At 40.4% G+C, this 110,794-nt stretch overlaps 5 protein-coding genes and 1 long non-coding RNA gene across 8 annotated transcripts; 3 read left to right on the top strand and 3 right to left on the bottom strand.

Moving 5' to 3' along the window:
* Positions 1–25,145: 25,145 nt before the first annotated feature.
* Positions 25,146–44,435, bottom strand: CROT (carnitine O-octanoyltransferase). 2 transcript variants are annotated; one of them, XM_054273726.1, is made up of 17 exons: positions 44,373–44,435; positions 43,538–43,746; positions 37,465–37,589; positions 36,230–36,411; positions 35,919–36,043; positions 35,233–35,341; positions 33,687–33,780; positions 33,469–33,594; positions 32,943–33,044; positions 32,230–32,313; positions 32,023–32,130; positions 31,647–31,777; positions 30,212–30,335; positions 28,252–28,330; positions 27,387–27,480; positions 27,093–27,212; positions 25,146–26,042 (listed from the first exon to the last, which is right to left on the bottom strand). In XM_054273726.1, the coding sequence occupies exons 2-17, from the start codon at positions 43,650–43,652 to the stop codon at positions 25,922–25,924; spliced, it is 1,839 nt and encodes a 612-aa protein (XP_054129701.1). In that variant the 5' UTR covers positions 43,653–43,746; positions 44,373–44,435; the 3' UTR covers positions 25,146–25,921. The 2 variants fall into 2 exon arrangements, with proteins under 2 accessions (XP_054129701.1, XP_054129702.1); XM_054273727.1 differs by lacking the exon at positions 44,373–44,435 and adding an exon at positions 44,323–44,345.
* Positions 44,436–45,079: 644 nt separating this feature from the next.
* On the top strand, positions 45,080–56,258 carry OLAH (oleoyl-ACP hydrolase). Its single transcript, XM_054273732.1, has 7 exons — positions 45,080–45,494; positions 50,866–50,997; positions 52,635–52,773; positions 53,361–53,460; positions 54,489–54,658; positions 55,565–55,650; positions 55,895–56,258. The coding sequence occupies exons 2-7, from the start codon at positions 50,868–50,870 to the stop codon at positions 56,023–56,025; spliced, it is 756 nt and encodes a 251-aa protein (XP_054129707.1). The 5' UTR covers positions 45,080–45,494; positions 50,866–50,867; the 3' UTR covers positions 56,026–56,258.
* Positions 56,259–56,405: 147 nt separating this feature from the next.
* ACBD7 (acyl-CoA binding domain containing 7) lies at positions 56,406–65,027 on the bottom strand. The gene is made up of 4 exons (XM_054273736.1): positions 64,862–65,027; positions 56,938–57,055; positions 56,772–56,834; positions 56,406–56,685 (listed from the first exon to the last, which is right to left on the bottom strand). The coding sequence occupies exons 1-4, from the start codon at positions 64,871–64,873 to the stop codon at positions 56,612–56,614; spliced, it is 267 nt and encodes an 88-aa protein (XP_054129711.1). The 5' UTR covers positions 64,874–65,027; the 3' UTR covers positions 56,406–56,611.
* Positions 65,028–66,747: 1,720 nt separating this feature from the next.
* On the top strand, positions 66,748–72,995 carry RPP38 (ribonuclease P/MRP subunit p38). The gene is given in 4 exon segments (XM_054273731.1): positions 66,748–66,822; positions 66,825–66,906; positions 66,909–66,966; positions 68,704–72,995. Coding segments are annotated over 4 exon segments (1,095 nt in total). The 3' UTR covers positions 69,584–72,995.
* Positions 72,996–73,445: 450 nt separating this feature from the next.
* NMT2 (N-myristoyltransferase 2) lies at positions 73,446–104,546 on the bottom strand. Of its 2 annotated transcripts, none has more exons than XM_054273728.1 (12): positions 104,399–104,546; positions 95,896–96,031; positions 90,880–91,024; positions 86,760–86,878; positions 86,571–86,662; positions 86,348–86,464; positions 85,625–85,795; positions 84,362–84,470; positions 80,774–80,944; positions 78,439–78,606; positions 74,302–74,439; positions 73,446–74,103 (listed from the first exon to the last, which is right to left on the bottom strand). In XM_054273728.1, the coding sequence occupies exons 1-12, from the start codon at positions 104,506–104,508 to the stop codon at positions 74,083–74,085; spliced, it is 1,497 nt and encodes a 498-aa protein (XP_054129703.1). In that variant the 5' UTR covers positions 104,509–104,546; the 3' UTR covers positions 73,446–74,082. The 2 variants fall into 2 exon arrangements, with proteins under 2 accessions (XP_054129703.1, XP_054129704.1); XM_054273729.1 differs by lacking the exon at positions 104,399–104,546 and adding an exon at positions 103,467–103,611.
* Positions 103,925–108,591, top strand: LOC128935393 (uncharacterized). The gene is made up of 3 exons (XR_008482943.1): positions 103,925–104,018; positions 105,955–106,070; positions 107,971–108,591. It is a non-coding gene; the product is annotated as an uncharacterized LOC128935393 (long non-coding RNA).
* Positions 108,592–110,794: the final 2,203 nt, after the last annotated feature.

Genomic DNA, 110,794 nt, shown 5'->3' with positions numbered 1-110,794 from the left:
TGGGCAACCTGAACACAGGGTGATATGTATCTGTTGTTGTTCTGAAATAATAGGCCTTCTTTCCTCTGTCTTTGAGGGCCTGCAGCAGTTTCAAGCAGTACTCACTGTTTTGAGGGGAGGTAATTTAATGTTTTCCACACATTTCTTGTGCCTCTAGACCACATTTCTTGTGCCTCACTATCTTTGGAGCAAGTCTTCATGGAGATGTCAGCATTGACACCACCTTGGCAATCCTAAACACATTGCAAGCAAATGCCACTGACTGTGGGGAAACAGAAAGCAAGGACTTACATTCAACAGTCTGATAGCCCTCCTGCTAAAATGATTAATCAAAAGAGAGTTCTCAGAAGAAAATTATGATTTAGGTCTAGAAAGTCATTCTTACTGCAGTTTTTTATCTTGCTGTTAAACACCAGTATCCTATTGCTCAGCTTTCTTCAGCATTTGATTCCTGCAAGGATAATTGGCTGTTCCTTATGCAAGAAGTATCTCATTTCTAAACCCTTCTATAATACCTGACACAGAATGAGAGCATGAGTAAACTCCTCATTCTCCCTCACTTTAAGAGTTTCTGAAAGAGTATTTCTCACCAGTACTGTAGACCATGCACCGTGTCCAAAGGAAGAGTATACATCAGTTCTGGATCTCCACTAGTCTCTTCTTCAGGCATTCCTTCAGAGTTCTTCCTGAACTATTCCACATGTTGGGAGAAATTCAATGGTCTTCCTCCCTAAAACTGACTCCCCATCAATCAAGATTTAATGGAACCAGTTCTCCTTTCTTGCAAGTAAATCCTTTGAACGTGGTGTCTCTTTCCTGATCCTATACTTGCATCAACCTTCCTGTGAGCTTAATTTCTGTAAGACTCCTTTAAACATTTGTTAATGAGAAATCCTTGTAATAATTCATAGCACAAATAGACATAAACATAATATCTTCCTCAAGGTGTATTCATCTATTTTTACCTTTATAGCTATTTGTCATATTCATCTCCCTCACAATCCAGTCTAACTTGTAGATTTGGTCATTGAAAGGAAACACAAAACTTGGAGAAAAGAAGAAACTTGATACACTGCTTGTGAATATAGGGCAAAACCATTCAATTCTTGTGCAGAAAAAGCTACATTGCAATACGGACAGCCTAAACAACTGTTATTGGCAAGTACTCAGTCTTCTAGACAAATTGTCTAGAACAATGTTGTTTAATCATAAATTCATTCTGTATTTCCAAGAGATCATTGTTCTATCATTATCATTATTACCTTAAGGTAGTAAATTGAAAGCTGAAAGTAAGAAATGGGACTGGCAGCAACTTCAAATTCTTTGCTGTGAATTTAATGGACTCTAGAGCTATCAGAAGTAGAGAACAGGAAGGAAAAGAGCAGAACACACAAGGACAACTATCTTTAGCAATCCCTGTTATTGAAAGGTGAGTACATTTCATTTTGTCTTTGTGTGCTTATTTCTGTATACATTTCATTCCACTAAATATGGAGATCAGTACCATAACGCTGTTGCTGTAGAGATCTGGCACAGGACTGCACATAATTCACAGTGACTATTCAAACCTAAGTCATTTCTTTAAGTCTATCTTCTGCAGGGTTCAAAGAGGTCTGGGCAATGAAGACTGGGGCACATTTCATCCTGTTCTAGAGCTGCTGTCACTGGCAGGTCAGATTAGCAACAACCTTGTATTGTATCTCTCCATAAGAGGTGTGAGATGATCATCATAAATACCTACATTGTTAATGCCTTGGCATTGAGTACATGAATCACACCTTGAATGAGTGCTCTACTAAAATTAGCATCTTAGATCCTGCATTATGTAACATTTTATAAAAGAGGATCCATCAACACTGGCTGCAGCCTTACATTCATTAAGCCAGAGGCATTTTTGATGGAAATACTAGAAATTATATGGTGCTGTTTCAAAATGTCCTGACATTTAAAGTTACTGATGTTTTAGGTAACTTAAATGTAAATATTGTGCTTACATATATAATCTCTGAGTAGAAATTATACCATTATTTTGCCTATTAAAGGAGACAAATATGTTAAGAATCTTTCTTGAATACACAAAACTTGTTCTAAGATAAAAAAGTGTGGTCCTTACATCATCCAACAAACATAAATTGTTTTATTTCCATGTTAATTCTGATTTGGTTCTCAAATCACAGATGAAAAAGGAGGAAGTGAATAACTTGATTAATCCAAGAAAAAAAAAAATCAGTTCATTATATACAAGATGTTAAAATGAAGCAATGTTGAGGGGAGAAGGGATGCGTATCCATATGATACAGGAACTGTGGGTTCCCACTTACACATCAAATGTCCATAATAAGGACAGCTTTCATTACAGCAATATATTAAAAAGCCAGAGCAGAACTTCGAAAGAACTAAGCTACCACAGAATCATAAAATGACTTGGGTTGGAGGGGACTTTAAAGAACATCTGGTTCCAACCCCTCTGCTGTGGGCAGAGACACCTTCCACTAGACCAGGCTGTTCAGAGCCGCCTCCCACCCAGCCTTGAACACTTCCAGGGATGGGGCATCCACAACTTTTTAGGCAACCTGCTCCAGTCCCTCACCACACTCAGAGTAAGGGATTTTTTCCTACTACCTGTTCTAAGCCTGCTCTCTTTCAGTTTGAAGCCATTTCCCCTTGTCCTGTCCCCACCTGCCCTTGCAAGCAGTGTAGGTGCACCATGGCCAGCATTATTTACTCTCTTCACTGCTGGGGCTGTTTGGTTAACACTGGCACCACACTTTTTCTTTCTAGGCACTCTTCTCTTTCCCCAGGATTTACTTCTTCTTACCTTCCCTTTTACATATATGACTTTTTGTACGTCTTTCATTTTGGATTAATCAATGTGCTTGCTTGTTGTAGAAACTTTTCTGTCATTCTTTGATATGCATATATTTAACACTGTTGTAAAGCAATACATCATTCCCATGTTGTTCAACAAAAAAAAAACCCCCAAAATAAATAAAATTTTTGCACACATTCCAAGGGAAGAGTAGGAAAAGACACCATGGAATTATGATGGATTTCTCCATCCATCAGATGAATTCCTAATATAAATTAAGTTTTCCCAGAATTTTCTTTTAGATAGTTCACAGAAGATTAATCTATATGTATCTGTCTATTTTTCACTGTAAAAGAAGATGAGTTATTAAAGATCAGAGTTTTATTTACATATCTTCTGAATAAAAAACAGCTTAGACACTGTTATGCATATTAGAGCTGTGAATTACAGTTCTGGATGCTAATATTTCCCTGTTCAGCTTGTTAATGGTACATTCAATGAAGCATACAGCAATCTAGTTTTGCAGATGTTTATAATTTTGTTTCCTGCAATTTCCTGAGGAGCTTGATAGATAATCTGAAGCTTGGTTTCTCACTTGGTGCTTGTATGTAGACATTTGAAATCTTTCCTCTGAAGATGTGATTATTCCTCCTAGCTCTCACTTCCACACTACTACCTATGAGACTTCAGCTGTAGAAAAAACATATGTGATTTCCATCTAAGAATATTTCATTTAAAATGAAAATAAATTTCAAAATATCTTTCAAAATTTATCTTTAAGTACTTGTGAAAATTTGAAATGCTAGAAGTAATTTCTCTTTGAACTTTAGTATCAGTTTTCTTTGAGTTCATGACGAAAGGTGTATGTTTTCTTCTTTATTACTCTATTCTGTAAATCAACAATTTTTCTTCCTATGGCCATGTCTTTAATTTGCCACATGATGGCCACATTTGTTCAGAAAGTGGCTACACTGATCTGCATTATCTTTTTTTCTTTTTACTTCTTCACCTATGTCTTGTTCAACTCAATATATGCAGTATTCTTCTAACCTAAACAGCAATGTTCTCTTTCCTGCCTAAGGAGTTAGTACATCAAATTTACAGTCCTGACACCATTGCTGCCATGTCCTTTGAAGTCAGAATTCCTAAGACCTAGGCTAAGGCAGTGTAGACACTAGCTGCTCTTCCCAGCTCCTGCTGTGTCAAGCAGACCTGCTGGAGGCAATCCAGGATGGTAGATAATGTTTATCTCTGCATTCAAATCAAAGGCCTTTCATTTGTTTCCTCCTAATTTAATCTAATTTGTCACAAAACCTATTAAGATAAAGGAGGAGGATAGAGAAGAATCTTCTCATGTAAAAAGTATTTCAGAGTATCACAACAGCAATGAGGTTTTCATTTAGTCTGGATAATTTGATTCCAGATACAGAGTTTGAGTTCCATTTTTTTGAGTGACTTGCTTCTCTAAGAGAAATTTCTTTCAACACCACTATCATTCTACATTGAATTTCATGTGACCTCTACATTTTACAGAACAGATATAGGAATTTACAAAATAGGGTATTAAAATGCCACATTTATATGGAAGTGAAACTGTCCACCTGTGAGACACCAGGCATTTTACCAGCAACACTGGTATTTTATACTAGGTGAATTTAGTATTGCTTGTTAATAAAAGGTAAAAGCATTTCACAGTAGCTTAATTTTGCAGCTGTGGGCAGGAAATTCAATGTTTGGTTCAATGTAATATACAACAGACTTTAAAACAGGTTCAATGCACTTTTGTATCACCTAAATGAAAATAATTTTAAAATAATTTAACTGTCTAATTGGTTAAACTGGCTGCAATGAGGACACAGAGATGGTATATTGCTTTACACTGAGGAAATTCTGTTTCTAGGATGAGATTGCTTCACAGGAAGAAAATTCTCAATCACACCAATGAACTTCTCATTGTGGGTGAATATGAATGTGCACAAACACTATTCTTTTTTGTGTCCAGTAGCAGAAGAAGAAATGATAGGTCCGATTTCATCTGAACATGAGAAAACAGTTTATTATTGTGAGGGTGGATGAACACTGGAACATGTTGCTTAGAGAGTTTGTGAAGTTTACATTCAGATATCCAAAACTAAAATAGTTATGGCCTCAAACTACTTGTTCTACTTGGCCCTGCTTCAGCTAGGCTTTGGACTAGACAATATCTCCAGAGGTGCCTGTAAACCTCAGCCATTCTGTTTTTCTGTGCAGGAAAAATAGTGGTCAACCATGTGGATTCAAACAATTAAATATATCCATATACTCCATATGGTGGCTTTCAGTATGTCAAAACCATTCAGTACATCACAAGTGTATTAAGAAGCAAATAGTTATGAAAAAATGCTTGAATAGAACTTCATAGACTTCTGTACAAAGAGTACATAAAAGTCTCCCATGCCTCAATGACTATAACATGATGAAAGGAATGTTATAGCAATTCCTCATGACCTCTGCTGACTGCCTGAGGCAAAGACTCAGATTTGGGTTGTGTCTGCCAAAGGAGAAAGAGAGTTGTTTTCTCACTCTTACCAACAAGCCATCATGTCTAACAGGACATTGTTTTGACATCATGACAGTAAACCATGGCTTTACTTAGTGAAAGCCAGTTACTGACAAATCTTTGTTGATAGGAATTGCAAATAAGTAATTACAGGACAGCCACAGGCAGCTGGATAGTCAGAATGGATGCTCAGGCACTGCCATGGCTGCTTCTCTCTGCTCTTCTGAGAGCAGCTTTCCCCTTCTCCTCTGCCACCTCCTCATTCTACTGCATTGCTGGAAGACCCTCAAAAGCCACCCTGAGAACTCATGATGAAAAGAAAACACTGAGTTCCTCCAAGTTTCTAAGAGCTCTCACACTATCGAACCTCATTCAGATCAGGTTTTTTTGGTTTAATGTTTTGAGCTTTTGTTCCTTCTCAACCAACGCTATCAAACTCTAAAAGATAACACTGATTTTCTAGACATAAAAACAGCCATCCATTAAACTAATTCTAGAGAGAAAATATAGTATAATTTAAAGCTTATTGTAAAACTGTGTGGCCAATTTTTCTTTATTGGTACATCAGTCAATAATTTTTCTAAGAGATTTTCCTTATACTCTGATGGGAAAGCTGGAAGAAGAAGTGACCAGGTAATAGGAAAGCTTTCAGTCAAGTAATGGCTGTTCTTTTTTGTAATAGAGATCTCAAGTGAATGCTCTCTAAAGATTATTCTAGTTATTTTGTTAATCTTATTGCAAATATTTCACAGAACAGTAGGAATTCAAGTTTTGTCATGCCTTTGAGCTAACATCATTTTATGAGTGAGGGAGCACCTTGCATTTTCCCACTCTGTTCCAGATCTCTTATACTCTTCCTCCATGCCCACAACTTTCCCTCCTCATTGTCCCCTTGCACTCCCCTGTTCCTATTTTGCCACCAGTCCCGCCTGATTTGCAACCTGGTTTCTCTTCTTCCTGCCACAACTTTCCAGTTCATCCTTTTTCCTCCTCTCCGATGCTTTCCCTCCGGTGTCAGTGGGTCAGGGCCACAGAGGATGAGGCGCAGCCCAGCACACAAATCACTGCCACACATCTCGCTCTGAGGGGCCCTGGGGGAGGGATCTCTCACAGCTGGGTGGTTTTAGTGGCATCTCCAAGATTAAAAAAGGAATAGGGGGGAAAGTGCAATGTTCATTCAGGTGGTGGCTACCTTTTTCATGGCATTTAGAGTTGGTTTTACAAGAGGCTGGAAACTGACACTTGTGATTTTGGCCTTCAGTCCTCTTATGGAATTCTCATCAGGTCTCCATGCAAAGATATGAAAAAATATGAGTTTTCAATAAAATGGTGAGCCATATCTTCTATAATCCCATTTGGTGTCTGTAGGATTTAAAAACACAATCTGTCTCTTAGTGAATTTAGATCTTGTGATATAGGTGTGACTAGCTGCCTGATGACACTGGTGCAACTGAAGAAGAGCAGTGCCACCAGCATGGAGTCAGACATAATGCTGCAAAGTTTCCACATGTCAGCTGTTTCTACAACAGTGGCTAAATTGATTTTTCATTTTTCTAATATATTTTTGCTGTTGATTTTTTTCTTTTCATTTCTTTTAGTAGTTTAAAAAGGCATCACAAAGCATGTAGAGATGGAGTTCCTTTCTTAAAGAGAATATGGTCTTACAGACCTCATAAACCCAGTGAGAATTCCAAACTAAAAGGACAGGCACATGGCAAAAAATCCCTGAGTAGAACACTAAAATACCAAGGTTATGCACAAGTGTTTATTTGTATTACATTATCAAGTACCAGTCTTGCCATCTTTTTGATCTTTTATCTAAATATTAACAGCATGACCACAAACCCCAGCAAGTTTTGAAACTCAGAATTCAATAACAACTGTTGCCCACAGAAATCATGCTCCATCCCTTCATGCTCCAGCTCCCAGTGTTACCTGGCTCTGCTAAGGAACACCCTTGGGTACCTTCACCAATGGAGCATCTCTCTTGGGTCACCCAGTGCTGTTCCTCACTCTCATGAGTGGTTATCCCTTCTACCTTCTCTTCCTCAAGGCATGTTTCCCAGCCACTTCCTGCCACTTGCTGCCACTAAACCTGATGCAGATTTTTCCTCATGGCTCAGAAGCAGAAAGTCCTTCCCTGTTACAGAGACCAGGTCTTGTTTTTGTAGAAAACAAGTGTATGACCTCACATTTTAACTCTACTGCTTCAGGAAGGGTACTCGACTTGTTTGAAGATTGAACATCTCTTTCTAACAAAATAGATGCACAGTTTCTGGATATTAATTTATTCCTGGACCAGCATTGAGCCTTTGCTTTAGCCGCTCCCTCTTATGGGTTTACATCCTTGTGCTGTTTATAGAAATAAATCTTAGATTCTCTCAAACGGCATTCTGCTAGGGAACAAAATTAAGTCATTTTGGTTTTCTCATACAGTATAGGTTTTCACTGATCATATTTTTTTTTTCATTTTGTCATATTGTATTTCACATAATTATGATTAATCTGCTTCTCTTTTTACTACTCTCCAATATAATTTACTTAATTCTGTAAGGTATTCTGGTATTCTTTTGTCCTGGTCTTCTCACTGGTTTTCTGTACAAATCCTCTCAGTTTTGCACCATTGGAAAATTTCATAATCATGAGTATTGCTTGCATGCTCAAGTCATTAATTTAAGTAAGAGCAATAAATCCCAAGACTAAGTGAAGAATTAATGTTGTCAGCTCCCTTGGGTATTATTACATCTCCATGCTGAACACCTCTGTCTTCCTTCAAACTCTTTTTTACCCTACTGTTCTTTTATTACTTCACAACTATTGTTTAATAATTTAACTCATGGCTTTAGGATAAATTGGCATTAATGAAGTCCCAATGGATTTATTTTACTGGATCCAGCCTCTCCAGGAAAAAAAAGAGTACTAAAGAAAAATAATTGGGTTAATTCTTTGCTTCACTAATTCATTACATAATTTATTGCCATTTTAGACTATTATTTTCTTTAGGATTTGTTTGCAAGCTTCCTGTGCTGTTTTTGTAGAGATATAAGTGCAATTTCTCAGGTTACTGTTTCTGTTGTAACTCTTCAGCCCCATGTCTCTATCCACAATTTGAAAATAATCACTGAAAATCTTTGATACTAAACCAGTATTATGTTGTCCAGGTAATTCAACACTCTGGAATAAAGAGTTCATGATCACCATGAGAAGCACATTCCTTCCTTACCATTTTCCCTTTCAGGTCAGATGTGGTAGTTACGATACCCCAAATCAAAATTGACACCCTGCTTTTGGCACCATGCGCTTTTGTGGGGATTTTTTACTTTTTTTTAAGTTAAGGCTGAATGACATCTTCAAGGCCATCCCAGGTGCAATTATAATCTAATGCTTTTTCATTTCCAAGACACATTAAATGAAAACCCATTGTTGCAGACCTTTTCTCTGTGTGTTCATCTGTAATTACAGAAAGATAAAATTGCTCAGTACATCACAAGTATAGAGAGGCAGTCAATACATTTTCTTCTACTCTTAGCAAGATCTTTCTTGGGCTTGGATTTCTGCGCACAAAAATATTTTATACATCTTCAATGTGTTTCAAGGGAAATTTATGCATATGCACTATGAAAGAAAGTGTAATTTCTTGTATGTTCTAGGGATTTTTTGGGGTTTTTTTTTCCTTTCAGGTACCAAAAAATAGAAGATGTCAAACATACTGCTGTCAAACTGACTGTTTGCAAACAGGCTGTATCAGCCAACATCTCTGTGGGTATTGCTTTCTTTTTGATACATACATCATAGGTCTTGGCCTTCTGATATGGAATCATTGTGATACTTCCTAATTTTAATAGAGTTCACAATCCCAAGATTCTTCTGCTTGATGAGGCAACATCAGCTTTGGATACTGAGCATGAACCAGCAGTGAAGGCAGGACAGGACCAGGTCAGCATTGGTCAGTGTTGAAGTGCTCTTGTCAGTGCCCATGGAGTTAATTAATGATGTCATGGGTAGGACTGAACAGCAGCAGGCCCCCCAGACAAGCTTTAATCCTTTCAGCACTAGAGAGCTCAATGTGTGCTGAGACCTAAATATCCACAAGCAGTTTTGGGGATCCCTGTGGTTTGTGCTCCTATAAACACCCAGCAAAGCAACAGGAAAACAGCTCAGGGGTTTCTGCTGCAGCAGCTGCCACAGGCTGACTGCTGTCTGCACCACACTGACAGTTCAGGGCAATAGCCAATCCTGTATTTCTTGCTGTCTGCTCTAAGCATGCCTGTGAACCATTTACAAAAGAATTTCACCTATTACCCAGTCTGATTCAATCATTTGCTGATTTATTCCCCCTTCTGTTTCTCTACCTTACTATGTACCCATGCCTATGATCTGGATGAAGACAAATCCTCACCATTGCATAAACAATTTCAGCAATGATCACAGTTTCTCTATGGACAAAATGTTCAGAGAGCACTTTCATAACATACTGCCACAGGAGAAGTACCTAATCTGCCTTTCTCATTGCAAAACAAAGATCTTGCAATCCCTAATGTCTACTTGGACACCTAATTGCCACTAATTTCAGCAAAACTGGACTTTCTCTTTGTCCAGTAGTTCTAATTCCTGATAATTCACACTACTTTGTGAAGCTATGCTCACTGGCACACACATCACCTGGGAAGTGTGTTGTGTTTGGAGAGGTCCCCAGGACGAGGTGAGAGATGAGAATTTGACTCCATGTTCTCAGAAGGCTGATTTGTTATATTATTATATGATATATGATATTAAAAATGCTATACTAAAACTATACAAAAGAAAGAGAGAGGATACATCAGAAGGCTAGACAGGAATGATAATTAAAACCCATGACTGACCAGAGTCTCGACACAACTGGACTGGGATTGGTCATTAAATTAAAACAATTCACCTGCTGGGTAAACAATTCTCCAAATCACATTCCAAAGGAGCAAAACAGGGAGAAGCTGAAACTTCCCATCTTCCCAGGAGAAGGAATCCTGGTGAAGGGATTTTTCATAAAATATCAAGGTGACAGAAGTGAATCCCAGGGACAGCAGGGCAGGGAACTGCTGATAGAGACACGTTTGGTGGGATTCCCAGCTAAGTGCTGCAATATAAAATTTACAGATCTTGTTTAAACAAGACACTTAGCCTCTCACCTCCCCCACAGAGCTTTGAAATCTGTTTTCCTATTGACATTTCTGGCAGAGCATGGCAGAAAGGCTTGCTGGGACTAGACCAGCTCTGATTGCTGATGTTGAGCAAGACAAAGCTAACCTGTTGTCTGTCTGTCAAGCATTCATTTGCCCTCCTCTTGCCCAATTTTTCTCTTCCTCACTGTGCTGAGCATGTACCTCCACAGAAGGTTTACATCCAATGCAGACTAGACTGTTTTCCCTGCAGGCTTTACCAAACCTCTGATGAATCTCTGCTGGGTGTTTTTGTGAATGGGATCTTGTTCTGCTTCTTGAAATGAAGGATCTGAACTTGAATTTCTTCTACATTTCCGTGTGATTTTAACTTTTTAGTATCACCTCAGACATACTGAAGCTCTCAGACTACCTAGAAAGATTTTTTTTTTAAATAGAATTATTTGAATGGCTGTAATTTCCAGTTCTTAAAATCATTTTCCAATATAAAGATATCAGGTTTATCTAGAAATTCATGGACAACACCCCATACATTACAATTGAGTCTTTTATTTCCTAATTCCAAAACACCTAATTCCAAAACACATATCAAAACACTTATATTCCATCAGTTCAAAATGTTCAGTGAAGGCTTTTAAACTGAATTATATAAAGTTTGTATTCATTTCTTGGATCATTAGATATTAATACAAAGTCATCCCAGCAGACACTGTCACAATGTGCCTCTAAATACATCTTTGTTGTGACAAACTACGTACTTCTAAGATTCATTTTACTATTTTTAGTAATTTAAAAGATGGAAAAAACAATATGAGTAACAGAAGTATGATTTTAAGTACAATTTTAGATAAGTATTTTCAACTAATTCAAATGAGTCCTGTAAGGCAAGTAAAAATGTTACGTGATAAATCTTTTTGTATTTTTGAAGTGTTCTGCAATAGAATTATCATGAATTAATAGTAGTCTTTTTTTCCAGTGAAAACTCAACACCTACCTGGAGAGGATATTGAAGGGGAAGCTCAGAAGTATAACCTTTAGATATTTGTATTTAGATTGTAATGGAGCATGAAAAAGAACAGAGTACCTCAACATATATTTTCAGTGAAACTATATTTTGAATTATCTGATTAAATTTACATTATTGCTTTAGTCTACCTTGAAGAAACCTAAAACTATCGTGAAGTTCAAATTTCTCAGCTTCCCATTTTGATTTTTACCAGAATACCATTTTAAAATATTTTGCTCAACTCTAATTTGAGGAGAGGAAATATTATCTGTACATGAAAATTTTTATCTGGAGCCACAATTTCACTGTTTCCAGGTCAGGAAAGGATAATACACATAGCTCAATGGCTCATAATGCAGATTTTATAGCTGCACTTGAAAATGGTGCCATCACAGAACGAGTTCATAATGAATTATTGGAACAGAATGGAGTTTAATACAAGTTTGTCAATATGCACACAGCTTTTCCCATAGCTTTTATCATATTGTGTACCATTGACCTGACTGGATTGAATTGCTCCCAAAGGTACTTCCAGCTTTCAAGTGTTTTCTTAGTGAAAAAACTCCAGGGGGAAAAAAGCTCCCTAGAACAGTGCTAAACTTCAGATTAGAAAGTTCTTATTAAGTAAAATGTTCAAGTCTAATTCAAAGCTGTGAATTACAGAAACTCAAAGCATTTTTTTTCCAGAAGCATGACATTAAAAATAAACTATTGTGTAGGTAAAAATTAAGATTGTAGGTAAAATTAATAAGTAAAAATTAGATTGCGGCAAAAATGAAGTTGAGGAGCTGATTGCACCTCAGACTATTTTTCCAAATCACAGGATTATTAAATCCCTCGGGTTGGAGATGGCTGTCTAATCCAAGCCTGCTTAAGGCAGGGTGCACTCTGAGGCCAGGGCAGGGTGCTCAGGGCTGTGTCCTCTTGACTTTGAAATATTTCCAAAGATGGAGATTCCACACCCTCCTCAAGCCCTCTGCCCCAGTGCCTCCCTCCCTCATCGTGAAAATTCAAAATATTCTATGCAAGTACCTTTTCAAATCAACAGCACCTTAGTGACTCAGGCTCCTGCAGTTTTGTCAATCAGACAGAGTTTATCTTCACTATTTTTATTATCTCCCAAGCTACTTCCTGAACTTCTCAAGCAGTTTCTCTCAGGCCTACACTTCAAATAGCTTTAGGTTTCATTTCCTATTCTTCTTGGATCCCTCCTCACACTGAAAGTCTCTCTCATTGACTTTCTGTTTCGCTTTTAATTTAGGGCTTTTTATATAATTATTGTATTTTGAAGAGACTTTCTGGCAGGTCTCTTCAGTTAGCTTAGTTCTGTATATTTTCATAATAGTTTAACATAATAAAATAACGAGGAAAAAAATCTGTGGCTAAAACACACACACACACACACACACACACACACCCACACACCCACACCCACCCACCCCCTAAACACCCCACTTATGAGTGCTAGTGTAATGTCAAGGTTTTCACTGAATGTACAGAAGACTTATTGAAACTCAGTACTTGATTGGGCTTTGCAAAAATACCTCTTATCAATCTTGCTTCTTCTTGACAGGAATTGTAGTTTTTATTCAGAATTGTTCATCATTTGAAAGTACAGGATAAGATAGAATCATAGAGTTACAGAATGGTTTGGGTTCAAAGGCATCTCAAAGATCACCCATTTCCAGCTCCCCTGCCATGGGCAGAGACACCTTCCACCAGACCAGGCTGCTCAAAGCGCCCTCCAACCTGGCCTTGGACTCTTCCAGGGATGGGGCAGCCACAGCTTCTCTGGGCACCCGTGCCAGGGCTCACCTCAGTTTTCTTCCTAATGTATAAATCTACTGTGTTTCACTTTAAAATTGAGACTGCCCATCCCATACCTACACTCCCTCTCCAGCTTTCTTGTAGCCCCCTTTAGGTAATGGGAGGCTCCTATAAAGTCTTTCTACCTTCTCTTCTGCAGGCTGAGCACACTCAATTTCATCAGTCTTTCCTCATCAGAGAGAGGTTCCAGCCCTCTGATCCTGTCTGTGGCTCCCTTTGGATTTATGCAGCAAGTCCACGTCCTTGTGGGGCGCCGAGTTCCAGGAGCTCTCAGGAGGGCAGAGCACAGGGACAGAATTCCCTCCCTCCCTCCCTCCTTCCCTGCTGGCCACGCTGCCTTTGGTGCAGCCCAGGCTGTGGCTGCTCCCAGAGCTGCAAGGACACACTGCTGGGTGATCCAAGCTTCTGACCAAGCAGCACCTCCCAGTCCTTGTCTCAGCTGCTCTCAGCCCATCCCCAGCCCAGCCCTTGTCCATGCTGGATTAACCCAGTGCAGCTGCAGGACCTTGCTCAGCCTTGCACTGAACTCCAGGAGGTTTGCAGGGGCCCACCTCAAGCCCATCAAGGTCCCTCTGGACAGCAGCAGCCAACTTTTGGCATCATAATGGGTTTTGTTTCAGGCGTCAGGAGCTGAGGATCAGTTACAGAAAGAAGTCAGTGCATCAGAGGAAGCACAGAAGGGATCAACATTGACTGGACAAAAACCACCATCCACTCAGAAAAGCATAAAAAGGTTCAGAAAGGAGCATTTTGAACTTGATGTAAAAGCTTATATCTCTGTATTCACATCTGCCTGTGTTTTCCACAACTAATGGGCTAAAAAAGAAACACAAAAAAGAAACACAATCCCACTTGAGAGGGTGTAGCTTTTAAACAAAATGTGTGAAGGCATTCTGGGTGTCTGGGAAAGGATTTATAAGTTGGTACCATCCTACAAGAGTTCTGTGGAAATGCCTTTTCCTCTGAAGCTAAAATGTTTTGTTGTGATACTTAAAATAGTTCGATTAATATTTGGAAGCAAAATTACTTTAATATGGGAATAGCCTAAGTAGCAAGTTAATTAATTTAATTATAGAACAAAACCAAAACCATGTAATTAGTCATACAACTGAAATAACACGCCCTGAATAGAGAATAATTACTATTTTTGTCTAAATGTTGTAGTATCTGTTGTCTAAAATGCCTGTGTTAGCCAATAGATTCCTGGAAATCAGGACATAATTACCAAGCTGTCTAAGGACCTAAACTTGCAAGAGACCATATTCAGCAACAAGAAAGAAACAATTCTCTCAACATTCCATACCTACAAATGCAAAAAGTGGTTTAAATTCTCAGCTTCTGTGTCTGGATAGTTCCATGAAAGGTAAGTGACTTAATGTACAGCACATTTATAATTGCTAATTTTTTTAATTTATTGCTAAGCTATTTTTTCTAGTCCAAGTCTTTAGAGTTGTGAACGACACCTTGCTTCCTTCTGCCTGATGTCTTGAACAAAATGGTGCCTTTTCTGAAAAGACATCCAGCCCTTTCCCTCTACCTCTTCAGGCAGAAACAGCCTCAAAATTCCCAGTTCCATGATGCCCTTGGAAAAGAAAAGATGCAGGTATAGCATATCCATAGGTATCTTCTGTTACAGGTAATGTCTGTCTGTCTCCCTCATCCCATCCCATCCCATCCCATCCCAAACCTGCAGCAATACAGGTTTTGACTGAAAGGTCTCAGAGAGAGAGGTGAAAATCCTTGGTATTTGCACAGTGCATAAAATGAGCACAGGATTTGGTGAGGCCTGAAGCCTGCTACATGATACACATTTCTTTCTTAAAAAATAATGTCTCATTTTTCCTCTACCTTATAGGTGCTGAATTTAGGTCTTAAAAACTTGGATTACCTCAGTTACAGCTTGAATATTTGTTATACGATAATATTATTTTTAATTGTATGCACATAGTCACTTTACTCGTCTGAAAAAGACAAAATATGTGATAAGGTAAGAAAAAAGCCTTTTTTTTTCCTCAAACAGGATTTTACATTAGGCAAAACTGGAGAAATCCTTACAATGAGGCTTTGATCCATAGAATTTAAAGCACTTCTGAGTCAGGTAAAAGATTATATATTTAGTTTTCTGGAGTTTTAGAAATGCTTGTTTGGTTACATGACATAAATTGTCTTTGTGTTTAATTAACACTGTGATCCTAACCATAAAGATACCACAGTGATTCCTTTAGCTCAGTTTAGATTGAGTTGTGCTCAATCTTCAGAACAGGTCCAGGTAGATATTTTGAATGGTTTTAAAATGGAACTGTCAGTCAAGTGTAGAAAAGCTCAAAGGTAATTGTGGTGTTTATTTAGCTGTTTTAATAAAATCAAAGCACCTTTGGACAGAGGACCAGAGAAAGTAGACTGTCCTCTAAAAGACTGAATCTGAAATTCAGATCAGCCTTCAAGGACAGCTAACTCCATGTACAGACTAGGAGCCACAAAAACTTACTAGTGCAGAGTGCAGGACGTGGATTTGTGACTGAGTGCCCTCATGAGCTGTGGCTGCTCCTCTGCAGCAGGCACAGAGCCCAGCAGGGTCACAGCAGGGGTCGGGGCTGGGAGCAGGGCTCTGCTCTCTGCCTGCACAACCGTCAGCAATGCAGTAAATGCAGTAAATCTAAACATCCTCAGCCTGGAAGGCCAGCAGGGCTGTCTCCAGGTGCAGTGCAGTGAGCAGGGCAGCGAGGCTCCCAGGAGAGTGACCAGCCCTGGCACACCACTGGAGCCTGGCATCAGCTGCTTCCCGAGCTGCTGCAGTGCTGAGCTGCTCTGTGCTGTGAGATCCCGGTGCAGCTGCTGAGCCCTGCTGGGAGGCACAGCCTGCACTGCTACCTGCCCTGAGGGCTGGACAGCGCTTCCAGTTTATATTTTAGCACAGCTAGAACTAATGAAAATAATTTTATCCTTCTTTTGTTGCCATTCCTACCCTTACCAGTTACCCTTACCCTTACCCCTACCCCTAATCAGTTGACAGTCCAGCAACTATTCTTTTTAATTCATTGTGTATTTTAGGGAAATGTTAGTATTCAGCATCTTACTATCAATCCACAGCATAACTTGAATCCTCCTCTGAATTTCTATTAAATTTACTCTCACCTGACCCCGTTGCAGGCATGTTTGTGATCCCTGAAGGAGCAGGAAGCAGAGCAATGTGAGACTAGACCTGTCACCTCCCTCCCTTGTCATTCCCTCATTACAGACAGTGGTTTATCCCAGCCACACCAGTCTCATACATCCCAAACCCCAGCACTTACTGAGCCCATGCAGCTGAGTGGAGCTTTCCTGGCCTCCAGAGAGGGTCATTTTCTCCCTGAGAAGTTCCCAGAGCCAACCTGGGTCACATCAGCTCCACTTGTTAACTCCTTTCCCAGATGGCCCTTCTTTGTAGTTTACATGGAAGGGATTACAGGTCACCTCCTTGGAAACTGAGTCCCATGAGACTTCTTGGACCTGCCCAGGAGGAAAGTGAGGTCTCTTAGACCATTGAATTTCAACAAAAACTTATTTAATGGCAGTAACATTTTAGTTTTGATATTTGGCAAATCTGAAGGAAAGACAGAATGAATATTATATCTTTGCTTCCTGGATTTAAATAAGACAAATGTCTCACATTTATTTCAGACATTTCAGTTTTCAAAGATGTGTTTTAAAGCCACTGGTCCCTCTGACCAATTAATTTGAATTGTTAATGAGATAGAAAAGTATATAATTGACAAGATATTTTCCCCTTAAAAATAGCATCTTCCAGATGAGGAAGAGGTGGTGCTGAGAAATCTCCCAGCACTGCGCAGTATTTCACATATGTGTTCTCAGACACCACACAGATTTTGCAGCAGCCCTCAGAAACACCTCACAGCAGAGTTACAGCTCTCACAGTACTTGTAACTCACAGAGAATGAAGATTTATTCCTAGTTTTGTAATAGGAGAAAGTATCTTGTTTAGTAATCTTTGCAGATGCATGTTATACATCCAAGTAAATGTCCCTGATTGGCAGCTTCCAGGGCACTATTCACTGAGCATCTGGTTGTCAAAAACACGTTAAATTCACAAGAAAAAAATCCTTGTAAAGCTACATTTAATATGAACTAAAGTGGTGTTTTGTTTGTGCTGCTGCAAAAAGGAACTTTGTGTTCCTGTATCTTTATTAAACTTTTAGAGCTATGGGATTTATTATTACATGCAATGAAAACCAAACTATGTGTGTCATCCTATTGTAACCTGAAGTGATTAAGTTCTCTTATGTAACATAATTAGGTAATGTGAATACTGAAGGTTTTTTTAAATTAATAATTTATTAAATTTTATTTAACTAATATTTATTTCTGTGTCACAAAAATATATTTTATATACCATTTCCTTCTAGTTCATATTAATGTTCAATCCAGTTATCACTAGTACGAATGAGTCATCCAAGAGGCTGTTGACCTAAAGTTATTTATCCAATCTGCTTATATGTGTAGACAGCACTGTGATTTCATGATAAATATTGCAAATATTAAAAATATCAACAAAATGCTTAATTGTATGCCTCAAAATGGGGATTGTTCTCTTTGCAGTTCTGTTTCTCCTCTGTTTAAAGATTAAAGTGGTCACAGAAAAAAAATAGTCATCTCAGACTCCAAGAAAATGTCATGTTTTGAGATCTGGCAAGTTTAGAGTCATCGTTCTACATATTAAAAAAAAAAGAGAGATTTATGAAGTGTTTTCTTGGTAAAACCTAAGAGCATGGACTGTAAGTCTGAGTGAATATGGGGAAGCAGAGGAGGAATACTAGATAAGATTCAGAAGGCTGGAGGGAAACATCTGTACAATTGACAAAAGACAAAGCATCCAATTCTGCAGAATATGTAGACCAAATTAAGCGCTTTCAGATGGCCTCTGGTGAATAAATCTCAATTGTCTAGGTAATAAATATTTCCTGTTTAGTCTTCAAATAAACCAAAGTAATTTACAATGGTTTCATTCATTTCCAGGCTACAGTTTCCAGATTGGCACTAACTGCCCAAAATGTAGCTGCTCCTGAGACTGGGATGTTTTGTTGCTGATCTGTGGCTCGCAGCTGATTACTCTGCTTTTAGCATTGTGCAAATTATTGCTGTAACAGCAATGATTCAAATGAAGATGCCTGCTGGACATGGGAAAAAAAATCAGAAGGAACTGTAAATCACAGGAAAAGTGGGTTCTGTGGCATTTTTAGGTTTTTATGTTGTACTAAACTGTGTTGCTTAATAGGGGCGTTGGTGATGGATCAAGAATATACTCCGCAAACAAGTCAAAGTCTACCTCGTTATATTATTATGACAAAGTGGTGATATAGCAAATATGAAGCTGAAATTTGAAAACATGAGTTATTAATTTGTGTCCTCAGAGTTTATAGCATGCAGAGCATACTAAGTATTTTAAAATTACTGGTTCCCTCATGCCTGTCCCAAACCTGCATCTGAGTTCCCTAGTCTTTCACAGCACTGTTTTCCTTTCTCATGATTTTTAAATTCAGTTTGTTCCTTTTCAGAACACCTCACTTCTGCCTCTCTTTCTCTCACTTTGCAGTTGTCTGTGGGCTTAAGATGAAAAAACACTGTATAGAAACCATCAGTAACAAGGATAAAAATGTGAGAGGGTGAAAATGTGACAGTGGTAAAAAAACCATAGTAACAAGGGTGGAAATGTGACAGTGTAGCTGACCAAGGTGACCATGCCCTGTAATTTCTTGTTCTGGTTGTCATTCCTTTCCTCTCAGCCAGGAAGAGAAGCAGGAGCCTGGGAACCTCTTTCAAAGGAAAATCCTGAAAGGATCTTTAGTGAGGTAGGAATCAGCCTTTCCTCCCAGGTAACAAGTGAGAGGACAAGAGGAAAATGACCTCAAGTTGCTGCAGGAGGAGTAAAGAATCAGAATCATAGAATTATAGAATGGTTTGGATTGAAGGGACCACAAAGATTATCCAGTTCCAACCCCTCTGCCATTGGCAGGGACACCTTTCATTCCACCAAATTGCTCAGAGTCCTCTCCAACCTGGCCTTAAATACCAGGGGCATCCAATACCTTAAAATTAAATGGGGCATCCACAGCTTCTCCAGGCAACCTGTTCAGTGCCTCACCATCCTCACAGAATCTTTTCCTAATATCTAATCTAAACTTACTTTTCTTCAGTTTGAAGCCCTCTCATCCTGTCACTACATGCTCTTGTAAAAATTCCCTCTCCATCTTTCATGAAGGTTTTCTTCAGGAACTGGAAAGCTGCAGTCAGGTCACCCCTAAGCCGTCCCTTCCAGGCTGCACAAAGCCAATTCTCTCCCCCTTTCCTCACAGGAGAGGCTCCCCAGCCCTCTGACCATCTCAGGGGCCCTGCTCTGGACTCCAGCAGGTCCCTGTCCTTCCTGTGCCGGACCCCAGGGCTGGGTGCAGAGTTCCAGGTGGGGTCTCTGTCCCAGAGCAGAGCAGAGGCACAAAACCTCCCTGCCCTGCTGCCCAGGCTGCTCTGGGTGCAGCCCAGGGCACGTTTGGCTCTCTGGGCTGTGAGTGCCCATGGCTGGGTCATGTCCAGCCTCTCACCCACAGCACCCCCAGGTCCCTCTGGGCAGGGCTGCTCTCAATCCCTTCATCCCCAGCCTGGATGGACACTGGGGGTTACCCCAGCCCAGGGGCAGCCCCTTGCACTTGGTCTTGTTGAACCCCATGAGACTCCCAAGGGCCACTTCTCGAGCTTGTCCAGGTCCCTCTGGATGGATGGCATCCTGTCCTTCAGGCATGTCAGCTCCACCACTCAGCTTCGTGCACCACTGCAAACTTGTTGAGGTGATTTACAAAGATATTAAATGACACTGGTACAAATTCAGACCTCTGAGGGGCACCACTGGCCTCTGATTTCCAAAAGAACTCTGAGCCCTTGACCACTGCCCTCTTGGATGTGTCCATCCAATCAATTTCTTGTCCACTTATCCTCTCATCAAATCCATGTCTTTCCAATTTAGGTGTCTCAAAGGCTTCAGAAGTTCAAATAAATGACATCTGCAGTCCTTCCCTCGTCCACTGATGCAACCCCTCCATCCCAAAGGTCACTAGACTGGATATTAGGAAACATTTCTTCACTGAGATGGTTGTTGATCATTGGAACGGGCTTCTAAGGGTAGTGGTTGAGTCACCAACCCTGAAAGTGTCCAAAACAAATGCAGATGTGAGACTGAGGCATGGTTAAGTGGTGAAAATGGCAATGCTGATCTCACAGTTGAACTCAATGACCTCAGAGGTCTTTTGCAACCTTAATTATTCTGTGATTCTATGGTACTTAGTCTGTTGTGTTTCTCATTTGTAGATGGTCTAAGCATTTGTTCTACTTATGTAGAAGTAGTGATATGGAAAAAAGGATTTACTAACTGCATGGGTAGAGTTAAGATTTTGGAGGTTAGATCCCATATTTAGAGCTTCTTGGCTTTTCCTTCTTCTTACTGAGTTTGAGGTTAAGTCATGTTTGCTTCCAAGCTGTTTTTTACATTTACAGTAAGGGCTGGTGATTCACAAGCTTACAGGTGTTCTGTCATACATTAAAATAAGAAGTTAGAAAGGTTTATTTTTAAAAGAATATGCGTTTAAAAACATATTCTTTATGTTTTTAAAACATATTCCCCCTTACATGCCAAAAAAAAAATTCATAACACTGTCTGTAATTATTCACAAAATTTTGCTAAATTAGTAACCTTGTTGAGTGCATTCTAATGCACTGAAATATGTCAAATTTATTTCACAGCCACATTGTTTACACCTGATTATCATCTCATGCCAACTGCCTTGGAGAGTATTTGTAAGAAGAGTTGTATGACTGCTAAGCGATGACCTGAATGTCAGGTTTTGGCAGACTATATTAATCAAAACAATTATTTGCAAATCATCAGTTTCTGGCAATATTTAAAACATGTCTTTCCATAGCAATTCAGCAAAATGTTTTACTGTCACCATATCAAGCAAACTTGAAGGAAAACAAGTCTCAAGCATCTATTTTTAGCTCTAGGTAGAAATCTACATTTTCAAAAGTGAGGTTCTTCCTGGAATACTGCCTATAGGCAAATGCCACCTTCACACACCAGGGGTAAAAATAAACTACACTCATCAAAAGGCAGTGCAGAAATGATACAGTTAAAAAAGAGTAAATTAATTTCATGCCTTCTTTATGAGCAGCAAAATTTGTCATACACTTCTATAATGATTCAAGTAGCTCCTGGTACAATCCATGAGCAACAATTCAGAGGGGTACAGACACTATGGGGAGCTGCTGTGAAGGCAGTGGAAATCCACAGTGCACAAGTCTGACACATGTGACAGAAAGTGAGAAAGAATTGAGCTTCAGTCCCACATACTGACTGGTTTTCCAGACATATCTAGTGATATATTCACATATCCAGTGGATAATTTTAAATTTCTTCTCCCACAAAATGCGTACTTTGAAACTAAATTATGAGCTGTAGTAAATTTAGTGCTTAATGAATACACTTTGCAAACCTGATTTCTGAGATGCTTTTCATATTGAGTTTTGATTTGCTAGATTCCTGATCAAGGCTAAACCAACTGCTGCTGTTATAAGACTTGCTGTTGATATTAACTAGCTGAAAGTAAATTCTCTTAGTATTTGGGAGCATTTAGAAAATTAAGGCAAGAGCTTCCTCTAGTTTTCAATTGCGACTGAGTACCTAGCTTAAAAAAATTAATAATTTTTGAGAACTTCTACTATTTCTCTTCTGTGCAAACCAAGATGATTTTCAAAGATATAAAATGAATAGGGATTAGATGCCAAAGTGCTGTATGAGCCAAGAAAATGTGTCTCTATGTTTTCAGGAACAAACATTGGTTCTTCTTTAGGTATTTTGAATGGTACTGGGTTTGGAATTTCTCCTTTAGGATTTGGAAAAACTCTTGATTTGCAAAAAATGCTGAGAATATACCCTGTAAAAGATAATTTCTTTATGGGCAAGCTCCAAATCACTGGTTGCTTTTGACAATGTAGGATGTTTGTTTTCCCTGCAGTTCCAAAAGCCTTTGCAGGTGATGTGGGCTTGTTCAGTGTATCCCAGAGCAGCAACAGCCCCATGGCATTATCCTCATGACAGCTTACACAAGACTAATGGAAAATAAACTCTCATTGCTAAAATGTGTGCTGTCTCCACTTCAGTGCTGTAATTCTGTCTAATTGGATATATTTAATGGCAGCATATCCACAAATGTCATGACTATGCTCTCAACAGGATGTAGACACACTTCTACTGCAGTTATCCATTGGATTATGTCTAAAAATATCCATAAAATTGTTTTTCTGCTCATGAGTACCTACTCCCAGACACAGACTGCTTCAGCACTCATGGAAAATACTTGCATTGTTGTTACTTTGAATCATGAAAAAAAAATTAGCTTATATCTGGACAAAGTTGCAAGCATCATACAGAATGCTTCTTAAAGGTACAGAATGCTTCTTTAAAAATTTCTTGAAATATTCTTTTTAAAAATGAACATAAACACCTATAAACTGAGGTCCTGAGTGGGTGTTGTGTATATCAAGTACGCCCTTTCTTTGTGCTTAAAACTGAAATACAAAATTATCCAGCATGTTATTTGATTATATGGAACTCTTTGGTGTATTAAGTTGCAATTATTTGGGATTTGGGTTGCAATGAGTAGGACTGAACTTGGAGGAGTATTCCATGTTGCTAAAAGTGAACCAGAAAGTGCATGACTTGTCAAATGAGCCAGGTCAATTTGTTCAGGACAATTTCTAAAACTTATCAACTAAGATCTGCTTGCAGCAGAAAAGAAGGGCCAGGCTGGGACCCTGGAAAAGTCTGTTTGACCTGATTTCTGAGGCAAGTGAAAATACAGTGGGCACTGTCTCCTGTCCCTCATGCCAGATGTACAAACAGGAACCTGAACTAGTCATCAGGATAAAGTTTTTCACCTCCAAGGCCATAGAAGCACCACCTCTGTCATTGCTGTATGACAGATAACAGAGTAGAGGCACCACAGGTAGCAACAGCTGCTGTACAATTTTTAATTCACCTTCTGGTTCTTCCATTATGCAGACTGTCAGGAATTGTCAGATAAAGACAGTGAAAGCCACACATGCATCATGACAGCTCACCAGCTCTCCACCATCCAAAAAGCAGACAAGATTGCTGTGGTTCAGAGTGCAAGGCTGTAGAGCAAGAGAATCAGCAGCAGCTCTGGACTGAAAAAGGCACCTACTCTTCTCTGGTAAATGCTCAAAGTGGGACATGAAATGCATCAGAATGGGCAGTACCAGCTGCTGAAGTGCAGCAACACAGCAGGTCCAGTCTTTTAGCTAAAGACTGATAAGGCTATTTCAATGTGGGTTTGGTACAATTCCATAGTTTCCTAAAAACCCATAACTAATAAATAACTGAGGTACATTTGCTTTAAGAACCCAACCCTCTTCCACCAGCACAAAATTCATAGTTCCTCAAATTAAAAAGAGTACAAAGCATTCCTGAAAAAGCCTCACTGACTGTCCAAACTGAAAGCTAAGGACTGGGTGGAGAGCTCCAGGCACTAAGATCAGCTCTGCAGCACAGAGCATCTGTGCTCCTGGAGAAGGGCACAAAAACAGGGAGGCTTTGAGGGCAGAGACACTGGAGACAAAATGCTTTACACAACAAGGAAATTATTACCACATTCATGGATTCATGCATCCACAGCACATAACAAGCGGCTTTAACAACTCACAGAATTTAAATTTTTTCTCCCTGAATACTCTTCTGCCTTCAGTTTCTCTAGGCAAGCCTCAGACTGTGTCAGCTGAACAGGAAATTCTGGTTATGCTGGTGATTGAATGCCATTTTCTCAATGATTCACTTTCTGAAAAAGTTGTCCTTTTTCTGTATTTCTGCCAGGATTTCTATGTTCCCAGAAATTCTCAGAAAGGCAGGAGTAGGTGTATGAAAAATAAATGCAAATAAATGCAAAATTACACCCTTCATCAGATTTCAGGCTGTTTTGAATGAATGTTCAAAGCAAACTGTCTTTATCAAAATTGCAACCAAGTTCACTAACCCAACTGAGGGGTCAAAGGTTATAACTATCAGAGAGAACTTATTAAAATAAAGAATAAAAATAATCATACACAGCTTGATCCAAAATCCTAATCTATCTCACAGAAATCACAGCATCATAAAGACACAGGCTTCAATGCCCATGAGATTTCAGAAGGTCATTTACCTCTGAGAAAGAGGCTGGGCTATTTTAAGTATTGCAGAACAGCAATGGATTCTTTCTCTACGTGAGTTTCAGAAAATCTCAAACTATTAAACACTGAATGGTTGTCACATGTAAATTGAGACAAGATGTACAGGTAGGTCAGTAAAGGCAAGGAAAACAAAGGCTGAAATGAGGAGACCATTTTTTGAGGCAAAAAATGTACACAGTGTAACACACCCCGGACTGCAGAGAAGTGTCAGGCATTGAGGGAGGAAATCAAAAGGGGAAGTGTTCTTGCTACTGTGGACAAAATATGTGCAACAGAGCTGCCAGAGGGCAAAGAGACTGGTTCCATGTTAGCTGAAAATTTCTGTAAAATAAATAATAGTATTTGATCTCTCTGAAACTTTAAGAGCTAGAGAAAAAACAATGGGTACTTTAGAATCTCTGTTCCAAATTCATCTGTCACCAAGATCATCTTTCTCTCACAATGTTGCTACACGATGTTAAACAGTCCAGCCATAAATTAATTAAGACAAGGTTGATTTTTGGAAAATTTTATTTCTATAACAGGAAAATACAAAGTTGCTCAGAGAAATCAAGTATTAAAATCCTGAGAACCGTATCAAACTGTATTCAGTGCTTACTTTTATTGTGCATTATTAGTGTAAAGCAGCAGATATTCACAGTTCACTAGAGAATGAAAACTGAAAAATCTGAAACTCATGCTGCTTTCTGTCTTTATTGAGTGATTCTTTTCCAAAATACTTCAAACTGTAGTGCTCTCATACTATAAACGTAGTGGGAACATCCCCATTCATGGATACAACATTTATTTGGTATAATCCTGATAGCAAAAGATGAAAGGTAACTTATAAAATACCACATAACCTGATGGAGGCATTCTGTTTCATTAACCACTCTGAATAGGAAGCATAATCACAAAAGGTTATAGTGTGGTTACTTTTAAGTACACAGTTAAGTGCTCAACTGGCATAAACTCTATCAGTAGACTACAAACTATTCTACACGTGACTATTAAGGTCATAAATACAAGTGTCCCATCAATTTTCCACTACAACATCCCATCCCTAACTATGTTTGCATTGTTGTGGCATATTTTAATATTGCATAGTTCTAAACAGATAAGGTACTACTGCTTGCATTGCTGTTGCAAATGGCTACATTATTCTTAAATGGGTACTGTTACCACAGGTAATCTCACAAAAATAAACATGTCATACAGATCATTAAATGTCTTGAATTTAACAGTACTCTTGAGTAGCATTTTGTTTTAAAGTACTACATACAACTTGTGAGCTTGCAAAGCCTCTTGCATAATTATCAAGCTTACAGCTGAGCTGTAAGTGTTAGCTGCAGCACATCATGGAAGCACTGGAACAGAGTTCTGCACAGCACTTCTGCATCAGTCTCTGGACAGGATTTCCAAGAAGAGCAGGTAGTAATGATCCTAGCAATATAGAAAACAGTGAGGTCACTGTGCTTAAATTGTCAAGGTCTAGGATAAAGTTAAACAAATTCTCCTGAAATGTGGAATTATTGACATAAATCTGAAGTAAAAATTGTCACACAAACATATTGTCTCAAAACCAAGAGAGGACTCAGATCCTTAGTGCCTTCAGTAAGCAATAATGTTGACAGATCGTGAAATCAGACACTTTGATTTAAATACCTGTTACTACATACACAGTGACACAACTTTTCTGCTTATATTTGAAAATGCTGTGAATTATATTTCTTCTTTTTCTGCAATTAGTTTAAGGTTCTAGGTACTTCTTTTCTATTTATCTAATAAAAGGTATATCTTGATCTAGTTCTATTTATTTAAAGAGAGCCATAGATCAAAGTATTAATGGCTTGTATTCTCAAACTGATCTGAATGGGCACACAACCCCTGCCTAGCTTTATGAAGAAGTAATTTGAATTACACCTAAACTAGCAATTTATCTCTACACATTCTAACCAAATTAGTTTTATATTTCATAAAAAAGGAGTAATTTTTGTCCATAAAACCAGTTAAGCCAGAGTTTGATCTTTTCAAATAGTATGATTTTGGAGAAGTGAAGCCAAACGTTTTAGCCCCTCAAGATGTGTGTCACTGCCAAGAACGATGGGCAGTATGCTCACCTGTCCTCTTATCTGATCTAGCTCAGCCAAAAAACACCTTCACATGTTACAAAATGATCCTAAAATGACTGTCTATTTTAAAGTTAACCTATTTTAAAGTCCTTTTGTTGCTCCCTTCTTTCACCTTACCTACTCTTTATTTCTGCTTATTGTCAGTATCTTGGTACTATCTGCCCTCCACCACTCGTTCTTCCTCACACGTGGGCTTTCCCAGAATGCCAATGCCTCTATTCTCATGTACCTCACTTCTCAATCTCTTCTGACACATTCAGCTGTATTTCTTCAGTATTTTCCTTTCCTCATTCTAGCTGTTAGCTGCCTTTTCCTCTGTGACAAATGCAGAGCCATATTAAAAATGAAATTATATCCTTACCTGTCATCTCTAATTGAATAAAAAAAGCCATAGCCATGTTGTACCATAGGGACTGCAGATCCACTAAACCTAGTGTAGCCAGTCAGACTAGTTGAAAGGACAAAATTCCCACCTCCTCCACTGTGAAACAACACAAAATAAAAGCAGCACTGTTGAAAGTCATTTAAAACTAAGTGCATTTTACAAACAGTTATTTTGTTGCAGAGATCAAGACATCAGCACACACAAGGCCAGTGTAGCAAAGGCCTTGGTATCAAGGGATACAACTTGCCATGGGACAAGAATATGAATTACCTGGCTGTGAAGGCCTTATCCCCATACAGGTCTGGCACTGGCAGTCCTTGCTCCTGTGCTATCAGCAGGAGACCCAGAAGATGACGATCAAAGCCTGTCAAATAAATGCAAATACTGAATCATTAACAGCAGCACTACCAGTCTTTCTGCTTCTTCTAGTCTGGATAGCTGGGAGCTCAAATAGCTGAAGGACAGATAAACAACATCATCTTATTGTAGCATCCAAAAACATTCCCCACATTTGATCAAAGAGGTCTTCAGCAACTTCAACTTGCAGCACTGAGCTCAAAAGCAAAGGACTTCAGTAACAGAGACGCAGCACAGTCCCTGTGGAAAACAAAACCCAAGAAAACTCCCACTACAGTCAAGGGGGAAGAGCTCCTCACAGTGGAAGCAGCCCATGGGCAATTATGCCAACACAGTGGAAAGGCTTTCAGGGCCACGACTGCTCTGAATTGTGATAACACACCAAGGAGGCTGGAGAGAGTATGAAGTTCATCAGGTTCATTTCTCAGCTACTCCTCCTCATTCCCAGAATAGTGTACAGCACTAACACAGCTGGGTTAGAATCTCACCCTAATCTCTCCTTTTTCACTTTTCAGCCAAGCACATGGAGGGTACTCCAAAGTAATGATTAGCTGGGCAGAAAAACTGAAGAAATATTCCAAGTGAACATATTTTTGGGGTACAAGGATGGGTGCAAGGAGCAGGTTTTAGTTCTTCTCCCCAAAACTGAAGTATAAAATATTAAGCGGTAGTTTTTATTCAGGTTGAAAATAAGGAGATAAAGAAAATGTAGTAGCACACAATGGTATTCCCTTTTTACCCACATGAAAAAGACCAAAAAATTTTGATCCCAGAGTACCTCTTCCATTTTCACATTCTTTCCTCAGTTTATTGTGCTTTGCAAATGCCTTATGCATCAGTTGTAGCCGTTGATAATTCTGTAAAGTAGGGCAGGATTCAAATAAAAAAAAAAAAAAGAAAAAGAAAAATCAGTCCAAATGAGTAACACATCAGCAATCACAGACCAGCAGGTTTTCCCCTTTCATAGTTCCTAACAATTTTAGATAGAAGAAAATGGATGAACTTGAAAGGTACATAAGAAACTCTCTCAAACCGTTTCTCCCAAAACCAAATTCCCTTTTCAGGAAAACGTGCTCCTTTGTTTTCAGTATCTCTGCTCTCTTACTCAGATCACTTTTGAACTGAACAATATTCTTAACCTCATGCTCTTTCCCAAATAATCTGAAACAATGGAAAGGAAGCAGTGTGAACTAGAGTGATCAAACCCAAAAACCTTCTACAATTCCATTTTTTCAGAAGGACAGTAGCTCCTATTAGGTGCATTCCCAGATTTTCTCTGCTCATTGCCAATTCTGCCCAAGATTACGGTTTTTCCAAGTTTATATTAAAACTCATATATGAAAGTCAGAGACAAAACAAATAACATGGTTTTTGTAAAGGAAGCCTTGAGAAACAATCCAAGATCTTGACTTCCAAGACCTTAGATTGTGATAGCTCTTTGATTTCTTAAGAAGGACTATTTATCCTTTTATTCATCACACAAGAGGCTGCAGCAGAGAATGTGAAACAAGGACAGAAGCCACTCAAGTTAGATAAAAATCAAGCTATCAAGCTGACAAGGGGCAAGAGAAAATTAAAGGCAAAACAATTATTTCAAAGCATCTGACTTTAAGGTAATAAAAATTACATAAACACAGACTTTTAAGCACGTTCATTTCAATACTATTGAACAGGGCTTTCTAAGCTCCAGGAGTTAGTATTAAAAAAAGTATTTAAAAAAATAGTATTAAGTATAAAGAAACCAAACAAAACAACAATAGGGAACTATCTGGAGTTGCTATTACTACAAAGAAAAAAAAAAGGCTACAGTTAGTGCACACAGAAAGTTACACACTAGAAGTAGTAGCACCCACAGAAGCCTGCTAATTGGTTAGAAGGTAACTGAGGAGCAGGGAAATAATAGAAATCCATATTTGGAATAGGAAAGCAGATTTGGAAGATGGCCAGAAAAGTGAGTTTTAAAACTGCTGTACATGACAAAAGAAGCCATTGAAGACTAGGAAAATGTGATCTTTAAGGCCAAAATTATTAATCACACATGCTTCTGACAGCTGTCTTCCTCTATGTTTTTTAGATGCATTAATAATATAGAACCTTTGATTTTTCTAAAGATGTGTTGTACTTTGTCAAAAACCTTCTCCTTGCTTAATTTCTCAGGCTCTGAGAAATGAACAGTGAGGGCAACAGAAAGAGCTTTAGTACAGCTCTTGCTTGGCAAGCAAGGCATGTCCTGCTTTGCCAGCCAAGCACCAGAGGGTAGCTGCTGGGAAAAGAAAAGGTCTCTGGCTCAGCTACTCAGAGACAAACTCTGGAACACACCCCTGTTACCACTAGGACAGAAACACCCTTCAATCTTGCTCTCAGATGCAACTATTAGATAAACATTTCCTGATTTCACTTGAAAATTAAAACAACAGAACAACTGCACAGCACAATACTTTGGCTCGAACTCAGGAACTTTTTGGAGTGTGAAATTAATCAGTGTGAATGTAATTTGAGACAGTTACATTCTTGAAACCAAAAGGTAAATAGGACATAAAACCAAGCAAGCCCAGACATGACAGCACATCTCAGTCACAATGACCAGAATCAGAGTTCAAGCAACCTAACATTTAAAACTTATCTCCCTGGAAAGGCCCCAGCTCCCATCAATGAGACAACACAAAAAAGAGCTTGAGGTGGTTCAGATGACAGGGCTTCTAAATACAGAGTAATTAAAGTAGGATTTCAGTATTTACACTCTCAGAAGGATCCAGCATGGACTTGCACCATTCCACTGCTTCCACAGTACATGATCTTATAGTCTCTGTGCGGCCGTGATAGAATCGCCGGGTCATGGCAGTTTCGTAACAGCAGCCCGGACTAAGAACAAAAGTTAGGGAAGAGTGTCTCATTAACTTAACAAAATTATTTGCTGTCTCAAGGGCTAAAGAAACCCTGCAAAAGATCTTGCACATCAATCTCGGTTACAAGCACCAGAAACCCACTAATTTTCTTTAAGTTATGTTTCTGAAAGAGCCACAAAGCAACTCTTATGTGCTTTTATGGGACAGATGACTGAATAAAGCACCAGTACTTTACTCATACCTTGAAAAGACTGCATTGCCATGGATATTTTCTGCAGACTAAAGATCTACTAGCCTCTAGCCAAAACAGCTGACATTACACAAGCTTCAGTTTCACCGTGTACTTCCACCTACACCATCTAAACCCTCATAAATTAAGAGACACATTTGAAATAAACAGTGTGTTCCAAAACATTTAGAGGCAAAGGTCAAAACCTTCTCTGCTGCATACTGACAGCCATACAGCTTTTACATGGAGCAACTCCAGCTCTACTACAGATCTACCACTTAATATACAACCTACATGAAATATACTTGCATGTTTACAACAGACCAAGGCTATTTTAGTCAGATAATTAATGTCCTGATGTTCAGCAAACCAACCTTTGTCATGATGAGCTACATCTCACCAGTGACAAAACATCACACTCCTATGATGAAACCCTCCTCCTTCTGAAGAAAGCAATACTCTGCTGGTCAGTAATGACTTACATAAGCCATAATGAGTGCTAGTTATCAAACAGAAATTTGGGAATAACACCAATAGCAAGAAGAATGACACCTTTTAATCAATAATACAAAATTAAATGTCACATCCAAAAATGCAGAGGCAGCACTTGAAGAGTCACTACTATCTTCATCTCTATTATTCTGCCCAAACCTTCACACCCAATATTGCTGAAGAAAGTGAGACACTGAAGTTTGTGAGGCCTTTTACAGGCTTAGAAGACAAAATATTTTACTGGTGGCTGTCACATGCTACAGACAAAACTCTCTTCTACATTTGAGCAACTATTTGACATTAGAGAATCCTGAGCCACTTCATGCATTTCATGTTGGCCCAAGTGTTTCCTTTGTACAGCCCAAGTTCAAGTTTTCACAGACTGTGTTCTACCACCCACTCCATAATTTGTGTAAGTACTATCCCTATGGGCACAAGTACACAAGATTTCTGAAGCAAGTATGGCTCTATGCAACTGTTACTGTAAAACTCCCTAAGTTACTCATTCTTACATCCCCATGGCAAATTACATACTGGCATTGCAAAGTCACTGCACACCCCTTCTCAAGAAACTAGTTTTTTATTCCTGAGCTGGTATTTTCTTACCGTCCATGGCATTTGTAATAAGCAAGTTGAAGGGCAAGCTGCACAAATGTATCAGGATGAAGTTTCCTCCTTCTAATCAATGCTTTGCCAAAGGATGTGAAGGCATAGGACACCAGCTGCAAGTCAGATACCTGTCATACCAAAGGAGGAAAAACAACAGAAGTCAAGAAATATCACAACTTGGTCCACTGTAAATAAAACACACTCAACATAAATCACTATGTAACAAATTTAACCATGGTGTTAAATTCATCAGTTAATCAGGAACATATTCATTACTGTTCTCCAGCATGAAAAAAGACCAATTAAAACCATGTAAATAGAATGAAAAAAAATAGTATCAGTAACAACTGAGAGAACCAGGAGAAAATTTCACCTTCTTGTAATACAATTCTTTAGTATGTCCGATTTCATTCATAATTTTTGAATCCACTGTGAATACAAGTTCCTCTGGTCTTGGAATATCTCTCACATTATCTGATCCCTGAGAAGATGAAGACAGAAAGATGCAAAACCAGAAAATGTTATCCATAAGAAAAGACATGTTAACTGATAAGCTTGAAAGTTTATAAAAGATAGATACCTTCCATTTTCCCTCATTTTCAACAATCTTCTTATCAGCATAAGCTAACATGGTAATTAAAGCCATGGCATCAAAAGGAGAATGCTAGAATCAGATAAGAGAAGATATTACATTTCTTTGCATAACAAAAAGAAGATCAAACTCTTCTGCTTTTTTCCCTATCCTGCTCTTTTTGCTGCTGACCAACAGCTTTACTGTGCAGTGTTGGACTTGTTTTATAGTTCTGCAATAAATACAGAAGTATTTTAAGTCCACCCACCATTTTAACTGCTCTGCAGCTGAACAGGGAGGTACAATGTACTACTGCCATGAAAAGGCAGATTTAAGGAAAAATAGAAGCCCTTCTGGCCATGCAATGAGTTTAAAATAACATAGTTTAAAAAACACAGCTGTTCAAATGGATACATCAAACAAAGAGTTAATTTAAAGCCTTCTTGTGTGTTGTATTTTTTTCCTTTGGAACATGTCATTAAATACTTGCAGAAATAAGATTATGACTTCAGATCCTGCTGTTAATTCAAGTATGGTGTAATAGTAAACACCATGAGAAAGCGAAGAACATGAGAAAGCAGACTGCTTTTGGAAACTTACCAGACCAGGTGCAGGGTAAACAAGGCTATACTGAAGAATGACACATTAACACCTAAAATAATACTCTGAAGGGGAAAATTCAGTAAATAAATACTCAGAAGATGGAAAAAAATTTAACTTACATCACAGAATGCACTACAGGTTCCATTGGAAAAGAATATGCAGTTGTAGGATTTATCTCCCCAGCGCACAGTCGGATCACCTGCTAGCCCCAGCCTTGTAAGCTAAAGCAGAAGAAACATACTGTGAAGTCTAAAAAACACCAAGAACACTGCCAGTCTTTGTAAGCTAAACCTAGTCTACATTAAAATGGCAAGACCTCCCTGACAGATGACATTTTCATCCAGTTCAAGATGAAACACAATTATAGGGCCAAGTTATTAATTAGAAGGTTGATAAAAAGTTAATGACCCTGACGGATAGAAGACTAAAATGTTATGAAGGTAGATTTCAGCCATTCTCACTTTCAATGGCCTAACAATTAAAACTATTTAAGTTTTCCTATAGATCAAAAAAGCATGGAATTTTTTCATATTTATCTGCTTCATTTTTACTGTTCTGAAAGAGCAAGAGGTGCTACTTCTGCACATAAACAGGAGAATTTTTAATGTAAAGATTATCAGATATGAATCAAAAATTCTTAGCTACCTCAGTGTAGTCCTCAGGAGTTGCATGAGGACTATAATCATCAAGGCCAACCACAAACAAACTTCTCTGAATTTTCTCCAGAAGAGTTAAGTTCTTTGGATCAAGATGAATCAAGTATTCCCGTAGCTAGAAGGCATAAAAAGACAAAGCTAAGCGAAATAATGTTTTTCCAGTGATCACAATGCTTTTCCCAGGAAGCAGCTGCTAAGTATTCCTACCTCTGCCCATTTGGTCCTTTCATTGCTTGTTAGGGCTGCCAGTCCTGGCCCATCTGGTTCACTGTAGCATCTCTCCTGTATATACCTAAGTTGCCTTTAAGAAGATTTCAAAAACTGAAGTCAACAACAGCTGGAGAGAAGGTAAAAGTCACCTTGTGTCTCTGTCTCTTTTTTGCAAAGCTGGAATTTTGGTTCAACATTCACAAGCCAGTGTGACTTTTCAGGAAGCATGAATCAGCTCCCCTAGATTCCAAGGACAATTGAAGACCTGCTCAGGTTTCAGTCACTCAGCACCTACAAGCCCAGTACAAACACACATAGACAATCATAGTGCTAAAGCATTATTACATGCTTAATTTAAAACTAGATTTAAGACTTCAACAGTGCAGGCTGAGAGCAGCAGACATCTGCCATACTGCAGCTTTACAGCTTCTACAGCAGCTAACCTTCCCCTCAAGATAAACCTTCAAGCAGAACACTTGCTGCAGTACATCCTGAATGGAGATTCTGAACTATGCAAGAGCAATTCTTTTCCTACCTCTTCCTTTAGAAGAACAACTATGAGAGGGGTAAATCTTAGTTTGAAAATTCAGTTTTCCATGTGCTGTTCTCCATGTTAAAGAAACTCCATAAATTACAGGCACTTAATCTGACTTGTTCTTTTTTCTAGCACTCTTGCCTATTAAATATCACTACTGATCACTAGTTACATAGTATCAAAAATGTAAAGACACCAATGATGACCTTACAAAAATAAAGCCAAACAGAAAGGGCCCCCTGAAACCAAACCCAACCTGCCCTTCCTATAGACAATAGATTCAGAGGATTTTGTCTGTATTCCAAGTGTTCATTTCTTTGTTACTGGCTTGACTTAACAGGTACAACTACAAAAATTAGAAATGCATATGTTAAAATATTAGGTATTAATCTACCAGACTATTTTTAAAAAGTGATTTTTAGTTTCTCTAATTAGGTTTGTCTTGCCTGAGGAATTTGGCCATCCACTTTTTTGGCAATTTTCATTATAAGCCTTCTGTTGTGCACTATAAGCAGCACTTTGACAATTGCATTAAGTTATTCCCTGGCAAAATTAACAACCCTTTTTTAGTAAGGAGATGCATATAGATACCAAATCAGTCACAAGAGACTTATGCTGAGACTATGTCTGTATCTAACAGGAGAGTGCAACATATGACAGTGCTTCAACTTTGATAATGATTAAGTTGCAATGTGGCTTGTACCTGGAAGGAATGATGACAGCTGTAATCCTACTAATTCCATGTAAAGAAACCATAAAAAGTGGTATTTCCTACTGAAGTATCTTTTTTCAGCCCTTTTTTATGATGCTCTACAGATATATTATAATAGTATATAGAAAGAAATTGCCATCCATTGAAGGATTTGCTTAAATCTGAACCTTTCAGCTAAAGGGGAAGCTGTAGCCTCTCTTACACCTAAATCTTTGAGGTCAAGGGAATAGAAAAAAAATCCTCTTTTGTATATAGCTTAAATAAGACAGTTCATTTAAAATAAGCATTTAGAAAACCTGAAAATCTCTGGAGGAGTCAGCATACTGCCTTCATGCATAGCATCAAATGCAAATACTCGACCTCGACACAGGACTATCAAGTGAGATGGACATTCACCTTCGGCCTCTGAAATGAAAAACAGGAATAAATTAAAATCCAACCTTGGGGATAAAGTGACAGATATAGAAAAAACGAAGCAAGTCCTACAGACTATTTTTTATTCAATTCTGCAAACTTGAAGACATTTGAAAACCAACAGAAGTCACACATAACTTTCACTGTTAGAAACTGCTTCAAGTAATTGTCATTATCTAGCAGCAAATTTCATTTATTTGTGTCTCTTGTAGGCAGGAACTCCCTCTGCTGAAATAAGTGTTCCTTGCTGAATCCACACATACTTATAACACAGAATTTGTCTTTCATCAATTCTTAATGCTGGCATGTTTATTACAGGCATCAGGCTGGTTATACACAAATTTGAAGCAGAGCTCTCTTTTACTCCAATTTGATAAGGACTAAATATTGGACCAAAAAGGGCATTTGTAGATGAGACACCTTCTTTTCTTCATAATACGAACACTCTACAACCAGTAGCTGATTCAGTGCTCAGGAAAGCAAGAATTTTATGGTTAAACTGACCACTCCTTTAGCATATTAATAAAAATAATTTGCTTGCATTAATCCCGAATTTTCATTTGTTTACCAGTTTTAAAATAATTGCTGAGAGAGTCTCTGGTAAGCCCAGGAATTTTGCAAGTGCAGAAGAGCATTCGAAACTGGTTCATGTCCAGAACAGTATTTCCAGATCTCTCTATGGCAACCTTCTCTCTGTAGTAACAAACACAGCAACATTAAGCAAGAGAAATTAAAATGATGGAATTAAATCAAGGTAAGACAAACCTGGCTATTACAGCAAAGAATGCATGCCAATGGACATGAATACACACATGCAATTGAGGGATGCAGAGGGATATATCAGTATTTAGGATCAGGCATTTTTTCTCAAAGTCTTACGCTCGTAGCAGATCCCAGTACTTCAGGGTGTGCCATATATTTATACATGCTCTGTCTATCTGAGTGCCCTCCTTGGGTGGCCAGTAGTGCTCAATATAGGGACCAGGGCCTCCCATATTGCAGAGGATTTGTGTTGAGATGCGAAGATCAAGATAAGCCACATTCAGCCACCAGTCCTCCAGCTGAAATGAAAAATCCTTAACATCAGAACTTATTGTTATTCATTAATTCTTTAATAATTACATGACTGTTCAACTGTCTGCTTTTTACTTTTTTTATTTTATACTATGAATAGTAGGTCCTATATAACACAAGGCAGGACAGTGGTTCAAAACTAACTGATTAAGATAAAGACACATTTAGCTCTTCTGCTTTCAAGCTTGAAATAAAACTCAATGCTGCTTAAGAATATTAAACTGTAAATTATGGTATTTCTTCCCTGATATTCATAATCTTAGACTCTTGCAGACTTCAGTTGTGGCTGCTGTGAATATCCCAGACTACTCCATGAAGAATAGAAGGAAACTAGACTTGTGTTGAGAAGGGATCTGAGAGAGACAGTTCATAATGCACATTTTCTGCCACCATCTGAAAATCCTCACTCTGGAGTGTGTCCTGTTAGGATTTAAAAAGCCCTTGTGAATTCCACTTGGTAATGACCTTCCTTCTATCTCTTTCTCTGTTAAAAGACAACTTTAAAATGCTACCACATAGTTTCTTTCTGGGAAGAAAAAGAAAGAAACCAACTCTGAATTCCAGGGTTGGTTTTGTTGGGGTTTTGTGGTTTTGGTTTATTTGGTGGGGTATTTTTGTGGTGTTTTTTCTTCTTCCTTTTTCTTTTTTTTTTTTTTTTTTTTTGTTTGTTTGTTTGTTTGGGGTTTTTTGGGTGGGTTTTTAGTTTGGTTTGTTGTTGTTTTTTCCCATGGTGGAGAGAGAAGGGACAGATGTCATAGAAGGAGAGACTGACAGATAAAGCATCCAAAATCTGGTAAATAATTTTAAATTTCAGTTAGTGAGCTCTCTTAACCCCTCAGCTTTGAAAAAAAAAAAAAGACATATGTAAGTGAATATGAATGAGTTCATATCTACAGGTCAAGTGCAAGATGTAAGGAAGATCTGAAGATTTTAAAAAGTGAAATGATTCTTTGAGTTACATCCTGAATAACCAACTTTCCACAAGCTGAATTAAGATTTCTTACACTGAATTAGGATTTCTCACATATGTAAATACGCACCCAGTTCCTTCTCATTTTAGCTCTTTCCAGTAATTTCTGATGCAACTCTTTTCCAATGCCATTTTCAAATTTTTTAACTATATCCTCAGTTCTTTGATATTCTTCTTGATTAAGGAATGGCTTCACTGTAAAAAGAATATGGTTTTATTTTAAAGACAACTGAATACTAAGATTTATTCCAAGATTCAGATATTCACAGGCAAGGGAGTGAATGAGAATTAATTTTTCTAAAACAAGTATTTGAAGGGAAAACCTTTTAAACATCTCTCAAAAGTCTGTAAATACAGAGTATTTAGTATGTTTAGTAAAAGTATGTTCTAATAAAACATAAATACATACTTTTAAATAAATACAGATGATAGCAGACTGAAGTAATTGCTGAAAACCTAAAATACCTAACAGATAACTAAATCAAATATATTTACATCTGTAAATACTATGGAGTTCTTCCAAGGAATTAAATTTACAGGAACTTTGTAAATTAACATATTGAGCACACATGTCTGCCACCATACTGCACCAACTACAAGCTACTTGTCTGTATTTTCAAGTCCTTTCATGGTCTACAAGCCACTTGCCCATCAATTCTCATTCACTGTCCCTGTGTTATATACACCTTTGATTGATAGCAAATGCAGTTACTGGTAGACAGTTTTTCTGTTTTTAAATCCTTTTGGATTCCTCTCAGATCATGTACATTATAGGCTGAAGTCCTCCATAAAAATCTGCAAAACTAGTCATTATTTTAATCTAAACACTCCTTAAAGACTTTTTACCATGAAATCTCTGGTCAGTAATGGGCACCGCTGATGTCATTTTCCATACAGGCACATCTCATCTTCTTCCTATACTCACCTGGTGCATAATGTATTTTCTCTTTTAGTCATACTTAGATTGTGAAGTCAGTGGGAAACAGAATGAAGGGTTGTGTGGGAGGTGTGTTTCTGGTGATTCAATGCCTACACATTGAGGCCCAAGTAATATTTGAGGCCGCTGGACACTATCATTAGTTAATTTCTTGTTTGCCTTGCTACTGGTAAGCCTGTAATTGACTTATAGCTGCTAAGAAACAAAGAAAGATACACAATTATGAAAATTTAAACAAGTATCTGCATCATCTCTCATCTATCTTTTGCTTTTGCAAGCAACAGGCAAGTTTCAGCAGGGCAAGGTCCCAAACACTTAGTTAATGTAAGTATTAAACCGTAACTCCATCTTGCTGCAATCACACCTGCTTGCCTGCAACCACTGGTTTTCTCTTCTTCATAAACCTAGAGATCATCTTGTCCAACACTGCATCTCTGTAGGGTCAGTTGCAGCAAGTTGCTTAGGACTGGGTGGGGTTTTAAGTATCTCCAAGGATGAACACTCTACAATTGCCTGTTCACTGCTTGACCACTGCTGCAATAAGTGGTCTTATGTTTAAAAGGAATTTCTTATGTTTAAAAGGAATTTCTTGTATTTCAGTTTGTGCCCATCACCTCTTATTCTGTCACTGGATACCTCTATGATGTCTGGCTCCATCTTATTTACTCCACCACAACAAGTAATCACACATATTGCAAAGATCTGAACAATCCTAGCTTTCTCTGTCTCTTCCCATATGTCAGATAATCCAAGCCTTTAATGACTGTCACAGCCCCTCTCTGGCCTCACTTCAGTATGTTCCTATCTTGCTTGTAAGGACAGACCAGAAACAAACACAGAACTGCAGATGTGTCCTCCCCAACACTGAACCAAGGGAAAAGATCACTTCTCTGTACCTGCTGGCAATGTTCCTTCTACATAGAGACCCCAGAGATCTCTGACATGCCTTGCTGCCAGGCCACATGCTAGTTCATGCTCAACTTCTCACGCTCACCAGACCGCAGGGGCTCTTCTGCATTCAGGCACTACGTCCCAGCTTGTGCTGCTGTGGGAAGTTATTCTCTCCTGGGTGAATGACTTGGCATTTCCCTGTGTTTGTTGAGCTTCATGAGGCTCCTGTTAGTCTGTTCCTCCAGCCAATCAAGCTCACTCTGATGGCAGAACAACCATCTGGTGCATTAGCTACTTCTTCCAGCTTTGGAAGCTCCCAAACTCAGTACAGTGTGTCCCATCACCACCAATGACTGTATTAAGAATTACTGGACCCCTGGTGTACATCATCAAGAGACTGGCCTACAGCTGGCATTTGTGCTGCTGACCACAGACCTTTGAGCCCAGCAGATGATACAGTTTCCAGCCCATCTGTCTGTCCTGCACCTAGTCCACACTTTACCAGTTCCTCTATGAAGATTTTTAAAAAAATCTTTTGATATGCCAAAAAGCCTTACTAAAGGCAGTATAAACAATATCCACTCTTTTTCCTTTATCCAGCAAGACAGTCACCATAAAAAAATTGTCATAAAAAGCTACCATGTTGGTCAAGCAAAATTTCCTCTTCAGAAACCCATGCTGCCCATTCCCAATCGCCTTCTTGTACTTCATAAGCACAGAAATGGTTTTCATGATTATTTGCCAGGGATTCCCAGGAATTAAAGTAAGATTAATCAGTTTTGTCCCTCCTGAGGACAACAGTAACATCTGCTTTCTTTCTTTCCTCAGAAACCTTCACCAGTAATCATGACCATTCAAAGATTATCAGAAGTGGCCTTTCAAACACAAAGAACCAGCTCCCTCAGCGCTCATGGGCACATCTCAACAGGACCCACATAGTTTTTCATGTACAATCTCTTCAGTGCTGGTCCTCTTCAATCAAGGATAAGTCATCCTCACTCCTCTTCAAAATAATTCCATTTTAATCCTAATTTTATAAGGCATTTCAGTATTTTGCTCTACCTGCCCCAAAGTGAAAGATAAGGATCCATTTTCAGATACATCCTGGTCTCCTTATGGTATTCCACAACAATAATGCAAGTCCTAGTGATATTTTTTCTATTGCACTGGACAATCATGGAGAGTGAGGGCCAAATACTACCTACAAATCTGGTTTTAAGCACATTCTGACAACCTCAGGCAGCAAGACAGAACATCTACTATCAAGTATTACCATACAATGCTTGTGTTTAAATTGCATTGGAACCTCCAAAAAATTCCAATACAACACCATCACAACTGGAAAGGTACCAGCATTCCCCTTACACCTCCACCACAGATGATCAGCTATGGACATTCACATAGTGCCTACACATCTAGATGCAGCTTGAATTGCACACCATCAGTTGTGAACACAAATGAAAAAAGAAATAACAGCAACAGAGCCATTCACCTTTACCCTTTTGCAGATTACAGTTTTCACCCTGAAGCTGAAAGCCTCCCCTGACTGAGGGCAGTCCAACACTCAGGCTACCCAGAAAATGACCTTATTATCACATACTATTGAAAGAGAGGATTATGACTTTATAACCTGTTATTCAGGTTATAAAAGTCACTGCAGAGCAATATTCAATAAAAAATGAAAACCAAGCAAAATTATTTGGTTCTGGTCTCAATTCATGGAATTATTTAGGCTGAAAAAGATCTGCCATTAATTTATTTGAACCTTAAAGGGGTGACTAAGATTGCAAGGGGACTAGAATGCACACTGAGAAGAGGCTGAGAACTGTTTGTTGAGCTTATGAAGAGAATGCAAAGGGAAGACCTGGCTGCCCTCTTCAACTGAATGGAAAGTCCTGGTGAGGATAAAGCAAAGTTCCTTTCAGAGATGGAAAGAATTAGGATAAGAGAAAATGGAATAAAGGTGGAATACAGAAAATTTCTTCACATGGAAAATGTGAAGTTTAGGTGGTTTTTTGGTCATGGCTGATTTTCTTGATTTGTTGTTTTTCTTTCCTCTCCCACAATCATCAGGTGATCAAACACCGGAACAGGTTACAATGAAACAGAGTCTCCACCCTTGTAAGTAAACAAAACCAGGCTAAGCAGGGCCTGGGCAACATGTAGTTGGACCAGCTTTGAGCAGAAATTTGGTCCAGAGGAACTCTTCCCAATCTACATGACTCACAGAGTTTCTTTCCATTTAAAAACTATTCAATCAGATGTAGAAGCAGCACTGTTAAGGAGCAGAACTCGGCCTCCTTCTCACCAGAGTCCAGTGAAACTTCTCTTGCATTTCTTCAGCCCACAGATCTTGTCTTTCTTTCTGATCAGGGGATCAGCTCTGCCCATGAACAAGAAGTATCCCATGAAAGACACCTTCAGTTGCACAGTTAAGGAATCTCCTGGGAAGGTGGAAGTTTGAGCTTTCATACTTTCATGTTGAGTCTATTTTTCTGAATCTCATCCACTGGGCTGGAATGCTCAGTAACACAGCAATAGACACCTTCTCTGCTCAAGGCTTACTTTCAAAACAGGGTTACTCCTTAAGAGGCAGCAACTGTAAAGCCTTAAATAAGGTATATTCTGACGCATACTTTGTCCAGCTTTTCTGACACATACTTTGTCCAGGTTTTCTAGTTAGCTGGCTCTAAACAGGGAAGTGCTTTACCAGCAGGAGCCCTGACTAATGACAATGGCCCAGAGTCCTCCTCCAACCAAGGAAAGAAAGCTTCCCAGGACTAATTTAAAGCCTCTATGAAGAATCATTTGGAGGTTCTGAATTGTTCTACTGAAGCATCTCCTTTCCTCCACTCACATTTACAGACTAAAATGACAAGCTTAAGCAATGAAATTCACAGAGCTATGTCTAGACCTGTGCCCTGCACCCTTTCATTTCAATATATTTGCACAAGGGAAGACTGGCAAATGCTGGGCTAACTTTTCTGCACCACCAGTGAGACTAAAGAAGAGCAACAGTGATCAAATTTATAGAATGATTTTGCACATGGAACAGTAAGCAGCAACTAACTTCAGCATGAAAAATAAAGTGACATGTGATAAGATTATTTATGAAACCAGATCAGAATCAGAAAACAAGGGCAAACAAATTCACTGTCAGCTCTTCTCACTCCATGAGAGAGTTATTTATTAACCTGGAGAGACAGATGGGTTTACAAAACTAAACATCAATTTTGTTATTGCGGGTATCACTCTTGCAGCACAAGCTTAGTTAATCTGCATTACAGCAAAAAGACAGTGCATTATTTTAGACACACATACACACACAACACTTTTGCTCAAAACCTACCACTTCAATATTCTGCATTAAAAAACAATTATGTAAAGAACACCAAAAAAGGCCATTTCCAGTACTCAGAAATAAATAGGAACTCAAGAGTAAGCTTCAGGAATTTTATTTTGGGAAAGGGAAAATATGGTGTAGTATGCTTCTGCTAAGGAGAGAACTCCAAGTCTTACTTTGTTAGCAATTGTGTAATACCTACAAGATGGTAAGATACAAAGTAGATGTTCCAGAAAAAACTCCATGTCTCAGAGTTCTGAAAATTATTGAAGAAATAGAGAAAAATAATCTAAAGGTACTTCACAATGCATTTTTGCCATTCTCAATACATAATAAAGAATTAACCAGTCATTTGTTCTTTATACACAAAAATATATACATGTGCATGGATGTTGTTTTCAAAACTTCTCTGTGATGTTCTTTAGGTTAGTCAACATGTCAAGGCAAAAAGTATCCAAGCTAAATTATGTGAAAATGCTCACCACTGCTTTTGCCTATGACTGCGTAGTTAATAAGTGTTCTTTCTCACCAATATTAAGTATGAAAAGTTTTAAATAACTGTTCTTTTAAAAAGATCCTGATTTAAGACAGTTATAAACAAGCAGTTATGCAAACCAAAATTTTTAAGTGAAGTATCTTTCACCAGACCAGCTTTTTTTTTTTGAGAAAGAAAAAAAAAAGTGAAAAAAATCCACTCTCAAACCAAAAATTAACCAAGTGCCAAATTCCCTTGAAGAAAGGTAATTAGGGATAAATAAGAAACTTTTACTCAAGTTTCTCTGGGCACTGCATTTCCAGTTTTGAGTCTGAAAGAGATCCTTTGGCACACTAAGTCTGTCTGTATCCCACGCCCCAATTACAGTGGGTGTCTGCAAACACTTAGCTGTGTCTAGAAACACTTAGCAAACATCTTCAGATCAGCCTGCTTACAACAGCACATGACACGCTACCATTACAACATTAAGTCATTACCTGCATCGAGATATTTACTCAAAGATTCATCAAGAGGAGGTACTGGCAGGGAAGGCAGAGAGTCTTGGTACTGAAACGTTCGCTCCTCTGAGGATTCAAGCAGTTGCTTTTCCATGTTGCAGATCTGCAGTACAACCCACCAGGCTATTCACGAAGCCCACGTTCGATGACGAATCTCCCCACACTGTTCTCTCCTTCGCTCCGGCCTCCTGCCATTTAAACGAAAAAAGACAGATATCAGGAAAGGTTTCTCGACAAAGCACGGACCGAGGGTTTCTTGCCGGCTTGCAGCCACAAGAGGCACACACACAGCAGGGGGGAACGATGATTAGGCTGCTCTTGATGCTTCTCCCCAGCATGTCGCGATTAACCAGCTCGGAGACCGTCGCTTTCTCTCCCGGGGAGCAGCCAGTCAGCCCAGGGACTGACACTAGAGGATTTCTGGGGAAGGGGAATCATCCCCAGCCCGGCTGACAAGGGCACCCTCCTCGCCCGCCCGCAGACCCTTCCCAAAGTCCCCGCCCGAGCCCCGGCCGTGCCCCGGCCCAAGCGCTCCCCGAACCGGGCTGGGCCGGGCCGAGCCGAGCTGAGCCAAGCCGGGCCGGGCCGGGCGCGAGGCCCGCGACACCACAGCAGAGTTTACAGCGGCTCAGGGCCCACATCGAGGAAAGCTCGGGAGAGCCCCAGGCCTCCCGAGGATGGGGCCTGGGTGTAAGGACACAGCCGAGCCGAGCCGAGCCGAGCCGAGCCGAGCCGAGCCGAGCCCCCCACTCTGCCCCGCGCACCCCCGAGAAACGAAGCCGGCGAGCACCACCGATCCCGGATCCCTGCCCACCTCCCCGGCCGCCGCCTTCGCTTCTGTCCCACTTCCCAGCGGCTCCGGAAGCCGCGCGGGGCGGGGCGGCCGCGGAGGCGGGAGGGGAGCGGCCTCGCCGTCCCGGGCGCTCCGGGGGCCGGCGGCGGAGTTAAAAGGGCAGCGTGAAGTGGGACGGAGGTGCTGACGCCCTCGGGGGCAGACGGGTTCGGCAGAGAGACCCGGGCTAATCGGAGGGCTGGGCGGCCGCCACTGTGTGAAGCTTTATAAGGGCAAGTGCCGGTCTGCGCCTGAGAGGGTAACTCTGGACGTACGTACAGACTGGGGAACGAGAGGCTGGAGACCTCATTTCCATCGTCCTGGGGTTCCTGGTTGATGGAAAATTGACTATAAATCAGCAGTGCCCTGGCAGGCAGGAGGGCCCGCCATGTCTTGGGGGGCATCAGGCCCAGCATCGCCAGCCGGCAAGGGAGGGATTGTCCCTCTGCACTGGGGCGGCCTCACCTCCAGTGCTGGGGCATTTCTGGGTGCCACAATACAAAAAAGACATTAAACTATTAGAGAGCTTCCAAAGGAGAGCTATGAAAATAGTCAAGGGTCTAGAGGGGGAGCCACATGAGGAGCGGCTGAGATCCCTTGGTCTGTCCAGCCTGGGGGGACTGAGGGGAGACCTCAGTGCAGTTACAGCTTCATCATCAGGGGAAGCAGAGGGGCAGACACTGATCTCTGTGGTGCACAGTGACAGGAAACGGGAATGGCCTGAGGTTGTGTCAGGAGAGGTTTAGGCTGGATGTTTGGCAAAGGTTTTTACCCAGAGAGTGATTGGACACTGGAGCAGGTTCCCCAGAAACCTGGTCTCGGCACCAAGCCTGCCAGAATTCAAGAAGCATTTGTAAGATGCTCTCAGGAACATGGTGTGATTCTGGGGATGTCCTGCATAGGGCCAGGAGTTGGACTTCAGTGATCCTTAGAACTCAGTACCTGTGACATGGGGAGAAAGAGCACCTGGGGCTGCACTGGAGGCAGGGGCTCTTCTTCACAGCTGCTGTCCCTCACGGGCTGTGCCCTTAACTCCTGTGGTGTCCTTAGCAGAACTGAGACCAGATGCAAGCCCTGGCTGACCCAGGGGACTCCTCACCCAGGGTAAGTGGCCCAACAGCTTTGTGGGTGGGCAGTGGCACAGGAATCTGCAAGGGTGTTTCTGTGGAACAGGTCTGGGCTGATGGGTTTCTGTGCCACCTGTTAAAATGTTATGTGGGACAAATGCTTGTGGGATGTGACTTGCAGTTCCACAGGAGGAGGAGTAAGCAGTGGCCAGAGTGATTGGGTGGCATTTGGAGCACTCCACATGCTGGAGCAAACATTTCACCCCGTGGTGAAGCACCACTTCTACTGGGGAGGGCATGTGAGGCCCAGTGTAGTACACAAGCCCTACAAGGAACAACTGAGGGGGCTGGGGTTGTTTAGCCTGGAGAAGAGGAGACTCAGAGGTGACCTCTCTCCAGCTTCCTGAAAGGTGGTTGTGGTCAGGTGGGGATCAGTCTCTTTCTCCAGGCAATGACTGACAGAGCCACAGGATGCAGCCTCAAGCTGTGCCAAGGGAAATACAGGTTGGATATTAGGAAAAAGTTTTATACAGAAAGGGTGATAAAGTATTGAAATGGTTTGCCTGGAGAGGTGGTGGAGTCATCATCTCTGGATGTGCTTAAAAAAAGACTGGATGTGGCACTTGGAGCCATGGCTAAGATGTTAGGGCTGCGTTGGACTCAATGATCTCGAAGGTCTCTTCCAACCTAGTGATTCTGTGACTTCTTTCCTCTTTGCATCTGCAGCAGTGGCACCTTCTGTTTGTTTTTGTTGCTCTGCTGCCAAAATGGCTTTCCATTACCCACTGTTGTGGTTTAACTCCAGCCAGCAACCAAGCCCCATGCAACAACCGCTCACTCACTCGCCTACCAGTGGGATCAGGGAGAGGATCAGATGAGTAAAAGTTAGAAATCTTGTGGGTTGGGAAAGCAAAAGCTGCACAGAAAAGCAAATCAAAACAAGGAATGAATTTATTTCCCATGGTCAGGTGTTCAGCCATCCCAAGCAAGTAGAGCTCTGTCATGTGTAAAACTGCTTGGGAAGACAAACACCCATCACATAAAACGTCTCACCATTCCACCTTATTCCTTTCACTTTATATACTGACCTCTTCCTGAAGCCTTTAGTGCTGCATGGTGTTGTTTTGACCCAAGAGCAAGACTCACACTTGGTCTTCTTGAATCTCATACCATTGGCCTTGAACCATCGATCCACCCAGTCCAGATCCCTCTGCAGCGCCTTCCTGGCATCCAGCACATCAACCTCCCACCCAGCCCAGTGTTGTCTGAGAATTTACCAAGGGGTGCACTCAATCCCCTCATCCAAATTATCAATACAGGAGGTTGCAATCTCCCAGTTCATTTTTTTTCCCTTGAGATGGTAATTATCTTTCCCCATTGATGTCTTTCCTCTTGATTGTTGAGCTGCTTGTCTAGTGCCATCCCTGTGCGCTTGCCTTTCTCCCCAGTTTTATCTCTCTTACCTTTCAAGTTCAACTCCATGGTCTGCTTTAGAGCTCTTCCTCTCAACTGAATGATGTCCTCAAACATCTGAGCAAAGGTTAGGTGGTTGTACCATAGCAGAACTAGGATGACAGCAGCAGTAGAAAAGGAGGGGAGATTATACTGCTCCTTGTGTTTGTTTTTGAAACACCCACATGGTCTGTGTATTTGGCAGTTTGAATGCTCTGGAAGGTCCAAGTAGTAAAGTCCATGTTGGGAATGCATGTTGTGTGACTTTAATATTTATTTCAATAATTTTGCATTAGGGATGCTTTGAGCTTATCAGATGCAAGTGTTCCACAAATAAGTTTCTCTGTAATAATGCCCTAGATTTTTTTTCAAGAAGAAGTAAAGGGATGAGCAAACAGCTTTCTGGAGGGCATGATTTCAGTTGGTAATGACATGGTTTTTTTTTTCATCAGCAGCTTTTAGACGTTAGCAATGACATTAACCAATTTCAAATATAGTGTGCTAAAAATATAGCCTTGAGAGATATGTTATTGGGAAGAATATTACTAATAAGATGGGTATGCTCCATACTTTTTTGCCATTAATTTATAGCATTTAGATATAAAGACAAAGGATTTCCTGAAGTCTTTATTTTTCAAGAAGCAAACACCAGTATTTTTCTGCACTCGGGATCTACTGAGATATGGCTTCCCACTTTGTTTTTCCTGTGGTTTATGCATTTTGCTGTCTCTTAAATGGAAGATCCCACCACTGCTTTTGCTGAGTAAGAAAACTTTTAGGGATATAAATCCACAAACCTCAGAAACATGTAACAAATATTGCAGTGCATGTAACAGATGTGTTTTCTCTGTAACTGGAACCTCTTTTCATGAACCTGTAATTTTCCAGAAAGTTTAAATGCCTACTCTGAAAAACATATTTTTAAAACGATTATTTGAATAATGAATGTAGCCAAATGTGTGTATGATACAGTAATATGTAAGGTACTGATACAGAAATAAAAAATTTCAACTGTTACAATGTTTAGAACACTGAGGCATTGGTGCCTATAATTTATATAAAGTGTGTTTCTCTTGTGAAGATAAAATCAGTAGAGGATTACATTGCCTAACTGTGCTACAGCCTGACAGCTCTGTTATTACAGGATTGCAGATGCCAAGTGGTCAATGCCCAGCCAGGTGTCTCAGATTCAAGCCTAGCTGTAAGCAATCCAGCAGCTTTGAAAACAGACTCCATGCCTACCATGAAGTTGATCATTTGACTCCCAGGCTCACTATTCCACTTCTGTGCTTATTGCTGGGAGGTGAATGGACTACCTTAAATCTAAATTTTATGAGTAGACTTGGATCTACTTGCCACTTGGGAAAGGGTTGCTTTTTCCCTGGCTTCCTGAATCTGCAGACAAGGGGTTAACTCATGTAGTGCAAATGGCACAGGTCTGCTGTGTAGGGTTTGCAAGTTCCTGGGTACCTGAGAGGCCTCTTAGGTCCTGGACTGCCCTGCTGGCAAGGACCACACTCCTGCAGTTCACAAAGACTTCTATGGCTTTTTAAACTGTGTGCTATAGGATATATTTTCCTTGGGGAAAGCACTTGGTGTTTCTTTACCTTTGGCTTTCTGCTCCCTGCAGGGTGGGGCTGTTGGTCCACTTGTCCTAGCAGCTGGTCAGTGTGGAAGCAGTTTTGTTGTCACTAGTGTTTGCAATTGTGCTTTTCAATTAATACTTGTCCACCTACTATAAGGTGATGCCATGAAAATAAACAAAGCTCATGTAAAAAGTTTGTCATGTCCTGAAAGTCTGTCTAAAAAACATGTTTGAAAAATAATCCAGAATTTCTTTGGTAATGGACCACATCTGGGTCCATTTTTAATTCTGTTGTATTGGAAGGATATTGAAATACCGATGTGAGCATGGCACGGTCCCCTGTGATTGTGACTGGAGTGGGTGGTGTACAGGAGATTCTGAGATAATTGGTTTTGTCTTGAGAGGGGAGTGCCAAATGAAGATGTCTTCACCTGCCTAATAGAAGGATGGGCAGAGCCAGGCTCTTCTTGGCTGTGCTCAGCAAAAAGAGAGAAGATTTGTGGATACAAGGGACAACAAGCACATAGATAAAAAGTACCCTCACTATGAGCCATGATTGAACACTGGAACATGGTTACCAGGGGAGATTGTAGAGGCTCCATCCTTGCAGATACTCAACACCAAGCGAGAGAAGATTTGAACTATACAAACTCTAGAAGTCCCCTTCAGCCTAAGTTGTCCTGTGATTTAAATGCTGGCTCTTTAAATCTTTTATACAGCTCTCTATCAAACTAGAATTTTATTTTCAGCTTATTCTAAATGTGAAGAGGAAAAAGCCAGGAAATACTTTCTTAAAATTCAGTGGATTTTCTTTTTATCACAGACTGAGCCATTTCTTTGCTGATAGTTCTAGAAAGAAACATTCTTTTGATTGTGAACAGTCTAAAGTAGATTTTTATGACACTAATTCATCAGATCACGCATCTAACAAAATTTATAGGGCATAAAATAAAAGCTTATTTCTCTTGAAGAGGTTACAATCTAGGAAAATCCTGATTTTGCAGGAGAATTCTTATGTATCCTCTCTTTGTTATAATATGGTCAAAGTTAGATCTCAGGTGTAAGGCCAATAGGTGGAAGTAGATGAAAATATAGACAGTTTGGAAATAATAAACAAGTTTTTAAAAATTGCTGTCTCATCTTGTAAAAAATGAGAAAAAATGCATTTCCCTAACCAAGATGCTTAGATTTCAAATAAATTGAGATTCAACTGTACTCCAAATAGGATTATGTATTCATGTAATAGTTCTTTCTTGTTTGTGGCCTTTTTTTGTGTATGAAAATTAGATTGGCTGAATGTATCTTTCAAACCAGTAAGACAGACTCTCAGGTTGTTTCAGAGTTGTAAAATAATCCTTAAAGGCAAATTACTCCATCAGGTTAGCACAGATGTGTCATTTGCACCCAAGCTTTGGGGCTGTATGTGTAAAACCAGCATGCACCTGTCCACTAGATGAAGTGCATGAAAGCTTCCAAAAAGGTCATAAAAGGCTCTTTTCATTTTCCACAGGAGGATGGTGAGACTGATGTAGGTGAAAACTAAACTACAGGATTAGTTTACAGCTTGATAAACAATGTGCTCTTACTACATAGCTATGGAGTGCTAGTGCTGAGTAAAAGATTGGGGTAGAGCATCATGCTCCAAGAGGCTGGGAAGGGACAGATTGTCTCAGCAGCAGCATGAACAGTCACAGCTGGTGATGAGTCTGCATCTCAGTTACAGCTCTGACTTAGGTTACTCTCTGAGCCACTAGAACCAAAAAAGGGATTCATTCTTCATGCATCAGATACTGAGGTGTGCAGCTCATTGCAAGAGGATGTCATGGATGCCAGCTGTTCAAGGGGAGACTGGAAAAATGCATAAAAGAGTAATTATTAGATGTTATATATATATATATATATAAAGAAATTACATCCTACTGTGGCTTTGACATCTATTTTACCACTGTGATAGAGAGAACATTGAACTTGGTGGTCCTTATGTTTTCTAGGTTCTTCAGATGGGCCTTTTATTTTTGTGTATATCCTAAAAGCTTATGTTTTTAAATGGTCTCCCTTAAATCCCTTAACAATTTATTTTGCTACTTGTAGTGTTTTTTGTGGTCAGTGACTGAGCAAATGTTAACTAAGGGTATTGCCCAATACTATTCTACCATCATTTATAAAAGCAGAACTGTTTTACAGTGTTGCAGGAAGATTATCTCATATCTAGCAGAGAGTTGTTGTAACACAAGCAGTTTTGATGACAGAGACTATTGCACCCTGTTGTTTCAATTTAGACTTAATTCACTCGAATTTTCCTGTATCTGAAGATTCTTGTTCTAGAATGATGGTGGGCTTTTTGTTGTTTTTGTTTTGTTTTGTTTTTAAGAGATGGAAAAACTGGTTGCTTGTGTACAAAAAAAGCCAGATGCTGTTTGTAGACTGATTTGCTTTCCATGGGCTGGAAGTGGAACTTCACAACTTGCTCAGTGGGGGAGACTCTTCAACGACTCAGTTGAAGGTTAGTCATTTTGTAGTTGCAGTAGAAGTTAAGCAATTCTGAAATACACGTTAGCCAAAATTTTTAAATGGAATATAATAGTCTTGAAAGCACCACAATCTTTATCCAATATGTCTTCTCCAGAAAGGAAGGAACAAGCATTTATTAGGAACTAGCATTTCCACTAGGGTACATTTTCTGTACCACCTTGGATCAAATTATATTTGATTGGGTAAGAAGTTATATCCTCAGAGCTACAATTCACAAGAGTATAGTATGCTTGACTGCTTCAGAAACTACTGGTATGATTCAGAAACAGAACTACACAGAATATTGTTGATAAACCAGTCTTCAGCAAGGTTAAGAGTGAAGATATGAGAACTGTTTTTAATTTTGAGAGGCTACAGAGTATCCCTTATCCAGCGTTTGTACTTCTTGTATCAAAACTGAAATTTAATCTATGAATTTTATAACAGTGAAATGATGTTTAGTTACACTATGAAGTAATTCTCATTGCTCACTAGATATATCAGCACTAAAAAAATCCATTGCTTGACCTATTTGAAGAGGAACCAAGGCCATTTTCCAAACCTTCCAAAAAGAAAAAAACAATTTCATATTCATGAACATTGCCATTGCAGTTTTACCAGTCCTCTAAATGCAAATATACTTTCTGGTAAGCAGTTGCATGTTGAATCTTCCTTGGAATTAGGGGAAAAAACAGAAAACAAGAAAGAAAAAGTTTTTGTCCACTGGAAGTACTTCCAAGAAAATTACTAAGGAAATGGCCTAGGACCAACTGCAGATGCAGATGAATAAAGTCAGGGCACAGCATGTTCTTTCAGGGATGGTTTCTGCAGAAAGTATAGAAGATGCAAACTTTTCTGTACTCATATCTATGGTATTAGGTTGTGGTTTAGTCTGTCTCTTCTAGAACAGTCTGTCTCTTTGTGTCTGACCCATTACTTCCACATAACTAGCAGTATGCATGATGTCAAGGAGATTTGAAAAAAATCAACATATTTTCTGGTCTATTTATTCCTTACTTTCATTAAACAGTGAGAGAAAAATCCTCAGTTTTGAAAGGAAAACAGTAAAAGCATGTAAATTTCCTTCTCTATAAATAACTATAAATGTAACTCTCAATACAAACATCCACCAATTTGCACTATGATTCCATGTTTTCCAATGTGCAGTGCTGAAGAGCTGACAAAGAAGAAAACAAGGATTGTGCAACTCTAATATAGTTTCACTTACTAATGCTGCCCTTGAAATGATATATTTTACACAACTCTCAAACTTACTATTATTGAAATTAATGAATTTGTGGTTGTTATTAAAATTTACAACAATAAAGTTGCTTTCAAATCTCAGCTGAAATCAGGATCTTGTGGATTCTGACTCAAGGCATTTAGCAATCAGATCAGCAGGAGGGGCAACATTTGAGAGTAAAGGAAGGGTGGAAACCTAATCTCTTGCAGGATTAAATCACAGTGGCAGCAACAGCAAGCAAGTGCACAGGATCAACTCTAAGAAGGATTAATTAAAATAGTATGTATATTTTGCAGAATAATAAAAAACTTAATTAAAATTATTTTACTGTATCTATTTGAAATACCTATAATTCTTTTCCCTCCCTTCCTTCACCTCCTCTGCAGTGTTCTGTATAAGGCTTCCTGGAAGAGAAACTCGTCTTGAAGAGCCTTTTGCAAAAGACATGACAAGTGTAGTTAATGAAATTACAAGTGTTTTGTTAAAAGAATTGAAAGAAAAACCATTTGCATTTTTTGGTCACAGGTAAAAATATATACATTTTTAGATACCCTGGTGACAGAGCTTCTATTGCTGAGCTCTAGGAGTAGAGAGTTACTTGTTTTTATTTGCAAAACCTTTAGGAAAAATATGCTTCTGCAAGGATGTTCTGTCCAGTCATCCTAATACATGCAGGTGCTCTCAAAGTCTCTGGTTATTTATTTGTACTTTCAGGTGCAACATCTGAGCATGTGTTTCAAATCAATCATAATTGCATTTATTGTTAATATTTGTGCCAGTGCTTGATCTATATGAATGCAGGGGGTGAATCATTCATGAAACACAGATTTTAAAGATTGTTGAGTCCCAAGTATTAAAAATAACTGTTCTTATTGAAAATTAAGGAGACTATTAAAAGAAAGAGAATATGAAGAGGCCTTATTTGCAAAATTAGACTGTGTAGGAATATACTTCATGTCAATAAACTAATATCATTATAATCTGCACGTCATATACCATTTCAGCAATTGTTCAAGATAGCCAGTTAGCACTGAAATTAAAATTATGTTTCTATTTTCCAGGTTTTATGTACATTTTTACTTACTTTGCTTTAATTTCTTGTTTTGCTGCAGTTTTGGAACTTACATGAGTTTTGCTGTCGCACTTCATCTGAAAAAAAAGTACGGACTGGAGCCAGTCCATCTTTTCATGTCAGCAGCACACTCCCCAAATGTAAGCTACAGAATCATTAACATTATGAAACAGAACCATAAATTAGCTACTAAGAGTAGGAATAATATTTTACAGTATGGTATGCAGAGTAGTTTTAATAAAAAAAAATCAGCATTTCTTCAGAATCTATGAAGTGAAAAGTGTTCTGAGGTTGATGCAGAATACATAATATTCACTGCTGCTAACCTTAGCCTTGGGAGAACAATCTCCTTTACTAATGCTGGAATTAATTAATGCTTAAACTAACTAATCCTTAAAAATTTTTTGAATATTCTGTTATTTAGTATGACCATTGGCTTAACACTCAAAAATAATCAAACCAAAATTCTAAGTGGTCCTCCTTTCTGTGTAATGTGTGAAGTGACTGTCTTTACCAAGTCTTTCATAAACCCGCTGCATCAGCCCTCAATACATTTGTCCATTTTTTTTCCTCTCTCCTCATTCTTTGTAGGATTTTAATCAGTTTTTTCTGAGGTTCTGCTGGTTCTGATAGTCTTTCTCAGAAAAACAGTAGTGAAATGGCATTTTTCCAGTCCTGTCCTCAGTCAGCATTTGCTATTTCTGTTCTTCAGTTTCTAAGGCTTAGCAGTCCTGAGTATGAGCTAGTGATTCATGGAAGCAATAGTTATTCCCACAAATTTACATAATCAGTTGTTCTCTTTGTCCTACATTAGCCAGGTTTATGTCCAGTGCTAGGTTTTTCTTTCTCTTAGATTATTTTACTAGTTGTATTTCAATAGTAAGAGTCAAGCTTGAACAAAATAATATTAACAGTTATTTGTCGTATTTGAAACTTATTTGTATAAGTTTCAGAAGTACAGAGTACTTGGCTCACTCATAGTTTGTAATTTCAGTAAGCACAGTCTACTAATCTTTCCATGAAGTGTTCTCTGTGAATGTTAAACAAATCAGCCATCATATTCTGGAGATGGAAAATTATTGTACTTTTTACTAAAATAATTTTAATGAAAAAGTTATTCAAAGTATATTATATACAACATCTGATCTGCTTTGTTTGGTACTGACAGTCTGCAGCATATCTTGCTGTCAAAAGCATAGTCCTACCTGATGGACCCAATGACCTTCTTGCAATTATGGAGATTCTAGGAGGAAATTTTGAGCTTCCACATGATGAAGACCTTTGGAGGGATACGGCACTTACTTTCAAAGAAGACGCCAAACTTTTTCAGACGTGTTCGTAAGTTTTACAAGTTTGTATTACTTCTGTATTTGTGTTTTACATTTTTACTTGTGTTTGATCATGTTAAGTTCTCTTTTTTCTTTCTTAGTAACTTGTTCTCATTTCTGTTATAGAAAGAATAAGAAACAGCAAACATAGTGTTCTTTTCCTTTGTGTGCTTTCCTATTTGTTTTCTGGTATTTACGCCCCAGATGAAACACTGCTTACTGCAGCAACCACAACTGTTACTGCAGTAGTGAACCTGTCATGGCAGAATTACAGTTCTACCTACCATCTGAAGTTAGCAGCTACTAAAAGGGAATATTCTTGTGTCTTTTATTGTTCTCTGAGGTTAACAACCCCAGCTCATCATGCTTCAGGAACACTGCATTCAGCCTCCAGATCCAAGGTCCTCTAGCCTAACCAAAAACCAGAATCCTGTGTTCTGGGCACCCAGACAGACACCGTCTTCCTGTGTCCTCACTGCTGGACATGACATGACATGACAGCTCATGTAGCTGAGTGGTTTAGGCTTCTTACCTTGGCAAAAACAAGGACACTCCTGGATGTGGGACCCATTTTGGTCTTAGGAATCTGACACTGAAAGATGCTGAAATGTTAGAACTTGTATATAAGTAGGTAACATCATTATTTATTGTAGGTGAGAATTTTTATTGCAGGTGGAAGCTCTTTTTTTCCCCCTAAATATTGGGTCATTCTTTCCTTACAATTTTATTTCTAATTACAGTAGGGCAAGGAGCTAAGAAACTTCCAGAGTATTTTCTTCTCCTGATGTTCTGTATAATCTAACTCCTGAAATTTGTTACATTTTGGAGAAGAACAAAAAACCTTTTTTGTATGTGGAAGCAAATTCCAAATATATGTATCTTATGGAATGTTTTATGATTACTTTTATGTTCACAGATTTGAGAAGACAGAAATGAATATCCCCTTCTCCTGTGATATTACCTACTTTTGTGGGTCTGATGATAAAATATATGATGCAAAAGGTACTTTGCTTAAATGGTTTTCCTCTCATACTTACACATTTTCTTGCTGTATTACACCTGTTAATTAGAGTTTTCTAGAGTCTACTTCCTTCTTAAAGGAAACAAATCAACAGAGTAGTTTCAATATATGAACCAAAAATTTGATATGGGATTTAAAATAATTATTAAATTATAGTTTTGAAATAGTTATACAAAATGATCACAATAGCTGACATTTCTCTGACACGTGAAATATCTTTTTTAGGTTGGCAAGAACTAACGAGTGGAGATACTTCCTTTTATGAGCTTCCTGGAGATCACCTTTATCTGCTGAAGCCCTCTAATGAAAGCTTCTTGATAAAACACATGACAAGAAGCATAGAAAATGGTCTATGAGTATTTCTCACAATTTTTAATAGCAGTGTAAGGTTGGTCCACAGCAATTTGTAATAAATCACTTCTTTCTCTACATTGCAGTTATGCCTCAAAGTTGTTCTGTTCCTCTGTAATCCTTTATAAGGGGATGTTTTCCTGATGTTTTGAAAACAAACATAGGCTTTGGGTCTTAAAAAAGGTTTCATCTTTTCCTTCTTCTCTTACATGTGTACAAACTCTTCACTTTATTCCATAACCCTTGCAAAATGGTAACCCTTCCATAATGCTTGCAAAAGCATTATGTCTATGTTATTTTACTGTTAGAGCTTCTCTTTGTCTGCTCCTATCAAAATGCTAAATATAATTTAATACCCACAAAATCCATAATTCTCACAGAAAGCTTCATTTATTCTGTTCAAATTTATTTAGATTCATATACAAGCTAGAAATAGATTATATATGTAAATACCCTTTACAGTCAAACAGCTTATGCTTAGAAGATATTAGTGTCAGACCTCACTGAGGAGTTAGTATTGCATTTTTCTCAACAGAGTTAGTTCATTAGCTACTGAAGAGTTAACTATTAGTGGGAATTATTTTGAATATTCTAGATCCCATATTTTTCTACCATTGCTCTTGCTTTAGAGATATAGGCATTCATGGCATCCTCCTTTGATAAACCTGCAAAGGAAAGTAGGAGTAATTATCTTTCTCGTTTGTCATCCTATAAACTTGACTACAGGATGAAAATTTAATTGGTGTAACACCTTTTTTCAGGTTCCATGCCTCCCATTTGGCTTTGCCTTTCAAATCTAGCATTCCTGGACATTCTGTCAAAATAAATGCATAGCTTTGGTTATCATGCAGATTTACATCACATTAGACTGATTTTATCAAGACATGTGATTAAATGGGAAGTATATATAGTAATACCAATATTAATATCTCCAACAGTAGCCTGTTTGTAGAATCCATATAGTTCCTTCAGTTCTTCATCAGTTGGTCTTGTTTTTAATTTTTTTACATCTTCTGCAGCACCATCAAAGTCAGCCTGATGAAAGAACAGAAAGGGTTCTCCTCTCAAGGGGTGTTTTAAAAACATTAGTTATAAGACACACAGTAATATCATTAGACATTCTCAATTACTCACTTGAGTTTAGTCATCAGACAAGAATGGTTCTTATGAAAGAAGCTTCATAAATGTGTACATTTCTAGAAAGGGATATAGGGTTGTATGATTGATAGGGGCAGCCTCCACAATTTATGTGATGTATATGTCTTTTACAGTCACACTGCAGGTATGAAGCCATTCACTGAACTTTACATCCCACAGTAATCTCTGAGTTGTTTTGACTCTGCCTACACTGTGCTGGCTCAATTGGTGGAGCTCAAATCCCCTCTGAGTGGCACTGCCCAATTCACCCTCCATTTCCTCTGCTCTGCTGACAGGGAAGTAGGTGATCAACAGCTGGCACAGAGGTACCTCATGGAGATGAGCCAGGACCACCTTCCACAGTCATCTCTGAAACACAGCAGAGCACCAGAGTAAAGTGTAAATTTACTACTTTCATCACTGAATCACACACTCACATCAACCTGAGGTTGTAGCCATTCTTGCTATAAAGCAGGACTCAGGCTAAGTTTTGGAGTTCTGTTTCATGCCCAGAACATTTCAGAGAGAGACAGATTTTGTATAGTGACTACAGACCCATCAGGTTACCAGACTACTCTAATGATGACTGATACAAGCACTTTAACATGCTATATGCTGGTTTCAACAATTATTTTAGCTTTTGAGTTGGATCTGCATTTACAGAAGCACAGTATATCCTGCACAAATACTTAAAATATACAAAACCAGGGTATTGGTTTTGCATGGCCTGGTTTTTGTAGTTGGGGCTGGTGGGGGGCTACAAGGGTGACTTTCATGAGAAGCTGCCAGAAGCTTCCAACATGTCCAGCAGAGCCAATCCCTGGTGGCTCCAAAGATGGATGTGCTGCTGGGCAAGGCCAGGCCGATTGGAAATGGCGGTAACACCTCTGTGGTAACAGATTTAAGGAGGAAAATAAACAAGCAGTGGGTGCCCAGTTGTGACTACGGCCAGAGAAGAGCAGAGCGAGAACGTGAGAGGAGCGGCCCTGCAGAGCCCGAGGGCAGCGCAGGAGGGGCAGGAGCTGCTCCAGGCGCCGGGGCCGAGATTCCCCTCAGGCCGTGGGGCAGGCCGGGGGCAGCAGCCGTGCCCCTGCAGCCCATGGAGGCCGTGGGATGCAGGGATCCACCACAGCCCCTGCAGGAGCCCCAGGAGGGGCACGGGGATGCCTGGGAGGAGGCTGTGACCCTGTGGAGACCCTGGAGAGGGGCCCTGCTCCCAGGCTGGAGCAGCCTGTCCTTGAAGGGCTGCACCCCGTGGAGGAGTGACCCACAGTGCAGCAGCCTGGGAGGGCTGTTCCCATGGGATGGACTCACACTGCAGCAGCCTGGGAGGGCTGTTCCCATGGGAGGGACTCACACTGCAGCAGTCACAGGGGGCTGTCCCCCATGGGATGGACCCACACTGCAGCAGTCACAGGGGGCTGTCCCCCATGGGATGGACTCACACTGCAGCAGCCTGGGAGGGCTGTTCCCATGGGATGGACTCACACTGCAGCAGTCACAGGGGGCTGTTCCCATGGGATGGACTCACACTGCAGCAGTCACAGGGGGCTGTTCCCATGGGATGGACCCACACTGCAGCAGTCACAGGGGGCTGTTCCCCATGGGATGGACTCACACTGCAGCAGTCACAGGGAGCTGTTCCCATGGGATGGACTCACACTGCAGCAGTCACAGGGAGCTGTTCCCGTGGGATGGACTCACACTGCAGCAGTCACAGGGAGCTGTTCCCATGGGATGGACTCACACTGCAGCAGTCACAGGGAGCTGTTCCCGTGGGATGGACTCACACTGCAGCAGTCACAGGGAGCTGCTGCTCATGAGATGAGCTCACGTTGGAGAGGTTCACAGAGAACTGTCTCCTGTGCCACCCCACGGTGCAGCAGGGGAACGACTCCTCTCCTTGAGCAGCAGCAGAAGCCATGGGTCATGAACTGACTACAACCCCTATTCCTTGTCCCCTTGCACTGCTGGAGTAGGGGGTAGAGCTGAGAAGAGAGGAAGGTGTTTATGAGGGCTTATTTTATTTCTCATTATCCTGCTCTGATTTTGTTAGAAATAAATTCACTTTATGTCTCCAAGTAGAGCCTGTTTTGCCCTCAATGGTATTTGATGACCAATCTCTCTCCTGGTCCTTATCTCAACCCATGAACCATTTGTTAAATTTTCTCTCCCCTATCCAGCTGCAGGAGGGTGAGTGAGTGACTTTGGTGGGTACTGGCATTTAGCCAGCATCAACACACTACTTCAGCTTAAAAGTTTGTGTAAAAGTCAGCAATGATTTGAGCATGAGTATGTGGCTCTGTTTACACCACTGAGATCCTGGCATTACCTCAGAAGTCTGCAGTGTGCTTCCTTATACCACCTTTTCCTTTAGTTAGAGAAAAGATTTGATTTTTTTTTTAAAGAAAACCTAATGCATGTTTATCTCCTTAATTGATGCCTTTCTCCTTGGCAAGTGACTGTGCTGGGTGGGTCAGGTGATGGAAATAAGCAAATAGGAATGAGAGCTAGGTTCACTACAGCATTCTGTATTTGAACAGAGAGAAAGTACAAGAGAAAGCACAAGAGAAAGGTTATTTCCTTTTTAAAATGTAAGAAGGAAAAATGAGTAGTAATTTAATTAGAGAGTGATGTTCAAGCATCTTTCCCCACAGAAAGGCCCTTCCCTGGAATCATGACATATTCACTGCTGTAAGGACACGCCAGCTGGTGGCTGCAGGAGGCAGGAGCAGCGGGCAAAACAGGGTAAGGACAGGTAGCTGGGTGCCCTGCAGCTTCCGGCACTGAAACTTGGCCACTCTACCACCAAGTGAGTCACCTCTGCCTCCCAAGATGGAATTCACTTTTTATTTTGGTCTGGAAATTTAGTTTGGCTAATGAGATTTGCCAGATACAAACTTCTGAGGAATTTCTGATTTTTTGGAAATTTTGAATTGCTGTATGAAACCCACAAAGGGAAGGCACAAGCCTTCTAAGAACAAAAGTGCTTGCCACAGGAGGATGTACATCTGTAACAGCAGTGTTGCAACAAGGAACAGCAGGCAGAGAGGTGCATTTAAAAGAATGTTTAAAAAAAAAATCATGCTGTGTGATTTAAAAGGCATTCTAGCGCCCTGCAAAACAGCAATTAAATCTTGAATATTCTTTAAACTGCAGCTGTAATTTCACAGAACATTAGATGGAAAGGATTCATGATGGCAATACACATCTGAAGGTCTCTCAGTTCCTGGCACCCTTGAAGTGAAATGAAAGGAAAAGACCAAAACCCTGCAGCAATGCAGATGCTTTTTAACAAATAATCTTTCAACTCAATGAGAACCTTAATGCTTGCATAAATGACAAGCAGAAGTGTCTAGGAGATTCCCACCAAGGCCTCCCTGAACCAAATGCCCAGTAGTGGAGAGGGAGGAGTACAGAGAAGAACTGGTGTGCTAAAATTGTTTTAAGTTTGAGAAATGCTGCTGTTCTATTTTGAATATAGCAATTCTTCTGAGAATTAGGCAGATTCCAATTGCCACTTGTCTTCTTAAAGATCTGACACTTGGTCATTCAATAAAGTATATGATTTGGCAGTTTCTGCACTAAATTCTAGATTAAATTAATTCCAAATTATATTTTTAAATCTAGAACTTTATATACTGAAACATGTAATTACTTATGTAGTTTGCTCCTGTTTTAATAAAAATAATTCTCAATGTTACTAAAATGCAACTAGAACCACAGAAAAACATGAAGCTTTAAGTCCACCTTTTGGTGTCTGCTTTCTTTTAAGAACACTGTAGATTTATTTTTTTTTTACCAACCAAGCATTTGGGAGTGCTGCAAAAAAATTACAGGATTTTTCTAGAATCAAAAATCAAAAGGCTTAGAATACGTTCATATGTTATGTATATATATTATTTGTAATTTAGATAAACCAAAATTGTGTGCTCTAGACTACATATAAAAGCTGAATCAATAATGTTGAAATGGCCTTACAGTATCCCTTGTCAGGTTTTTTTTTGTAATATTAATATTTGCTTTCATGAAAGTTTTGACATTTAAATTTTTCTTCTTATGCTGTATTGTCTCTTGGTCTCCTCCTGCACAGCAACTGTACCTGGATTTGCTACAACCACCTGAAATGCTTCAACAAGTTCAGATGTTAAGCTCATTTTTAATTTTTCACCAAAAATTGTTGAGGCCCACAGTAAGTAAGTAAATAACACAATTCTTCCTTTCAGCAGCAAACCCAGAATGGTGAACCCATGTGTTTGGGGCCAGGAAGTCCCACCCGCACAGGCAGAGAATTTGGGGTTTGGGACAGAAGCACCTTGCCCTGTGTCTTAGGCACAGCATGAGTGCCTTCAGTGGGAGCAGGGGGGACAGACACACTGCCACAAGCAGGAGTCTGAGCTCACAGTCCCTGTGAAAGTGATCATGGGGCTTTTTTTGACAGTCAGGTGCCTTATCCTTCCATGAAAACAGGCCTGTTCCACTTTGTGCTCACCTCGAGGAAGAGGCAGGGACATGGGGGTTGCAGAGGAGCTCACATGCTCTGAATTGGCCTCCCAGCCTGCCCCTGAGTCACTCTGGCCGTGCCACACTGCTGTGCCAGCTCCAGGCATGCAGCACTGGCATATGAGGGCGTTCTGTACTGAGGTGGCAAGGCAAGTGTAATGACACAGAAACTCCTATGCATTAACAAGTGTTCTTAGTAGATGTACAGCATTTCTAATGGAGAAGCATTTAACTAGGAGAAACAAAATTAGCAATGCAAACTACCTTACCAAAGAATTAAAAATAGTGGTTCAAAGAAACTGAACTGTACATTTGATGGTCGTGAAAGCAAAGCATTTAAAGTCATACTATTGGTACAGATGTATAAAAGGGATGGACATTCACTTACAAAAATAAATGTGATGACCTACTGCTCAAGGCATTTTTTATAGCTACAATTTTATTAAAATAAACATTTCATTATTAAGCCAAACATTAGAAATGTGACATTCTTGACTATAACTATGACTGACTCCTCCATTACAGACATCTCTTAATATTATCCACACAGGTGCAAACAATAGTAGGACTCTGTTAATTGTAAGATTTAAAATTTGTATCAATAGTAAACCATAACTAGGTTGCCACATTGTTAACATTAAATTAAATAAGTTACTACTGCAGGTGAGCTTCTGCCAGCACTGATGTACAAGGACCATTCAAATCTGTGGAAATCTTTCACAAGTCTGGAATTGTTTTCTGATCTAAACTTCTGTCCTGGTTTTGTCTGGGGTACAGTTAATTTTCTCCCTAGTACCTGGTACAGTGCAGTGTTTTGGATGCAGGATGAGAATATTGTTGGTAACACACTGATGTTTTGGTTGTTGCTGAGTAGTGCTTGCACTGAGCCAAGGACTTTTCAGTATCTCATGCTCTGAACGTGAGGAGCTGCACAAGAATCTGGGGAAGGGGGGAACACCTCTGGGACAGCTCACCAAACTGGCCACAGGGATATTCCACATCACAGAACATCCATACCCAGAGTAGAAACTGGGAGGAGTTGGTCAAAAGAGACTGACTGCTGCCCTGCCCCTTGGTCAGTGGGTAGTAAGCAATTGTATTGTGCATCACGTGCTTCTTCTGGGTTTATCTGCACATGCACTCTCTCTCTTTTTCTCTCTCTCTCATTACTACTATCACAGTATTATGTTTTACTTTTTAAAAAAATCATTAAACTATTCTTATCTCAGCCCATGAGTTGTTGCTTCCTCTCCCTTCTCCTCAGTGCCAATTCTCCTCCCCATCCCACCGTAGGTGAAGCAGGTGAGCAAGTGACTGCATGGTGCTTATTTGCTGGGTAGTGTTAAACCATGACAAGTTCACAGTAAGAATGAACCAGAAGTCCTGTTCAATTGTACAAGACAAAAGATAAAAAGTTAAGGAAACCATTAAGTTAATAACCTTATTTTCCTATAATTTTATTCTATTTGCATCTATAGGCAAGTGTCACAAGATAGTTTAAAGATTTGTAAGAAAGGTGCAGAAATGAAATCTAAATACTAAACCTTTTGTTCTTTATCCTCCTCTAGCCAATCATTCTGCACAGACTGTTGCTTAGGATTTGCCTGCTTACACAACATGCTTATGAGCAGCCTGTAAAAATATAATTTTCTGTTAATCATGTGCCGATAATATTCCCTTTAACTCCCCAAATAAAAAGAATAAAAATATATACAGTCATAAACATACACATGTGCCTTAAAGATAAAAGCACAAATTATCAGACCATTATCAGACACTGTCTTTTTGTGAAGAAAAAAGCTTGAATGAATTCTTCATTTACTGCAGAATATTTTACCAGTTTACAAAACTTAAAAGTATTTTACAGCCTCACTAAAGAGAACATTATTTTATTCATTTGTCCTCATTCCCATACAGCTAGATTCAGTAAATTTATGGATATGGTTGGTAACTGTCAAGCAAACCAGTGTGGACAGACAAGCTCTATAATGTCTAATGCAGAATGCGTATGGCATCTTAAAATTTCAACCACTAATTTTTATGTTTAAGTGTAACTCTATGCAGTTATGGAACAGCATATCATACTGCCTTCAGCTCTTTCTTATCATAATTTATGGCTCATTGCTAAAATCATCAGGCTAACAAATTCACTTGCTAGACTGAGTTTAAGGCAGAATAAAACAAGCTGTAATTTCAGCAATTATTAATGATGCAAAGGTAGTGTTATGTTGGGATTTGGCAATTTTGACCCACGTAAGAAAGAGATTTCTTCTTAGCTGTAACACAGCACAATGAAACCTCTGTGCTATTCAGCATAATTGCAGCTCAGAAGAAAATTGCTAAGCTGCTGGCAATGCACTCCCTGCATCTAGGTCACAGCATTGTGCTGCTCGCTCTTTGCAAAATGAACACCAACTAAGCTGAGGCAGACATAATGAGACAGGGATAGAAGAGCTTGCAAATCTTGAAAGTGAAAGGGATAATAGGAAAGCCTAAAGAAGAAAATCAGCTTAATCTACCAGGACATGGCCAGGACAAGGGAAGTATTCATAGTTTCCTACAAAGGTAGGAGGCTAAAAGCCAGCAATGAAGATGATTTCCTCAACAGCTATTTAAAGCTACAATCAGAGAGTACATAAAAAGAAGCACTCTGTCTAGCTAGAAGGTAAGTAGAAGCTCTCCTACCAAAACACAAAGCTATCAAATTGTAGCAGTCCAAAGATGCATACACCCTAAAAAAGCTGCGCAACTTATTTAAAAATTATTTACACTTCCCAAATGCACATATAGCACTGTCTCAGCGTTAGAAGTTTCCCTCCTCCTTTAACAGCTCCAAGCAACTAGCTAGAGTATAAGTATGTACCTGCCTTTCCATGTCTAACTCAGTCCTAGCAAACTCAGATGCCCGCCTGGAGAAACATAATTCATGCATACTCTGAACACATGAAAAAAAATCCAAAATATTACATGACCCATGAAACAGTTCATATTAACCAGCTTGCTTCTCGTCCTCCACTTGTGAAAAGTAATGCACTATTTAACCTCCAAGGGTTCAGGCAGTTTTCCCTTGCCACAAGGTAACCTTGATTCTGCAGTAAAAATCTTTACGCGGAAGAAGCACCACAGTCCGCAGCACGGCATCACACAGACGCACAGCGCATCCCTCTCCTCGCCTGTCTCCCCAGATGCAGAATCGCGTACCTGGAGAGTCATGATGCTGCGGGGATGCGCAGGGAACGGCCTCGCTCCTTCCTCTGGCGGGGACGCGGCGCGTCTGCCAGCGGGCTGCGGCGGCGCTGGGCCCGTGCCCGTGAGCTCAGCCCCGCAGCGCTCGGGCACTCGCTGCTGCCGCCGCGCCCTCGGCTCGGGGGGCGGGGGGCACGGAGCGCTGAGCCCCCGCGGGCTCCGCTGAAAGCCTCAGCTCCAGCCGCACCACTGCGGATTAGGCTGCCGGGCTGAGGGCAGAAAGATTCCCAAGCCGTTTGTTTGACAAAGGAATTTCTTAAGTGATTTGAAGTGCAACCAGTCCAGTTATTGGACACGTCCCTTCTGCCGCATTCCCTGACCATGTCCATGTCCAGCCAACCTGGGACTTCGCAACCTTCAGCTGCAGCTCTGAAAAACACGAGGGTCATCTCAAGGATGCCTCACACAAGTGGCTACACACACAAAATACACTGTAAATGCTGATTTTCAATTTGGTCTACTAAGTACAGAATAAAAATATTAAATCAATTGATAAACTACCCTACAAGTGTAACCACTGAAGAAAAAAAAATCCATCTCTCTTGTATCAATGAATTATTTACATTCATGCCTCTATATACTTATGTATGTGAAAAATGCGTATTCTATGATTGGCTTTTGGCAAATGTTAAAGTGAATATTATATGTGTTGTGTTAGAATGCAATGCTGTACTAATTCTCTTAATGCGTTAAATATAGTTTTAGGTTATAAAAAATGTTAAAATAGAAACGATGCTATGTAGAATACTTTTTTTTAAAGAAAACACTTGCAGTGAGATAGCAGCCACAGGACACCTAAATCTTTCAGAGAAAGCTGATTTATTGCCTTCTTATCAGAAGAAAAGAACTTCTTCCCGCCTCGAAGGCGCTGTCAGGATTCAGAGGAAGAAGCTGACGATGACCAGACAGAGTCCTGTGTTTGAATGGAATTTATGCATCATGTATGAAGTGTATGAATATGCAACAAACTATTGCTTTTAGGAGTTAATCTTTTGTTAACGTGTGTCCTTTTTCAGGCTCGTGCTGCCCAGAAAGATGTCTGTAACTTTTTGGTTCTATTGTCTCATATTGTCCTAATTCACACTGTCCAAATTATTTTTACTCTAATTGTGTTACTATTTTATAACCATTTTATTACTATTGAACTTTTAAAATTTAAAAAAACCAAGTGATTGGCGTTTTTCACATGTACATAATTTCCTAAGCATAGTTTGATCTATGGTAGGTACTTCTGCATTTTTTAACCCACTAACTTCCATAAAACTATGCCAAAAAGTAATTTGAGGGGAAACAAGTCCAGGTTAAATTAAATCAGGAATCAACAAGGAAACAACCCAAGTAAATGTAAGTAAATAGGAGATTAAAATAAAAACTTGAAACATTTCTGTAGTACCAGTGCCCTAGCAAAGAAGCTCTGCTCTTTCAGTGCCAAAGAGCTGTGCTTAACTATGCTGTGCACTACGGTGAATGTGGAAAATGAACGCACTTGTGAAGATCTGTTAAAGGCTGAGGGCAGATTGCGGGTAACGCTGAATGGAACCAGTCCTCGCCTGTCACCTTGGTCACAGCACACACTGTCCGTGCACGGCACGGCGCGCACTGCACCGCAGCGAGGGACTGTCCTGGGGCTGTGCAGCTCCTATGAAGCACCTGGTGACCCGGCCCTGAGTGCGCTAGCTGACATGGGACTGAGCAGGTCTGCCATCGCCTATGCGCCGGTTTTCGGGAGCGCTCGAGCCCTGGGAGCGCCAGTAGTGAGCCTACGGTGAGACCCGGCAAGAGCAGGCCCTGGGCACCAGCGCTTTATGGCTGCCGTGCACTAACACTGCATGCGCTTGGGCATGCGGCCTTGAGCGCAGCGCGGGCACCGCCCGCCTGCCGAGAGCCGCCACAGCGGGAGCCGCCACAGCACCGCCCCAGCTCCTCCTGCTCGGCCCGCTCCGGACACCGCCCCGCCGCGGAGAGACTCCCACGCCGCGGCCGGGGGCGGAGCGGGACCGGAGGCGGAGCGGGACTAGGCCGCGTCCCGCGGCGTGTTCCTGTAGCGCGGGAAGGCCGAGGTAAGGGCGGCTTTGCTCTAGCAGGCGCGGAGCAGCTGCGGTCTGAGCCTCGCGGTCGGGCAGCCGGAGGCCGCTCCGCTCCCCGGGCCCGGGCCGGCCCGCAGTGCTTGGCGGCTGAGAGGCGGCGGCCCGGGGAGAGGGTGCTGCGGTCTGGGGAGAGGGTGCTGCGGTCTCGGCGGAGCCCTCGCCGCACAGGGAGCCGGCGTTGTGCGGGGCCGTGCTTAGCCCGCGTTTCGCTGTTGCCGGGAGCTGGAGGAGCCCCGGAGCGCCCTGCGGCGGAAGCGCTGCGGAGATTCCTGGCGGAGGTTCCTGGCGGAGCGGGCGGCGTCTCTGGGATCTCCCTTCCGCCGGAAGCGAGGGGGTCGCGACCGCGGTGCGAGGTGGAGGAGCCGTGCTCGTTTGTTCACTTGTTGCTCTGTTTCCTTACTCCTGCACGCTTGTCTTCTTCAGGAATGCCCATTTTGAAAAGAAAAATGTCATCTTTGAACTATGAACATGGTTTTTTTCTTATTGTGTTTGTTGCTGATTTTGCCTGTCAAAGGTCATCAGAGCATCCCTAATTAAAAGCTTTAAAAAGTGATAACCCAGAGCTCTTTTTTTTTTTTTTTAACAATCACAAGCTTCCATTCAGTCACACGTAAGAATTCTTGTGGTCATGTCCATTTTTTAGTTGTGTTCACTTTTTGGTTGTTGCTACTGTGATGGCAAGCAAAAGGGATTAGGTAACTGCATGAATTGATAGCTCCGTGAAGGACTAATAGGTTAAGTCGGCACATCTTTATCCTTACATCCCAAATGCAACCATTCTGCGTGCTTGGGAGCTGAGGGGAATGCCAGCCCTGTCCTCCCCAGCTGGTTTCTCCAGTTTCCACTGTTGGGAGCAGATAACTGGATTGGATGGACCATCACTGAGGTGGCCCAGGGCATTTCATCGATTATTCTGAGAGTACTCAGGAGTGCTCCAGTGGTTTTTTTGTATTTTGGAATTGGGGGCTTTGCAATTTAGCAGGGACTGCCATCAGCCTTGACCTCATGCCTTCACTGCTACTCCAGAGTAGATCAATCAGAGCAAGAACAATTACACTTTCTGCCCTCCTGTTCAGTTTTTCTCACCCGTGAAGGCATTGTCCAGGTGACATAAAAGACACTTGAACTTTTGGAGGCATGTAGGGGATTGCCTTCCTTCCCTGAAAGCATAAATTGTTAAAAAGTCTGCAAGTTTTTATCATACCTCCCAAATACAGGGAAACACAAAGGCACGGACTGAAGATTAAAAAATCAGATTTATAAAATTCCTAAATAATTCAGGAACTTGTTTTATGTTGTGATTTTTTGCCTTTTCCCCCTCCCATGTCATGGGGGGGCAATGCAGCTGTGCAACATTAAAAATGGAGTGGTCCTTCAACCTGTGATTCTGGGGATAGTTTGTTGCTTCGTTGGGCTTGTGGTTTTTTTTACATCTGTAATACCTCCAGCTGCTTTTGTTCAGCTTTAGAAGGGTCTGTTGTCACTGCTGTTGCCATACTGTCTGGTCCAGCTTTTTTTATTTATTAAAAAAACCCAACTCCACACCTGCCTTGTGGAAGATGTGTGAAGGATTGGTGCCGTGAGGTTGATAGATGCCAGTATCACTGACATGCAATGTTTCTCTTCTGCATTCCCAGAAGAAGTTTCTGGTAACAATGTCCACAGCAGACAGTACAGTATTTGAAGTAATGTCTTGCTCTTTCGTCCTAGGGTGACAAAACACAGAATCAACCACCTCAGGATGTCTGTAATTCAGCCAGGCACGGCAACACTTCGGAAAGCAAAGAAAACCACTGTAAAAACATGTCTAGATAACCCCTTTGTTTTCCAATGGAAAACCATCGATGGAGAAGATATGCATTTTATACTGGAGACCTTAGAAGAAAGGATTAAACATATTGGACTTAAAAAGATTGAGAGTCCAAGAAAGAAAAAACGTTCCCTCACAAAAAAACAAACAGAAAGAAAGTGTGATGCCGGCACCAATGATTTCCCTAAAGAGGAAGCAGAAAGCCACCAACAAAAACCAGGATGGACTGACATAAGTATCAGAAGACAGCTTGCTATTGGAATTAATGAAGTTACAAAAGCACTGGAAAAAAATGAGCTTCTCCTCTTGCTGGTGTGCAAGTCTGCCAAGCCCGCGATGCTCACGTCGCACCTGGTGGAGCTGAGCGCCAGCCGCGCCACGCCGGCGGGGCAGGTGCCGCGCCTCAGCGAGACCCTGGCGCCCCTCCTCGGCCTGACCTCCGTCCTGGCGCTCGGCTTCCGAAAGCGCTCAGACACATTCACCGAGGCTATAGCAGCCATAGTCCCAAAGATACCGGCCTTGGAAGTGCCGTGGTTTCAGTACAGAACTGAAGAATCCATGGCTTATGCAGACACAGATTCCTCAGGAAGCCTGGAACCCGAAGAGCTTGCAGAGGCGCTGGGGGATAAGCTCACAAGTCAGAAGCGGAAGCATACGGAAAGCAGTCAGCCTGATCTTTCACATGTAATTTTGCAGCCTTTGAAAATCAAGAAACTTGTCCCAAATCCCAATAAGATAAAGAAGCCACCTCGCAAAAAGAAAAAGGCTTTTTCAGCATAACTGAGTTTGGTTCTTTCTGTAAACAGATTTTTAAATGCAGGATGGAGTACAGTTCTAGCAGTTCTTTTAGGCTTTACAGTGTAAAGGTCTTGAATACAGTGTGAACTTCATGTTGCATTTGGCTGAGGTACTTTCTGCTTTAATAAAAAATATTGTTCAGACTTGGGTGTTAGTCTTTACTGGGGGTAGGTATTTTCATTTGCAGCTGGAGATCAGAGTTAAAGCCGGTAATGAACATGCCAAAGTAATTTTAAGACATAATTTATACTTCTTTGGAATGAATACAAAGCATTAAATGAACTTTGTCTTTTTACACAGATGAACATGCTTTAAGCAAAAGAGATTTAAGTATAATTACTCAAACAAATAAATACCAAAAGTGAAAGTTTATTTAAACAAAGGTCCATGCCAGTATAAGTCTTTTAAAGCTGAGTTCAAGTAAATAGCACAAGCAGACTTCCCTTTTGAACTCTTATTATAGTTTGTTTTGCTGAACAACTTGTTTTTGGTCACAAATGTATGCAGACTTGGGTTCCACCTGATTCCTGGTGCATGGTATGCTGAAGGAAAAGCTATTTCCAAATACAAATCCAAATTACTACTGCTGCGGTATTAAAAAAAAATACTTCCATATGCAAACTATTAACACATATCCTCTGAGAAAATGTAAACCTAAACTCCATTAGATCTCTAAATGAAATCTAACATTATTTCCCAGGAAACTGACATAAGCCATATACTGTTTTATATAACGTAGATGAGAACTGTAACTGCTACAAGACTGTAAATGTAATTTCTGAGTTTCCTTTAATTTTACAGGGGACTATAAACAATTTTCTAATGAGGGCGTTGGGTGGTAGGAAGGAAGGGAAATAGCACTGCAATTCAGGCAATCAACAGCCTAGGAATTTACTTGTAGAAGAAAGCATAAAATACCTTAACTGAGTAACTTTTGTTGTTCCTTAAAAGGTAAAACTTACATTATTTTTCAGAGATTTGTTAATCCAGACTTCCACTGCCATCCAATAGCTCATCTGTATTTTGAATTTATTTAGAGATTGCTTTAGTTCATGATACCAACTATGAAGGCAGGCACTAGCAATGAGCAGTGATTGTGTAGTCATGATGCTCCTTGAAGTTTAAACACAGCATTTAAATGCTACAATTTTTGTCTGTGTCTGAGGGTTCAAGAAGAGGTGAGATTTCTTTGCCTTGCTTCACAGTCCTTGATACAAGTCCTTTTTTCTGGATTTCTGAGTGCATAAAACTTGAATGCATGCTAGCACTAGTGTGTTTCATTCCCAGGCTGGCTAACCATAGCATAAGAGTTGTAGCATTTAGACAGAGCATAAGGATTAGCTTTGGTAAAGAACATAAGCACAGCAATCATCTTTCAAGCACTTCACTGCCTGCCCAGGTCCATCTCTGTCTTCAGGGATTTGGCTTCCCTCTGCAGATAGGAAGTTACTTTGGGAAAGAAATAACAGATGTTTAAAAAGTCAGGTGCAAAAGGTGGTAGAGCAAGCTTTACATTTGCCAAGCCTTTGCAAACACCTATTAGGTTCTGGGGAGTCATACCTTCATAGCAGGACTAATGCACACAGGTTCAACCCTGGAAACAAGAGAAGGGTCTCTCCTATTGAGCTCCTGACAGTGGCCCCACACAGATCACACAGATATTCACCTTTTGTTTAGTACCTGCCTAGGAAGTCAAAGTGAGTTGCCACAATTTTCACCTCTGGAGTCTTATTATGTGGGTGCAGGCTGGGACGCCTTCAAGATTCAAGTCCTCTTGATGCTGTGATACTTCAGCTAAACACTACAAGTGAAGAGCACTCAGCAGGACAGAAGAGGCCATGCTTAACACACACAAGTCCATGAAGGGAACTCTTCAAGAGCTGCCCAAGCACTCAGGCTTAGATGCCTGTTTCCCTCATGCTCTGGCTGATAAATTTTCTCTCTCAGCTACAGTGCTGCACAGCTTCTACAGGAGCATGTCTCTGCCCTCCAGCCCCCTAGTGAACATGCAGAGGGAGCCAGACTGAAGTTTATCCCCTGAATTCAGAAGCAAATGGCACTATTTTACTAGAAGAGAGCACAAGACTGGCCATGCTCCTTCCTTCATGTGCCCTAATCTAAAGATTCAGGCAGAAGCCAGGCTGCAGGAAACCCACGTTCATGTATGTCTTCTACCTGGACATACTTGGTGCTAGCATGGCCTCAGTTATACAAAGGACAATACTTGGGAGGATCTGCCTTCTGATTTCAGAGCAGAAAAGAAATCATCTGCCTAACATTTCTTCCACCACAATTTTTTGAGGGGAAGAAAGGCAGAGAACATAACATATCCTTCACCTGGGCTGTGATCACCTGGGCTGTCTCAGCAAGGAAGTATCTTTGCTATGAGAACAGAGCTATGCCCTGCTGTCCCAGCTCACCTCAGGCAGCCCTGAGTGAGGACTGCTGAGGCTCTGCCTTTAAGAGCTGAAGAGGAACACATTGAGCTCCTTGGTGAACCTCATCCCAGAGTGCTCCAGGAACATGCCTGCCAAGGAGGCACCACCTTGCCTTCTAGGAGATAAAAACTTAAATCTTTGATGGAGTCAAGATTAAATCCGTCTTGTTGCTTCAGGTATCGCTACCATCAATGACATTTTCAGGCACTTAATTCTGCTCAGGCCTCACACAGAGTCCAAGCTGTCTCTGCACCACCTGCTTTGACTGCTACTAGGAGGGAGGTATCAAGAGTGGCCAGAGATGTAAAGCCCAACTGCACTGTGAGATTTTCTGTGAAGTCCTTTTAAATTCATGAGGTCCTGAGCTGGTGCACAGCCAGGGGTCAAACAAACCACGTTCAGTCCCTTCCTTTGAAGGAGGTTGAATGCTTTAATCAGCTATAATGCATAAGGGAAAGTATTTATCACTGTTTCTAGGGCAGAATCCTCTCACCACAATTCAACAAGAAAAAGAAACCAAACCACAAGCCATTCACACAGTGGAAAATGAGCAGGAAGAAAGAAAAACCCCACTGCTACAAGGTAGTGGGTAGGGCTAACAGTTATGAAGAACAGACAAATTTATCTTCATGTACAGAATTAAACTTTCAGCAAAATGTGCTGTCAGAATTACAGGCATGTTTAAAAGGAAAGTCAGACATTTGCATTTCATGAGATATTCAAGTCACATTCAAAAGATGCTCACAGCACAGAGGCTTCACTATACCACAATTTGGCACTTTCAGCTAGAACAGTTTCTTAACACAGATATTCTCAGTGCTCACGCTTCTGCAGCATCCATGAGCTGAAAGAACTGCTATCCTCTCTAGCTATGACGCTATGCTGGAATGCATATAAAGTGCTTCAGAAGCCACTCCCATTGCCGAGCATTCATGAGGGAATTAAAACAGCTCCACCCAACACAGATCAGCCCTTCAGGAAGTGCAGCACAGAGACTTCCAAGGACTGAGGGCAGAGTATTTCTCTTCTGCTTACCAGCCACATATATAGCAAAACTTCTTGTTCCAAAGTCAGGATAAAAACACTACCAGGAACAATTTATGAATACATATTTACACAAGGTACTTTTCATTAGAATTACAGACTTCATAGGAAATCAGAGTAGACAAAGGAATATGTGCAATTTCGCAGAAGCGTTGAAAACATTCAAACTATAAATATCCTGATAGCACTACTAAAATTCTTAGTTTTACACACAGGCTGATGTTATTCTACTGAGGAAAAACTAAGGTATTGTGCCACAACTGTAAATTAAGTACAGTAATGTATTATCATTCTGGCAACATAGATAACACCTGCACTGAACAGTGCGATACTGTTAAATCAATCCACTGATCTATTGAAGATCAAAGTACAAATCTGTATTTTTTATTGATTTGGCAGCGTTGCTTATGGAGAAACAAATGCACTAGTTAAACCAGTACACTGTCATACTGCTCCAGTTACAAAAACATCCAGGACTTTCATAGAGCTACAAAGGTATCATACTTCATTTTCCCCCAAATGATGATATCCATGTTAAGTAAATAAGCAAAGATACTCCAGTTTGTATCCTTCATTCTGTTACACTGACATACATACATCACCACTTAATAAATAGAAATGCAGCAGTTCATCCACATAATAGCAAATATTTTTGTACCCTAATCCACCACTGAAGTTCAGTTTATACAAAACAGTCTTTTCTACAGAGTGGAAAAAAATACCTTCTTCTCATCCAGGATCAAGCTAAGCTTTGAAACTTAAATGAATGTGCTTTTTATTCTTTTCATGGACAATAGAAGAGTTTCATGAACCGTCTGATCTATCTGAAAATGCATAAATTTGGTCACATGTGGATGTCTTCATTGATCAGATTTAATGGACTATTTCAGTATCACTGACGTTGTGCTTTTACTCCTCTTGAACAAGACCATTTCAAGAGTTATGGAGATCAAATTAACTCAAAGGATGACCTCAAGAGTTCTAGAAACATAAGCGTTCTCATTGTAATACAAGACCAACCTAAAGGAAGAAGAAAAATACGGTATTTTAGTTCAAGTATGGCAGTAAACCTAAACATAAGCAGTCTTCTGCATCTCAATTATGGATCATAAACAGGGCCAATTACAGTATTTTTAAAACTTCTGCCCATTGTTGGCCAGTGTAAATTAATGTACCATTTCATCTAATGGAATTCAGGAACTCATTTTTCTCCCTTACCTTTTCAGATTCCATGCCTGGACATCTCCAGTTGTACAAGTAATACTGCAAATTTCCATCTCCAATCCCAAACTTGAGCTTTTCCAGGAATGTTTTGTTTTCCATTAAGTCTAGTGCATTGAACACATCAAATCCTTTCTGGCAACAGCAAAACATTTTTAAAATTTTACTTTTGAAATTTTCAAATGACACACAAATGATACTTTACAGAGTGGCATATGGTATCCAAGAGACTTAGGCTAATTAAAAGGAAAAAATACAATGGAATAAATCTTGCCTTTTAATTAGGTACACACACAAAGACATTTCTCAATAAAAACTAAAGTATAATGCACATCTGTGCTTGAAGATTAGCTCCAAAAGGGTATAAATTTTAAAGCCATTTTCAGGGCCTAATGTCTAAAGAGTCCCTAAAACATTTTCCATTATTTTACCCTTAGAGACATGCATTTTTTACAGTCACATACAGTGTTTTGACACATATGGCCTATTCTAGTTGAAGCTCATAAATACAGTTACTGTGTTTTTCAGCAATTGATCATTCTGTTAATGATAAACATAACTTTGTGATTTAGTCCTTTTCTGAAATGCCATTCTCTTTAGAACTCAAATCTTTCATGTGATTCTCCCTCCCTTACTTGTGCACTCTCTACCAAATCCTCATTCATAAACCTCCCAAATTCACCACAAAAAGACATTTTTTGCCTCAGAAGAGGCATGCAGCCAAATCAGTCTCAAGAGTTTTTCCTCCATCGACACATACTCAAATCCTTTCTCCTCACTGGGAACTCTTAGCAAGCAACCTAAAGCCCAGGGCTGGTAAGCCATTGCAGCAATAATCATCACACATGGAGAGCTGAATTTGCTCAGGGGTGTGGATATAAAATCCATTTATTTGCAATTAACTACAAGGGACTCTGACCTAAGCTCCTGGAGTCTTAACAGCACAAAGGTACAGCACCAGCAGGACATGATACACTTTTAAGACAAAAGGTGCAAAACAAAAATGCTCAATTACTTAAGCACAATAAGATGGGGTAGGGAACATTCTTTACTCAGTAAAAAAAAAAAAGATTTTTTTTCTTTTAAATGAGCATCCCATATTAGGAAAAAAGAGGGTTTGAAGAAAAAGAGCACTTAAGCTCTTCCTCAGGACTATTTAAAAGAAAGTTACAAAGCACAGACAGTGAGTTTAGTAAAGCATCCTGCTACTTTACACAAAGATCATTGTGTGCAGATGACACCATGCTAAGTTAAATGTGCTGTGAAAAACAGAAATAAGACAAATGAGGTGGCAGTTTTTGACATTTGGCATTGAAAGTAAATTTTGAAATATTCCAAGTAACAGTAACAGCAAGAAGGCTGCCTGTCTCAGAAGGCAGGAAGGGAAGTTGGGGGAGAATAGAGACACACTCTAGATACAAGCACATTAAGGTCCGCAATTAAACACTCCAAATTCAAACAAAACTCTACAGATTTTTAATTCAGTATCTAAATATCAGCAGATTAGTTTCAGGTTAGGATCTTCTGAGAGGGATGAAAAGGTTTCTGTTTCAAGGTACTTTGCCCACAGCTCTGACAGATCACTTAACCTGACTCAGAAGAGAATCTCTTTCCTCTGTTCTAGATCTAGAAACTTTGTGTCAGTTTCCACAATAAAATATGCAGCGTTTTACAGGGGTTATCCTGATGCAAAATCTCACTCTCTCTCCATGCAGAATGCATAGAACCTTAATTAATAACTCCAAATTTTGGGTTTTACTTTGAAGGTCAGGTGTTTTGTCCTGTAACGGCCAAACTAATTCTAAATTAATTTTACATAGTGTGATTTGAAGATAAAAATAAACATTAGCTGGCATGCAAAACCTTAAATCAATTTGCTGAGCTGAATTTGTATCTCCAAAACCCATTCTTTGGAGTTAAAGTACAGAAAGGAGACTGTGGTGGAGACTGTCCCCAGACAAGAGCCAAACACCCACACAGCCTTTGCTTTACTGCTCTCCCACAGGATGGGGAGAAAATAGAAGGAAGGTAAGATGTCTTGTGAATTGAAATAATGACAGTTTAACAGAGAAGGCAAAAGCTGAAGGCACAAGGGAAGCAAAAAAGAAGAATACATTCACTACTTCCCACTGCCAGACAGATGTCAAAGCATTTCCTGGGAAGCAAGATCTCAGCATGCATAATGATTGTTAGGGAACATAAATGCTAATGCTGGAAGCATCCTCCCTTCCTCCTCCTTTCCTTCAGCCTTGATTGTGGAGCAGAGTGGAACATCTCTTTGGTCAGCTGGGGTCACCTGTCCTGTGACAGGTGTGTTCATGTCCCCTCCCAACTTCTTGTCCACCCTCAGCCTCCTCACTGCAGGGGACAGAGAAAGCCTTGAGGCTGTGCAAGCACTGCTCAGCAACAACCAAAACACTGGTGTGTGATCAGCCCTGCTTCAGTGACAAAGTGCAGCACCATATGGCTGCAAGGAACAAGGTTAACTCCATCCCAGCCAGACTCACTGTGTTTGTAAACAATAGGATGCATTATCATCTCTGCTGCCTTAGCTCTCCTCATGGAAAACTCAACTGCCAGATCTGCAACTATAATTAGGCATCTAATGATGCATTACAGGCACAGCAGGTACTTAAGAAATCCACAGGTGTCTAAATCCCAGTATTGCAAGGGATATAGGATGATCTGCTCAAAAGGAAAGAGCTGCATGTCTCATTGAGAGAGAAACGTATGCAGGGGAAGGTGCAAAGCCTTGGGGTCAGACCATGGAACTGCCCCCTCACCTGTCCCACCATGGCCTAGAGAATGGCCAGACACACAGCCTAGAGGATGGCCAGACACACAGCCTAGAGGATGGCCAGACACACAGCTTAGAAAATGGCCAGACACACAGCTCCCTGTGCCACACTTCTAACCCAGACTAACACTTTTCCAACCTTGACTTTTAAGAATAATTACCAGTATTTTTAGCCACTCCTGAAAATTATACTGCCTTCTCAAAGTCTGTCTCTGAACTTCCTTTTGGATCATTCTGGAGCCTGAATAACCATATTTCCAATAACTATCCAGGGGTTTTCCCTGACAAACAGTTACTGAAGTGCTTCAGCAAGCAGTTCCCATCACAGATGGCAGCTCAGTTGCAGTGCTGCATGAACATGGCTGGGACAGACAGGCTGAAGATTCTGTGGCTGCTTTGATGCAGCCTGAAGTCTGAACAGATACAGCCTCTGCAGACCATCACTGGCTTCATCCAGAACCAGCACAGGAACCTCTGTGGCAGGTGCAGGCAGCTTGGAGCATGGCCTGCCAGGGCACTCCTCAGGAGGCTGTAACAGCACCAGCAGGGCAGGAAGGAGGAGCAGAGAACATTCCTGTGCCTGCAGCCTGCTGGGAATGGTGGCAGAGTGGGTGCCATGGACCACAGGAAGCCTGTGCAGTGCTTTGAAGCACCCAGGGCAAACAGGTCTGTGCAAATTCAGAGTGCTGGCATGTGCCACTGGTGTTAGTGCTGCACTTCCATGAAACCACAGTCACTAAGAGCTGAGAGATAGCTTTTTATTAGACAGTACAAAACTCTCAAAATTCTTCTGTTTAAGAACTTCATTTATAGTCTTTTCCCTTCCATTCAACCAAACATCTATCAGTATAACTCCATACCTAAGGGTATGCTTAAAAGCTACACCATGACATCATCTACAGAGCTTTACATAGAGCAATGGTAACATGATAAAGCTCACACAAATAAATTTCTAAATTTTTAGGAACAAAAAATAATCTAAAAAAGCAAAATGTTTTTGATAGTGCTTATTAATTCATCTCCAAGGGAAATTATTTTAGTGATACTTTTCATTCCTCTGATACTTAGTGACTATGGTCATCAGTGTGTTCTTGCGTGTATCCACAGTTCAAGCTAATGAAAATACTTTATGCATTTGTCATTCCCCAGCATCACTCAGAGTAAAAAGGAAAACAAGCATACTGCTTTATATTTATATATATATATAGTATATGTCTCAACTGCACTCTGTGCTGTAAATGCACTGGCATGGATAAATTACTCCAGTTCTTACCTTGCCACTATTCCTAGGAATACTTCTGTAAATGAAGCAGAAAAAAAACCAACCTACAACTTACCAATTTAGCTATAATGAGTGCATCATTCATTAAGTCCAACAGGGGAGTCTCTGTATGAATATTGTAAAAGGAATAGGCAGCTTTGAGGCTTTTATGAACAGGATGATGCATCACTGTTGAAGGTAATGTGTAGAAACTGAGGAAGTCTGTTAAAATACCATTTGAACCCTATAAAACACCAAAACAAAAAAGTCCATTAATAAGTAATCAGTTACTGATTAGGCTGATGTGACAGTTCCACAGAGAGCAATAAATGCAGCAAGGTTTGTGTACTGTAAGTACTATGGTATAGCAGCTAGTCTGAGCTAAGAGGAAACAAACATTTAGATTTTTCTAGTCTATTACACCACTAACATTCTGACAAACAATTGTCAAAGCACTAGTTTTCTATGGACAAAGCTAACAAAGCACACTTCCACTCAAAGTATCAAAGTTTTTTTCTGACTGAACTCATTTTTAATGAAATATTCTTAAAATATTATGGATATTTTAAAAACCTGATGACATTCACATCAAAGAATATTTTTCTCATCTTTCTAAAAACAGAGAAAAAATATACTGTGCTGGTATACAAAGGATATTAATAAAAACTCCCCAGAGTATCTCCAAGAAAATAAGGTAAAGGAGACACACAAATACTTCTTCTTGCTTATTTGCTTTACTTTTGAATGACTAGTAACTACTAATTAGAGTTTAATGAAGGACGTCAGATGGCTCCTTAAATTAATAGTACTTCTACAGTAAAATGTAAAACAGTTGAACATACCATATGCAAAAAAGCTTTTGTCTTAGAGCAGGTACAGATTCTGTAGTAGAGTAATACTAACTACAAGGAACAGAAAAGTTATTGAGTCACTCACTAAATTCAGTAAGGATGACAAAAATATTAACTCATAAATTATATAGAGTATTTTAAGGTCTTAGATCTGCACATGACAAAGATGACTTAAAAGTCTGACAGGAGCTTCTCCAGGTCACACAGGTCTTAAAAAAGATTTTAAGCACTAACAAATCTACATTTTGTATAGTAAAAAACTAGTCCAAACAACAGCACAAAACAAGTAAGTGAAGACTATGCTGTGTAGTTAATGTCACATTCATGCTAATCCTGGTGCTTGTGAACTCTCCTGTAGGCTTCAACTCACAAAGCAAGCCAAAAACCAACTCAGGGAGCTGGGCAGAGGGCAGGGAGAAGAGGGAGTGGAGAAAGAAGGTGGGACTATAAATTAGACCATGGAAAAGTCCAGTGAGCACTAGACCCACTGCAAAGCAGAAAGCTAAATCTGGACAATAAAAACTGATGAGCAGGACCACTCATCTCCAGCAGCTCTAGGTTCCCTAATTCAGCTGAGCCTCCTGCACAAATTCAGGTTACAGTGTGGGAACACTGAGCTTCACAACCTAGGGCTTTTCTGAGGAGAATGTTTAGGGATGTTAGTCCTGATCATTTTAAAATAACATTATCACTTTAAGCAAAGTAATACACTGTCTAAATATGTTGTCTACAACTGATTTTGTATGGACTCAAAGAGAAGGGTGTATATTTCCACTGACTTTAGTGCACCTATTCCAAACATGTCTGGGTGATTTCCAATTCAAATGCACTCCTATTCCTGCACTCCTTATTTTGAGAGAAGCATTATGACCAACTCTCTGGAGGGTGGGGGTGGTAGATGTGTATGTATGTATATATATATTTATATATACACTAATTCATACACATACGTATACACGTTCTTTTACTGGAAAAAAACACACTTTACCAGTGTGTAAAAGAAAGCAAACCATCAAAAAACATAATTCCCCCAGCAGATGCCTCTAAAATTAGTTTTTTTAAAACAGAATTTTGTAATGGTGTATGGCAGAAACGTGTACACCTGGGAGAATGATAGCCAATCCAAACCAAATCCTCATCTCAGTCATGGCATCATTTTTCCTTTTTTCTAGAAAAGGAGGTTTGAAGACCACTGCCTAGTATCATGTTATAGCTCTGTAAAAAATAATCAAGAAATGCAGGTGGAAAAGTTGATCTTCAAATATGTATGGTTCTTGTCAAGATAATGATGTTTTGATATTTCAGAATTCTTCTTTAAGATATTCTATTATAAGAGCACTGCACTTTATCACAGGCAAACATTTTCTTATTAAGAGAATGTAATACAAAGAACAAAGCTTGTACTCATGGTATCAAATTCTACCTATTACACACATATTTCATATTGCCTGCATTTCAAAATCTTGATGCTGATAAGAACTACTGTCTGGCACTCTGAGTGCAGAGTGCTCTGAACTACTGAGGGACACTCACATTAATATATGTTAGTGCATATTTTACCTCTACCACATAAGTGTCAATAATATGATCCCGAGGCAGGAACCAGTGAGCCACCTCTTCTTCATCCATCACAGGAGCAAGATTAAACTGTTTCAAGTAAGTATTGATTAATTCTTGTACTGCTTTAGTATCTTTTTGTTCCATTGGTCTCAAACCTGAAGTCTTTGTGGCCTTAGTGAAAAAAAAGAAAAATAAATGTTAGGATGTTAAAAGGAAAACTGCACACACAGCAAAGGCTGAAAGTAGGTTGCAGAGTCACTCCACTTGCTATAATGCATTCATTATTAGCCTACTTTATCCCAGCCACCTAATTCATTATGCTATTTTACAAACGGCTTTCAATCAGAATTCCCTCTCTTCTAATTATTGGGACAGTCTGGACCACTTCAATCTTTTAATTTCATTATTGAAACAGCTTCATTTCTCCAGAGAAAGACACCATCACCAACTGCCTACACTTTGTGCAGTTTGTAATTTTTTTTTTAGGTCAATCTATTTCTAATCTTCTTCTAAACTACATGGGGCCCAGACACTGAAACAAAACAAAGAAACTTGCATATCAGAAGTTATCTCAAGACAAGAACACATGCAATTCAAACTTTTGGAAATTACAGTTAAAATATGCATCAATGTCAGCTGATAAGGTTTAATTAGAAATTATTTAACAAAAAAAGATTCTACCTATTTTTAGCACTTGTAAACTTCCTTGCTAACAACCTTCTGTACAGGCATAATTGCTATTCTGGTAACAAGAAAGCTTCTCATAACTTACAGCTGCCTGAAACTAAAAACCTATTTTAACAAATATTTTTCTAACTTTAAACATCAGAAAAGGAAAGAATTACTTTCTAGTATTATGCAATTATTGTTTAAACAAGCATAAGTGATTAAAGTTTTCCTCCCATCTTTTGCCAGCCTTCCTGGATAATTCCTTTTGGGGGGGCTAATGCTTGCTCTCTTCAGTGCTGATTTATGCTGCCTCATCTGTGTGAGCCACACACTTGGGCACGTACCACATTAATCACAGCAAAGTTGATGGCAAGAGCAGCCAGGTAGAGACTTGATTACTGGAAGCCTGCAATGAGTGTAGCTGATTATGCTTTGCCCAAAAGGCATTATTCTGGGGGAGATGTTTATTCCTGCACTCTGGGAGTCAGCAGCCAGATGAGAAATCAAGGCACATTTTGCCCCAGCTCTAGCCTGTGCATTACATTTCAGTCTTCCTGCTTTTCCAGGCAGCCTGGGACTATGTTTTGACTCCACAACAGCACATCATCTGTATTTTTAAATGCCCTCATTCCAGAAGGGTGTACACTTGACATACGGGAAGGATGGAGGAAAAGCAGCTGGGGTGGAAGATCTTTTTCCCCCCAGTAATGCTCAGAATCACCACCAGTAAGTGACTATTTGCAAACCCAGAGGTGAGGGGAAGTGTACAGAACTGTGCTCAAATTTGTTTCTCTGGGCACATAATCATGTGACTGTCCAGCATCAGGATCTCACCTGGTCAGGAAAATACAACAGAGACAAACACACTCCTGTCCTGACTCTAAATACTGACAAATTTTACTTCTTCCAGAAAACTCCTTGCTCAAGAGTTTAAACACTTAGGAAAGAAACACTTTTATTTTTTGTATCTATAGGTACACGCACAGCCTTTAGGGAGGGTGATATTTATTAATTACAGTATTTATTACACCTGAAAACATTTTTAATTCAGGCTGTTCAAGTGATTAGGAATGATTAATTCTCTTAAAGGGAGATGAGCTCCTAGTGGCAATGATATTCCAAGGACATTAAGAAAAGAGGTTAAAATGCAAGAAACAGTGTTTGGTGCTGAGGGACAGGACAGCATGAACTGAAAGGACAAATTTGTTTGACAGTAGTGTTTATAACTGCCTGAAACTGAGGAGGAAAACCTTCAACATCACTTAATCCCCTTCTCAGGAAAAAAAAAAGGCCTCCAAATAAGCCCAAAGCACAAGATCTAAAGAGAAAACATCAGAACAAAGATTAAATCTTTATTTTCCACTGAGAAGCTCCCAAATCCAACCTAAAAATAACAAATTCTGAGATGTATGAACTCCTACATCTCTTAGTTTTAAAAGCTGATTTTGAGAACACCTATTTCTATTTGTATTTCTATGTGCATGTTTGCCTTAGCTATATTTTATGGGTGAGATAATGATATAATGATATATTAGTTACTTTCCATAATTCACTCCTCTGTTGAAACTTGGTTTTATGATAAAGGAAAATGATCAGGATACAACTGCTATTTCTCTATGATTCTCTGTAGTTACACCTTTGGTACTACAAGTAAGATCCTTATGTTTTAATCACTTCCTCAGTTTCCATAAGCAATGTTACTAGAGCTGCCACCAAAATCTACACTTGAAAATGTATATTGCACTCTTCAGACTGTTAAAAATACCTTCAAGATTTGATGGAAGCTATATTTAGGTGCCCAAGATGAAAACCCAATTAATTTGGTTCTAAGTGCTGCCCTGCACACAAGGGAGAAGCTGCGTGTGCAGCGCAGGTGGCAGCAGGCGGAGCAGGAAACGAGGCTCTCCCACAGCAGCAGGAGCACGGATCTGGGCATGGCACGTGCTTTGTTCCAAGGGCTGCTCAGCCTGCTGCTCAGATATCTGCAGCATCAACTCAAATAGAGCAACAGACACAATTCTCCAAAACCAGATCAATCATTATAAATACTGTGAGTGAGGAAAAAAGGTATTGTTTTTAACTAAAAGAGAGGGTTTGTTGAAATAAAGAGAGGTTTACTGATAAGGTACAGGTAAGGGATACTCTGCAATCTCTTCAAAAAAGGTTGCTTTTATAAGCAAATAAATTGTTTTCAGCCATGAAGCTCAGACTAAATTCTACAGGCTATTAATTACAGCAATGACATTTTTTAACAGTACATAGCATTTACAGTGACTTGCCCTGTCATGGAAATGTACCCCAAGTCTTTTTGCAAGCTTAACTATTAGCTGAAAATATGAGAAAAAATATTTTACTAACCTAGCTATGCCAGAATACTTGGTTTTTACTAGACCATGCAAATTAACAGTGCACAACATTCTAAAGTGGCTTTCACTGAGCCTGCTCAATGCAGAAGAACAACACTCTCTGACAGTACAGGAAAAAATGTGAATTAGAGTGGAATCAACAATACAATTGTATCAGCCAAGTTGCTGATGGACTTCTCTGAGAATGTTATGACATGAACTGTTGATTTTCTGTTCCAGTAATCTCTTATCAGATTAAACATACCAAGAATAGTCTTATGCATCTTCAACTCAATCCCACATGTTTGTGAAGCCAAGCTTTCTGTTTTTTCTTTTTTTTGTTTAAGGATTTTAGGTTAAAATTTGTATTTTCTCCATAGAGATCCAGATTTCCAGCAATAGTCTCTTCTGTTTAGTATAGCCCTTAAGGTCCTTTTCATCAACCAGAGATTATTTTTTAATGTCCAGCATGCACTGCCTTTACACAGAAAAGCCTGTGCTGTCAGAGACAGATGGAAGGTTATTTTGGGCCTCACAATAACTGTGGGGATTCTCTAGAAGTCATACTGCTTACATCAGGAAGTCTGTAGAGCTTCATTGTTCTTTGTAGAGTCATGTTTCTACTCAAATGTGAAAATTTCACCTCCACTAATTTTCTGGGATTTAGTGATCGATGCCAATACCTGGAAATACAACCAAATCACAAATTTAAATAGTATTTTAAGTGTCAGTGTCATTTGCATCCATTACCCTGCTTTCTTGCTTCCTCCTTTTCAACACTCCAAATTTGTTTTTAGCAAGCCTGTACTACATCTATAAGAAGGCTGATTAACAAAAAAAATTTAAAAATTAAGGAAAAGCTAATAGGTTTTAAAACAAACCTGCTATCACAGTATTTTCAATCTAAGCAAATGCTTTTTGATACAGAATGAATAAGCAGAGGGCTAAACATTTTAGCATTTGTCACAGCCCTGAAAAACTCACCATATATACATAGCAACATTTATTTTCTTCTGCAGACTGGACCCTCTGCTCATGTCTGAGCATTTTTTTTGAAGGAGCTTTCCCTTTCCTGGGAGGTCATTGTGCAACAGAGCATCTCTGGTTATTCTAACAGAGCAAAGCTTTACATTTCCCACCCTCATCATTCCTTACAGAAACGTACAGGATCTTTGGTGTTGATAGGTACAAAACAATTTCAAATCAAAAGGAACTCTGTCCTCCAGAAGCCTAAACAGCTGGACTAAAAGTGCAGGAACTGAACTTTTCCAAGTAGAAATAAAATCGATTCCAAGCAAATATAATTTCATTTGACTGTAACTCCTCCCACATGGTAGTGTTCCTGTGCTTTTTAAGTGCTAATAAAGTCCTCCTTTGTCCAGGAATGATGAAAGTATTTCAAAAAAGCAAATCATACAATTACCAGAAATGCTCTGCCATGTCTGGCAAGCAACCAGGTTAACAGGGAAGTGTCCCAGTAAAGACACAGGCCACTTGAAAAACACAGGTATACAATGTTGTCATTGCTAGCATGGCTGCCACCAAAAGGTCAACAGAAACATCTGTTAGTCTATTTAAAGTATGCTAAACAAACCACAAATTAAATTTTAGTCTGAGAAGCTGTTTTATCCAAGGCACTGGGAGGGAAGGGGGGATAAAAAACCCCAACACCAAAAAAACCCAACATAACAAACACTCAGGCCTTCAGGTTAGTCAAGGCCACAACATTTAACAGCTTTGAATTTTATGCTTTTACTCTTTTTAGACAATCGCATTAAATGTTCTTAAAAATGACTGTTATAGGAGCCAATAATATTAAGAACATCACCTAGGTTACCTGCAAGTGGCCACAGGTTTGGGAAGTACCACCCCAGCAGTGTAAACAGCCTGAAAAATTCCTTCCAAGTTTACTCTTCTGGTTATTTCCCGAATCAATACAGGTGCCACCCGTTTAGACCTCAGTTTCTTATGGACACACAGAAAATTGATTTCTACCATTTTCTTCACACTAAAAAGACATTACGTAGTGGAAAAATTAAAGAGAGTTACACACTGCATGTTTCCATTTTTATAATTACAATTTTCCATATTGACAGAAGAATTTGAAGTTAAATAAACTTGCCTGTGACAAAGTACATCTGCAATGAACACTAATCTGTGCCTATGTGACTGCAATGATAAATTGCAATATGCAAGCTATACCTAAGAGATTTGCAATACTCCTTTACCAGAGGTCTATCAAGACTTAACTGATTGCTTTACTTTAAGATGCAGTATAGCACCCAAGCAATGCTATGTGAAGTCACAATGCTTTATGTTTGTCAGAGTATGAAGACTTGGCCAAGAAGCCCAGCTGATCAACTAGAAATGCTTTTCAGCAGGGTTAGAATATTGTATGGCATTATCTGTATCAGCCATCACTAAGAAAATTCCTTAACGAAACATTAGTGCTCTTCACCTTGTTCTCTCTTTTTAAGTTCTCTATAGCAATGGATACCAGTTCAAGGTTTGTTTTGTGGCATCATTCTTTAACAAATACAAAAGTACTGGTGCGTTTTACCTGTCATAAATACGAATATTTGCAGGGATGGCACTTATGAATCCTACCAGCTTTTTGTTTGAAGACACTCTAACCCCGCAGTGCCACTGCGGTAACCAGCCCGGAGGACGCAATGCCCTAGAATTGATGACAGAAATAATTACAAATTACTGCCTAAGAAGATGTAATAAAAACACCCTTCACTGCACTCCAGCCAGAACAAAATGTGGAACTTGCTACTCACCACAGAAGAAATTCAGGTGAATAATCAAACCTAAACATATTATCATCATCTTCTACGTAATTCTCATTTAATAGTGTGTATAACTCCTTCAGCTGAAAACATACACAAAAAAAATCCAAAGACTTATCCACATATCAATCAGAAAAAACTTGAATTATTTTAGATACATATAAAAATTGTTCTACTTACAACTTCAGCATTGCTAAGATCCAATGTGTCCCACATAAAACCTTGTGGCAAAGAATATGGCTCTAGGCGGACATTATCCTTATCTGGTTCAATTGCACCATGTGAAGTTATGACTTCATCTTTTGAGGGAGGAAGAGGAAAAAAAAAACAAACCAAAAAACTTACATTGCTAGCTTTCCTGATAGTTCTGTAACTACATTTAATTCACATCATGTATTTCCTCATAATTATGTAAATGGAACAAGAAGCTTTTTAAAAATGCTGAAAAAATTAGTATTATTAGTTTACACTACTTCTCATTCTCATAGACCACTTTCAGACTAATGACTGTCTCATCATAATATTTATAGATATGCACAGAACCACTCCATCTCAACTGATACCCTGCATTTCATAACACAAGTGACAACAACTTATCAGCACATGCACAGCTTTTAGCCAGCCTTGAGCTCCACAGCCTCATCATGAGAACATGTACTCACAGCTGACAACCTGTGGCTCAGATCCTGTTTACTGCTGACTTGAACAGACCTGAACTCAACAGGATTACTCAGGAGCAGTGACATAGCAAACTGAGGGCATTTCAGAGATACTGTTGGCATGTGAAATGTATTCCTAAAATCCTACTTGAAGGCATGCTTTCTTCTCCTCCCTTACTTTACAGCACCAGTCCTCAGCATACACTAATAAGCTGCAGCTGTTCCTCTTCTAAGGACCAGCACCTACTAAATCATACAAATTGGAAAAGACCTGTAAGATCAGTCCAATCACTAACCTTACACTGCCAAGCCCACCACTAAACCACGTTCCTAGCCATCATATTTACATATCTTTTCAATACCTCCAGGGATGGTGACCCCACTACTTCCCAAGGGAGCCTCTTCCAATTCTCAGCCATCCTTCAGTGAACAGATTTTTCCTAACATCCCATCTTAATCTCCCTGGCACAGCTCCCCTTGAGGTAGTTTCCCCTTGTCCTAGCACTTGTTAGCCGTGAGAAGAGGCTGACCCCCACCTGGCCACAACCTCATTTCAGGGAGTTGTAGAGTGATAAGGTCTCCCCTGAGCCTCCTTTTCTCCAGGCTAAACAACCCTAGCTCCCTCAGCCACTCCCCATCAGACTTGTGCTCCAGACCCTTCACCAGTTTTGTTGTCCCCCCCTGGACTCAATCCAGCACCTCAATGTCTTTCTTTTAGCGTTGTCCTTTAAGTCAGATTTCACTGTCAGGCTTTGGACCTCCTGATTTTCTCCCTGCATAACCCTCAGCATCCTTGCAGTCCCTTTGGTGGTGCATCTCTGCATTCATCCTTGGGCCTGCTCTAAGAGTTCCCAGTAAGCCTTGACCAAACCAGCTGGGCAGTGAAATGTCCCTTGACTGTTAACAGGAACTCCTGCACAGTAAAGGTGGGAGTGACACTGACTGTATCAGGATCATCATTTGCCTGAACAAGGTGGGGAACAAGGGATAAGCAGTTATTCCCTAATAACCAGCTATTCCCTGACAGCCTTGGAACACCATTTACCTAAACTGTAGCCCAAGTGATATTGGTATCAGTGTTACTGGATGGGATTTTTCAGCTTTTTTTTTTTTCAAAAAGCAGTTACCAACATGGGTTACCGCCATGAGGGAAACTTACTGATGATTAAAGCCAATTATCTGGCAATCCTATGAAGAGTGGCCCTAAGTGAGACCCTTTACAGTGCCCTGGACCACAGTGGGCTGCACCAGCTCCTCCCTCTGAGAGGGATCTCTTGCATACTCTCAAGGCTGTGATGCTCTGAAGACCTGCTGAGCATGAGGCCTGCAGTGACACCCTCCACTCCTCAAAGCTCAGCCCCTGCCTGCTGACAAATGCAAGGGACTCAATGTATGTCACTGGGCTCAAGGGGAATTTTTAACAGGCACCTTTGAACACAGTGGCATGTAAACAACTCTGTGCCTGTGTGCAACGTGAGTTGAATATAGAAGGAATGCTGTTATCTAGAATCTATAATTAAGAATCTATAATTAAGTCACTCTTATAACTGTAGTAAATCCTACGTACGTTGAAGTCCCAATGAGAACAAAGGCAAGTGATTGTGAGACTTCTGCCAGATGTTTAAAGAATATTTCATTTGCCACTTCATCCTGGCTCAGAGGTCTAGAACTGACTCACACCATGGCACCTGCCCTGTTGGCCTTCTCTCTGATTCTTACCTGTAAACACTCAACTGTGCTGTCAGCAATCATCAAACTAGACAGTCAATTTTCCTTTGAGTACGAATTTTTCCACATGATGCACAATCCTGACTAATAGTTATGGCCTGCCATCCAATTTGGAAGATCGTAATTATTAGCATTTTTAAGCAAACTCTAAAAAGTATCAACAGCCCAAATATTACTGCCACTAAATGGCAGGTTTGACATAACTAAAGGACCTATTGCTAAAAGTTTTAACTTGAAGGCCAGAGGATTCTGAAGTGAGTTTAATGCAAAGATCCTGACAACATTTTCTTGAATTGATAAGTTATTTTTTCCACCTAAACACATAAAGCATATCAACTAGTGATGACTTCATAATCTGTTCATTCAGCAGATAAAGAATAGCCTAAAAAATCTGTGGGATTTAGAAGAAATTCATAGAGACTGTTGGACAAAACCTCACTGACCAAATTCAATGAAACATATTTCCACTGAACAACACTAACAAATAATTTTCTGAGCCACTGTATGGGCCTTTTTAGCCTGGCAAGTGACAGACTCTCCCCTCTAAGTGCTGAAAGATACATTGATTAGCCTGAACTGAACTCCTGCACTACTGCACAGACACCTGAACTAGCTCTGGAAAACCTTGACTATGGCCAGAGCCTTTTCTGATTTACACTTTAACTGATTTTGGCTAGGGTCTTTCTCCACTTAGGCTGGATTGCTGGTGATGATTACCACCGTTACTTTATGCAGGTATTTGGATAGTGTTTGTACAGAGAAAAGCCATGGCAGGTCAGTTCAGTTCAATCCAGTCCAGAGGAAAATACTGTATCCAGGGGCTCTGCTCTGGACTTCTCTATGCAAGAAAAGTCAGGAAGAAATGAGACTGATGCAGATTAAGCTATAGCCATGGATTAATGTGAAAAGCTGCCTGTGGAGAGAGAGTGAGCAGAGTGCTGCTGTGCTTTAGACTCTACCTTATTTCTGCTTATTCTATACCAGTCTCCAGTGCAATGGAGAGAAATCTATAGGATAGTGCAGCACCAGTTACTGTTCTGAGAATGTTTTACCTGTGGGGACCCCAAGCTATGTTCACACTGAAAAGCTGTAAATGCTTCCCTTGAAGATAATGAAAGTAGAAAAAGAAGGTTCAGAAAGCAACACAGAAAACACAAGATAGTCAGCAACTACTTCCTCCAACAATGAGATTTACCAACTGCGCTATCAGGGATCAGATCAACATAAAAATAATTTGTCAAATTCATTATAAATTTAAAGGCAAGGAGAGATCACCTCATTATCTCACTTGGAATCAAGAACAGAGAGCAGAATCTGAGAAAGCATGTCTTCAAGGTAGTGTACATTGTGGAGGAGAACATGAACACACAGCAGAGAAAGAGGCTGTGTATCTGACAAGTGCCACTGTCTACTTAAAGCTGTATGAAAACAGTGCAACCTATGGCAGGAGAGGCATTGCTTCTGTGATAGCAAATCCATTTATTGAAAAAAAATTAAGGAAATACAAATAAACAAACAAAACAAATACTACTAATAAAAAAATTAAAGTTTACTCTTTGTCACCACCTAAGAGTTCTTACTTCTCCTAAAGTGAAAAAGACTTCTATGTTCTATTGTTCAATATTTCAGACCTAAAATACACAAAAGAATGCTATTTCAATAGCATTTCTCATTTTTCCAGAGGACATCAGAATGAGACTTATTAACACTGTATCTTGCACATTATCTGTGGGGAAGACAACCACTTCCCTGGAAAGCATCAAGAACTGCACATAAACTACACAAAAGACTAAGGATCCCTACCACACAGAGTCCAACTTTTTACCTATTTTAGAGAACATGTCACAGAGCTAGCACAACATTTCTTTAGCGATCATAAGACAGCTCTTTCACACAGATCCAGTTAAACTTACTAAGTTTAGGAACAGGTTGTGTATCCCAAAACTGGTATTTACGTTTGGCAGCCTCATCAATATTCTTTGCTGGGCCTTGGCATGCAGAGAGCAGCTCCATTGCTCTCTGGATGTCTTGAAGCTTCTGCATTGGAATGGCTGGATTCTGCACAAATAGACAAACAGAACAGAAGCTTATTGAGTACGTTTACTTCATGAATAGCTGTACAAACATGTTAATTTCTTTTACTGTTACCTATTCTCACAGGTATTCTTCTCATCATGGTTAGTTTACTCACATTTGTAGACAGGAGGGTGGAAAAAAGGTGGGCAACAAATGAACAAAATAGTTGTCAGCAGTACTTGCACTTAACCAAGAAACATGAACATTTTAAACACAAATACAGCAGCATTAAGAGAGGATAGTGTATCACAATAAAAAATGCCTCTTACAGTCCCTGTTCTCCCGGTAAAACACAATAAAATATAAAAAAGGGTCAGTTTAGGTTTTTAACAATAAAGGTACCATTGGTACACATGGAGTTTTTTGATCACTCTATGAAAATGTAACAGGAATAAGAATTTTTCTTGCAAAGGACAGCGGAATAATGGTAACAGGCCTCTAAATCTAAAGGATTATTCCCTCTCTTTTTAAATCTCTTTTTTTTGTTATCTTCCTAGTGGTAAGTCTTGTTCTGAGGCATACCAACAGCATGCTTGTGCTCAGGTTTCCCTAGACTGCAGTGCAATAATGCATCTGAAAGAAGTCTCAAATGTACTGGAAAATTTTAAGCAATTCTGCACAGAGATTTCAAGCCAGACTGTTTTGGTTTTTTTTAACTGAATAGCAAAGGACTACTATTTCCATATTTCACTTTCTTTCTAGGATTCATAAGTTGAAAAACCACCATAAAATAAATGTAATAATGAAGCATAATTTGGATGATCAGCCTCTAGTATCGTCAATCACAAAAAGAGCAAAACTTTGTGCCTGGAGCTCAAGCGGCCCATCACTTACTATTTAAAATAAACTTTTATTATCTAAATTAATGAAACAAAATGCCTAATGTTTAAGTATTGCACATTTCACATGCAAGTGTGCCTTCAACACCTGTCAGCTGAGTAACTGTGAATTAACATGTTTATACACTTTAGAACAACACTGTTCCAGCCTAAAAAGCCTACCTTATTTCTAGATCAGGATAACAGAGACATAAATTACTAATGCCACTAGATAAATTCTGAAGTCTCATCAGTACATCATGAAATCATAAATAAATGCTGACACACTGTAATTTATTCTGTATATTTATTTAAAGTCTATAATATGTCTTCTACATTAAAAAAGCAGAAAATAAAAAAAAAGTTCCTAAGAAAGATCTTACTACCATAATAGTAAGTAACCCATTAATGTTCAGGTACTAAATAGATCATGGATAGGGACATCAGGGGGAATTCCTTTCACTTCAAAACACCCAGACATCAGTCTGACTAAGAAGTTTACTTTTAACACTTTTTGTTTTCCTTCAATAGAAAGCAAGGAAAACCTGCACAGAACTTCACATGAATTAGAAAAACAAAAACCAGCTCTTTTGTTTAATTTCAGTTTAGGGCAAATATCTCTTCACAGCAAAGACAGCCCTGTTGCGCAGTGGGGCTGAGGTAGGAAATGGTGGTTTTGCCTCAGTTTTGTTGATGGCCTCAGGCCTTGGATGTCCCTGTGCACTGCAGCAAACTAATCATGAATAGGTCCCTGAAAACAGACCAAATGCATGTAAGGATGCTAAGGGAACTGGTTGATGTTAGTGCAACTAACATCTACTAAGTTTAAAATAGCAATTGGTGGAAGTTTCCTATAAATGGATTAAGGGAAATGTCATCCCTGTTTTCAAGAATGCAAGGGGGAGGACTCAGGGATCAACACTGTTTAATGATCTGGATTTGACAAAGAGTACTTTCTCTGCAAGTGCACAGATGATACCTAGAAGAAGAATTTCTAGAATTGTTGATATGCTGAACCACAGAGCAGCTATTCAAAGCTACTCTGACAAGCTGGAAAAAGAAACTTAATCAAGTTTGACAAAGGCAAATACAAAGTCCTCCATTTGGGATAGAAAAAGCCCATGCAAAGCCAGCATGGACTGCCTAGGAAGCAGCTTGCAGAAAAAAACTTGGAGGTTCAGGTGGGCAGAGGGCTGGCCATGAGCCAGCAGACTGCTGGCCAGCAAAGGACAGCTGCATACTAGGCAGTACCAGTGAGATGGCCAGGAAGTCTTCCCCTTTATCTGGCATCCCTGAGGTCACACCTTGCAGTTTGGGGTTCTCCATTACAAGGAGAACATTGACAGACTGCTACAAGTTTTCTGGAGGGCACCAAGATAAATGGGGGCTGAGGCACATCACACACAAGGAGAAGAGGATGAGAGACATTGATTTGCTCAGCCTTAAGAATAGAAGGTTGAGGGAGTAGGATAAATCTTATTACTGCCTAATGGGAGGGTATAAAGAAAGCTGAGCCAAATCTTTTCAGAGGAACAGAGTGATAGGACAAGAAGCAAAGGAGACAAGTTGCAAACCAGCAAAATCCATTTAGATATAAGGAATTACTTTTTTTTTTTTTAAACTGAAAGCTGTAGTCAAACACCAGAATAAATTACCCACAAAGATTGTGGAGTCTCCATCCTTGGAGACCAAGCAACCTGATCTAGCTGGCCTTGCTCTAAGCAGCAGGTAGGTCAAAAAACCTTCAGATGGCCCTTCCAATCCATTATCCTGTGACTAGGTTGTGTAGGCCACTAGTGGCTAGAATAATGACTGATGAGACTGCAGATATGGCAAGCTTTCTTTGTGTCAGTGTGGACAGCCCACATCACTGGAACTTGTGATAGGGAGAGATGGAAGTCTTGTGAGATGGGCAGTGAAGTATCCTCAAGGTCACTGTAAGCATACAATGCTAACAATCCTTTACTGCTATGACTACACTCACACCAGAGTTCAAAAGGTCTGCTATCACTACCACCACACATGAGGAAGGCAGAAGCCAAGGAGACTCACTGTTCTGCTCTACTCATCCCCAGACCGACAGATCTGTTTACAAACTCACATGACCTCAAAATCCTTTTTCAAAATCCTTTTCAATGAGCCCCACTGAGTTCTGCCTGATGATCTTGTATATAGTCTCTTAGAGGTAAGGTCTGCAATGTCATTCTCCCCTAAAATATAATCTTTTCAACCAAGAGCAAGCAAACACTAGAAGTCTGTTTTCTGTATTAAATTTCATACAGCACATGAATACAAAATTTAAGTATTACTTGAGTAGCAGAAAAAATAAATATACTTTTCCACACAGATCCAGATCAGCAGTCTAAGATGCTTTCAAAAAATCTGTAACAGAATAGTTGTCTAAGACAGACCTGCAACACAGCAGCGAAGGCACAATAACCCCCCAGGCAATGTTGATGCATTTGTAACTAGAGAAAAGTGAAAGCCATAAAAGAAGAGTAAAGTGGTTTAGTTGCCTAGACCTTGAAAGAAAATCTTATATAAGAACTTCTTTATGCCAATAAAATAGAAAATTTTGTGAGTTACTAATGAACCGACTAAACTTGTGTCAGTAAAATAATCATGAACAGTGCCACTCTAAGCACACAACTTGGAACAAGGCTAGGCTTCCACATTTGCACCACACATCACATCAGAGAAATGGTGTGCAGGACTGCAAGGTGCAGGACTAAAATCTTGCACACAAAAGCAAAAAGCTATAAAGTAGCTTTCTTTTAATGCAATTAGAGGCAACACATGGAACAATAACCTTGTCGGCAGAAAATCAAGGAACTCATAGGATACTGTAGCAATGAACTATGCCTTTATGTTAACACAAAAATTTACCTCATGCCAGTTGTAAGAGTGTGAGGTTACTTGTGCACCATTTGCCAACAGCCTTCCTGTATTAGCAGTTCATGACATGTTTTACAGAAAGACAGTATCAAAACATGTGGCAAAGTACTTAAGATCTCTCTATATATTACAAAGTGCCCCCTGTGCCAAATGTGCCTGTGCAAAGCAATCAGGGTAACATGGAAAAGATCTAAAGGGACAAGACAAAAATCTATCACTATGCTAATGAGCCAGAACATAATCTTTTCCCCCTAAAATAATTAGTTGCTAGCCCCAATGTACTTGACAAATCTTACAGGACAAAGACTCCTGTTGGTATAATGGTGTAAAATTCTCCACAACAATCAGATAAAGCAAATATAACTACCTCGATATGCTCAACAGTCCATAAACTTTCTTAGTTTTACAAACTTTAGTTCTTGCACTCAGATTTCTCTTGGGATAAAAGCTGTATGTTAAAAAGGCACCACACCATGTTATTCACTTCTCATTCAGAACATGATAGACAAAAGCACACACAGACAATGCTATTTTATCAGAAAATCCACAAGGACTGTACATTCCCACAAGCAATTTTGCATTCTTAATTATAGTGGAGGTCTTTCTGAAAGCAAAATTTTTCTTCAGCCCTTATCTCCATATTTAAGATTAATGCATTTTATGTACAAATACATGCTGCTTGCTTGCCCCAAAGATACTCTGGTTAGCATAGCAGCCCCACCTTCCCTCCTGCTGCTGAGAGAGCTTCATGCTGCACAAGTGACCAAAACTGCACTAAGCCAAGTTAGATGGTGGCTAAAAACTAAAGGCAATTCATCAAATGCAAAATCTATTTAAAAGCAGTACATCACAGATTATGATTCTTATGATTCTATGCAATGAGGCTGTCACTAGCCCAAGCTCTAAATGCTCAAAGAGAAAGACAAAACTCCTCTGCACTTCTCACAGTACACCACCGTGGTGGCAATAGCACCTCTGAAACACCAGGTCTTGGCTTGCTTCTCTCTGCTCAGGACAGGAACCATTTGCTTAATTTCACACACTAAGGCAGAACTACCAACTCACTTTAACAACAAGTGACATGCAAATTAAAATTCAATTAGAAAGCACGCACAAATTAAAACAGAACCAGGCTCTCACTTTTGAAGGTTGTTGAATTTTAATTTCCTGGGAGTCAGATGCAGAATCTGATTTGGTGCCTCCAGAATTTGGTTTCTCCTTTTTTCTCTTCTGCTTCTTTTTCTTCTTCTTCGCTCCCAAATCCCCTCCAGGACTTCTGCCAGAGATGCAAAGAATGTGCAATAAGAAAAATCAATACCACTGAGCCTTAAATTTTAAAAAAAGTTAAATATGGAAAAGCCAGCATTTTGATATGAAAAATCTATCAGCTCTTTGAATGTAAAGAAAAAGCAGCGGAAAAAAAGCAAGGAAGGGGGGAACTGAGAGCATTGATGAAAAACTTCCTGCAAGTGCTGTCTCATTTGTTTTATACTCTGACACTAGCACAACCAGGCATTTTGACATATTCATGTCAAATTGTGACACTATATAGAAACCAGTGCTCCTCTCCAGACTTTTACCTAGCACAAAAACAAAATGACCAAATTCAACAGTTGGCAGGAACACAATCAAGTATGGGAACTGAGGAAAGTAACCTCCTTGGAAACTCAGTAACTATTAGTGCCCCAACACTTTTTCTCCTTCATGCTCAACCACAAGACACATCTGAATTTGAGAAGAATCCAGATGAAACATTCTGTTTTCCGGAAATTTTGTTCCTAACTTAAGCTGCAATGAAAGTCTTGCTGAAATCCCAGTAAGAGACAACATTAAGCTAACCAAATATTTGTGCTTTAAAACAATAAGCACAACGATGTTAACTTTAATTTAAAAGCCCCAGCAACAAAGTAAAAATTACACTTGAGGATTCTGATATATTTTGACTATTGATAACTTAAATTATTCTTAAAGGGGATTTTTATTAAAAAAATAATCAAGATATAGAATCAAGATTAGATCAGAATTTGCTAAGTGTGGGATGTGTTAGCAACTCTCAGACAAAATGAAAATACGGAGGCAATGAGTCAATTAACACTAAACTGTCTTCAAGAGGCTAATCTCTCAGCAAAGCCATATGCACATAATGGAAATGAAGACAGATATCAGAGTTTGGGGGCTTGGGTGTTTTTCACTGGAAAAGAAAAAGAGTCAATGCAACAAACAATTGTTTCTTTTAATCCTGGAGGGGGAAAAAACCCCATGTATCATACTGACAAACAACAAGAAAGAAAACTCAGAAGAACATAACTGAAGTTATTACGATCAACATATTTGCAAGGGATATATGATTTGCTGTAACATGCTCACTTTCAAGATTATGATGACAAGTCTTAGCATCTGTACCTCGCCTGAGCTGGTATTGTCAAGTAAACACCCTCCCTCCAGTAGGGAGGCCCAAAGCTTGCAATTAAGCAAACAATGCAACTAAGCAAAGACTGATTTTTGTGAGATCCTTACTGTACTTTAGAATAGTCTGTAGTGAAAGATCAATCTCAAGAAGTTCATAACATTCAAGGTTACACTGGGTTATGCTCCCAGAATGAAAGTGTTGTAAATGCCACAGCCTCTAGAACAGGACCAAGCTGCTACTCAATGGACAACAGCAGAGCACACCAAACACACTGGAGAGGTAAGAGAATTTAAAGCATTTACTAGAAGGCTGCAGAAGCAAAAGATGGACTTGTGTAAGTGATGCAGGGAGACGATCTTTTGCTGCAGAATAAGCATACTGCCAGATCACCTACATGAATCCACAATGAATCACGATTTCATTGAATCACAGCACTCAGGCTGGAAAACTCCTTTAAGATCATTGAGCCCAGCATTAACCCAAGTCCACCACTAAATGATATCTATCCCTCAGTGCCACATCTACACATTTTCAATACCCCCAAGGATGGTGACTCTGCCACTTCCCTGGGGAACCTTAAACAATACTCAACAATCCCTTTGGTGAAGAGATTTTTCAGCACATTCAACCTAAATCTCCCCTGATCCAAGTTGAGGCCATTTTCTTTTGTCCTGTCACTTGTTACCTGGGAGAAGAGGCCAACTCTCACTTGGCTAAAACCTTCTTTCAGGGAGTTGAAGAGTAGTAAGATCCCCCCTGAACCTCCTTTGCTTCGGGTTTAACAACACCACTTCCCTCAGCCACTCCTCACAGGACTTATTCTTCAGCCTCTTCACCAGCTTTGCAGCCCTTCTCTGGATATGCTCCAGCTCTGGTTTTGAGGCCAGGGAAGGGCTCAAAACAGATTCAAGGTGTGGCTTCACCAGTCCATCACTGCCCTGGTCCTGCTGGTCACACTTTTGTCTGACACAAGCCAGGGTGCCATTGCCTTCCTTGGCCACCTGGGCAGCACAGTGTCGACTCATTTAAAAGAATAAAATGCAAATCCATCTGAAGGCCTGTATACCAAGCTGACATTTTGTACAGAATTTAAACACAGAACAGACCCAAAAGACTGGCAAGTGGTTATAAATACAAAACAGCAAAAGCTCACACATGTGTACAAGGCCTAGGACTTCACCACCTCTATCTGGCAAAACTAAGATAAAAATACCAGGGGAAGTGATTTCACCTTTGCTGAGATTCATTTAAGGCAGGATTTATTTTACTTTCTGCAACTGTCCACAAACTTGTCTTTCCCTGTAACACCTCACATATAGCAAACAAATGATGCCTCTGTGTCTCTGAGCTGGCTCCCAAGGGTTTCTGTGCTGAACACCAGGCTATTTGGAGTTTCAGCAAACTCTGCTCTTAACAGACACCCTGAGCAGGCACCGAGCCCCAAACTGCACCAGTGCAGCTCACTTGTCTTCTTGTCTTTCAGGATGATCCAGTGTCACACACACCACAGGGGAATTTTGCTCACTAGGATTACCTGAGGGTCAATGTTTTATTTAGCTTGGTGAAATAATGAACAATTGAGCTAAAAAAAACAAACTTGGCAGCTATGGAGAAAAATCAGCTTTGCCAAGCTTTACTAATGTTATCCCCAGTCAAACCGTACTTTTACCAGGACAATCGTAGCTTGTACTTTGACCAATTCAAGATCTTTTTCACTTAGAAATGTATAGTCTTCAGCAAGGAAAGAAGGAAGACAGAAGTAAACTGCTGTAAAATATATGTGGCATTTAAAACTACACTACTAGTTTTTAATTTTTTTTTAATCTTCCAAAATCCCAGTCCTTGGTTTATGACCTTCAGGTTTAAATCTTTCACACTGTCTGTTGCAAAATAAATTCTGGTATCTTTGTCTGACAGGTTATCCAGGGATCATTCTGAGCAGTTATTTATGCAGTCTCCTGCTTGGGTCAGTTTATTTTTTACTGTTACAGACCACACAATGTAAAACGAGGATTTAAATAGAGTTCTACTCATCCTACTATTTAGGCACGCCTGCAACCCAGATATTTGGCAGCAGGCAGCACACAGAAACTTCTACTCAGTAAACAGGTTTGTCCAACACAAGTTATAACCAGAGATACCAAGCAAATCAGGGCAGAAGCAGAACAAAAACACCTCAGGATTTGTTATCCTTCTCATGCTCTGCCTTGAAAAGAACAGAAAGGCTCTAAAACTGGGAGTGAGAATGGCTGGGAAGGGAGGAACGTGGTTGCTCAACTTGTAGCAATTATGCTAGACTTGACAGCACAAAGGATATGCAAAGGTAACAACACTGAAACCAAGGGCTCTGGTTAAAAGCTTTCCTCTGACATTCTTGTGTGCTGACTAAGATCTGAATTCTCCTCTGTCTGGTCAGACACATCTATATGATGACATGCTGAATTATATCTCACACTTAGAAGCTGGGAGGAAAAAAGTTTCCCATTTTTATGAAAGTTGACCTTTAAGCGTGAAATCTCTTTTTCCAAACTACCCTGCACTTGTAAAATGACACAAGTCTGAGCTCAGGTCCTATGTGGGAAGTAGAAAAACAATACAGAGCTCAGGGTGCTGCCATGACAAGTTGGCAGGTCAGGAAACCCGACCTTTTCACACATCAGATCAACACATCTGCCCCAGTGCAGCCTGCCACACAGACCACAACAGATTATACAAAGAAAACCATTCAATGTTAGACTTCTGGAAGTACTGACTATGTCAGTCTAGTGGAGACACACTTATACCAGGAGAACTTTAATGACAGGAGGGCAAGTCTGTACACTGAGGTTCAGCTATATGTAAGCACAGGCACAGTCTAAGATATTTTTAACTGCACCCACAATGACAATTTTGTCAGTCTGATGAAAAAGGAAAAGGTGAGGCCAGCATAAAAGGGACATGCAAATCAAAATTCATTTGAGCCAGGAAAACGGTCAAACGACCTTATTCTCCCCCAAAATGACTTAACCTTGCCCCAGAAACAGGCTGTGGATAGGACTCTGAGATAGTCACTTAGGCCTACAGATTGATGATTTTGTCTGCAAGTCACAAATGCAAGCCCATGATCCCACCCACATACCTTTCCACTTATGTACACACATCTGGTGTTTTGCATAGATGTGGGAAAAAATACTTTTGCTTCTCCCTGCATGTGGTGGTGTTTTGGTTGGATTGGGTTTTTCTAAACTGAAAAATGGGAATACTTAGTGCATTTGGGAGAAGTGTGGCAAGGGTGGAGGAACTTACTTTATGAGGCTCAGAGCAAATCCATAGAAAAGCCAAGACAGAAAAATCCAGAGGAGCATGACAATTATCCTGTTCAGGTGGTCAAACTGTTTTGGTTCCCTTGGTTTGAGATTATCACTGACTAATTGTCACTATTATTTTAATTTCCTTTTTGAGCACTAAATTCTGCTTTAGCAGAAACAGACTTTTGTAATGTCAACATCTGTTTTATGTTACACGGAATGGTAATTTTAAGTTAGCAATTTCTCAGATTTAAAACCAAACATGTACTTCAGATGTTTATTTTTAAACTGCAAAGGCCTGTGTGGGGTTCTTGCCTTCACAGTACTTCTCTCTCTGCGAGTAAGTGAAGTTGCAAAGCTGCATTTCTGAAGATGTTACACAGATCTTTTTGATCACAAAAATCAGGCCTCATGTATATGGGTAAGACTTCAAAAAATTTTAAAGCAGTATTTATACTAGGGCTGTCATTGGTTCATAAAGAAAAAGGAGGTTTAGGTGCAAAGAGCTTTCTCATTGCTGTGAAAAACCACCACTCCAAAGACAATGTAGAAAGGTCTTGACCAGAAGGGTCTATGCCCTTCCAATTCCACTTACTAACAAACTGTCCTTACAAAGAATCTCTCTGCATGAAGATTTCATTTGTATACATTTCAATACTTGAGAATGCAAGGTTTTTAGCATGAAAACCTAGCAGCAATACCTGAAACCCTAACCCAAGAGCATTCCTCAGATCTGCATGTTTCCTCCGCCTCACCCTTCAAGTCTGTGATCTGTACTCCAAGCCGTAAAACCCACCTGCTAAAACCAAGCATGCTTCCACAACCCTAAAATATTTGCTTCTTTTTTAAATCTAGAAGTAGTATTCATTATAAAGTTGGCCTTTTTAAGCAATAATTATAGGGGTATACTACTAAAACATTCAAAGCAAATAATTTGTGAGGGCTGGGGGAGTTGTTTAAAGGTCATACCTTTTTCTCTAAATGTTTTGTGCCCAAGGCCTTTCTGGCAGTGAGCATAAGGAGCTATTTAGAATGTGAGAGACCTTATAAGGCTGGACTTAGCAGGGTGGATTCAGGTGCAACATTTTTTTCTACATATACAATAACAAAGATATTTTGTAAATCACACTTTATTACAACACAGAACAAATACAGCATAATGCGTCTAGCAGGAGCAAACTACAGAACAGGAAAACAGCAATGAGTCACACAACATACATAATCCTGCCTCTAAAAAACAGGAGCAGAATCAGAGGACAAAGACATTTTCACAGTTGAGAGCTACAAAATGGTTATTTTCTGCTGCACTCATTCAGTGCTCAAGCACAAAAACCCCTGCAAATTTAAAACAAAACAAAACAGAAAAGTCATATGTATCTAAAAATCACGTTTTCCTGTGGGCAATATTCTAAGGACTTATTTTCAAATGTCAAGAAACATCTCGAAAATAACTTAACTTACATGGCAATCCAGTAGAGACTGACACACAATATTCTGCCTCTCTCTAAAAAAGTGCAAGTTAAAATAGAATGAGATTAAATACTGATGAGCACTAATGGAGACCACACAGAATGCAGCAAGTCAGTTGACACAGTCATAGTCTCAAGTAGTTGGACTGCTCATAAATTGCTTGAGTATATAAAACCTAATCTAAAAGCTTGAAGTAAACTTTAAAGTTACCTCAAGAATTAATACACAGTGACAGGGAGAAAACAGGGAATAATTAATTAGGCTCCTATTACTATAGGTTAATCTCTCAGATCTTGCATGCTCCACTGTGGGATTTTTCCTTTCATCTCCTGGAATTCATTTGAGTATTTCAGCCTCCAGACAAAGAGCAGCAAATAAGATTTTTCAAAGATTACAGGAAAATAAAGTAATCCAAGAGTCAATATGAGACTTCATGCAGTAGATACTAATACTTAAGAGGCTTTTTCTACTGGAATGATCTACCACTAATTTAACTAAACTTACTAAAAAACATTCATTAAAATACATCTGGGATATTCAACAGAGACAAGTTTTGGGTAGAAGACGATACAGGCTACAGCTGGTGTCCCTTAGAGAGCAGTGAGACACGTGTTGGAGTAGAGCAGCAAGGTGTGACAGAGCACACCGAAGTGCAATTCTTTGTTCCCTGGTTGCTCCTTACACACTGCACTCGCTGTCACAGCAGCCCCAGCACAGCCACACACAGAGCTAGGCTGCAGAGGGCAGCTACAGCCCGGGCACGCACACAGACAGATAGACAGACAGACAGGAGAGGAAACTGAAGTAGGAACGCAATCAAAATGAATTCTGAACAGGCATCACCTGAATCAAACCTGAATCTGGCTATCATTACATGAATCACTACCTGAATCATTACCTGGCTATTAAACAATCCCAACTAGGATGCCAGGTCGGTTCCTATGAAGAACAATAAATAACAACTCCCTGCTCTTAGGACTTTAGTTTCACATATTTGGGAATCACCAACTGTGACATACTCATTGAAGCAAATGTAATAAAAGCCCCAAAATAACAAAACACTATTTTGTCACTTTTAATATCCCAGATTTATATTACTGTAATTATTTCTAACACGTTTATTTTAGTGTGTGCCATTAACTCAATGACAGAGCAGCAAGCATCAAAGTTTTCCCCCTTCTGCCTTCTAGACAAGTCAGCCTTCCAAAGTCCCTTAGATTTCTCCTGCCACATTTAAGATTGTTGTCAACCAAATCCTAGAAGCAGAAGACACAAACAGAGTACATCCTCAAACATCAGTAACCTACAGAAAGCTCTCAAGCAGATCAATCACAAATTCACGAGGAAGATATTTGTGTAGCACTGTATAGATTAACCCAGTTCTATTTTAGGTTACTCCAGCCACTCCTGGCTGCGACAACAAAGCGCCTTCTCTGCAATCACGTTTTCAACCCCTCAAAAAAGAGAAAAAATAAATAAAGTCGACTTTGGAAACATATTCCTCCCACTCCCCTGCCCCAAAAGCCTTCAGAGCAAGCTAGAACCTTGGCACCTCGTGCCTGAACGCAGTGATACCGCAGCCAGCCCAGCAGCGGTCGGGTGGCAGGGGCCGCAGCGAGGCTGGTGCCTCTCCCATCAGCTCCCCAGGCAACCGAAACACCGCCTGATCTCAGCGTGGGAAGATCTGAGACGCGAGATTAGCGAAGAAGGAACTACAACCAGACAACAGCGTCTGCCCCGGCTACTGCCCTGCCAAAACACGCGCTCTGCTCTCCACAGCGTGCGGATCTGGAGGTAACATCTCTAGAGGACAATGGGTGAGGAGGAGTGTCCGCAGGACAGGCTGGCACGGGCGCTGCCCGGAGCGCAGCGCGGCCGCAGCGAGCGGGCGGCGGCTGTGGGCGCGGAGGGGCGCGGGACGGCCCGCGGGAGCCGCTCAGCCGGAACACCGGAGGTCACGGCGGCATGTCCCCGCTGCAGGGGACTTCCCGACGGACAGAAATATGCAGAAACGCCCCCAAGCCCTAAAAGCGCCAACAAGAAGGCAGGATTTACCCTCGCTTATACGGCGCGATTTCAAGGCCGGTGTCCGGCGGGTAAGTGCCAGCCCCGCCGCCCCCTCACCTCGGGCCGGGCCGGGCCCAGGCTCCCGCCTCTCCCTTTGCGGGCAGAAGGGCGCGGGGCTCCGGGCGGGGCGGCAGGGCCGTTCCACGCCCGCATGCTGCGGCGGGAGGCGGCCCGGGCTGGGGCCGCTCGGCGGCCCGGCGCAGGCGCCGCGGATGAGCCGGGCCGGGCCAGGCCGGGCCGCGCAGGCCGCCCGCCAGCGGGCAGGAGCGCCCAGCACACCCGCGCCAACGAGGGACCGCGCCGGGCATCAGGGGAGCCCGGCCCGGGCACCTCCAGCCCGGCCTCTGCCGCGGCGGGGGACACGGAGCTGCCTCCCCGAGCCACGCGCGCTCCCCAAGCGCTCCCCTACCCCTTGGCGTGCTCGGTCTCCTCCTCATTGTCGCCGTCTATGCCGCAGGTGTCCTGGTCATCCAGCTCCAGGCTCTGCTGGCTGGCCGCGGACTCGCTGTCCTCCGCCATCACGGGGGAAGGAGGGAGGGAAGGGGCGGGGGAGCCTGTGAAAGAACCGGGGCGCACGGGCAGACGCGGTCCGGAGCAGCTCCCTCTAGCTGCGGTCCTTCCCCGCGCCAAAGCCGGGGAACGAGGAGGCGGCGGCCGCCGGGGCTGCCCGGCCGCTCCCGCCACCCCGCGGGGACCGGGGCGGGGCCGGGCGGGGAGCGCTCCATGCCCTGCCCAGCCCTACCCTGCCCTGCTCTGCCCTGCCCTGCCCTGCCCTGCCCTGCTCGGCACGCTCGGCCGTCGCGCTCCTGGGCCCGGCCCCGCACTGGACTCCTCATGCCGGCATCCACGCTGCTTCGCCGGCCCTCTGCGGCCTGGGGATCCCGTCCATCTCCCAGAGCCGCGGGAGAGCCGAGCGCAGCCCCGGCGGGTCCGGCCCCGGAGCCCCTGGGGCTGGGCCTGCAGCGCCGGGCCTCGGCAGCGCGTCCTGCCGGCTTCCCGCGTTTCCTTCTCACACCATAAACACTCGGACGCCCGAGTTATTTTCATGGGTCTCCTTAGAGCTTTTAGTAGTGACTCTTGGTGTGCTGCTAGAAGTAGACAAAATACCCAGCTGCTTGTGGCAACACATTGGAAGAAAGGAAGAGAGAAAAGCAAATAAATTACTTCAGATCTAGCTGTGCCTTGCTGCTACCACTAATGTCAGCCACCAAAGAACAGAGCAGTGTCTGGGGGACCCACCACACCACCGTCAATCTCAGCTTTCTGGCTCTTTCCCCTTTCTGCCTTCCAGGTTCTGCCTCTCCCCAGTTCTCCGTAAGAGAGGCAGTCAAGGTTCTGTCATAGCTACACAAAATTAACCTGTGTCTACAGTTCAGAGATGCTTTGATCCACCTCAGATGCATGTATGGGCATAGGTCCAGATGCACAAATGGACTTTGTCATTGCTGTGTTTAACTTTTTCCTAATTGACTCCCAAAGGAAACTTCAGGACTCAAAATGAAGCTCTATGAACAAAATTTGCCTGCTGGTGGAGGCTGCTGAGGCCACCAGGGCAATCCCAGCACTGTGGCTGGTGGACACTCACAGCACTTGCTCTTTTCCCAAAGCCTTCTGTATTTCTACAAGCTCCGTTCTAGAAAACCTGGAATTGAATGGTAATGATTTATCCCAGGAAAACAAATAAAGAGCAACTTGTGTTAAGTATTTGAACTGTCACGATTTCCAGGGGCATATCAAGCTTTCTGAATGAGATCTAGAATTTCTGAGTGCTTGGTTTGGCAGTGCTGCCAAACACCACATAAGAATAGGGTGCATCAGTTGTAACTTCTCCTTATCTTTGCACCCGTGAAAGCAATTTAATGTGAGGAAGCTATTGCTTCTGCCCTATTTAAGGTTTGATCTGGATTACTTTTTTCCCTTTTTCATTTGAGGTGGCATCATATTTTGCTCTGTCGTGTCTTGCAGGTGACATGTCAAGTAAAAGATCTTGCTGCCCAAGCAGAAGAAAGCTGAATGTCCTTCCATCTGAGCACTAGCCTGGGGCCACCCTTCGTCCCACTGCACTTGGTCCTTTACAACTTGTGAGTTGCCACAAGAACTTGTGATTCAAATGCATGAAATGGAATCTGTAATTTACACTTGGCCAAGTATGACCTCCCAGTGTCAAGCCCATTGCTGTAGTTTAGAGGGAAATGTTTCTGTCGTGTCACTCCACTTTGAAGTGATCTTTAGGAGTATACCTTCATTCAGTTGTAATGCGTAGGAGAGAAAGGAAATCTCAAAACAAAGGCACAATACCCAATAGCTTTCAATAACAAAAAGCAACTGTAAGTTTTCCTGTAGCCTGGAGAGAAGTTAATCCAGTGATTATGAATTATTTTTTCCCCTCATAATAACATGTAAGAGGAAGTGAAGAACAGTAGGTCAATGACTAAAGAGCTGTATTGAATCACTGAGTTGGAGAAGCTGTAAATTTCACTGTCTTCTTTCCTTTATCGCAATTTTCCTCACTTCATTGAGACAAATGGAGTAGAAGAGGCCTAGATCCTGACTCTTCTTGCATTTCATATTGTCACTTAAAAGAGACAGTATGAATTTCTGCCAGCAAGCTGCCCTGCTAGGCATTCTCCTGGAAGGGGGACTGTAGCTGCACAGAGGCTGCTGTTCTGTACTTTGTAGCACGTGTGAAGTGCAGAGTAACCTTAAGCAGAGTGCAGTTGATATCCTGAGATTATTATCCAGGTTTGACCATTGCAAGGTCAAAGCACAGCACTGGATTGTGCTTTGCATTTCATGAAAATGTAACTTTTGCTTTTACCACAACTAGAGAAGTTCACCAAAAGTGAGAGTTAAGCACCTGTCCTGCACTGTGGATTTCTGAGGTAGCTTTGCATTTCTGAAATTATGAGACATATTCCCAGAGCATTTAAATTCACTCTGCAGACACTGCTCAGCAGTTACACTACTTGATAGATGCTGCCTATCACATGTGTAGTTGTCTTCTGAAAATAGAGCAGCAAGGTGAAAAAATGTATCTTTGAATTTCCTGACCCCAGATGCTCAGCCACAGAGAGTTACTGGAGGATGAAACATCAGGACAGCCAGCAGCAAACGTGGCACCTGCAGTGCCCAGAAAGGCTCCCTGTGGGCATCTGTACTTCCAACATCTCTGCTGTTCATGTGGGTATATCCAGGAACCCCCAAAATGCTGCATGCCAGTACTGCAGACACAACCCACAGACGCACACCAGCCTAAGCAGACCATCAAAAACCATCAGAAATGTTTAAACTTCAACAGGTAAAGAGCTTGTGTTTGTAAAGTGCAAACTTACTGGTTTTAATTGATTAAAAAGACCTCTTCCTAGATGTACAAGGAAGATAAAAGCAAAAGCCTTTTATTTTATGAAGATTGAAAAGAAGAAAGCACAGTCATTTTGCACAAAAGCTGAAAAATTATTAACAAAGGAAAATAGACTTCCTTTGCAGGAGATACACTTCACTTAATACTAAATGGCATATCATGAAACCAATTAAAATATTTGTAGCATATAATACTGTCATGAAGTATTCATCAGTTGAGTATTTTCATGGTCTCCTTAGAGCTTTAGTAGTGACTTTTGGTGTGCTGCTAGATGCAGACAAAATACCCAGCTATGACAACAAATTGGAAGTAATGAAGAGAGACAAGCAAATTTTCAGATCTAGCTGTGCCTTGCTGCTCCCACTAATGCCAGCCACTAGAGCAGTGTCTAGGGGACCCACCATCAATCTCAGCTTTCTGGCTCTTTCCCCATTCTGCCTTCCAGGTTCTGTCTCTCCCCAGTTCTCCATAAGAGAGGCAGTCAAGGTTCTGTCATAGCTACACAAAATTAACCTGTGTCTACAGTTCAGAGATGCTTTGAGCCACCTCAGATGCATGTATGGGCATAGGTCCAGATACACAAATGCATTTTGTCATTGCTGTGTTTAACTTTTCCCTAGCTGACTCCCAGAGGAAACTCCAGGACTCAAAAGGAAACCCTACAAGCATTCAAACACCTTGGGCATCTTTGTGGCCAACATGAGCTCACAAGAACCCCAGGACACTGAGGGAGGAGCCATCTCTGCTTGGCAGTAAGAAATACTGGGGAATGGGAAGCCTTAATTCCCAGTGCAGGGACTGATGAACCATCAGGTGAGACTCTGCAGTACGTGGGCAGGGTTGTACCATGCTTCTCCTTGCTCTTCTGTGACTGAATAAAGCCAGCCAGGCACAGATATTGTTTCTCTCAAGCAGCCAGGCATAACCCAGACTTGTTTACCTGCCTAGCAACACATTAACTACATCCCAGTGAGCTGGTGATATATAATCCAGCATTCAGGCTATTGGCATCACCTGATTAGTCTATGTGTTTTGATTATTAAACACTGCAGAAGAAAAGTATCTAAAGTTTTCTTGCAGTCATAGGACTGCTCCTACCTTTACACACCACATTGAAATATTCATGGCATTTATAATTTTAAATGGATTTGGATTGCAAGTAACAACTTGGTGTAAACATTTTTAATCTTGTAAATTGGAAGCAAAATGGGTCCAATTTGAAAATTAGCTAGTATTTTAGTGTTTCCCCTATTTTTCTAATTAACATAAAAAAAGTTATTGAGCAAACAAATATATTTAGACTTTGGTTTATTCAAGTGTCTACTACTACTACCTCACATTGTTTTTCTAATTGGTTGCAATTTATGGTGAAAACTTAAAAACTATCTTCCTCAATTCTAAATGAGAGGCAAGTATAAAAGAATAAAATTGAAAATAAACAGGAAAAATGCACCAAAACACTCTGCATAGTTGTTACAGTTAACAACAGAAGAAGTAGAAATGGTTAGGGAAGGAAATGAGCTTGTGATCCCACATGTTGCACACCTGTATCCATGTGAGATCACAGCTCTGATCTTTATGGTTTGTCTCACCCACTGCAGCTCTTTCCAGCCCCCCTGCATACCCTGCTTGGGAACTTGCCTGTTGTTACAGCGTGATTGCTGATGGCCTGTATTGGCTGCACTGCTCAGACTGGGGACAAGCGTTCTCAAAGCATCCCGTTATTTCTGCTGCACTCTCCTTCAGCTTTTTAAAATTCCATTTTCAAATGCAGCTCATACCTTATCTCATCTATTTTACAGCTTACCTTTGCACAGAACTTCTCCATGCTGGTGTCTGCATTGGCAAGGGCTGTGGGCTGTGCAGCACTGAAGAGGGTTAGGCATTCACATGCATAGTGAAAACAAATCAGAGCATTAAATAAGTGTATGATAAATACCAACTTTTTACTTAAAGATATGAGTGATAAGGATAGAAAGACTGTTATTGCTAGTAGAGATTTCAATTCTCCAAACCATCTGTTTTTGATGATTGTTGGAAGCAGAATACAAGACTTACATCAAACACAGGTTCAAACTGGTTCCAGCACTGCTCAGTTCCTCAGATCCTAGGGTCTCTAGCTCCAAAAAGTAAAAAAACCCTAATAATAAGAGCGACAATTAAATAATTATTACAAATATTATTTTGCCTTTTTATGTCTATTTTTATTCTGAGACCCTTCTCAAACTATGCATATGAATGAGAATTAGTGGTGGCAGATTTTTTGATAGAGACAGTGATGACACAGGTACTGCAGGAGCCCTGACTGATACTCAGCAATTACTTCTGCCCATCCAATCTCCAAATCAATCCAATTGACTCCCATCAGCTCTGCAATCAGTTCTCCCACTAGCCTTTTACACTTCTCCCTATCAATGTGCCTGCTGTTTCTTTCTCTTTGAAAGGAGGTTTTATTTCCTTCATTCTGAATGAAGAGAGAGCTAGATACATGAATTATTCTTTATCTGTTGACCATTTCAATAGTTTTCTTAAAATGTATGTTTTTAGTTTTCTTTTTGTCTGTTTCAGACAGTTCTTTACCCACAAACACAAAAGAACTCTTTCCTGTGACAGATGTGCCTTGTGGGTGGTTAGAAACAGATGACAGCATGGTTCAGGTTGCACACCTATGGCATGGAGAATTACACTGAATTAAGAAGTGTCTCATAGACATAGTATCTTCCCTATGAAGACCATGGAAAATCAGACTCTATTATAATCTTCAATTTCTATGCAGTTTTTTTAGATTTTATGGTAAGATTTTACCCTTCAGAATTTTTCAACTTTGTGCAAAAGAAAAGACTCTGTGAAGTGTGCAACAACTGCAGAATAACTTACTTAAAATATAGATACTAGACAAGCTTTAATTACAAAATTTATACATCAGGTCTAGGCTAGAAGGCAAGTGTGAATAAATCTCTTGGAAGTTGAAGGTACAGCAGAAACTCAGCATCAGCATGGTTTTGACCCTGCAATGTCAGACTACAAGGACAATTAAGTTAATTATCCAAGCCTTTATGGGCTCTTATGCCAGTTTTTCCAGTCAGTCTGGATGAGCAACCCTCACTTGGCCATTGCTTGATGTTGAAATGCTGGAACTGGTATTTAAGCCAGCTTTTGTATCAAGTGCACTTATTTACATCCATGTGAAGATGTATCCATGCACACACTTATCTAAGTGTACTTTCAAGGATTTCAAGGAATGAAAGACCAATCCATCTGTCAAGACAAATACACTTCTCATTGGGGGAACCTGGCTATGATGTTTTGCTTCTCTCATTTGTATTTTATTAATTAATGCAGGGTTGCAAAGTGTTAAATAAAAGTTAGAGCAAATAGCATAGATACAAAGAAAGCTTGCCCTCACCAACAACTAAAAGTAGCCTCACTAACAAGTCTAATCTT

This window comes from Melozone crissalis, unplaced genomic scaffold (genome assembly GCF_028551555.1).
Source record: "Melozone crissalis strain CALT ecotype California unplaced genomic scaffold, PUWL_Pcris_2 ptg000016l_1, whole genome shotgun sequence".
NCBI lineage: Eukaryota > Metazoa > Chordata > Aves > Passeriformes > Passerellidae > Melozone > Melozone crissalis.
This window is presented reverse-complemented; position numbering and strand designations above follow the sequence as displayed.

Excerpts from the sequence above, each read along its gene's own strand:
- CROT (XM_054273726.1), bottom strand. The coding sequence starts at position 43,652 with ATGGAAAAGCAACTGCTTGAATCCTCAGAGGAGCGAACGTTTCAGTAC. Across the intron at positions 27,481-28,251 it reads AGAATGTGAAAATGGAAGAG|GCTTTGATCGTCATCTTCTG; the intron begins GTACTCTGGGAT and ends TTTATTTGACAG. Across the intron at positions 27,213-27,386 it reads GATAAGGCCTTCACAGCCAG|TGGAGGAGGTGGGAATTTTG; the intron begins GTAATTCATATT and ends GTTGTTTCACAG.
- OLAH (XM_054273732.1), top strand. The coding sequence starts at position 50,868 with ATGGAAAAACTGGTTGCTTGTGTACAAAAAAAGCCAGATGCTGTTTGT. Across the intron at positions 50,998-52,634 it reads CTTCAACGACTCAGTTGAAG|TGTTCTGTATAAGGCTTCCT; the intron begins GTTAGTCATTTT and ends CCTCCTCTGCAG. Across the intron at positions 53,461-54,488 it reads CAGCAGCACACTCCCCAAAT|TCTGCAGCATATCTTGCTGT; the intron begins GTAAGCTACAGA and ends TGGTACTGACAG.
- ACBD7 (XM_054273736.1), bottom strand. Across the intron at positions 56,835-56,937 it reads TGTTGGAGATATTAATATTG|AATGTCCAGGAATGCTAGAT; the intron begins GTATTACTATAT and ends TTATTTTGACAG. Across the intron at positions 56,686-56,771 it reads GGCATGGAACCTGAAAAAAG|GTTTATCAAAGGAGGATGCC; the intron begins GTGTTACACCAA and ends TTTCCTTTGCAG.
- NMT2 (XM_054273728.1), bottom strand. The coding sequence starts at position 104,508 with ATGGCGGAGGACAGCGAGTCCGCGGCCAGCCAGCAGAGCCTGGAGCTG. Across the intron at positions 80,945-84,361 it reads AGCTCTACAGACTTCCTGAT|GCCACAAAGACTTCAGGTTT; the intron begins GTAAGCAGTATG and ends TTTTTCACTAAG. Across the intron at positions 78,607-80,773 it reads TTGACACTTATGTGGTAGAG|GGTTCAAATGGTATTTTAAC; the intron begins GTAAAATATGCA and ends GGTGTTTTATAG.